The 144,179-nt window shown below is 41.3% G+C and overlaps 1 long non-coding RNA gene across 1 annotated transcript; it reads left to right on the top strand.

The window, feature by feature from the left end:
• The first annotated feature begins 41,275 nt into the window (after positions 1-41,275).
• Positions 41,276-142,003, top strand: LOC122458749. Its single transcript, XR_006278973.1, has 3 exons — positions 41,276-41,338; positions 60,816-60,908; positions 141,581-142,003. It is a non-coding gene; the product is annotated as an uncharacterized LOC122458749 (long non-coding RNA).
• Positions 142,004-144,179: the final 2,176 nt, after the last annotated feature.

Raw genomic sequence — 144,179 nt, 5'->3', positions numbered from 1 at the left:
ATTACAGTTCTAACAGTTGCCTGACCATGAATTATTCTGACAATGTTTAACCTGAAGATAAGAAACCACTATCAACCTGTCACATTTTCCCCACTAACGAGTTCAGCATCAGTTTAAAAGGAAATGCAACTCATGAAGCAATGGCTCCGTGTCATAAATTATAGGTATCCGGCATGCATTACAAGGATAGGATCAGAAAAATAGCAAGGGACTCTTTATTATACATTCTGACAGTGTCAGAAAAACACCACTCTGCAGTGTTTAATCTGCCATAGCTTGTTTATTCCTTTCACATCCATGCCCGTTTTGAAACACATGGTGCTGCATTTTGCTGCTATCTGCAATTAGCACAAGTATTTATTTAAAGCCTGGAGAGCAGGAAAGAGGTTTTTTTTGATAGCCTCTCTAATCACCCAGCCAGTGGAAAGTGGTGCTATCAGGGAAGGTCTGGGCCTATTTATTTTGATAAAACTGTTACTTTGGGTGAATTTCTTGTTTTGTCTGTAATGATGTACATAGTCACTTCTTGAAGCAAAACCTTGTAACTAGATCTGTCCTGCTGAATCTCGATAGTATATGGCCCCAAAAAACAAGCTGCGCCTGTATCTTCCTCTGATGATCAAATGAAAGAAAAGCATGATATGCTAAAAGGTGGGCTAATCTCCTAGATAGCTAATGCTTCAAATGTGATATGAACGAAGCCTGGTTACTATCATGAAGCAATGTGATTAAATGGATAGAGCAGGCGATGGACAGAGGATTCCTACATTCTATTCCCAGGTTTGTATTTGGCTTGGGTAAGTCATTTGTGCTTCAGTTTCCTCATTTGTAAATTGGGTAGGCAAACATTGCTTCACAGGGGTTTTGTGAGGCTTATTTACATAGTCAGATTTTGGTTTTCCCCTTGCATGAATGCGCAAAGAGATGAGAGAAGGGGACGCAGGGAGTTCCTCCTTTCCTTGCCGAATCCCATTCTCTAAAGGTTAGAATGCTGACAACATTTGTTTAAAGAAAAGGAGTACTTGTGGCACTTAGAGACTAACAAATTTATTTGAGCATAAGCTTTCGTGAGCTACAGCTCACTTCATTGGATGAAGTGAGCATCCGATGAAGTGAGCTGTAGCTCACGAAAGCTTATGCTCAAATAAATTTGTTAGTCTCTAAGGTGCCACAAGTACTCCTTTTCTTTTTGCGAATACAGACTAATACGGCTGCTACTCTGAAACCTAACATTTGTTTACTGCCTTTTGTATATCACAGGAAAGCCATGTGATTGATAGTGCATTACGTGAGCTGGAAAGCATAGGGAGAGGGCAAGAGGCAGCAGCCACTCAAAGCCTACATAGGAAATCATAGTTACCAACACAGACCAGTTAAACATTTATTTTCAAATCATTTTTTTACAAATCTGAAACTCTAATCTGTCACTCTGCTTTAGAGAACAATGGAGAGGAAGAGAGATATACTGGATACATTTTTCATTAGTACCTAAGTCCCACTGAAAGTCAACAGCTCTCTATGGGAGAGCTGGAGAGCAGTTTCCCCCTTCATGCCGCTACAGTGAAGACAGCAGCAAGAGGGGTACAGACAGTGCTTAATTTGTGCCAGGGCTTGCTGGGGCTGAGCAAGGCTTGACAGTTCATAGCCCCGGCACCTCTGGGCTTGCCACGGCTGTTATGAAAGTACAAAAATTGCTTGAGCCCTGGCACCTCTTTGATTACAAATTAAGCACTGGGTAAAGAGTAGAGCCATGCTGCCAAGGAATCACTCTTACACTGTGGGTATTCCCACTGGAAGATCAGCGTTGTGGGCCTTATACACCAGTGGAGTGAGGCTGTAAGGAGTTCCAGAATCAGGGCCCTAGACTTTTGGATGTTTATATCAGAACACCAAATCTTTGGCAGCTCACCCAGTTTCTAAAGCTGTCAGGACAAATGGCAGATGAAAACCCTAAAACTAATAATTCATGCAGGCTGCTGCTATGTTTTGGCATGGGCAACCAGAAGGAGATAGAGGTATGTATTTGTGTTGGGGGAATTGGAAACCTGGTCTCAACACTGGAAGTTGTGTAGTGAAATATGCTCTGATTGCAGGATATGTTTAGATGCCCCCACAGTGGACAAAATGCTTGTTCCATTAAATGCACAGACAGTATTACTGAAGAGCACATACTGTACAGGTAGGTTGTAAAGAATCGGCATTTCTCTAAATCAACCTTTCAGACCTTTGATGTGGTGAAAGGCATAGGCAGTGAGTTATATGGGCCCGTGGTGCCTGGGCACCAGCAATATTGCTGGCCTTGGGCCTGTCTCCAGCACTGTTTGAGGCCTGGTCTCTCCCTCAGCTCCGCCTTCCGCCCCCGGGTGCTTCCCCTGGGCAATTTAAAACGGCTCCGGGGCCCCCACCCACCACCGGCAGCACAGCGGAACTGAGGGGCTTCTGCCTGCTCACTCCACGTGGCCCCTGGGCAGGGTGGGTCTGCGTTTACGTGCACTGCTCCTGCCCCAACCACCCCTGCAGCCAATAGGAAGCTGCGGGGATAGTGCCTGGGGGAAGCAGCGCACGGAGGCCCCCGACCAGCCTTGCCTAGGAGCCCCAGGTAAGCATTGCACCCCCCGTCCCCTCCCAGAGCCTGCACCCCCACCCATTTCCCACACATCTCCTCCCGCCCCTAACTCCCTCCCAGAGCCTGCACCCCTCAACCCCTCCTCCTGGACCCGCAACCCCTGCCCCAGACCGGAGCCTTCACCCAGCACCCAAACTCCATCCTAGAGCCTGCACCCCAGATCCCCTCCCCCACCCAAACTGCCTCCCAGAGTCCAACCTCTCATCCCTTCTGCACCCAAACTCCCTCCCAGAGCCTGCACCCCAATCCCCTGCCCCAGCCCAGGGCCTTTTCCTCCCCTCCTGCCAGATCTCCTACCCCCACCCAAACTCCCTCCCCGAGCTTTAGGTAGGTGGGGGCGTAGATTGGGGGCAGGGGCGGGTTCTGGGCACTACCAAAATTTCTACAAACCTGCCGCCCCTGGTGAAAGTGAAAGGGTTTCAGACATTTTAGGGACCTCCGGTATTTGTGTTATTGCTGAAAGTTTTTCAGAACAGCCTGTAACTTCAAGCAAAGAATGTGCAAGAGTGAAGGATGGAATTAAAGCTTTGGAAGGGAGAGATAAGATGTTTGGGGAAGCGGGACAGACACTCTGAATAACTTGATGGTAGTTCTATTCCTGACCTGCCTGTACTTTTTGGTGCAACCAGCTATCAACTACGGGATGACCTGCAGCTGGAATATTAGAGCAGCTGTTATTATTTTTGTACACAGAGGAATAATAAGGTGAATATTTTGAGCCCGTCAATTCTGTAATACGTGACCTATAGCTAAATTAACTCCTGAACTATGAAACATTTTAATTTGTCTTGCTATAATTGGTCTTAACTGTTTCCACTTTTAGCCTGGTTGCTTGGTTCTCCTCTGATCTTTCACTGGTAAAGGCTGTTAAGAGACAGCCTTGACTTTAAGTTCGTTATCTTTTGAATTAATTCAGAAAAGGGACAAGGAAAGAGCCCACTCACAAAGGGAAAAAAGAAAAAAGGTTTTTCTTGGTCAGTCTGCAGAATATGTGTTGAAAGTGGAGGTAAGGTGCCAAGAAGTAAATGTGTTAGAGGGTCACCTCTTGAAAATCTGGGTTCAGATCTGTGAACCTAGCAGTTTCAATACAAACTAGATAGTGGAAATGAATTTACATCACAAAATCAACATGGAGGCTTAGCATAAAAATATCAGACTGCTGTGTCTGCAGGTTCTGTATAACAACTGTCAACACAGGACCAACTTCTGTTCTTCATTAAACCTTGGAAACCCATTAGGTTCCCTGCAGATGAGAGCAGAATTTAGCCCACTATAACTCTTACTGGCATTATCGGTCATAGTCATAAGGACTAAAGCTCATCTGTGGGAATATATAAACAATTACATTGGATTCAGAGCTATGTTCACAGTTCTTTTTTAATCTCAGTGATTAGTTTATTCCCAGAATTGGCAAATTAGCAAACCCATCCCAATTCCAGAATCCTGTTTTTTCCAAGGAACCAGTGTTTCTTTCCTGTCACTAGTTTGATTTATTTGTGACTAGTAGCACAGTAGTCACAAATAAATATTAAGACAAAATAGGATGCTTCTAGCCTAAGTTCACTCCCTAGTTCCCGTTTTGCTCCATTGGGGAAGTAATCTACTACCAGTGCAAACTAGCAGCAGATTACTTCCCCCTTTGCACAGCTGTATTATCCAGGGCATTGGAGGGGGACAAAGACAAAGTTCCTCTCATTCCTTGCCTCGCTGTCTTCTCTGCCGCCATTTCTGTGTGGGGGGGGGGGATAGCAGCCCCATGGAATGTGAAATCTTTGTTATGATATTTAAGTAGTAGATGTAAATAATTATTAGATACAGTGCTAGTTAGAGTTGGTCGGAAAATGTTTTTATCTGCTGAAAAATTCAATTTTTCAACAAAAATTATGAAAACTGATTTCTTTTTTTAGGCAAAACCAAAATATTTTGATTTGGCAGTGTCTCATGGGAATTGTAGATTTGGCAACTCATGCTCCCATTCTCCTTTATAGACTGGGCTCCATCGTTAGGCTACATCTCCCATAATGCATCATGGTCTCTCCTCTTGAAAACGGGAAACTTTGAAGCATGGGAGATGTAGTCTGGCTGGGGAACCCGGCCAATACAAGAAAGTGAGGACATGAAGCCACCAAACTACAACTCCCATGAGGCACTGTGCTTGTCCAAATAAAAATATTTTGGTCTTTGGCCCAAATATTTCAGTTTTCAAAAGTTTGTTTTTTGATGAAAAATTAAACTTTTCCAGAGAAAGCAGGCCGATTTCATGAAAAATTGTGTTTTGTCAAAAAAAAAACAATTTTCTATCAAAAAGCAGTTTTTATAGAAAATTTTTGACCAGCCCTAGTACCAGTAATATGGTGCTCAAGAATATATAGCATGGTTCCTGGGTCTTTTGTGACAAATAAAACTTCTTGTTTTTGTGGTGCACTGCAAATAGTTTCATTTGGGTAGCTCTTTACAGCCTCTCTTAGCAATAGTCCCATGCACAGATCTGTGGTATGTTTTTCTCATTCAAGGGAATAATTTTGCTGCAGGTGTATGTAAAACGATTAACCATCTGAACCTAAGTAATTTGAGTCAAAACACCCCATTAAATATGTAAGTATACTATCCCCATTTTGCAGATGGGTCAACTAACACAGTTCATTGGAAAATGGAATTTCCATCCAGCAGAAAATTCCAACACTTCAATATTTGTTTTCATTCTATACCAGATTGAAAAGTTGAAATTTCAAAAAAAATTGTGGAATTAAAATTCCAAAAACTTCAAAAAATTTGAAACATTGATACTTTAAAAAGTCAAAATGACATGATATAGTTGTAATTTTTGTAGTAGTTGTAGTCGTAATATTTTTACCTATGGTAATCAAAAAGAAACATTTCAGCATTATCAGAATGAAATAAGGAATTTTAAATTATTCATTTTGACACTTTCCCATTGAAAGTTTGTCAAAACTGACACAAATGGAAATGCATTTTCCAACAGAAAACTTGTACTAATATTTTTTGACTACCTTTGTTAATTAAGGCATAGAAAGGCTAAATGACTTGACAAGTTTACACAGAAAGTTTGTTACAGAGCCAGGAATGGAAACCAGGCCTGAATAAGGGTTACTTTTTCAAATGCCTAACCCTATTTTTGTGAGTAGAATCTTGGAACTTGATTTAAGGTGCAAATCTAAATACAATATCGTGCATCTAAGGGGAATGTATTTTTATGTGACAGTCTTGGAGGAAAAATTAAAATAATTATAGAAGTCTTTTATTATTTTGAAATAATGAAAGAACAATTTTTCCTTTTTATGTTGAAGCTATACTTCAATGTGTCTGAGGATTGGTGTGTGTATTAAGACGGAGAGTGAGCCAGGTACAGTACTTAAGAATCTGAAGAACTGTACCAGAGATGTATAGGACTGCTTTAAAATGTCTAAGCAAAATCTAGTGAATCGAGGGAGGTATTTTTTCTTTCTTCTGTTCTGTCTGCTATTGACATCCTCCCCATCTGCATTTGATAGTCTTTGGGGGAAAAAACCCTGCAATTTCAGTAGTGAATTTTATGCAGATTCAGTATTTATGGTGGCAATGCTTGAGAGAGTCTATGATTAATGATCACACACAACGCCACTCTATGAAAAGGACAGATTTTTAGTGGCAGAAATGTGCCCGTAGGCAGTGATGCAAATTTCAGGTGTCTCTAAACATGAAGGCCCAGCCTGACATACTGTTTGGGTTTTGTTTATACCCTATTACAACACCCATAATTATCAAGAAAATTAATTTTGTATACTAGGTAGATACAAATTTAGTTTCCCACGAGGGTTCTTTTTAAAAATATATTTTTCAAAATATACCATCTGGTTTCTGAAAACCTGGTTTTCCTGAGTTGGATTTTGGTGAAAAATTTTATTCCCATCTACAAACACTTTCTCTTAAGACTGCTAAAAGTCAAACCAGGTTGCATTATGTTGGTTTTTTCATAAGGGGTGTATGCAACTCAAACAGTCCAAAGGGGAAATTTTAGAATACTGAACTTGAAGGTAATAAAATTATTCTGGGCATGGTTTTGAGTATCAGAATTTTACTTATTTTTACTGAACTTTATGGAGAGGCAGTAGTCAAATTTTACCAAAAATATTTTTGCTGGAAGTTTTCAGATTTCCAGCTTGGCCTAATTACTATCCAGCTAATTGAATGTGGATTCAAATGGAGTCCTATCTGTCTCTTGTATGAGTGTATCTATCTACTGTATCACCAAGGATATTTTGTGATACTCGTCATCTTAAATCTAGGCACCTTCCAAGTAATTAAAAATAAAAATGTTAATAGTCTCTTTTTCTTCCTTCCCCGCCTGCAGACTTTGATTTTGTTTTGTGTGTGGAAAGCCAAGTGTAAAATCTAGGTCCAGGTCCAGTTCCTGTAAGTGTTTTGCCTTGCTCTCAAGCCTACTGCTACTGATCAACAGTGTCCACTGTTAAGGAAGACCATAGTTGCAGTGGGAAAGGTGATCTCTCTACCAGTTAGTTCCAAGCTCATGGGGATCTTTGGTATCAGGGCAGAGATCTAGGGCTTGATTCCCTTCTGCCTTGGACAGTGAATTACACTTAGGGAAAGGGAGCATAACACACTACCAGGTCAGAGCCGTGGTAGCATTTTATACTCATATTGCTCTCGTCTAGCACAAGTATGAATGATTGCAAGGCAGTGGAGCCTTGGTCCTCTAATCTAATCTAGGCATAGAGTTCCTCATCTCTCTGGCACCTGGGTTTCTGTCCTGAACACTTCTGCATTTGAGGTACTTGAGGCAGCAGCTTGACCATGTGCACCAAAATGAAAAAATGGCTCCCTCTGGCAAACCCATTAAAAGTTGTGCCAATCTTGTCTCAGCTGCAAGTGGCTCTTTCCATATCTTACAGTTTCATATAAATTGTTTTCTCTTCCAAGGGCTGTAAAATATCTGGGTCAGCAGGTATAATAGAAAATCAAATGAGAATGTCTATCCTTTGTTAAAATGAGCTCTGCACCCAATACCTTATTGAAATCAGATGCCATGCATTCACATCTATTGTTCATTTCAGGTACTGGTTCAAGTTGCCAAAGATTTACTCCGCGGAAATTACTGTTTGAAAAAAATAAAATCAAACTATAACTCAAAACAAGCATCCAGGACATACTGAAATGTCTTTAAACTGCTGGGCACTCAGCTGGTGCTACACAGGTCTCTTAACTGTGAAAGGATAGAAGATTTAATGCAGTCAGCTTATCTGCCTTGAGTTTGACTAGGTCACTTTAAACATCAATTTTTATCATTCTCATTCCTCTTGTGGTCATTATTTTAGCCCTTTGTTTCCCATCTGATATTGAACTCTAGTGATATGGGTGCAGAAGCAGCAAACAACATACTGGAGTATGAGAAAAGGCTGTTTTTACTGCTTTTAGCAATGTGACCTTAGGTATTGATTTATAGCTTGCTGCAGTGCTCCAGTGCAAAAGGGAACTGTGGTAATTAAGTTAGTATCTGCACTTTCTAAAATAGTGCTGAGTTGCAACAAAGAGAGACCCTTTATTTTTCCTCCCTGTCGCTCAGTGAATGCAGATGCAGGCACTAACCTCTGACCCTTCTCAGCTCTCCCCAGCTGCAGCTGTTATTTTTCTCTCTCTGTGCCTTTAGGTGCTGATAGACTGAGTAAGATTCATTCATTTTTTGTGCTTGACTTTCTTTTTAAGCTAAAACTTGAGCAAATTTCTACTCAGTACCTGACTTTTTTTTTTTTAAATCTGAGTACTTATTTGGGTAGATTGAAAAGCAGGCAAGAAAATATAAACTGGACAGAAAATTCAGCAGGGTGGTTGGTTGGTTGTGAAATGGCTCAGATTTTAAAACAAGCTTCTGCATGAAGATTCTCACATCTCAGCAAGATGCATTATTCCAAAATACATATAAAGATAATAGAACAAACACAATGGGGAATCTTTTATATTCCAATACAGTCATTAGAGAAATAGGGCCATGGAAGGTAATAAAATGGAGTACTTTGAGGTAAGCATGCAAATGACATGCTAATGTATGCAAATTAACATACTATGTTCAGTGTCCATAAAAACTACTAAATACAGCTAATTAAAGAAAGGTAAGTTGCTGCATTTTATACTTCACAGAGTTATAAGGGAGGTAGTATACTATGATAATTACACAATATTTGCCTTGGGGAATGCATCAAATGTTCTATTTTTTTTCTCTAGCAGTTTTGTCTATTTCCGTGGAAGTAATCACCTTTTCACTTCCTCACTAAAGGTCTGAATCTGAGTGAGGGTTATGACATTAGAAACAAAACAAAATTACAGCCAATACTGTAATTCTGCAAATACTTAGCACTGAACTTAGTTCTTAGTACTGTGAATATGCTGCTCAGCAAAAAACTTAAATAAATCCTTGACTTCAGTGGGACTTATGCAAGCACTTAAAATTAAGCACGTGCTTAAGTGTTTTGCTGAATCAGCACATATATCCAGTATTAACTGTTTGCAGAATTGTGTCCTTATTGATTAGGAGTCAAATCCAGCTTGCCTTGCTCATGACTATGCAATTTAACTATTTTTGTGAGTTAAGCAAATGGGTTTTGGCCCTATACACTACTTGAACATGATCAGATCAGCTGCCTTAAGAAATGAGCATCAAGTCTGATGAATGTACACCCTTATACTTCTTGTTGCAGTCACAAATAACTCGGTTAACTTGTTTTCAATGCAGTAATGAGCTTTTGGGGGTGAGGAGTTTACTTTAGAAAAAGATGGGCCCCAGGTTTTAAATGGCCAAGCTCTGCATGGTGCAGGACCTGAGGAGGGACAAAAAGACTTTATATCTGTCTGACCCTGGTGGCAGCTACAGGATGATTCAACCTCTGATACAAATTAGAGCAGCCCCAAAGCTGCTTTAATTTGCTCCCAGCTACCCACACCTTCAAGGGGCTGTTCTAGTGGCTGGGGATTACCAGAGTGCAATGGTGTTCTGAATGTGCTCCTGTTACCCAGTCAGGTCCCTGACGTACCTCGGTCCCTCAAGTCTGTGAGGCAGGATGATGGAAAACCAGCCAAGCCAGCATTACAGCACCTGAGGATTCTCCCATGCTGAGGGCTTTGTAGCCCTTTGAGGCCATAAACAGGGGGCCAGGATCTGGTTCATGAGTTTTAATATTTTAATGCTAGATACTTTGTTATGTATTAGTGTTATGAATTGTAATATATGTTTGTGTGGTACATTTGGAGTCTGCCACACCAGAACTTCTAGCCTGTTCTCCAGTTTTGAGTACTGGAAAGTCTGATCAAGTCAGAACCTCTGAGATAATGTGAAAACTCCACCTCCCCTTGCTGTCATTTGCACTAATGGGTTCTCCTTCAAATTACTTCAGGCTGAAGTAATTTTTTAAACTATGTGCTACTCTCTCAAGATAGTTTGAGCACCTGTCTGTCCTGCTACTGCTGTTTTGTCTTCAAGGAATGGTTCTACTTTGTTTTATGCAGGATTTGGGAGCCTTTGAAACAGCTATGTTATAGCTGCAGAGTAACCCACATTTTAAAAAGAAGCCTCTCTCATTCCTGCTAGAGAGTGTGGTTTATGCAGGCCATTATTTACTCTTATAAGCACTGAAGCACCTCTTCATGTGGATGTGGAGTACAGATGTGGTGAGCAGAAAAGGGCTCATTACAGTTTGCCTGATGCTTTGTTTTGCTATCGATGATGGTTTATAGCTCCAATTCAGCAAAACATCTGAACATGTGCCTAATCTGCCCCTGTCCAGTAAAGCCATTCAGCATGTGCTTAAGGCCCATTGAAATAAAAATTAAGTCCAATAATTAAGCACATGCTTAAATGATTTGCTAAACAGGAATGGACTGCTGAAGCAGGGCCATTGGTAGGAAAGAAAGACAGTGGGTGTCCTTGGGGCAGAAGAGACGGGTTGACAGGAAAGAGAGATTGTGAACAGCAAAGAATCTGCCCCTGGGGGGGGCAATAAGGAAAATTGGGGTGCAGAGGTGACAAAGAAGATATCTCAAATAATAAGGGGCTCATGGGGGGGTAAGCAAAATACTAAAAAAGAGTGAGAGAGAAGAAACGGAGAGAGAGAAAATATGGAGAAATGGACAAACCATTTTAATTAGCTGGGAAAAATATAGAAAGAAAGAAAAGCGACCTTTTGAAAAATGAATAGAATGACAAAAAGGTGTGTGTGTGTGAGGGGGAGGAGGATTAGGGAGGAAAAGATAATAAAAATAGGGGTTATAGAAATGTTAATTGTATATTGTTTAAAGTTTTCTCTTACTTTTACATGTGCTATGTCCCACCTACCAAAAAAATCACTTGCAAATCCAGATGCTGCCCCAAGTTGCACCCATGCAATACCACATTTCAGCACTTTCCATGTTTAGGAAGTTTCTGAGATGTGTTCAGAAGCATCATATTATGTACGTTAATCATTATAGCAGGGGTGCAAATGCTCTTCAGATTTTAGATGTAGAGCCATGTTTTCAATTGCTGTGATCTCATATCAGTGTAAACCCACAAACAGTATCTTGCAGGCTAGCAAGTGTTATGCAGGAACTCCAAAATTACCCTGCTGCCACTTGGCTGCTTGCCCTTCACAGTGCTTAACTGACATATCCAGAATCAGTGCCTGTCAGAGACAGCACTGTTTTCAGAACTGCTGATTCAGCATGTGATCGGGGTGGAGGGGAGCTGATGTAACTTAGTTGCAGCAATAAGAGGCCTTTAACAACATACGAACTGTATTTTGATAAGAAAGGGAAGAGAAGGAGACAGGAGTAGAAGGGGTTTACTGTAACCCCTTTTGATAAAATATGCAGCATTGTGTTATCCCCTGAAAGATTCATTCTTACCAGACCTCCACAGAGCTATCTTTATCACAGGTAATCTTGAATAAGAACACTCTCCCTCCCACCCCATCATGTTGAACTGATACCTTGAGACACTCCAGAAGTCCCTAGCAAGGTTGTGACCATTCGTATGAGGCCCCCTGCATACAGCTGATAGCTTGGATTGACCACTGCAGCTCTAGAACTGTCAGGCCTTATTTGTCTTTTGACCTTTGGTGCAGGGCAAGGAAGGAGGTGGGTTGGTTGGGCAATAGAAAACTAAAAAGTCCTCTTGCAAAATAGAGATTTTTGCAAATGTAAAAAGTACCTAACGGGTGTGGTGCAACTTCCTTGATCTAGATCTTATTCATTTCAAGGGAGGAGGAGAGAGAGAGAGAGAGAGAGAGAGAGAGTGAGTGTTGCTTTTGGCAGAGGGCAACTGGCTGCTTTATGGCTTTGCCTTGATGTATGTTTAAAAAACATCCTAGAGTCTGGCACAAGGAGGATTTTTCCCACTTGTGTTACTTCTAAACAGTCTTCAAAAGCTTCAGTAGAATATAGAGTATTTGTTTGATCAGGCAAACATATTCAGCACTGAAGCTCATGGGTAATACCCACCTCTGACCATATTCAGCCAATTTTTTTATTTCTAATTTAAATTCAAATTTGCTGTAATCTGTGTAGAATAGAGAGAGATGTCTCAAGCATAATTGACTTGAATCAACTTGACTCAATCCAGGCAGCAGCAGAGGCAGGGGGCAATGTTATCAGACTGGATTCCTCAACTAAATATAAATATGGTCAAAAGTATGAATATATTTACTGTGTACACACTAGTCTCAGGTAACTTGCAAAAGAGTCAGCACTTGAGTTTATTTCAGATAAACATTCAAAAGTTTGCATGCTTATCTCAACCTTGTCTGGACTATCCAAACTTCCTGAGGCAACATTTTGCTGGAGATTTCACAAGTATGGGATTTCTTGTGAGTTCCTGTTTTCAAATATCATCAGAACAGCCCTTTTCACACTATTTAGGCACCGATGATCCCAGTTGTACCCTAGGAGTGCAGACACATGGATTTATTCTACATTAGTGTTTTTTGAATAAGGGCCTAAAGGTATTTAAACAAACATTGATTTAGACCCAGAAAGCTTGAATCCAGAGCTGATGTTCAAAGTTCAGGCGTTTGGATCTAGGATTTTCACTTGGGCCAATATTTAATTCACATCTTTTGATTTAGTAATTCTGTAGTATTTCTAAATGGGGCTACTCTTCAAGACCACATAGAAACTTTAGCTACTGCACCCACTTATTTTGCAGTTTCAGTACTGTGGCTCATATGTCAACTGTTTTGTGCAGACTTCACTAGTTACAATTTTAGGTTTGAATCTATTGGTTTTTAAATGCTGAATATTTGAGACACTACTTCTTTCTGTGTGCACCATCCCAGCAACTGAGATCAACTAGAATGCTGCTGTTAAAAATCCTGGATTTGACTGTAAGTGGACTAAAGTTAGGGCATTCTCAGTGGAGGATCCTTGATTATGGAACTCAATTTCCCTGTTAGTGTAACAGAGGCCAAAATTGTTGAGATTTAGGGAATGATGTAAGGTTCATCTTTTTACTTTTTTTGTGTTATGGCTGACTGAGTTTTACTTTATTGGGGACAGTTTATTTAATTGTGACAGTCAGTTGTTGTTTGTAATTATTGTGACTCAAAGACCTCCTGATGCCAGCTGGCAGAAGGCATAAGCGGTACTTAGCATTTTACAAAGATCGCTGGGGTTAGGTATCTACTTAATAGTGTGCCTAAGGCAGGTGAGCTCTCTATTGAAAGCCAGTAGCTTACTGGTCATTATAGTCATAGTGAAAGGTATGGATGGATTATATTTAAGGAGTTATATATCTATACTGAAAACTATGTATTTAAGGTATATAAGTTTAGACAGCTCACCAGAAGGTGCTAAACAGGTTCTTTTTAAGGAGAGGGTAGTAAAAGTTTCTCTCTCTGGGTGGTCATTGGGTATTTTGTGTCTAACACTGTAAAATCTAGTCTACACTAGAAAATTAGGTCAATTTAATCACATCAGTTGGGAGGTGAGTGGCATTGTTAAACTGACCTAAGTCCTTGTGCAGAAAGCACTAGGTTGATGGAAGAATTCTTCCTTGACCTAGGTACCGCTTAGTAGGGAGGTGGATTAACTACATCTACCTCGTACTATCTACACCATTGGCATAGATAGTGTCTACACGAAAGCAGCTCACGTATGCTGCTGTAGCCTTTTAAATATAGACGTACCCTCAATGTATGTGCATTACTGAGCCTAATGCAAATGAAGAAACTGTGAATTGACATAAGAGAAGCTCTGCAGGAAATAACAAAAATAGTGAGGGGGTGTCCTGTTTACGAATAAAGACAATGGATTTGGGGGGCATAACTGGAGGTACTGAGGTGAACCTGGGATCATTCACTGAGGAGACAAGCTGAGAGCATGCTTGGTTTCCTGGAAAAGGGATCACAGCCTACATGAAAAACACGTCAGCACTACCAGAAGACATGATAGTAACTAGTTAAGTAAGTCTAGGTTCTAAAATGCGTGTTATGATTTTATTTTACACGTAACCATTTGTTTCCAGTGTTTCTATTTACTATTATTTAAATCTCTCCTCTTTGTTAAATAGCCTTTTATTTGTATTCACTATAAACATATCTAAATGCTAAATGGAATGGTGATCTTGAGCTGAATCTAATATGCTTGTGAGTACTATTTATTTGGGAGCAGCTACCTTGTGAATTCTGTTTCTAGTGCATCAGAGGCTGATCACTCCAGGGGGATGCTTGGAAGGCTGGGGAGTTGGAGTGTGCCAATCACTAACATGGAGAGAGAGGGTGAGAGAGAGAGAGTAGGGCCTGTATAAGCCTTGAGGGGAATGGTTGTGTTGCCTGTGGCCAGTGGAATTGGGAAGGCTTCCAAGGAAGGCTTCCTTATGCTAAGGGCAGATGCTAAAGAGGTACCTCACAACCCTGGCAACTGCCAGGAAGTGTCACAATGATCTTTTCCTTTTCCTTTCCACCCTATTGGTATAACATGAGAACTCCAGCTAAGAACATAAGAACGGTCATACTAGGTCAGACCAAACGTCCATCTAGCCCAGTATCCTGTCTTCCAACAGTGGCCAATGCCTGACTGGAAACTCCTGGAGTGGACTGTGGAAGGAGAATACAGGTGTAGTTACCTAGAAGCTGTGAAAATGTCTAGTCCCACAAATAGGATAATTGTAATAAAACTCAGGCAACATGTACTTTGTTGAGATTCAGGGAAAAATAAACTACTGTACCCCTCTTTTAATAGAAAGGGGAGATGTATTTAGTTCCAAATTCTGTCCCTCTACAACTCCAAGGAAGGTCCACATACAAAGCAGCATAGTTCAGTGGATAGGATATTGGACTGGGACTCAGAAGAGCTGGATTGTATTCCTGGCTCTGCCACTGGCATGTTGTCTGACCTTGGGCAATTCAGTTCACCTCTCCATTTCTTCTGTCAATTCAGATTAAGAACATAAGAATGGCCATACTGGATCAGACCAAAAATCCATCTAGCCAAGTATCCTGTCTTCCGACAGTGACCAATGCCAGGTGCCCCAGAGGGAATGAACAGAACAGGTAATCATCAAGTGATCCATTCCCTGTCGCTCATTCCCAGCTTCATTGATGGACCTATCCTCCATGAATTTATCTAGTTCTTTTTTGAACCCTGTTATAGTCTTGGCCTTCACAACATCCTCTGGCAGAGAGTTCCACAGGTTGACAATGCATTGTGTGAAGAAATACTTCTTCATGTTTGTTTTAAACCTGCTGCCTATTGATTTCATTGGGTGACCCCTACTTCTTGTATTATGTACTTCCTTATTTACTTTCTCCACACCAGTCATGATTTTATAGACCTTTTATAGACCATGATTTTTATAATCCCTCCTTAGTCATCTCTTTTCCAAGCTGAAAAGTCTAACTCTTATTGATCTATCCTTATATGGAATCTGTTCCATTCCCCTAATCATTTTTGTTGCCCTTTTCAAAACTGTTTCCAATTTTAATATATCTTTTTTGAAATGGGGCTACCACATCTGCATGCAGTATTCAAGATATGGGTGTACCATGGATTTATATAGAGGCAATATGATATTTTCTGTCTTATTATCTATCCCTTTCCTAATGATTCCTAACATTCTGTTAGCTTTTTTGACTGCTTCTGCACATTCAGTGGATGTTTTCAGAGAACTATCCACAATGACTCCAAGATCTCTTTCTTGAGTGGTAAGATCTAATTTAGATTCCATCATCATCTGCAGGAAGTTAGTCCCAGAGTATAGAACAGTCTGATGGAGTTCTGATAATAAAAGTGCATTAATTGCATGATCTAAAGCCCAATGAAGTCAACAGAAAGACTCCCATTGACTTCTTAGGGAGCAAGATCAGAACTTAAAAGTCTGATCCTGCACCATTAAAGTGAATGGGAGATTTGCAGTTGACTTCAGCCAAAGCAGGATCAGGACCCTGGTTGATCTCTCTGTGTCTAGATTTACTCCCACATGCTACTGTGGTGTTAGGTACTGTTTTTTACTCTACATGCACTCAGAGGCTCTGCAATGGGAGCATTATATACATTTCAAAGCGGAAAAAAAAATCACAGAAGTGCCCTAGGTCTGCACCCTTCTAGCTTTAAGCTGTAGTGACCTCACTGAGCACAAGACGGGTTTTTTTTTCTAATCTTTCTGAAAGGAGTCTTGTTTGCTTGCTGGCCCTTATACACCAAGGCACTGTTGTGTTACTTAAAATTGTAAATTATGTCTGTTTAAGAAAATGTCAGTGTTTTTTAAAACAGAATAACAGAACTGGAAAAGTCTTGGCTGTGCCGTTTGTTACCAAAATTGCATGCAAGCAGAATGATGCATTCATCATTATGTGCAGATTCAAGGAGACTAATGACTGGTACACAATACAGCTTCAGTTCTTTCAAGTAACATGATAGCTGTTTCTATTCTCGCCAGCAAGATTATCTGAGCAATGTTAATGCTCATAAACTAGCCTATAGAGGTACTATGACTACAAGACTGTTCTTACAAACAATGAAAACTTAAAGATAATAATCCCTATTAATTAAATTGATCTTTCTGTCAGAAATAGGGCTGCAAGGTAACTATTGCCTTGGTAAGGTGATGTAATTTCTTTAGCATCTGTACTTGTGCTCTGATTATATTGTCTATTCCCTAACAGCTCCTTGGAATGGTTCTTCAGCATTAGTATGGGGAAAGTTGCTATCGGTATTGCTTATCAGCTGCCTGGTGAAAAGCTGATCTTCGATCACATTACATTAGCCTCTTTTATATTAGACAATACTTGGATCTTGGTAAAAGGCATTACCATCGTGAGAATGACACTCATGACTTTGAAATACCCCAATCAAACCAAAACCAACCAACTAACTAAATACATAAATACATCACAAAAACAGAAATTAATAAAATCTAACCCCACCTCAAAACCCCCATTCCACTAGGACTTTGGTATTGCCATTGATTTTATGTGGAAGGCACTCAGATACTACAGTGATGGGAAATGGTATAAAATCCTAAAATAGCTAGCTAGATCCTGTATATGGAGAAATGCTGCACTTTCCAGTTTTATGTTATGAAATACCATAGGAAAATAGCCTAGGGCTCTGACCTATTGGCCTGGAGTTGGATATTTACTTAAAAATCCTTTTGCATGGCTTTGTTTGATTCACCTTAAATAGCCACCAAAAGAGAGGCACTAACATTCTAGTCGCTGCTTTGTTGGTGTGTGGTGGCTTTTTGTGTTTGAAATGCTGCTTGTGCTTTTGCTCTTTTCCTCTTCCACAAGGGAGGTGCTGCTCTTCCTGTATTTTTTCACTAAACACTGAGGTTATGCTATGCTCTTAAGTGATGTCATTTTGGAAGCCCATAAGTGAGACTTTAGCCGTCTTTGTGTGGGCGGAATGTGTTCACTGTGAAACATGAAGAGATGTTTACCAAAACTTTTTCCCATGAGAATCAGAATTTTTCTTCTCTGAGATCCAGGTTTTGCCTTAGTGGAACTTCACAAATATGTTATTTCAGTGACCATTTTGTTGACTCAAGGTTCTGACCCTAGAAGGTGATGGCTCTGAACTGTGACTGCTCTTTTGCCTGCCAGACTTAGTCACAGATAGTTGCCTGGAGCATTTGCATTTAAGTTGCTGCCCAAAACATATACGTATATGGTCATGGTTTTCAAAAGTGGCTAGTGATTTTCGATGCCCAAAGTGAAACACTTTAAATGATTTTAAGGGGTGGATGATCATATTTTTAGAAAATCAGGCCCCTTTTAAGGAATCTCAGGCTGGTTCCCAAATCCTTTCTAAAAAGCTTGCCCATGTATTTTATTATGTTTTAAGCTGACATTAACATGGACAAATGAAAAATATCATACACAATTACTTCCTAAATATTCTTTCAAGTGAGAACATCTCCATGTCTGTGCCCAAGTTGTCACCTTTTGGTTCATTGGGGTATGGCAAGATGGATGCCTTCTTGGGAGTCTGACAGATGGGTAAGACCAATCTGTCTACCACATTTTCCTGAAAACATGGCTCTTAGGCTCTAATAAAGAAGTTGAAAACATGTTCTTATTTGTCAGGGAAGTAAATGTCCCACAATCTTAGTTACAGTCTCCAGAAGCAAAGAAAGCCCCCTCAACACACCACTTTTCACTTGGGGTGAACCAAGTTGCTTCTAACTGCTAAGTTTGATTGTGTTCAGTTAAGGCCAGTTAAGCTCTTTTACTTTCTCATAAAATGTATGATCTCATTAGACCTCACAAGTTAAGCGGGATCAGGCTGGGTCAGTATTTGGATGGAAAACGTCTAGGAAAAACTCAGATATCGAAGGAAGTGGTGTTTTGGTAGGAGGCACTGTTCCCTCTGACTCAGTACTGACCCAATGGAGTTAGTGGAGGTTGTGCCACTGAAGGTGCTATCTGACATACAAGGTGAAACAAATGAAATTCTGACTATTTTCATTCATTAAAATTCCATGGCACTTTCTACAGTATTAGGGGTATGTTAACACTGATGTCGGGGCCAAATTCCAAGGTAATTACATTCTGTCTCTGTAAATTTTCTTTATTGTTTCCTTTGACTATAGTTATTCTCCTTCACAGTCTGTCCTGAATGCTTGTGAATTTCCAAGGTGTGCCTATCTGTGCTAGTATCTGAGCACTATTAAACAGATGCTGTGTTCCATCCCCCATGGTGACTGCATATTGTTAGATGAATATGAATACATATAATACACATGTGATGTTTTGAGCAGACAATAATTTGACTTTAATAGGCCTCCATGCAAGTAAAAGGGTCTGTCCATGTAGAGTCATTTGTGAGGTTCAAGTCTTATTTTTCAAGGTGTCTTGCAATTCTTTAAGTAAAACATGAGAACATATTTGATTCCTCAGTTTGCTACATAGTTAGGCCTATCCTTAGATACTTATGCACTTTTACCAACATATTTGCTTTTCCAGAATCAATCTCTCTTATATGACCAAACCAATCCAAAGGTACTAGAAAAACTCTTTATTAAGATTGAGTTGGTTGGCCAGAAGTGCAGATCTTTTAAAAAATTGACAGAATTTCACATTCTATCATCTTTTCTTCCTGTCTGTCTTCTACATTTTTCCACCATTTTGGTGCAATGATTTGTGCCACTACTTCCATAGCAAACCTAGATCAGGGTAGACATCTGGATTTTTTATTAACCTGAGAAGGAAAGGATTATGTTCCATCAGCCACATATCGGCCTCTACTTCCTACTTTGACCTCGATCTATTACCTTTGTATTTGGGATCAGCCATGTTGGCTAAGTATGAAGTTCCATAACTTAATCATGTTATAATTTTATCCTTGTGTGATCCTAATTTGTTTGTTTTTTTTGTTAAAGGGACACAAATGCCTGCATGAATACTAACTTAATTCCTTAAATACAATATTGTGTGTCATCTGACTAAGGTTGAGATTTTCAAGGAAGCATAAGGTTACTGATTCCCATTGAGTTTCATTGTGAGTTGGGCACCTAAACCCCATAGGTTCCTTTAAAAATCCCAGCCTAAATTGCTAAACAAAGCAAAGAGTAGACATGATTTTAATAGAATGTTTTAATCAATTTTATAATATATTTTTTAAAATTTAAGGTTATTTTCTTTCAAACTATTTGTTGTTCATTGTGAGGTTAAAGGAGAAGGGGCTGTTAAGAATAGAGTTGGTTGGAAAGTTTATAACAAGCCATTTTTTTTCTTTAAATTTAAACTGTTTGTGAAACGGGATCATTTCTGATGAATCTCTCAATTCAATTTTTTTTTGCAAAAATAAAAAGTTTCAAAATCATTGAAACAGAATATTTTGATATTTTTGAACCAGAAAGTTTTGGGTTTTTGAGTCAAAATACCTTTTTAAAATTTTTTAAATAAATTTAGACTAAAACTATTTAAGAAAAAAGTTAAAAATGGAATGTTTCACAATTATCCAAACTAAACTTTTCAATTGACCCAAACTGATTTTTTTTTTAGTTTGTCATTTTGTGTTTGTCATTTTTGAGACTTCAACTTTTCATCCTGATGTGGGGAGCGGAAAGAAATTAGAACTCTCTGAAAGTCTCACAGGATGGAAAAACAGTTTTCTGCCCAGCTCTATCTGTGAACGTATGTCAAGTTCAGGTTCTTGGCTAAAGACATGAACCAGAGTGGGTCCCATCCAATGTAGACAGCCCCAAAATGTAAAGACAGTAGAGAGAGACAAATTTGGGGGTAAAGGTGGCAGGAATTCATAATTCTGATTGTCTGGTCATTACATGAAAAGCAATTAAGGTTTCCCTGCCCCCCCAAAAAAGATGGATGAGAAAATGAATTTAGACCATTAGGAGTGCTCTGAAAATAGGACTGAGTGGCAATGGCTGGAATGGTATCAGCCTTCCTCTTTTCTATGCCCAACTGGTGGGAATCCTTGTGAAGAGATCAGATGTGATCTGACTGAGAACACTTATGAAAAAAGGGACTGAGAGATAAATAAATGTTCATTTATTAAAAACAGGTTGTCAGATATTCTCTGTGCACACATGGTTATGGTTTTCTTTTATTTTTTAAGATGCATTGGCTTTAGCTTGAAGGGTGGAAAGTAGCTTTACATAAGGAATTTTAATTGCACTCCTTTTAAAAATCATGTGCTTCAAAAAACCTGGTCTTACTGGAAAAATTTATTTAATGTATAGACATAAAAACAAAACATTGTTTCAAAAGTTCCTCTTTTGAATCTTGGCAACTGCATTCTACCATTTTCATTCTTTTGAGGTCAGCCTCCCACTGCTATCCCAGTAATCTTAGCACCACAGCTGAATGAAATTGGAACCTAGAAAGCAGGCTTGGGACCAACCAGTGGCATTTAGCCATCAGCCTGTGCAGGAAGCAATGCAGAATTACCCTGCTCAATGGGAATCTTTAAGAGGAGCTGGGCCCTGCCTTAGGCACAGTCAATCCCTCTTCCACCAGTGTCCCAGCATGCAGTGGGACTGTGCTGGATTTGCCATTCATCAGGATCGTTGTCCTGTCTGTGGGCTGCTGCAGATGGGGGATGGGGCCAGGCCTCTTCCCCCACCCATTTTGACTATAATTATAATGGTCCTTCCACTAATGGAAACACAGGGACAGAAATTGAGAAAAGCTCTTGAGTGGGCAGTGCTGGTAAGGGAGAGGCTCTTTGTGTGCTGCTTTGCTTGTGCACTTGTGCTAAGGGTCTGTCACACAGTGGCATTTGGGAAGGTGCCAGTTGTACATGCCCCAGTTCACTTGACCAAGTTGGACTTAAAACAGATTATTTTTTCTGCTGTGTATTTCGCTTGCTACAGTTAAGTGTACTAGTGCTTCCATGGCCCTATGGTATCTGACACATGTGCTACTTTGGGGCATGACTATTCCACTGATAGAATTTTTGTACCATGATCCTGCCTGGTGGGTAATGAACTGGTTCAGAAATTAACAACGGGAACCCAAAGTCATTAGCATAATATTCTGAGCATTATTTAATTATTTATTTAGGCCAACAGCACACTGTGCACTTTACAGATAGTATGACAACAACGTCCTGCCCCAGAAAGGGTGAAAAGGGGGAACAACCGTGCCTGGGAGACAGATGCAACTATAGAGGGGTAGGATACTGACACAGAAGAAAGTGTGGTGGGAGAGGGTGTAAAAAGAGGGCACAAGCAGCCATGATGTGAGAAGGTTTCCACCCTTTCAGTCCCATAAGGACTGACCTGCGTGTTCCATAAAGATTCTTCTCCGGGCTGCAAGTCAATTGCTTGTTTCCTGCTGGCTGTTCTCCTTTTCAACTGCAGCAAGCTCTGGCTTTACCCCCATTTGTGAACAGCTGAAAGATAGCTGTACAGGTGGAAAACTGACACTAAACTGGGAGGAGTTGTAGATATGCTGGAAGGTAGGGATAAGATACAGAGGGACCTAGACAAATTAGAGGATTGGGCCAAAAGAAATCTGATGAGGTTCAACAAGGACAAGTGCAGAGTCCTGCACTTAGGGCAGAAGAATCCCATGCACCGCTACAGACTAGGAACCGAGTGGCTAGGCAGCAGTTCTGCAGAAAAGGACCTAGGGGTTACAGTGGATGAGAAGCTGGATATGAGTCAACAGTGTGCCCTTGTTGCCAAGAAGGCCAATGGCATTTTGGTCTGTATAAGTAGAGGCATTGCCAGCATTGACATTGGTGAGGCCTCATCTGGAGTACTGTGTCCAGTTTTGGGCCCCACACTACAAGAAGGATGTGAAAAAATTGAAAAGCGTCCAGTGGAGGGCAATAAAAATCATTAGGGGACTGGAACACATGACTTATGAGGAGAGGCTGAGCGAACTGGGATTGTTTAGTCTGTGGAAAGGAAGAATGAGGGGGGATTTGATAGCTGCTTTCAACCTCCTGAAAGGGGGTTCCAAAGAGGATGGATCTAGACTGTTCTCAGTGGTAGCAGATGACAGAACAAGCAGTAATGGTCTCAAGTTGCAGTGGGGGAAGTTTCAGTTGGATGTTAGGAAAAACTTTTTCAGTAGGAGGGTGGTGAAGCAGTGGAATGGGTTACCTAGGGAGGTGGTGGAATCTTCTTCTTTAGAGGTTTTTAAGGTCAGGCTTGACAAAGCCCTGGCTGGGATGATTTAATTGGGAATTGGTCCTGATCTGAGCAGGGAGTTGGACTAGATGACTTCCTGAGGTCCCTTCCAACCTGATATTCTATGATTCTAAAAGCTGGAGCCATCTTCTGCTGAGAGAGGAGAAGCAACTGTGGGTTGGAAAGGAAGGGGAGTGCTGAGCTATGGTTGTATCCCATCTAGTTGCATGAATGCCCATTTGTCCATGCAAATGTGGGTTTTATACCTGCACAAATGTTTTGTGAAGAGAGACAATATGGGCCCATATAACTCTAAGTTTGCCTTATTAGGAAATCTGTAATATATAGGCTATATTGCATGCCAGAGGGGTATAGCCGTTTGTTACTGTTGCTGCTAGTCTTGAATTAAGACAGGATGTTTGTGATCCAGATGTGGTAGAGAGTCAGCTATGGCCAGAGGGCTGGGAATCAGCATACCTGGGTTCTGTTCAAGGATCTGCCATTGACCTGGTGAGTAACCTTGGGCAAATCACTTAGCCTATTTTCCCATCCTTTTGTCTCTTATTTAAATTGTAATCTTGTCAGGCAAGCACTGACCTGTGTGTCCATAGTCTATGCTATGGGTGCTACAGCAGCACAGCTTGATGGTGGTGCAACTATGCCACTGTAGTGTAGATATTTCCTACAGCGACCGAAAGGGTTTTTCTATTGTTGTAGGTAATTCACCCCTCTGAGAGTTTATAGCTAGGTAAACTGAAGAATTCTTCTGCATACCTAGCGGCATCTACATTGGGAGTTAGGTGGGCATACAGTGCTTAATTTGTATTGAAAGAGGCACTGGGGCTTAAGAAATTAGGTGCTGGGGCTCAAGCAATATTTTTACTTTCACAACTGATGCAGCAAGTACAGCTCTGGCAAAATTAAGCACTGATGGCATAGCTGCAGTGCTCAGGGGTGTGAATTTTGCATACCCCTCAGCACTATAGCCAGGGCAATCTAACTTTTAAGTGTAGGCCAGGCCTGTCTCTTATACAGCAACTAGTATGGCGGTGATGAGATCTCACTTGGGGCTCTCTAGACCCTACTGCAGTATAAATAAATAATGAAAGGTGGTGCAATACATAGCTGATTGCTTCTGGCCAAATGCCCAAGCACAAAGGGCTGCATCATTTAAAAGATAAAAGAGTCAGAAGAAAGAAAAGAAGAGCTGAGCCGGGCTGTGGGGGGCGGGGAGGGGAGGCATCCATTTGCGGGACAGGAGACAGGTGGAATCAGGAATGAGAGGAAGAGAGGGGCTGGGAGCCCTGAAAATTTTGTGGTATCTCAAGATATTTGCTGGATTCGGAGAATTAAGACTAAATAGGGGACTTGATTCAATCCTTGTTGCTGTAATTTGTGTGTCTTAGTCTCTTTTATATGCTGAGTTATCCCAGAGAGTCAAGAAGGGTCAGTGTCAAGCTGTATCTGCAGCAAAGTCACATGCTGATGAGTAATTCGGAGAAAATACAAAAGATCCTTTTTCTCTTTTTCAGATTTTCTTAGTTCACACTCATGAGCTGGAGAATAGGAAGACAAGCAGGAAGATGGTGCATGATCTGGACTCCACACTCTGTTTATGGGACCTTCCTCCTTCCAGTGAACCATATGTGTCAGATAAAATTATGATTTGAATCCTGCCTTGACAATATGGATCACAAAAATGTTTCCATAAGGTGCTTGTTTTGGAGTTCAACAGGGCAGAGAAGGCAGAGATTGTGCTCCACCATTCACACAGGCTGGCGGAAGTCAGGACACGTATGTGTGGTGAGGTGAATGTGATATCTCTAGTAGGAGAAAAGATTTGTTCCTTTCCATCAGACTTCATAAGAGTCGGTCTACAGGCTCAGTCCTTGAGTCCACACATTCTCACTCCCTGCCCCATCTCCCTATTCCTGATTCTGTAACATAGTCTAGTCCTTGTTTTTTTTTTCTCTGCATGAGCTTTCTTATAAAAAGAACGTAAACAAATGACATCTTGCAGCTTAACATAGAACTTCCCTAAACTTACCTGCTGAATCCAACTTGAAACTTCCACTTGATTAAGAAATATAACCTACTGCCCTCTCCCCAAAATAAAATAACTTAGAAGAGGAAGAAAAATGGGTGTTAAATGCAATTAGATGGGAGTCATAACTATTATTATGGAAGCTCAGGTCATGTATATGCTCAAAGAGTGACTGAGGAGGAGATTTTCAAAGGTGGAAATGGTAATTAGGCATCCGACTATCATTGATTTTCAGTGGGAGTTAGGCGTCTACTTGCGAATTATACTTTTGCAGCCCTCCTGAGACAGAAATTCTTATCTGAAAGATAGTCTCTGTTTTGTAAATGTAGCAACCAGAAAGTTTCCAGTATCCTAAAGATGTCCTTATAGTTCCTCAGTTTGAATGCCATCTACTCACAGGAAGCAATGAGAAATGGGGATGATCTCTTGTCTTTCACCCTATTGGATTTTCAGTTTCTCAGCATGACTGTGTTGCTGTCAATTCAGTGATTAACCAAGCCCTTTTATTCTGCAGTCAAATGCCCATTAAAAAAATATTTAAAATCATATAGGTCATAGTGGCTGAAACACTGTATTTGAGAATAACAGCTTTGCTCTTTCCATTATTTGTGTGGCACTTCAGCAGATGGTTTTGTGTTAGATTTAGACAGTGACAGGTACTGTAATCTCTAGGACAAAAGCATGTGACTGAGCTTTATTCCGATCTGGTAAACTCATGATAGTAGCTTTGGAAGAGCACCGAGATAAAGCAAAGTAAAATATGTGTGAACAATCAGAATGACACGGTTGGGTTGCTCTTTGTTGCTGTTGGAACAGCTTGCTGGTCAGATAGTTTTCTGGATACTGTGGAGAAATTAAATCTACGTCCTAAATCCTAGCGAGTATGGACCAAATTCAGCACTAGCAGAGGTTGGCACAGCTCCTATTAAAGTCAATAGGGCCTGTACCATGGTTAACTTATTTACCAAAGGTACTTCTGTTGCTCCCAACACCATAGTTTCTGAGCACCTCATAATCTTTAATGTATTTATCCTCACAACACCGATGTGAGGTAGGGAAGTGCTATCACCCCCCATTTTACAGATGGGGAACCAAGGCACAAAGAGGCTGAATGATTTGCCCAGGATCACGCGGGAAGTTTGTGGCAGAGCAGTGACTTGAACCCCAGGTCTCTCAAGTCTAGTGCCTTAACCTCTGGACCAGCCTTCCTCTGTGTTTTATCCTCTCCATGTATAACCATGGTATATAATCTTTTAAAATCCATAGAGACAAAAAGGCCTATAACATACATCCCCTTTGTGTGGTTTGACACCCAATCAATAGTTTTTCAAAAACAAAGTTAAAACATGTACTGTATTATGATTTGGGGTTAAATTCCTGTGCAGTGCATGGGGATTTATTATTATTTTTGTTATTTGTATTGTGGTAGTGCCTTTGGGCCCTTCTCCTGGTCTAGGCAATGTTGTTCTAGGCAATGAACAGACCCATAACAGGCAATCCCTGCTCCAAAGAGCTTGAGACATTGGAATGATACTGAGTCATTCAGAAAGCTTCTTCCATACAGCAGTGGGATTTTCCTCTTCTTGAACGGAAAGTTTGGTGCTGTTGTTGGATTAATTTTACAGTATAATACAATTCATGCTGAATGTGCAAGGCAGAACTTTCTAAAACCAGAAAACAACACATTTCTTTCTGGCTTTCCAGACCCCTGCCACATCTTGTATCTTTCCTATGTGCTTTCAGTATTGCTGCAGATGATCTAGTGTAATGAAACCAATATTGAAATTCCCCATCACTGTCCAAGGGCAACAAAACACAAAATATTTCCCTTTCTTGTTTGCATCAAGGATGCAGATGTGACAGGAGCAAGATGAAAATGTTTGAAACATATATGCTATCTGCACAGAGCACTGAAGGCCAAATCTGTCCTATCTGAGAAAGCATAGAGTCAGCTGGAGCTCCACAGCTGCAAAGGCGGATGCTTACTTGATGACCAAACAGTGGAATCCATGACATTCCAAGTCTTTGGGGGTGACTTTCGAAAGGCACTGCACTTGTGTAGAGCCTCCTTAAATCAGCAGAGGTGGGCTTGGTTCTAAGTAGCTGACTGATAGCTGCGGGGAATCTTAAATTTACAGTAGAGCCCAAACAAGTGTCAGCGACGTGATCTCACTTCTCATCAGGGAGTTGGGCAAAGTACATGGCCCCTCCCAGTCCAGCCCTGGAAAAACTCTGTTTTCTTATTTGGGGTTTCCCACTGCTGCATACTTGTAGTTACTGCAGCTGTACTGTTGGTTGTGTGGAGCAGAAGTACATGGAAACTTAGTTGGAATTGTGGGGTCTAATTTGTATGATCTCCCCAGTTCCCTTCAATAGCTCCTCAGCCTTTCCCAGGCAAGCCTCTGCACTGGTCAGGAGTGCCTGTGTGTAGGAATAAGGGGTATGTGCATGCCTTACTATCTAAACCCAGGTTCAAGATTTGGCCTTCAGAAAATCATCTGTGTAATGTTATGTGTATTCAGTTCCCATGGAGCAAGAAAGGAATACCAAACTCTGAAAGCTTAGGCCAGGACAAACTTAATAAATACCCTCACATAGAAGAAATTATACTTGACAGTGTTTTATATACACATTCCCTGTGTCCTTAAAGAAGGCAACATCCCTCAAAGAAGTTAAAGTTAACTAGTCTTTCTGGGAGAGAAACCTTCCCCACATGCAACTCACCTCTCACCCATCTCATCTCAAAAAAGCCAATAGTGGTAATAACCTGAGAAAACCCACTTTGTAGATGTGTCTGAATTTGTACTTTATGTGATTCTGTTCAGTGTCAATGATGCTACATTACATAATCATAATAAATTAAGTATCTTTGGAACCCATGACCAAAGACCTCTGGATGACTTAGCAAATGCAGTTAACAAATATACAAAGACACATGGTGTCAGCCTTTGTCTATGTCCAGAAGGGAATGGAAACAAAAATGAAGAGCAACCTTTGCACAAAATGCAAATGAAACCCAAAATGATAAAAAATAGAATAAATTCCATCTTGAAGGAAATCAGGGACCTAGAAGAGCAGATATCCAGAGGGACAGAATTCCTGTAGTGCAGGCCTTCAACAGAAAAAAAATCCTGGTTCCCATTCTCTCTGCATTACATCTTGGGATGGTCAACACATTCAGTTCAGTCTCACTGCTGGGCCATAAGGCAGAATTCTTTACTGAAGGTAGATGAATCGTATATTATTCAGGGCTTTATGCGCTAATGATATATCATGAGGTACATCCATTAATTTATAGGTAGTCAAAGCTTTTCAGAACTTAAATATTCTTAAATCTAATGGATAAAGTTGTCTGAGAAGTCAAACTGCCATGTTCTTGTTATGTAGCAGCTGTAGTATATAAGTAGTTTTCAAGAGTAAATTTGCATGTATTCTAGCCTAGAGGTCATTGTCAAAATTGAATTAGCCTGATTGTTGGAAATCGCTGATAAATTTTAAAATAGGGAGTGGCTTCAAGGAGAGAGGGGAGCCTTAAGAATGGAGAATTTTCAAATCCAGGTGTCTAAAGTCATAGTTAATGGCCTTCAGAGGTGCAATCAACTGCAGGTTTCATAGATTCCCTTCTTTTCTTCCCATAGCTCCTTTTTCCTCAGCTCCCCTTTCGATTTTCAGAGCGTAAAGAGCAATAAATATCTATAACTAATCTATCCACCTAGTGTTACTACCATTAAAAAAATCCACAATTACTGACATTTACCACTCCACTGGATCTGCTATCCTGCAGTTCTCTCTTCCTTGTAAGCGTGGGTAGACACTACGATGGGGAAATGTTGTAAATGCTGACTTTGTAGTAAGAATTACCATACGCACACGTACAAGTATAGCTGATCTACTCTGTTTGTGGGAATATCCAAGATAGACTAGACCCATACAAATAATACATATATCACTGAAAAGTTCAACATAAAAATAATTCACTAAGGTAAAGAAGTACCCTCAAATCATTCTAAAACCATTCCAAGTAAGCAAGTTCTCATTTACAAATTAGTGCTAATGATTCTCTTAGATTTGCTTTGAAACCACTGTGAATCTATCTCCATAAAAAAATAAAACAACCAACAGTTACAGAAGCAGACAGAGAATAGCTCTATACTTACAAAAATGATGCCAGGTGATTCCACCTAGCAAATCAAATTCTATTAAAATACTTAAAAATAACTGTACTCAAGTGCTCAGGAAGCTTTTGAGTAATTACTGCTTTTGGGAAAAAGAACCTCTGGTGATTTCTAACCCCTAGTGCTTAGTCTTTTCATTTAAGGGGACCTAGTGTAGTACCACTGAATTACACATTGCTTTTAGCTGCATCAGCAAAGAACTATAATACTAGAACACATATTCCAGGGACATTGAATACCTGGAAGCTTTGAAATGTATTCAACCCACACTTTTCAGATTCCTGAAGCGAGTAAGACCCTGGTGCTGTTTTCATTTCTAAGTATCTGGATTTTCATAAGTAAAATTATACTTAAATACCAACTTACTTATCTTTGCAAGCTTCGTTAGCATCCATCTACACCTTTCTTTCTGCACAGTATTTTATAAGCACAGTGTACAGCTTTTTAATGCAGTTCTGCAGCAAGGCATGAGATTAAATATTCAAATAGCAACCAATGCAGTGTATGTACTTTTTACCCCAGAAGAATCTCTTCAAGAAAAAGCAGTGGCAAACTCTGTATTAGTAGCTGTACAATCCACAGTTGCTGATTGATCGTAATCTTTGGGTCTCAACAATGTAGTCTCAAACCTCTGTTCTGTATCTGCATTAGGGACAATGAAAGAGAAGGAGAGAGAGAGAAGAAGAAGAAGAAGAAAATAACATGAAAATGAGATTTAAAAAAAAGTTGTCTGGCCTACAGTGATGAGATTAGATTCAAGAGACCATTGCCATGGTTTTATACTAACTGAAAAAAACATTTGTTGTCCTACCACAAATGAGGATGTATTGGTATGTCAGAAGCTTTTAGCAAACAACTGGTTTATTTTTGAATGTGGGATTTTAAATGTCACAGGACTACGTTTTTGGATTTGCAGTCATGGCTATCCAGCAATACTGCAGCACATATACATGACTAAACTGGTCTCTTCTAACTTGATATTTTCTGGCTACAAGGAGATCTCATTTCAAGTCACAAAGCTGTAAGATAAACTGCTTCATCCTCCTTCTCATTCTTACCACCAACTTTTTCTTTCTTCACCCTGAATCAAAAGTCCTATTCAGCTTGTTGCCAGATGTGAGCAATCACAGCTTGATATAGGGTACAAATAACACCTACTCCAGCCATCTACTTTTAAATTGGAACGGGGCCCTTGATGTGTGCTAGAGATTGCTCTGGTTTATGTAACTTGCACATGAACAGTAGTAGGCACCAAGTGAGAATTACATGAGAGAACTTGGGGACTGCAAGCCCAGCGGCAGCTTTGGAAATGAAGCTAGCCATTTTAAAATGGAGGTAGGTCAGAAGTCATAGTTCAGACTGATTTTTGTAAGTGGCCTAATGTTCTCCATAAGTATATATAAAGCAGAAAGGGTCTGATTTGAAACCCAGCTTAACATTTGTTTTCATTTTTTAGGAACTTCAGAACACACAGGGGTCATTGAACTGTTCGTGCTAGCGCTATTTAGCATTCATGGTCTGGAGGAAAATAAAGTCCTCACCTCTGACCTTTCATTAGAATGTAGCATACAAAAGGTTGGGGATGAGGGGAAGAAAACTAGGGAGGAAAAGTGTTTGTTCTTTCTCAGAAAACTGAGGTGATTTTGTTAGTAATCACAGGTTTACCTATAGCATAAGATTGTGCTTTCAAATTATAAATTAGAATACGCTCTGTTACAGGGAAAGCATTTTTGTTTTTGCAAATGGAGTAATTTTCCTTCAGTACAGCAGTTGTAACCCCTTTCCTCTATATATTTAATGCTTGTTGTGAAGAATAACAGCATGTCCTGTCAGCAGCGAAAGCCCATGCTGAGGTAGTGTTCAAGTCCAAGACATTTATGTTAGAGTCATCAGCAAAGCCTATGCCTTTCTCCATGCCTCATTCTTAAATTATTTCTGTAGGTTTTTTTTTTTACTTTGACTTCTTTTTTTAAAAAAAGTTTTGTTTTCCAAGAATAATAGCTTGTCTCTTTTTTAAATTATTTGTTTTTATTTTTCACTCAAAATGCATTACATTGAGTCCCTTTGAGAGAACATGAAATGGTGTCACCTAAGAGCATTAAAATAAATACCATCCATAAATCTCGGTCAATGCTATGTGAAGTTCACTGCTGAACACTGGGGAAAGGGATGGCATGGGTATGTATTTTCTTCTCCAAGCTAACAGTCCTAAGCAGCATTGAAACACTTTGTATATTACTCGCACCATCTAACAAGTTCAGTTAAGGGCCTGATTTTCACAGCTTTCCCTAGGCTAGTAATTTACACCTGTGTAAATAAGGGTAAAAACTCAACCAATCTGAAAATATAGCATTTTATACCCGGTCTTAAAGATGTGCAAATGGCTACCCAAAGTGCTAGGTAGTGGAAAATCAGGCCCAAAGTCTAAAGACCACTATCAATTAAAAAGTAATTAAAAGGACACAAAGAAAATACCATTTGGAATAAAATTTTCAAAAGTGCCTCAGGCTCAGAGCCTCAACAACATTTAGGTTTCACTTTAGCTTTCAGTATCACTTAGGCTCCTAAGGGCTAGATTCGCAAAAGGCCTCAGGCACCCAGGAGTGCTGGAACAATTTGTATTGTGGAGGCTGAGAGCCATTGAACCAAACTGTAAACCCTGGGTATGATGGAAACCATTTCAAGCCAGTGGGTGCAGCAGCACCCCTTGCACCACTAGTTCCAGCACCTATGCAGGCACCTAACTGCCACTTTAAGTACCTAAAATCCTAGAAACAGGATGTCTGCCCTGGAATTCAAACCCTCTCAGCTGCCTCTGAACCCTGTAGATGCCTAAATTTGCTCAGTGCCTAAATTTATGCAGTAAAGTTCCCTGGGTGCCTATGTTTCTGCCTCTGAGCATGCACAGTACGGCACCACTGCAATGCACAAACTGGGGGAAGATAGAAAAGGAGGACTTGTGGCACCTTAGAGACTAACACATTTATTTGAGCATAAGCTTTCGTGAGCTACAGCTCACTTCATCGGCTGCATGGGGGAAGACAGACATTCCTCTGCCTAATTTGCCTGTAGCGCCCAATCCGGGAAGGGTGCTTATACCTCGCCTACTAGGTCAGACCCCTATAGGTGAGCTTACACAAAATGGAGGTGGAGAAGGAGGTGGTGGTGCTGCTGCTTTATACGTTTTATCCCAGTGGTTAGAGGTCTCACGTGGGAGGTGGGGAACCCCCAATTCAAGTCCCCCTCAGGTGAATGGGGAAGGGATTTGATTAAGAGTCTGCCACCTCTCTCTCCTGTTGATGCTGTTCCACTGTGGCTTTGGGGAACAAGTCACTGCAATGTGGGGAACTGGATCCTGGGTCTCCCACCTTCTAGATGCTAACAACCAGAATACAAAATCATTCTCATGCTTGATCTCTGTGTCTGGCCCAATGATTCTTTTATTATTTATCCACTGTGTAACAGCCTCAACAGGAGAGACTGAGGGAGCCCCACATGCGAAAATCGCATAGCCCAGAGTTTTCAGCTCTTAGTTAAGAGGTGGCAGATTCCAATTCAGATCTCCCCCTCCTCCTCTCCTTTTTGCTAAAGTAGTGTGGGTGCCTAATACAACTGGAGGGCTTTCAGCTGAGAATCCCAAACAAGGGGATGTAGGTGCCTATCTTTGAGAGGGGATGGGGCTTAGCATACACCCCTTGGCTTGGCATCTCACGTTAGGTATTTTAGGTGAGGAGATGGCTATTATGCTGGCCTTTGTGAATCCCATTCTGGGGGTGCCTGATTTTCCCCATTCATTGCATAGGGAGCCTAGCACTGAATTCAGGCTTTGTGAAACCCCAGTGATTGTCTAGGCACCTAAGTTTCTTTGTGAACTAGCCCCTAAGTGCTTAAGTCACTTTTGAAACTAGAACTTAGGAGTCTATGTTATGTAAGTGCTTTTGAAAGTGTTACCCATTGTTGTTTTTCAGATGAATCCTTAAATTCCAGTTTAACTTGAGACTTGTATCTAGGGGTCAAATGAATGTCTTAGGAGACAGGAATTTGGCACTGGAATATGTAGCTTTTTACCTCTAAGTTATCTGGCATATGTTCCAGAGTTCCTCAGGTACAGAGTCATTGAAAATGGTTAACATCTATTAGTTGTTTCATGGACAAAAGAAGCTTGTGGTATACTTCAGTTCTTAGTAGACAAGTGTTTACAACAAAAAAGCCACCATGGCTGTTGGTTGCAGCTGTCATCCTTGTTAACAGCTTCACATAGATGCCAACAACCGGCATCCATTTATCTATCTTAGATACTGTGGTGATAGGTGCTTTAGAAACCTTTGAGGAATGGAGATTGAACAAACTACTTATTCTTAATGAAAGTCAATGGAGTACATTGGGCTGATGTGGAAAAGCTTATAATGCAACTGCCATCCTATATCTGCTCTGTGGATAAATACAGGAGCCTCAAATCCTTTCTGGATGGGCTTTAGTCTCCAGTGTAGTCAGTCTAGAATCTTCTATGAGCACTACAATTCAGTTTTAAAGACAAATGAAAGCTAATACTAATTTGGTATTGATGCTTTGCGTAAAGGTGTAACCAGTTAATTCTACAAATAATAATTTTAAAAAATCCTACTGGTTGTTATAGCATACAGATTTTTTCTAGATAAATACATCAGAACATTGAGTGTACCATGATAAAACAGAGATAGATTTTGACCAGCCCCTGCACCCCTTATTTAGAAAAAGGAACGCACTTTACTTACCCTATCTTTGCTGGAGCCCTGAGAACAGGATTGCCTCTTGGAAATTCCCTGGGGTAATAGGGCTCCATACTGTTTACCACCTCCCAGACAGAGCCTGACCCTTAGACAGCAAATTATCTCTTCTTCGTACATGGATAATACTTTTGGATGAAGTCAGATCTTTAAGCGCAATTCCTAGAGGACCAGAGCAGATAGCCAATGGAATTTAAATCTGCCACCTGCTGTTAAAAAAAAACTACTGCTAAAATGATCCTAATAGTAGACCAAGCAAAGCATCATACTTGTTGGATCATAGAGTATCTCAGAACCATTTCATCTAGAGTAGAAATGTGCTTAAAGGTTGATTTACTTCAGTGGGCGCTAACAAAGCCTATGGATTAGATAGAAATGTATCATCTATATCTGCCAAAAGAATATTTGGTCATAGCTAGAGTTAGGGCTTGCTGCCAGGCCCTTTGGAGATATAGGATCCTTATGTGTTTCCCTGGCCCCATTCATATGTCCCTGTTCATCTTGGCAAAGTTATGCTAAGTAATCAATAAGTCCTGGCTACAATATGTGTTTAGAAACATTCCAGCTACTATAGCTTAAAAAAACAAACAACAGCTGAACTGTGTACATTGTTTAATATTCCAATGCAGATGTAACAATATTTTCATTTTAAAGTCAAAATATAAGAAAAACCTGAAACTGCAAAATGGTGAAAAAATTATTCCATTAATTTTTCTTTTGTGTCTAAGAACAGATCATGAAAATCTAGTTTTATTTGTTGTTCAAAATTTTGTTTTTTGTCAGCAAATAATGCTTTGTGAGATCATCATTCAAATTTCAACTTGTTAATTTTACAATTGCATATAGACATTTCTCAATGCATGCTGTTTTGGTTAGTGACATATGTCACATAGTATTCCCTCTACTCCCTTTTAGGATGTCCAATATAACTAGCCAATGAGGAGTAAATTTTGAATTATGTTGTAAAATTTGCAATTTACATTATTTTGGTTGGTTATAATGCAATCAGGGAACAGAAACAATCCCATGTGATTTGTGTGTGACATATCTCCTGATCTGTGAATTATACATATAGAAGTAAATATCACAATTTATGTTGTGTTGGTTAATGTGTAATATTGATTTTACAATTGAATAGACAACAGAAATTTCTGTAGGGTGAATGAGGTAGAAAAATGTCTGCCATGTAAATATTCATGCTGCTGCAGCTTGAATTCTCAAAGGTTCACATAAGGCAGTGATTCCCAAACTTGTTCCGCCGCTTGTGCAGGGAAAGCCCCTGGTGGGCCGGGCCGATTTGTTCACCTGCCACATCCGCAGGTTCGGCCGATCACGGCTCCCAGTGGCCGCGGTTCGCTGCTCCAGGCTAATGGGAGCAACTGGAAGTGGCGCGGCCGCCATTTCCAGCAGCTCCCATTGGCCTGGAGCAGCGAACCGCGGCCACTGGGAGCCGTGATCGGCCGAACCTGTGGATGTGGCAGGTGAACAAATCGGCCCGGCCCACCAGGGGCTTTCCCTGCACAAGCGGCGGAACAAGTTTGGGAACCACTGACATAAGGTGATCACGAAAGGTTTGCAAGGATGTTCAAATTGAAATGAACTTTGAATTAGAACAAATATTTGCAATTCCCCCATCCCCACTATTTTCTCATCTCTAGTAGAAATGAGAGAGGGATGGGATCTGAGAAAACTGAGACGGAGAGGCCAATAGGAGAGAATGTTTGTGTGGGCGTCCTGTGAGTGCATAGCCCAGAGTGTGATTGAGGCTGTTGCAAAAGCTGTGGTCCAATTTGTTAGCATTAAGCGTTGGTCTGGGTGTGGCTGAGAAGCTATTCTGGGATTTATGGAGGTGTTGCCCCAGATCTGTTTTAGGTAATGAGATGTCTGAGATATTTCTCAGGGTCTATTTAAAGATGTGGCTTTCCAGAATAAATTTTTAAGCATGGCTTTGTTTTGACAAATCCAATTTATGGTAGGTAGTTTGTTCCCAGATGGTTTGGCCAATCGTCTTGCATGTGTGAGAAGGCCCTAGAAGCAGCTATTTTTGAACAATGCATAGCTGCATAGGGGAAGGACAGTTATACAGCACTGGAAGAATGGATACTGTATTCTTGCCTATGGAGGTTGAAAAGGTTGTAACTGCCTCTTCACGAAGCTGTCAAGCTGTAATGATTAACTCCCACAGTATACATGTTCTGTGCAGGGGTTTTTTGTGCCTATTTTCCTTCATGCCTTTAATCTCTCAGCAGGTTGGAGAAGGGTCCTGTTATGTGCTTGGTTCTGACCTACAGCACCACTGTGCATATTAGGTAAATAATTTAGAAAGAGTGTAAAAAGGAATTACGTTAGACACAGGCGCCAGCTTCCTCTTTGTCCCGGGGTGCTCAACCCCTGCTTCACCCTAGGCCCCACCTCCACTCCACCTCTTCCCCCACACCCCCACCTTGCCCCGACTCTTCCTGCCCCCGCTCTGCCATTCTTCTCTTTCCACCCAGTTCCACCCCCACCCCCGAGCGCACCCCATCCTCGCTCCTCCCCTCCACAGTGCCTCCTGCACGCAGCGGAACAGCTGATTGCGGCAGGCAGGAGGTGCTGGGAGGAAGCGGAAGGAGTTGATCAGTGGGGCCTCCGGCAGCAGGAAGCACTGTGGGGGATGGGTGGAGCTGGCTGCCAGTGGATTCTAAGCACTCATAAATTTTTTTCTGTGGGTGCTCCAGCGCCTATGAATTTAGATACCAGTTTTCCTTAATCTCACCTCTGATATCTAGATCATTAGAAAAGGTGATACATTGGTGAGTTGAGGGCCCAATTCAACTTTTCTTGAACTCAATGGGGCACTTGCATTGATTTCAGTGGGAGATGGATTGGGCCTCAACAGAGATCAATGTTTGAGAATGCTTTCTAAAATCATAACTGGACGCAAGTGACTGGTGCTGCAACCTGAGAGGTTGTAATGCCTGAAGCAGGGAGCCGGGCCCAGTCAGCTCCGTGGGACCATAGCCACAAGAGCCACCGTGTGACCCTCTGAAACCTTGTGGAAACCTAGGTTTGGGGTGTGACCCCCAGGCTGAGAAACCGTGGCCTACAGGATGTGTGCAAAGCAGGTGAGCAGGAACACAAGACAGATTCTTGCTTCCAGTGCTACCTTCAGTCAGATGTCCCAGAAGGTATGTAGTTAGGGTTCCCTGGAAAAGGTGATGAAGACTTATTTTGTCAAAATTGTTCGGGCTATAGGCTTCTCACACAATGGGCCATTGCATTCCACCAGGGTCAGATCTCACTGTTTATTCTGTTGTTCATTTTCATTTTCCATAGATGAGAGCAGATAAAGGGGCAGGACAAGGATGAACTGAAACAATTAGGCTTCACTGTTCACATATCCAGAATGAATAACTGACTTCCTTCTGCCTCTTGCACGAAGTTTATATGAAAAACAACAGTGTAGATATTTGGTAAGACCGGCAGTAATTTAGTGGTTTTAGATATTTTATAGCAAAGCCCTTGTAGTGAAGTAAAACTAACAGCGTGTTATATTTTGTATGAGAGCTTGTTTATGCTTTTTTTTTACCTTCCACCTTTCACCATTCAGTTGAATATTTTTCTCCCTGTCTGTAGAAGTTGCCAGTATAATCTTTTACTGATATGCCTGATTCAGTTAACTGAGATGTGGACTCATGCAGCTCCTCCTGCTGTCTGAATGTTTAGTTGTGCTGTCATGAGTTCACAATAACAAAGAGATATAGAAAGGAAAATATCAGCCTCCAGGCATGAAACTGTGCTACAAATGATAATAGGTACAGCAAGCTGGAAACCTTTCATCAGGTAAGATGAATATTATTCACACATACACATGTGCGCTATAGATAGACAGATATACACATGCACACCATAGTATAGCTTGAACCATTGTAGATATAAATTTTTCAGGCTAATTGTAACACGATTTTAAGTATTATCCTGCACTTATCCTAAGTCAACATTTTTCCTCTTTACAAAGGACAACTGATTTACTGAAACACGTTTTCAAAAGCTAAATACTTCACCAACTGCATTGGGGACTGGACTAAAACATTATATGCTAGTTTGAATGATTACAAATCTAACTTTCCCGCATTCCTTTTTTCTAAAAGGTTAGTATGTTTCCTTGAGAGACACATGACCAATAAGTCAGAACAATCAACTCTTTGATGTGACGACTGGCTAGCCAGCCCATCAGGCCTGTGAAATATACCAGCAAAGCAGTAGTGTGCATTTAGAGACGTGATCAGTCTGCCTGGAGTAGCTAACATGATTCAGGTTGGTTGTCAAGGGCTCACAAAGGTCTGATAGCAAGAGAATGCTATAATTGGTTACAGTTTTTCATTAGGGTGCAAATCAAATGATACAACCAACACCAAAGCTCTTTGTTGCCCTCTGCAGGGACAGAAATCAGGAACCTTATTCAGAAGATACTGAAAAGGGGAAGAGGGGACAAAAAAGGAGAGGGGAGAAGGAGTCTTGAAAGAATATACATTCAGAGAGCAGTAAATCTTGCTGCATTTTTGGCTTATCTGTAGTTTAGTGATTTAAACGGTAGGCAATATTTTAAAGAACTGATGTCTTTAATGCTTTAGAAAGGTAGGGGATTGCTGTCCATGGAAAATGGAGGTTTTTTTCATGAGCCAGTGCAATATGGAAGAGGTAGTATATGTTTTGCTTGAAAGATACTGTTACTGTTATGTGCAATGTATAAATAAATAATTGTTTCAGCTTTTCAACTTCACAGGTGAGCTTAGGGTTAAAGAAGAAATAATATTTTTGCTCATTTAGTGGAACAAAGGTTCAGTGTGCCAAAAATATAAGAAATGTATTCTAAAGGCATGGGTATAGGAGAGAGATGTTCTAATCCAGCTTTCTCAGATAGTCTTCAGAAGCATAAATCTTATTCCAAATTAAAAAAATTACAAAGTAGCTAAAAAAATTAAGGGCAGAAGGAAAATTATTTGGTAGGGAGAGAAAATAGAAACATAGCTCCATTAGCAAAATCTCTCTGTCTGCTGCCTCTGCTTTTCAAAGCTGATGGGAGGGCAACTGCTTGTTTAAATTTCTGTAGATTTCTTTACAAGAGCATAGCCTATCAGCTGATGACTGAGATATATGCATAATACATGCATTCATAAATGAACATTGATCATCCTTGGAATATTAGATTACTTTGTGATGAACTCATACTTCTTGGGTTCCTTAGGTATTAACACCACAGGGACACCTTGTAAAACTGCATCTGCTCAGATATACCTTATGTCTTATAGGCTATTTTTTGTCTTCTATAATCCAAAGAATACAAAATCATTTTCCGAATAAGGTCTGCATGGAGTTGTCTTAAGGAAATCAGGCTTTAGGGGTTGGAGAAGACATTGCTCCTATGTACATGAATCTGTTTCGTTACATAGCTGCTGTGCTCTTTTACCCTGGAAAGTATTATTTGTAGTAAGAAGAGAAAAATGGTGTACTGCCAGAATCCCAACAGGAAGCTTAAAATTATATCGTCTTTGTGCGCACATGAATGCATGTAGAGGCTGATACTGCACCATAGGAGTCAATGACAAAACTCCTGTTAACTTCAGTGGGTGCAAGATCAAGACTATATATAAATATAGAGTGTGAGTACGTATAACTGTATCAGAGAGAATGGCTGAAGATTTAGGACTATATTTTGGCTTTTAATCTGTATCTCAATTTGGAGTGTGAAAAGGCTTTACAACAACAGGAGTGCCCAAGGGCATTATGGCGGAGTCCAGAGGACATGTGGGAACATATGCCCAAGTGGGACCTGCATCACCCCTTAAAACCTTGTAATGTATATTACCCTTCCCCATCTTCCAAATGATGGGAATTCCATTAGTAGCTTCAATGGAAGCAGAGAAGCGGAGAGGGGCCTTATTTACGATCAGTTATCTAGCTTCATCCACCTAACCTAGGCAGGAAAAAAAGGATGTTCCAAGTACAGTATATGTTTAACAAACATTGTCTTCCCTATGTCTATCTTTGAGACTGTGATGTCGTCAGGACCCGGACAGGCTTTAAATTTGTGTCCTGTACTGCTCTGAGCTCATTGCCGGCATATAAACAAATAGATAAATACTATGATGTATTTCATATATATGAAAACCAATCTAAAATACTACATTTACCTAAAATATTCTAAACTTGGCCAATATTGGTCATATTTTAAAATGTGCACACTGACCCAATTTTTAGTTACTATGAAAATGGGTTGATTTTTATTTGTTCAGTGAAAATATATGTGAAATACAGGTAGTGATGCGTCTGAAGACTGCAATAATTACATGGACCTTGCAGTATTTTCTGTGAGGGAAAGCACTGAATATTCAGTTTAACAGCTCTTCTATATGTTGGTGTGATTCAACTTCCAACATGGCTACAAAGGTTTAACTGGGAACATCATAAATTAGCAGTAGCACAAGGTGACCACATAAATATCCGATCCTACAAAACTACAGCAGTGAACTTGTTAGAATAGGGAAAGGGGGAAGGAGGCTGAATAATTGGCCAGGTCCTTCTTTTTTTCCTGAAACTGCTGCTCAGTCCTAAAGTTGCCAATTTGTCTGTTTGATGGCTTGGCAAGGCTCTGTCAGGAAATGTACAAATTGCAGCTTGTGGAAACAGAAAAATATAGAAATTTGACTAATATGGAAGAAGACTATATAGCCTTATAAAATCAGTTTTTAACCTGGAACTGACAGACCTGGTTAAGGAGAAGGATTGGTTTCTTGTAACCTTAATCGCATTTGAAGTAGTTAGCCTATTAAGCCTAGTTTAGTCCATGATTTTATTAACAGTTTTGATCTGCATCCACAGCACTTCCCTACATTAGAGAACACATACTGTACATAGCTGTATGGAAAGAAGAGGAAAACAGCAGTGCTGGAATAAAGTATTTGGCTTTTACACCTGTTGGGAATCTTTATGAAGTCTCTATTCTCAGCATTCATACAACCATAAAAATGACAAATCTAGGTGGAGGAGGATGGGAAGAGGAAATAAACATTTCTTAGGTGATTTTAACTAGCACTTCTTTTAAATGATGGTCCTGAAAGAATGAATTTCAGTCAGTCAGTGGTCAGGGAAGGAGGAATGTCTTGGTTTTGGTTGGGCCAGAAATACTGTGAAAACAGTCTTGTTTGTGGTATTTTGATATTTCTGTTGTCATTTGCAGGCAAAGACTGGAAGTGCAGAGGTGCAGTGAAAAATTAGGAAACAGAAATGAATCAAACTTTCTCGGACTTCAGAGAAAGTTCATGTCATTTTATCCAAACCCACAGGCCCATGCTTGCTAAGGACATTCATATTTTCTTTTCTTCCCCTCCCTCATGAAACTGCCCTATTAAAATTAAAGGGCTCTTTCAAACCATACATGCCCCAACCTCAAATTAATTAAATATTGTAATAGGTTGAAAAAGTCCTTGGGATTCTAATTGTCTAATTTCATTGTGAATTTTTTTTTCTAATTCATCATTCAAATTACTGAACTTTTTAAAAAGTCTATTTTGTAGCAACCAGAAAACATTCTTTTGTACTCTCCCTGCAGGTTTTGCAGAAGGAAATGAACTAACTTAAGACCAGAGCCTGCCAACCCTTACTTGTGTGAGTAAAAAGAGTAAGAAACAGTGATTACAAATCTGTAACTATAGCTAGCAAAACCTGTCCCAGATTCTGTTCCGAGCTATATCCTGTGCAAATCTCAGTCTCTCCAACCTCAAAAGTTCAAAAATCATGATTCGGAGCCGCAAAAAGCATGAGCTTGACCTCCAAACCCTGATCTTTTCATATATGGTTTTTGGTCTGTCTTCTGCCCTTTGTGCTGTGTGTTTATGTAAAAGAGAGACAGAAAGAGTGTTGCCAACTCTTGCAAATTTTGAGTAAATTAATTTGGCCCTTGTTGGAAGAGCTCTTGAAAGAGAACCCAAACAAGATAAGGGCCCCTGTATGCTGGAACTGTACAAACACATGGTAAAATAGAGTCCCTAATGTGGGGGGTCAGTTTGTGACATGGTAGCTGAACTGACCAATTTAATCTTGGAGAGGGGCTCCCAAATATCCCATAGCTAAGTTGCACAAAACTCAGACTGGTGACCTATAGGTGAAAGATTCTATAGATCATTAGCAATGCTCTGAGGCATCCAGTCCCCCATTCATGCTAATGTTCCCCGTTTGAGCATAAGACTTGCATTGTGGAAATGTACATTTATTAAATCAAGCTCTGACCTTTTTGGCCCTGACACCAACAGGATCTTTCACTGTCTAGACACATGGATGAAATCTCCCACCTATTGTGGTCAGTCTCAAATCAACACTGTTCATAAAAGGACAGCCCTTTACCAAAAGCAAATAATAAAAATGCAACAGTAAAAGAAATACTAACACAACATCCAGCTCATCCAAATTCACTTCCTAATACACCACTTTGCAATATAAAACCATTCTAACAATTACTCCAGGATACTTATACTAACTTTTAATACTTATACGTACACTATATATTCTTACATGGGTCATCAGCAGTGATGGAACCTGCAGTCTTCTGATTTATTGCATAGACTTCTTCCACCCACTCCAGCTATAGCAGTAATTGACAGTATGTAAGGGAATATCCATTACGTGGTGCAGCCTATAGATGGGGACACAACACAGACACTGCCAGAAGATTACATAAGTGTGTATGAGACAGTGGTGGAACACTGGGAACCAGGATTCTTATTGCTATTTCTAGCTCTGGCAGTAGATTGTGGTCTAGTGGTTACAGTCAGAACAACTAAATGTAACAGTGGCCATATCATCAGGTAATCTGGGGGGAGGGAAATGAACCTGAACTCACCAATGTAAAAGCGTAATTCTCTAAATTACTCGACTTCTTGGTGTAAAAGTGGTAGCAGAATCATCAACCTGTACATGTGGTCTTCCTGCTAGCACACAGTTTGTATGGGTTACAGAAACCCCTAATTTGACATGCTTTTTTGAAAGTGTGTGTGGCAAAGTGGATGAGCATTGGTTCTGCTGTAAAGAACCATGGATTCTACTTGCAGCTTCTCCTGAAGAGGGTTTCCCCAAGCTTTCAGTTAACTTAGGTGTAAATGGGTATTCTGTTTCTGTAATATGGGTCTCTGTAATTTGGGGGAAAGTTAGTTACCTCTCCAAGGTAAAAAACTTGGCTAATGCTAAGGGTTTTTCAGAACAGCAAGATTTAGTCTCTCTCTTGGGTTATGCTTCCCCAAAAGTGTGTGAAGGCTTCCAATCTTTGCATTTTGTGAGACTGCCGTCAGCCGGGGTCAAAATCACTTTCACAAATGTATCACAAGTAGAATCCCAGTACCTGGAAGTATTGGAAATATCATGGGAGAAACTAATCTTACAAAATCACCAACCCCAAACCCAGATGTTCCAATAAGCTTACACATTATTCATCAGGATGTAGTGACTTTTCAAGGTATCCTGATGACAAATCTTTCCCCTCATTCTATTTAACGATGCTATTTTCCCATTAATTTCACTGCGGGTGGTTGGGGTATAAGGTTTGGCAAACTTGCCCCTATTTCTAGAGCTAATACCGTGGATGAAGCTGGAACACTTCATGTAGATGTTTTAGGTGAGATAATGAAATTTGCTGATGATACAAAGATGGGAGGCATTATCAATACAGAGGAGGATTGGAATGTTATAAGGAAGATCTGGATGAACTCAAAGACTAGAGTGACAGAAATAGGATAAAATTCAATAGTACAAAGTGAAAGGTCATGAGCTTAGAGTCTAATAATGAGTGTTTCTGCTATAATCTGGGGGTTTATCAGTTGGAAGCCACAGAGGAGGAGAAAGACCTGAGTGTCTGGGTTAATCACAGGATGACCATGAGCCACCAACGTGGTACAACCGTGAAAAGACAAATGTGATCCCAGGGTGTATCAAGAAGGACTTTCCAGTAGAGATAGAGAAATATTAATACCAGTGTACAAGGCACTGGTACAATCTCATTTGGAATACTATGTACAATTCTGGTCACTCATGTTCAAGAAAGATGAAGTCAAACAGGAAAAGATGCAGGGAAAAGCTATTAGGATGAGTAGGGAAAGTGAAGGGCCTATTTCATGGTGAGGAGACTGAAAGAGCTTGGTTTGTTTAGCCTATCAAAAAGAAGGCTGAGAGGGGCTATGATTGCTCTAAATAAATACATCAGGGACGGTGAAGAGCCAGGATCCAATCTGGATATGGATAGAGACCTCTTTAATGTTTTTAATGAAGTAAATACTAATGGGAATTGTGTGATCATGGGAGACTTTAACTTACCGGATATAGATTGCAGGACAAGTGCTAGTAATAATAATAGACCACAGATTTTCCTGGATGCGATAGCTGATGGATTCCTTCACCAAGTAGTTGCTGAACCAAGAGGGGATGTAATTTTAGATTTGGTTTTGGTGAGCAGTGAGGACCTCAGAGAAGAAATGCTTATAGGGGACAACCTTGGTTCGAGTGATCATGAGCTAATTCGGTTCAAACTAAATGGAAGGATAAACAAAAACAGATCTGTGACTAGGGTTTTTGATTTCAAAAAGACTAACGTTAAAAAATTAAGGAAATTGGTTAGGGAAGTGGATTGGATTGAAAAACGCGTGGCTCTAAAGATGGAGGAGGCCTGGAATTACTTCAAGTCAAATTTTCAGAAAATATCAGAAGCCTGCATCCCAAGAAAGGGGGAAAAATTCATAGGCAGGAGTTGTAGACCAAGCTGGATGAGCAAGCATCTCAGAGAGGTGATTAAGAAAAAGCAGAAAGCCTACAAGGAGTGGAAGATGGGAGGGATTAGCAAGAAAAGCTACCTTACTGGGGTCAGAATAAAGATAGGGATAAAGAGAGAAAGACCAAAGCCATGTAGAGTTGGACCTTGCAAAGGGAATTAAAACCAATAGTAAAAGGTTCTAAATCCATATAAATAAGAAGAAAACAAAGAAAGAAGAAGTGGGACTGCTAAACACTGAGGATGGAGTGGAGGTTAAGGATAATCTAGGCATGGCCCAATATCTAAACAAATACTTTGTCTCAGTCTTTAATGAGGCTAATGAGGAGCTTAGGGATAATGGTAGGATGTACAATGGGAATGAGGATATGGAGGTAGATATTACCACATTTAAGGTAGAAGCCAAATTCGAACAGCTTAATGGGACTAAATCGGGGGCCCGGATAATTTTCATCCAAGAATATTAAAGGAATTGGCACATGAAATTGCAAGCCCATTAGCAAGGATTTTTAATCAATCTGTAAACTCAGGGGTCGTACCATATGACTGGAGAATTGCTAACATAGTTTCTATTTTTAAGAAAGGTAAAAAAAGCGATCCGGATAACTACAGGCCTGTTAGTTTGATATTTGTAGTATTCAAGGTCTTGGAAAAAATTTTGAAGGTGAAAGTAGTTAAGGACATTGAAGTCAATGGTAATTGGGACAAAATACAAGATGGCTTTACAAAAGGTAGATCGTGTCAAACCAACCTGATCTCCTTCTTTGAGACAGATTTTTTAGACAAAGGGAATGCATTGGATTTAATTTACCTCAATTTCAGTAAGCATTTGATACGGTTCCACATGGGGAATTATTAGCTAAATTGGAAAGGATGGGGATCAATATGAAAATTGAAAGGTGGATAAGGAACTGGTTAAAAGGGAGACTACAGTGGGTCACACTGAAAGGTGAACTGTCAGGCTGGAAGGAGGTTATTAGTGGAGTTCCTCGGGGATAGGTTTTGGGACCAATCTTATTTAATCTTTTTATTAGTGACATTGGCACAAAAAGCAGGAAGGTGCTAATAAAGTTTGTGGATGACATAAAGCTGGGAGGTATTTCCAATACAGAGAAGGACTGGGATATCGTACAGGAAGATCTGGATGATCTTGTAAACTGTAGTAATAGTAATAGGATGAAATTTAATAGTGAAAAGTGCCAGGTCATGCATTTAGAGATTAATAACAAGAATTTCTGTTATAAATTGGGGACGCATCACTTGGAAGTAACAGAGGAGGAGAAGAACCTTGGAGTATTGGTTGATCACAGGATGACTATGAACCGCCAATGTGTTATGGCTGTGAAAAAAGCTAATACGATCTTGGGATGCATCAGGCGAGGTGTTTCCAGTAGAGATAAGGAGGTATTAGTACCGTTAAACAAAGCACTGGTGAGACCTCATCTGGAATATTGTGTGCAGTTCTGGTCTCCCATGTTTAAGAAGGATGAATTCAAACTGGAACAGGTACAGAGAAGGGCTAATAGGATGGTCCAAGGAATGGAAAACCTGTCTTATGAAAGGAGACTCAAAGAGCTTGGCTTGTTTAGCCTAACCAAAAGAAGGCTGAGAGGAGATATGATTGCTATCTATAAATATATCAGAGGGATAAATACCATAGATGGAGAAGAATTATTTAAGCTCAGTACCAATGTGGACACAAGAACAAATGGATATAAACTGGCCATCAGGAAGTTTAGACTTGAAATTAGAAGAAAGTTTCTAATCATCAGAGGAGTGAAGTTCTGGAACAGCCTTCCAAGGGAAGCAGTGGGGACAAAAGACATATCTGGCTTCAAGACTAAGCTTGATAAGTTTATGGAGGAGATGATATGATGGGATAGCCTAATTTTGGCAATTAATTGATCTTTGACTATTAGCGGTAGATATGCCCAATGGCCTGTGATGGGATGTTAGATGGAGTGGGACCTGAGTTACTACAGAGAATTCTTTCCTGGGTATCTGGCTGGTGAGTCTTGCCCTTATGCTCAGGGTTTAGTTGATCGCCTTATTTGGGGTTGGGCAGGAATTTTCCCCCAGGGCAGATTGGCAGAGGCCTTGGGGTTTTTTTGCCTTCCTCTGCAGCTTGGGGCACGGGTCACTTGCTGGAGGATTCTCTGCACCTTGAAGTCTTTAAACCATTATTTGAGGACTTCAGTAGCTCAGACATAAGTTAGGGGTTTGTTACAGGAGTTGGTGTGTGAGATTCTGTGGCCTGCGTTGTGCAGGAGGTCAGTCTAGACAATCATAATGGTCCCTTCTGACTTTAAAGTCTATGATTCTATGATTCTTTTATTTAAGTTGGGACATTTTCTAATCAAATCTGGGCCGAAGAATGATGTTGTACTGAAAACAGGAGGATTTTCAGATATTTCAGTTTCCATATGACAGCTGGTCTCATCTGAGCTTTGTCTGAGATTCTGAGTTTGTTTAAATCCAGACACCCATGTTCACATGAACTGAAACTTCGGCAAATCAAGAACCACTAAGTAAAACTCTCAAGTTTCACACTGCTCTAAAAAGGACTAAAAATGTATAATTAATTAGCCAAATCTTGAGAGACACTGAGCACCCACGATGCTACTGAAATCAGCTTGTGATGTAGGTGCTCAGCAACTCTAGAGAATAACAAACAGGAAAATTCAATCTTACTCCCACTGAAATATTCACCTTGGGTCCTCCATCACTTATGCAGGAAAGGCTCTGGCATTCACATATCTTCTGATGAGAGGTGCAAGAGTTTATCCTTGCAACCTATAATGCTGTCACATATAGCAAGGTTTAGTTTTATCCCTGAGATGTTTCTGTTATCCCAAATGTTCACATTTCCAAAACCTCTACCACTTAGCACAAAGGTGAAATATAACTTTAACCGTTGATGGAGGTGTAGGGTTCACCAATCATTCAGGAGGACATCCTTATCGTTTTCCCATTAGACACCTCCATCAGGGTCTCTGTAGCACTTCTGGGAAGCGAGACACTCAAAAACTCCAGTGGTCACGTCTGAGACTTGAACTGCAGATGCAGATGTTTTTTTCAGAGCTGGCACAAAGTGTTACTAAGCAATGAAGATCTAATCCTCCCATTGACTTCAATGGTAAAATTCCTGTAGACTTCAATGGCAGTAGGATTAGGCCACAAATAGCGGTTTTTTTCACAGGAGTGGTATAAGGTATTGAATGATTTAATTTTATCACTAGTGACCCTGCCTGCCTCCCCTGGATAAGAATGCTTCATTCATGATGGTAGACTTAATTTATCACATTCCTCTTTCTTCCCTGGCCACCTCTCCCCTATTTCCTGCTGAAGGGCACTGTCAATCAACTTTCTGGGGTGTGTGTGTGTGTGTAGATTAAAGGTTTAATGAAGATGTATGCTTTGCTCAGTTTTCCCTCTTTATTTCCTACTCTGAAGATGGGTTTCTTGATGACATATTTCTGAAAGGAAGTGAATAGAGATTTTTTTTCCTTAGGGTATACAGATTGTGACATTCACCAGGTGTACCCAGGGTTATGAGGCACCTCATCTCATCATGAGGAAGTCTTGGCTATGCCTGCTCTGTCAGCTCTCTGAAACCACCAGCCTCTGGCAACATACGCACTATCTTCCAGGCCTCTGCAGGTCTCTCTCAAGTTTAGTGATAACCACACACCGACCCCCGAGTGCTAACACTCCCAGAATTACCAATCCTGCTGTTCCCAAAGGAACATTATATACCAGCTTCTAAGATTCAGCTCAGGATCACCACTCTGCTTAAGTGATAGTGAGTAAGAATATTGGAAACAAAGAGATACATATAAAATCTTAACATGCTGTCTAGAGACTAAATCAAACTAACAGGTTAACCTCCTGTCTAAAGAAGCCTATCTCACCAGCATTTTCAACCAACCCATCTTTCATGAACAAACTCACACTGTGTTTACTTCCTAGGTGGAGGATGCCATTGCGCAGGTGTCATCTTTGTCCCTGAAATATAATAGAGCAAACCTTTGATGTGCACTTCAAGATAGGGTTCCTTCCCCCCTCCCACTGCTTACTTTTCTCTCTTTGAAGTTTTCATAATCATTCAGACAGGTTCAGACTAGTGAGAGGAGGCCCATTGTGAACCATACAATACTTAATTTACATGTAAACAGGGAGATAGATAAACATTTCTTGTCAGATAGAAAACCTGTTTTGCACCTTTGCCGGTGATCGGTCCCTAGACACAGTCTTTAAGAACGTAATTTTCAGTGTACATACATACCTCTTTACACAACACCCATACGTACATTTTGTGATGAAACTGATGACCAGTGTGGCACACTGGCTTTTATTTGAGACCTCACATGACACTCTTCGGTGAACTAGAATGTAATACCAGACACAGAGGTGAAAGTGGGCCAGTATGGTGTACCGGTAAGAAGTGACCTCCGGTACTGGACCATACTGTACCTTTAGCGCTTTAAAGTTGCTGCCCCTTTTGCCCCAGCCCCAGGGCTGCTGATGGAGGGGGGGCAGCTGCCACTGGGCCCAGTGATTTTAAAGTGGCTGGAGCTACCCCGGGCCCTTTAAATTGCCGCCAGAGCCCTGGGTGGCACAGGCTGAGTAACGTGGAAGAGCTGGCTGGGGGAGGCTGACCTCCCAGCCCCACCTTTTCCGTCCGAGGCCCCGCCCCTTCCGGGGGCCCAGAGCCGGGGCCCCGTACCAATAAGTCTTTTATAATACCTTCACCCCTGACCAGACATGAGAGATTCCTGTAGCCCTCATGCACCCCCTCTGTGCTCCTTGCCTGGTGACACTAAGAAATTTCTGGGTCACACAGATATATTTTTCAATTGCCTCTCAAATATATGCAGAGTTTGTTTTGGGGGTGGTGGGGGTAGGGGAAAGGAGGGCCTGAGACTGAAGAGCACTTATTAGCAAATTGTTTAGGTAAGAGTCAGGATTCAAGTCTCAGATCCATATGGGAAGTGTAAACTAACCTATTAGTTCCCTGCTTTGTCTCATAAATGTTTTAATGCTCACAAAAAGAGCCAGTTTAACAGCATTGGAGAGTGAAACTTTTTACACCGGCAGAGCAGGTACTGAGTGGGCAGCAGTACCTTGCTTCGTGTCTCAGACCTGACTGTATGAGTGAATAGCTCAATCTCCATTAATTCTTCAGTGATTCCTCTTGTGACTAGCGCAACCCACATAGGCACTGGAACTATGGGTGCTGGGGGTGCTGCCGCACTCCTTGGCTTGGAGTGGTTTTATTTATATACAGGGTTTACAGTTTGGCTAATATGGCTCTCAGCACCCCCACTATACAAATTGTTCCAGCACCTCTTCTCCCATAGCTTCTCTGCTTCCAGCCAGGCTGCCAGTTGTGGTAGTAGTTCCTGTGGTGTGGCCATCTAGTCACTGGTGATAAGACCGAGACAAAGAAACCCATAAAGAAAAGGAGTACTTGTGGCACCTTAGAGACTAACAAATTTATTAGAGCATAAGCTTTCGTGAGCTACAGCTCACTTCATCGGATCCCGATGAAGTGAGCTGTAGCTCACGAAAGCTTATGCTCTAATAAATTTGTTAGTCTCTAAGGTGCCACAAGTACTCCTTTTCTTTTTGCGAATACAGACTAACACGGCTGCTACTCTGAAACCTGTGAAAGAAACCCATGTAGGCCATAGAATGGCTATCAGAGAGTAATAGCTTTTGGCCACCACTGACCTGGCTTAGAATGAACCTAGTGACCTAGAAGTAAAAGATTGTGGCTCTTATTAAAAATCCCCTAAGCTACGTTGACCTCTTTACTGTTCTGGAAAAACTGTGTTTAATCACAATTGGCAATAACTGATTAGCTGAATTAGAAACTACATGATCTCAACAGTTAAAAACAATGGCATAGAAACCTTGTTTTCAATTCAGAATGCCCAGACATTAGACAGATGGGGTATGCTTGATATGAGATATACAAATAGCAACTTCCACATGAGACAAATGTAGCACTGCTCCTACTACTTTGACTGCAGAGAGGCTTCCATCTCTTGGTACAGTTGCTGGCTAAGAATCATGCAGGTCCTTTTTTAGGTTTATCTGGTGAATCCAGCCAGTGAGTTGGCGAAAGGGCTAAGAATTTGTTATTGCTCTAATATGTGGCCACAAGTTGGTAGAAACGCAACACTTGTTCATGCATGTATCTAAGGTAGGGCCCACCTCAGGGTCAGTCTTCATGGGAAAAGATAAGAGCATCACAATTTTACACAAACTGTCTGGTATAACAATGAAAACTAGAGATATGCTGCATCTGCCTTGTAAGCACTGTGCAGCTACACTGCAACTTCAATCAAAATGTAAGTCTGCCTGTGATGATTAACTGTAAAAGAACAAAGTGGCAAACATCTGATATTTGTGCCAAGTAACAAATTTTCCTTGTTTTTCTTGTACGGCAAGTTTTTAGCACCATTTTTACAAAGACCGTGTCTACTCAGAATTCCCAGACTATGAGTCAGCCACATTCTGTTATGAACCTGTAAGGTCATATGATGTGGCGTGATGAAACGTTACCTTATGAAGGGGGCAGAGGAGTATTTCAAAGGATCACTTTCAGATTTAAAAATATAAAGCTGTTTCCTACCGCTTCATTTTATTCTGTTGGAATCTTGCCAGACAGTTAGCCAACAGTTCATGATACCTAGTATTCTGATTTATGGAAGCTTCTGCTGTTTTCTAGACAGTTTATGAACCTCAGCACCACAGGGTCTCTCAAACATTACATACTTTATTCTCACAACAATCCTGTGTGAGAGGGAAGTATAATTATCATCATTTTTACAGATGTCGAGGAATGCCCAGGTGTTAATTTACATGTAAACAGGCAGATAGAGAAACATGTCATGACTTACATAGTGACTTCTACACCATCTCACCTCCTGGAGTAAGGGGCATGGCTGGCCAGTCTCCAGCAAATTCTAGTGACCAGAATAGCTCTTTGGGGCCATGAGCTGCCAGGCAAAAGTTAGAGCAGCCCTGAGGCTAAGACACTTGGGAGACAGTAATTGACTTAATCTGAGCTAGCAATTACTGAGTAAGACAGAAAGCTTCCCATTCTATAGCCCTCCAAACCATCATCATAAAGCACTCAAGTGACATAGTCAGGTCTCATATCGCAACAGGTTGTGCTGCCTTGAGGAACAGCTTGCCACTGATTCTGTGGTAAAAGCCATTAAAATGAAGATATTTGTCTAATTTGCAACATGCAAGCCACAATTACACAAGCAAGTCATTCTTGTCAGGCCATTATGGATGACATTTTGCAAAGACAATACAGTATTATGAAATTAATACGATCATACCAAAAATAGGGTAATTTAAATGCAATACCACCATTACAGATACCTAAGAACAGGTTAGAGCAAAAGAGTGGATAATAAAAATGATCTTTTGTGGCCTGCCTATTATCTGTGTATTCTTATTCCTCCGATTACATTTTACACTATTTTTACTTTGGTGAGTAAGGGCTGAAGCATTGGACCCTTGTGATAGGTTGTTACTAAGCACCAATTCGGGAAAGCATCTTGATTCAGAAAGAGCAGGTAAGCATATACTTCATGCTTTCCTGATTAGGGATGGATTTATGCATGTGCTTAAGAAAAGTGCAGTTCGGAATTGGAATCTAAGGTTCTGAGTCGAACCCACTGAAGTCAGTGAATTTAGTGGACTTTGCATCAGGCCCTAAAATGATAAAATCCTGATAAGTAGGATGATGTATGATTTAATAATGAGTTGTGATAAATAAACTAATGTAGAACCTATATTTGTATTGATTTATTTAACCCTCTTGTCACTCCTTATGGGTTTTTAAAATTTTTTTATTCTTTGTTTAAAAAAAAAAAAGAAAATATGATGAAATTTTTGTCTGTGAACTGCGTGAAAGGTTGATCATTTCCATTACTTTGAAATCCTAACAGCACCACCCATTCCCACCGCCATTGCAGCCCTTTTCAAAAGGTGAGAGCTGAAGGCTGGGAGCTCAAACAATTTCCACACAATACACACAATGCCTGATTATGTTGTAGCTCATTTTTAACAAATGTCAAAATGGAAAATCAAGTTGTCATTTCACATACTGAGCCCTTATTCGCAAAACAGAGGACCTTTATGAGGAAGCAATAATTTATGGTACAGTATCATAGGTGTCCAGTGAGTTGCATGATGGGTGTATGGACTAACCTGGGGGGTTCCTCAAAAGAAACAAGTTGGAAATCATGATTTCCATCTATGAGTCTCATTTATCCCAAAAGTTTCTTATTTTATAAATGAACATGTGGTGTAATTTGAAGTCATGGTATGGAGTATGGCTTGTGAGTGCTTTCTTTACAAAAACATTCATAGCATACGTGGGATAGTAGTTTTTTATTCTAATTATTTAATAAATAAAACAACACACGTTGTATTGATTAGAGTATTTCAGTCATCATTTATACTGTCATGGACTGTCACACTGACCTTTATTCAAAGAAGATACTATAGAATGTTTAAAAATAATTATATAATAATTATATAAGCACCTCCCCTTACATATATATATCATACAGATTTGGTATCTTAGTATTCATAGTTTTCATTTTTTATTTCAGACTTTGTGGCGGGGTGGGGGCATTAAATGTTTATCTTTTACAGTAGACCTATTCTTGTTCTTATTAAACCCCTAGATGTTTTGCCATTTATTTCAGTGTGAACAGGATTGGGTCAAATATGTATATCTATGTGATAACATAGACCCCAAACCTACAACGAGCTCTGAGCAGGAGGAACCCCATACCCACATAAGAGCTTTCAGAATTAAGTCTTTAGTTATCTTCAAAACTGTCAGCATTAGGCCAGACTCTATGCAAACAATCTAAATAGGAACAAAGCTTCTTTAATATTGAGGAGCTGTTAAATATTATAATAAGAGCTTATCTTACTTTTCAGACCTTGGAAACCATATCTGGATTTTTGGTGCAGTTTGTCTTGCTAAGCAGTGCTAGCAATATGTATCTACAGCTAAGGTTATTGTACTTCTTTTTCATCCCCTGTGGGCATAGGGTTAGCTGGTCACTTTATCTCTACTAAACTTGAAGATAATGCTAACTGGGCATATCCTAATTTGTAATAAAAATACCAGTATGGATTATTCCTTATCTGTTTGCTAGTATGTTCTGTACAGCTGCATGCTAGAAAAGGCACTTCTAAAGAATGGGACAAGATAAAAATGAAAAATGTCAATCCCTGTTTTTCTTTCTGGTTGCAATTTATCCTGTGAAGAGACCTCAAGCACAGTCTTCATCACCATTTAAGACCCTAGTCTCAAATCCAGTGCCCCACAAACAGTGCAAGTAGTTTGTTCATAGCCCAGCCTCTACCTTGCCCTGCAAATCACTTCCTCTCTGACCCCATTCATACAGGTGTAATTCACTGGTCCGAGTATGTTACTTCTCTCTCTCCCTGTGGCCAGTCCCCAGAGGACGTGAGCCTGTTACAGCTCTCAGCTGGATAGCATCATTCTTTAGCTCAAGTTGTAGAAACTCATGTTCTTAATTCTAGAGTTCTGGGGTTCAGCCGTCATCTCGGTGGAAATGGTGGCCATCACATTGGCACAGAGGAGCTACTGCGAAGCTGGGCCCTCTGCCATCCCCATCACCATACGTACCCAAAAATCTTATTTCCTCTTCCAAAGGAGAACCACATTTGTTCCACTTTTAGGAGAGCTTTCTATGCTGGCAGAGTGGAGGGTTGAAGTTGCCCCTTAACCCAAGCTTTAAGTGTGGTTTAAGAGTTGCTGAGGGCCTTTCATGGGGTGAATTCCACCATGGAAATAGCCTTGTTGTTTAACCCATGTGAAGTTCTATGTTTGGTAGCATACAGCATGTATTGTGCTGGCCTCCCCTTTACCCCAGTTCTTTGCTTCCATTAAGGAGAATTTGTGAGTGCGGGTATATGCATCTGTCAGTTTATCTCTGAGAAAGGAAAAAGGAGATTTGAATCAATGTGGTGCTTAGTTCAGGAGCACTGTGCACAGAGGCTTAATGTTCAGCATTACTGAGGACATTCTCAGACATAATGACTTAGTTTACTTGGCAAAGCCCAGTCTGAAAAGGGAAGATGCCTACAAATGAAGCCTCATAAAAGGATATAATTAAACACTGATGCGCCTCAGAATGAAAGAGCTTTGAGATAATGACTACAATGGTACACTATACCAATGGTAACAAGATATACCACAATTATATATTTGCAGGTTGATTTAATCTGACAGGATTCTTAGCAGTAGTAGGCTTGGCCTTGCTGGGCAAAAACAGCACAGTCCTGTGTGCCCTATAAATGAGGCGTTTATTTATCTTTTATAAATTTATATGTATCAATTAGCAGACTTCCTAATCCACTGGAAGTTAACGCCTGTTGAAAATATATCACTTTAGTTGCCATTTTGGCATAGAGTAATTCTTTATGCTCAGACTAGGAGGTTTCTACAGTTCCCCCTCCCCCCAACCCTGCCCCCCCATCCCCTAGCTCCCTCCTGAGGAATTATCTTCAATTTTCAACATATGATTTTATGTATATATATATATATAAATCATATATAAATGCTATATATATCATAGCAGTACCTCCCTCTACTGTAAAACACTTTTAATAGTCATGAGCCAGTGCTGTAATGTACAGCTACCATAAATCTAGAGCGTGCCCAAATCCTGGTTCTGTAGAAAACCCTCTGTCGGGATCTTGGAATAGTGCCACGGAAGCAGCTAATCCCCCTCTCTTCCCTCTTCCCCCCCTTCCATTCTCAAGTGGTAAAATCTGCACACAGAGGATTCCTCACATGTGAATCTTGGGTCATAGTCTGGCTCAAATTGTCTTGCACCTTTCAGACATACAAGTAGATAAGCTTACCTCAGAATTTGCAACGTGGCATTATACCACTATTGCTGAGGTAAATTTCTCTTATTTGTGGTTCTAAGGCATTATCTGTTATGACTGAAATGTTTTAAGGGCCCTCCTGTATTTTATTATCAAGCTACAGTACTGGAACATGGCTACTAAAAGTGTAAGATAGGAAAAGGAGTATGCTGATGTTATGATACAAAATAAAAAAGATGCTGACAAGAAAAAAAATCTGACTCCTACAGATACAAATGACTAGCAGAGTTAGCAGGACAAATGACACCAAAAATCCAGATGTGGAGGAGATATCCAAAGGGCATTACAGGGTAAACAAACGTTATAATATATGGAAAAAATTGCTTTCCAGTAGTCATAGCAGATCTTAGCTATGATGTTCTTCTCACTTTGCATGTGCCAAATTCCCACTGGGTTCCTAGCAGTCTGGGACTTGTAGGGACATCAGCATGTCAGAGCTGAAAACAGTGTTCTCTCCTTGATCTTTTAAAATCAAAATGTTACAGATTCATTTCAGGTCTTGTCACACCTCCATACTTGATGTCCTTAGTATTTGCCAATGTTCTGTAGTTTGGAGTGGATATCCGGCATCATTTTACAAGGAACAATTTTGGGAACTACCTTTACAAAAACAACCAACCTTTCAGGTTTTGTTTTCAGTGTTCACCCTCAGGTAGCAAAGGCCTTTTATACCCAAGTTACCCAAAGCAAAGGCAAATAACAGGCATTTGGATTCTTTCTCAATATTAGGATGGGGAGGAAGGTGTTGCACATGGCGTAGTAGTGCATATTTACTAGATATTGGTGAACAGAGTAAAGACTGCGGTAACTTTCCAAAGACATGGGCAGCATTTAAATCAAGTCAGCATTGATTTCTTGATCCTAGCTTTGGAAAATATTTATAGTTTTCTTTTTCTTTTAAATTATATGTGCACTGTGTCAGGTTTGGACAGGGTAGGGATAGCATGTCATTTTGGGAATCGGTTGCACAGCTTTCACATGCACAAGGGGGGAGGAATTGAGTTACCATGGAGTGTAGAGGTTCAATTGACTGCAGACAGCACACTGTGCTTGGCATCTTTCAAAGAAAGATAGAGGAATTCATTTGGAAATGATCCACTGATTTTTTAAAACAAAACAGACTCCAAAGGACAGGAGCTGAAATTCCACCTCATTCGTAGCAACACCCAAGTCTGCATATTATGTTACAGATCTCGCTCACATTTATGATTCAATTTAGGAGATAATATCAATGAAATTGAACATTGTGACTGGATAATAGTCACCTGCTGAAAGATAAATGTGGAGGCTAAGACATTTATTTTCAAAGCAGGAGACTATTTTTGAGTCATAAAAGTTCAATTCCGTTGATATTATTATGATTATATCCAATGATTTGTAAAATAAAATAAATGAGGTCTACTCTCCCTGGCAAGCCAAAAGAAGACCCATGTATTATACTCCATTGTGCTTTGTTGAAAAGCCGCATTATGACTGGCTCAGAAAGAGGGAGTAAGTCAGAGGGAGGGTTTGTTCTGTGCTTCAGCAAACCAGAAAACTTATTTTCTTTCTCTATAATCTGTCATCTCTGTCTCTCTTGTTTATCTATCTAGGCACCAATCTTCATAGTACCTAAGAATCCTAGACTAGTGTCTACATTTACTGAACCATTGACTTTTGACTTTTGAATTGAGTTCTATGGGTGCATTTTTCCCCTATAGTTGAAATCTATACCTGACGTTACTGGCTAACACTGATTTCATACAGTATATTTCATACAATAACTATGTTAAAAGAAGCATAGGGTTGCAACGTCAAACACTAGACAGTTAGGAAATGTCAGAATCAAGGCTGTCTGTGCAGCCTTAATTCAGCCCCCTTATACATATGAATGATAACACGTTTTTTAATTATGTGGTCTCCTGACTGCTCTGCTCCTATCCCCTTTCCCAATGCTTCTTCTAGTTCCCCCACCTCCTCACTCCTGCCCCTATCCTCTCCCTCTGCTCCTATTCACCTCTGCCCTTTCCTTGTTTCTATTCCACTCCCCACTCCCATCTAGGCCCTTCCCCCTCTCCTCTCCTATCCATTACGGTCAAGCAATTTTCTCCTCCTTCCCCTTGCTTTCTGGGCACCGTCAGGGGGACCACTGAGACACGAGGAGAGACAGTCTCCCTGCTCTCAGTTCCCATGTCCAATATCACAGCAGGCAGAAAGAGAAATTGCAAGGAAAGCCAGCTCAGCCCCTGCAGCCCTGGGTTAGAGCACGCTCAGTCACTCTGTGGTGATGGCATATGTACAGTCCGGTCAGTATGCAGAAGAGGTGAGGGACTGGAGCATGCTCAGTACAGATGGCATCTTCATAAAATCTAATAGCCAATCTCTAACAAGTCTTTACTTAGCATGTGCAGATTGAGATTTTTCAGAGGCTCATAAATTGGCCAAATTTGGGCAATTTTTCACAGGGATGGCAAAAGGCATATCCCTGATACCAGGGTGTTCCTCTTGCCAAATTTCAAATTCCTGTTCTGAAGCCTGGTAGTGCAAGAACCTCTCAGTGAAATGATTGTAAGATTTTTTTAACATAGGCAGAACAACATATTCTCTTCTTCTCAGAAATACCTGGACCATTTTAGCTGAAACTTTCAAACATAATAAGCATAATTAATAATAATGCACGCTGAGGCAGACATCTGGCATGGAAAAGTTCATCCCAAAATTACAGTTTGGCATAGTTATAAGCAAATGAAAACAGGTCTTAAAATGGAAAGTGTTAGGTAACCTTAAATATATGTAGCACTACCAGCCCTCCCTATAATAATAAATGCTTGTCTGACTGGGCTAGATTCAGCAAAGGAGGCATTCACTGCAAAAAAAGGTCCACTGGTGGCACTGATAAGTGTGGGCAGATTGAAAATTTGACTAAGACTCCACAAAAGTCTAGCTTGTGGAGGCTGCAACAGGGCAGGATCAGCACATGTCCTGGCCCGATCCTCCACACATGTACGCTGCTAGCTATTAGCACTTATATTTTGCATTGTGATGCTCCGGAAGAGATATGAGGTTACAACAGTTTTCCACTGCCACAATGTCCAGTCCTTCCATCAGGCCGCCTTTCCACTTTGGCCCCCTTCATCTGCATTACAATTTCTAAAATGTTGCCTTTTTCTTAATGAATTTTACTGTGGTATTTATGGCGGTTTTTTTCGGTAGTACAGGAAAACCTGCAATAACATCTGTGACTTTCAAACACCCCATGCTATGGGAGATTTTATGTATTTTAATTTATATATAGTATAAAGAAAAATATTAAAGACTAAGATATTTGGTGCTAGGATTGCGTTTGTTTTTATGATATGCATGTATAGCACCTAGCACCTGAAGTCTTGATTAGAGTCTCTATGCACCACTATACTACAAATAACAAATAATAGCAAAGATATTTAGTCACACTTCTCAGACAATTAGGGAAAATAAGAGTATTCTAGTAACAGTCTCACTGAGAGGCAAAAAGAAAGACTGCAGCTGTTCACCTTCTTTTATTTGTTTAAGTGAATACACTGCAATATGCATACTTAGTTGGCTTCTTTGGGAAGAGCATTTTTGATTCTCTGTGTCTATTTTAATTAAAAAACAAATTGCTGCAAATCAAATAGTTTACTACCAAAAGACAAAGTAGGATTACGTCAAAATAATAAAAATCTATCAGTACTATGAAGGGTCTGCCTATCCTTGAAACGTTACACCTGGGTGTTGTTCAGAACCCTACAGTGCTCATGGACAGTCCAATTTGCTTTCTGTGCAAAACCTTTAAAAAAGCATAAAGTGGAGTATATTGCTTAATGTTTTCATTACTTTTCCATAAGAAGTCAGCTGTAACATAAGTATTTAATTTCACACTGTACGCAGGAGGTCTTGCATACACAAAAGACAAACTCAGATTCAAAAATCCCCAGATTTTATTCTATACATAGGGACTACATGGGATTGATTTACAGAATGTGTTTACATTTTTGACCATCTATATTGGTCATATATTTTCATATGAACATGAGCTGCCTCAACATCAGTGAAATATTCTAAGTATGCTGGAAAGAAAAGTAATGCATAATTTAATAAGGAATACCAAAGGGAAGGTGCAATCCTTGACAAAGTTTAGAAATTGTTAATCAAAAAATGTGACCCTGGAGACAGCAAGCACCCTTAGTAGTAAAGGTGTTTGATGCATTTGTTATTTCGATGGTGCAACGAAGGAAAATTATTTCTATGGGGAATAGTCTTAAATTCAGTATTGCAGATACAGTTATCTCCATCAATTGTTTTATAAATGCAATATAGTTAAGATATTCGTAGGAATTATGAATAGAAACCTGAGTTTTTCCACAATGGGAAGACAATGGGAAGTGCATAACTCTCATAGTTCACCAGGGAAAAGAAAACAATTTATCTACTTTTGAAATTAAACAATACACATACTGTAAGGCATCCTGTGTAATACCGGCATTGTATCAAATTCAGAGGTGATGACAAAATTGCATTAATTAAATATCCTTTCATTTACTAAGAAGACCTTATGCTCAGACACCCTTAGACTTACTAACACTGACTCACTAATGTAAGAGCTTAAAGGAATATAAGTTACACACCAATGACGTGGACAAAGTTGTAAGTTAACATAGATTCAGTGGACCAAGTTCAGAAGTATGTTTGAAGGAGCTTCATAGTAGTAAGCAGGTGTGAATCTAAGCAAATCTACGTTAATTTAAGTCTAAGGAACTGGTGAAATGTATACAATGAGGGAGGCCAGACAAAGGTATAGTACACCAACTTAAACTCCCTCTAGACTTACTTAGACTCACCCCTAACGACAGCCCCCCTCCTTCCCTGCTCTCGTTCCAGCAAACCAAGGCCTTGCTCTTTCTAAGAAGGACTAGAAGTAATACTGAAAATACCAAGTAGGAAGAAGTCTAGGAGCTTGCTTTAACTATCTACTCTTCAGCATAACTAAGTTCAGTCAGTGGTACAAAAAAACAACTGGAACTCGCACACAATGTATAAATCTGCCATGAATGCAGGCTTTTGCTTTGAGAGCTGTCTCCTACAGTGGTAGGCTGAGGTTATGCCACTCGCCACTAAAGAATTTCAACTTGTTGGGGTTTTTTAATCCCAAAGCAGCCATGGGATAACCATGCTATTACAAAACTCTAATTGTTTTCCTATCATTTGGATAGGAGGTATATATGATGTTATCCATTGTGACAATGTTATTAATTCACTGCAACAATAAACCATGGCTATCTTGTAATGTGCACACTGCACACTGAAATTCATATGCTATATTAGCTAATAATGTGGGATTTTATCTGTCCCTTTTCATTTGTTTTGCAGACAGCTCTTCATGCAAATTTCAGATGTCTCCCTCTCAGTGGCAACTCATTGTATTTCTTTGTATGATGCCAGGGCCTTCACATCATATACAGGGTAAGAAACACCAGACCTTATTTTTCCTACTTCCAATATCATTCATTTTTGTAAAATTTCTGTAATTATCAGCTGAAACTTCTTTTCATATGTGTAAAATCATAACCATTACAAAACAGAGCACTTTTCTATACCATAGTAGTGGAACAGATTAGAATGGAGTTTGTGTTGTCATATAAATGCATGTGTTTAGAAAAATGCTGGCCTAACCAAAAGCCTTGCTTCATTCTCTTGAGAAACAGCCATGTCTCATTCTCCTTCAATGGGCATGGAAAGCATTCAGGATTGAGACACCTGATCTATGGATAATCAGAGAAGTTTACTTTCTAGTGTGAGCAATCTGCCACTTTCCATGGATGCTAAAAAGACTGTACTTAAAAGAATCAAGACCCCACTTACACGAGTTCCTAATTTGTGAGTTGTCCCATTCACTTCAGCAGGACAACTCCTATGTAAAATCAAGCATTCTAGGAAGCATTTGTAGGATTGAGGGTTTAGTTTAGCAATCTGAGGCCTCACTGTAGGCAAAGCTGGCAATGCTCCCTTTAGTTTAGGCTGCCTAACAGTTTCCTTTATAAGATCCTGTTTCCATTACTTATAACTTTAACCATTTGGGGTGAAATTTTCCAGAACGGGTGCCTGCTTTAGGCTGAAGTTATTTCTGAAGTTTCAGCAAAAACAGTTGAGCCATTTCTGAAAATGAGATCATGTTGTTTTGCTAATGTTAGAAAATTCTTACAAACATTTAACTGAGAACCTCCCGTGCTTCCATGCTTTGGAGCAGTGATTTGAAATGTCGTAGGAGAGTCTCCCTATGGTGAGAGATGTGTCTTTTGCTGCTCCTGTGAAAACCCAATCAACAAGTCATAAGCCTCGGAAAATCACCATTTGCCCATGCTTAGGAGACTTGTCAGAGTTTGGCAGCAAAATTCTCTAAAGATTCTATCCACACTGAATACACTCCTCCACCCCAAAGAGTTCCATGCCCACCCCAGTGAGTGTGTTTTAGGGATCAGAGGCTCAGCAGGATTGTTCTGCAATTACTACTCCTAGTTGCCAGGGGCTGCTGTGGACCAACATTGGAACTGAGAGCAGGGAAGCTGTCTCTCCTGTGCTTTCTGTCATCCCCTGCTTGTATCCAGGCAGTGAGGAGGAGGAAGGAAGTATCCAGACTTGAATGCAGAGGGGTAAGAATTTGGCAAGCAAGAGCAAAGAGAAGATCATAGAATCATAGGATATTAGGGTTGTAAGAGACCTCAGGAGATCATCTAGTCCAACCCCCTGCTCAAGTCAGGAGCAACCCCAATTAAATCATTCCAGCTAGGGCTTTGTCAAGCAGGGCCTTAAAAACCTCTAAGGATGGAGATTCCACCACCTCCAAGATCCATAAACCTGGAAATCCTGGACGCCCCATCATCTCAGTCATTGGGCACCCTGACAGCAGGATTGTCTGGCTATGTAGACTCCCTCCTCAGGCCCTACGTTACCAGCACTCCCAGCTATCTTCCAGACACCACTGACTTCCTGAGGAAACTACAATCCATTGGTGATCTTCCTAAAAACACCATCCTAGCCACTATGGATGTAGAAGCCCTCTACACCAACATTCCACACAAAGATGGACTACAAGCTGTCAGGAACAGTATCCCCGATAATGTCACGGCTAACATGGTGGCTGAACTTTGTGATTTTGTCCTCACCCATAACTATTTCACATTTGGTGACAATGTATACCTTCAAATCAGCGGCACTGCGATGGGTACCCGCATGGCCCCACAGCATGGCAACATTTTTATGGCTGACTTAGAAGAACGCTTCCACAGCTCTCGTCCCCTTATGCCCCTACTCTACTTGCGCTACATTGATGACCTCTTCATCATCTGGACCCATGGAAAAGAAGCCCTTGAGGAATTCCACCATGATTTCAACAATTTCCATCCCACCATCAACCTCAGCCTGGACCAGTCTACACAAGAGATCCACTTCCTGGACACTACAGTGCTAATAAGCGATGGTCACATAAACACCACCCTATATCGGAAACCTACTGACTGCTATTCCTACCTACATGCCTCTAGCTTTCATCCAGATCATACCACATGATCCATTGTCTACAGCCAAGCTCTACGATATAACCGCATTTTATGCTCCAACCCCTCAGACAGAGACAAATACCTACAAGATCTCTATCATGCCTTCTTACAACTACAATACCCACCTGCTGAAGTGAAGAAACAAATTGACAGAGCCAAAAGAGTACCCAGAAGTCATCTACTACAGGACAGGCCCAACAAAGAAAATAACAGAATGCCTCTAGCCATCACCTTCAGCCCCCAACTAAAACCTCTCCAACGCATCATCAAGGATCTACAACCTACCCTGAAGGACGACCCATCACTCTCACAGATCTTGGGAGACAGGCCAGTCCTTGCTTACAGACAGCCACCCAACCTGAAGGAAATACTCACCAGCAACCACAAACCACACAACAGAACCACTAACCCAGGAACCTATCCTTGCAACAAAGTCCGTTGCCAACTCTGTCCACATATCTATTCAGGGGACACCATCACAGGGCCTAATCACATCAGCCACACTATCAGAGGCTCGTTCACCTGCGCATCTACCAATGTGATATATGCCATCATGTGCCAGCAATGCCCCTCTGCCATGTACATTGGTCAAACTGGACAGTCTCTACGTAAAAGAATAAATGGACACAAATCAGATGTCAAGAATTATAACATTCAAAAACCAGTTGGAGAACACTTCAATCTCTCTGGTCACTCGATTACAGACCTGAGGGTGGCTATCCTTCAACAAAAAAACTTCAAAAACAGACTCCAAGGAGAGACTGCTGAATTGGAATTAATTTGCAAACTGGATACAATTAACTTAGGCTTGAATATAGACTGGGAATGGATGAGTCATTACACAAAGTAAAACTATTTCCCCATGTTATTTCTCCCCCCCACCCCCCACTGTTCCTCAGAGGTTCTTGTTAACTGCTGGAAATAGCCTACCTTGCTTGTCACCATGAAAGGTTTTCCTCCTTTCCCCCCCCCCCCCGCTGCTGGTGATGGCTCATCTTAAGTGATCACTCTCCTTACAGTGTGTTTGATAAAACCCATTGTTTCATGTTCTCTGTGTGTGTATATAAATCTCCCCACTGTATTTTCCACCAAATGCATCCGATGAAGTGAGCTGTAGCTCACGAAAGCTTATGCTCAAATAAATTTGTTAGTCTCTAAGGTGCCACAAGTACTCCTTTTCTTTTTGCGAATACAGACTAACACGGCTGCTACTCTGAAACCACCAACTCTTTAGATAACACATTCCAGTGCCTCACCCACCTTCCTAGTGAAATAGTTTTTCTTACTATCCAACCTAGACCTCCCCCACTGCAACTTGAGACCATTGCTCCTTGATCTGTCATCTGCTACCACTGAGAACAGCCAAGCTCCATCCTCTTTGGAATCCCTCTTCCGGTTGTTGAAGTTGAAGAGTAGAACAGGTTAAGAAGAGGGAAAAGGAGCAGAGGACAGGAGCAGACAGGGACATAACTCTTGCAGTAAAAATAGTATGTAATGAAAATGCACAAGAGGCCAAATTGAGGTTGCACAGGCAACCTTAACTGTCAGTTCTTAACTGTCAAGTGTTTGACTTGGCAAGCTTAATATTCTTTTAAAGTAGTTAGGTTTGTCTTTTGTTTTGTTTTGCTTTGCTGTATATAATGTGTATAGACATCAACTCCAGTTGTTTAAATGCTGTTCCTGAAGGAGATTTCTCAACTCTCAGCTCCAACAACACAGTAAGATGTACAAGCAGCCACACCTGTAAAGAATTTACAGGGCCTGCAAAATACGTTCACGTTCCACCCAATAAAGGGCAATGGCTTGCATATACAAGTCATTCTTCATATACTCCAACTATTGAGATACACATTGACCTTTAACACTTTGGTACTTGGATGCCAAATCAATAGACTTTCAGACACAGAATCTTCGTTCATAAATTACCATCAATTTACTGTAGAAGTGTCAAACAGAATTAAAGAGGGACAGGCAAGTATTAGCAACTGGACATTGTTACTGATAGCCACCTCTTCTCATGACTGAGATGCAACCTTTTACCTGTGAGCCTGAGCTCTTACCTGGCACTCATTGAGATCTCTGCCCTCCTTACTAGATGCTCAAATTAAGTGGATAGGCAGGAATGTCTGTGAGGGGAGGGCTCCTGCCTCATACTGGGAATGAGGGGCGATCAACAGGTTATCTCAAGTGCTTATATACAAATGCACAAAGCCTTGGAAACAAGCAGGGAGAACTGGAGGTCCTGGTGATGTCAAGGAATTATGACGTGATTGGAATAACAGAGACTTGGTGGGATAACTCACATGACTGGAGTACAGTCATGGATGGTTATAAACTGTTCAGGAAGGACAGGCAGGGCAGAAAAGGTGGGGGAGTAGCACTGTATGTAAGGGAGCAGTATGACTGCTCAGAGCTCCGGTACGAAACTGTGGAAAAACCTGAGTGTCTCTGGATTAAGTTTAGAAGTGTGTGCAACAAGAGTGATGTCATGGTGGGAGTCTGCTATAGACCACCGGACCAGGGGGATGAGGTGGATGAGGCTTTCTTCCGGCAACTCACGGAAGCTACTAGATCGCATGCCCTGATTCTCATGGGTGACTTTAATTTTCCTGATATCTGCTGGGAGAGCAATACAGCGGTGCATAGACAATCCAGGAAGTTTTTGGAAAGCGTAGGGGACAATTTCCTGGTGCAAGTGCTAGGGGAGCCAACTAGGGGGAGCGCTTTTCTTGACCTGCTGCTCACAAACCGGGTAGAATTAGTGGGGGAAGCAAAAGTGGATGGGAATCTGGGAGGCAGTGACCATGAGTTGGTTGAGTTCAGGATCCTGACGCAGGGAAGAAAGGTAAGCAGCAGGATACGGACCCTGGACTTCAGGAAAGCAGACTTTGACTCCCTCAGGGAACAGATGGCCAGGATCCCCTGGGGGACTAACATGAAAGGGAAGGGAGTCCAGGAGAGCTGGCTGTATTTCAAGGAATCCCTGTTGAGGTTACAGGGACAAACCATCCCGATGAGTCGAAAGAATAGTAAATATGGCAGGCGACCAGCTTGGCTTAATGGTGAAATCCTAGCGGATCTTAAACATAAAAAAGAAGCTTACAAGAAGTGGAAGGTTGGACATATGACCAGGGAAGAGTATAAAAATATTGCTCGGGCATGTAGGAAAGATATCAGGAGGGCCAAATCGCACCTGGAGCTGCAGCTAGCAAGAGATGTCAAGAGTAACAAGAAGGGTTTCTTCAGGTATGTTGGCAACAAGAAGAAAGCCAAGGAAAGTGTGGGCCCCTTATTGAATGAGGGAGGCAAGTTAGTGACAGAGGATGTGGAAAAAGCTAATGTACTCAATGCTTTTTTTGCCTCTGTTTTCACTAACAAGGTCAGCTCCCAGACTGCTGTGCTGGGCATCACATAATGGGGAAGAGATGGCCAGCCCTCTGTAGAGATAGAGGTGGTTAGGGACTATTTAGAAAAGCTGGACGTGCACAAGTCCATGGGGCCGGACGAATTGCATCCGAGAGTGCTGAGGGAATTGGCGGCTGTGATTGCAGAGCCCTTGGCCATTATCTTTGAAAACTCGTGGCGAACGGGGGAAGTCCCGGATGACTGGAAAAAGGCTAATGTAGTGCCCATCTTTAAAAAAGGGAAGAAGGAGGATCCTGGGAACTACAGGCCAGTCAGCCTCACCTCAGTCCCTGGAAAAATCATGGAGCAGGTCCTCAAAGAATCAATCCTGAAGCACTTAGAGGAGAGGAAAGTGATCAGGAACAGTCAGCATGGATTCACCAAGGGAAGGTCATGCCTGACTAATCTAATCGCCTTTTATGATGAGATTACTGGTTCTGTGGATGAAGGGAAAGCAGTGGATGTATTGTTTCTTGACTTTAGCAAAGCTTTTGACACGGTCTCCCACAGCATTCTTGTCAGCAAGTTAAGGAAGTATGGGCTGGATGAATGCACTATAAGGTGGGTAGAAAGCTGGCTAGATTGTCGGGCTCAACGGGTAGTGATCAATGGCTCCATGTCTAGTTGGCAGCCGGTGTCAAGTGGAGTGCCCCAGGGGTCGGTCCTGGGGCCCGTTTTGTTCAATATCTTCATAAATGATCTGGAGGATGGTGTGGATTGCACTCTCAGCAAATTTGCGGATGATACTAAACTGGGAGGAGTGGTAGATACGCTGGAGGGGAGGGATAGGATACAGAAGGACCTAGACAAATTGGAAGATTGGGCCAAAAGAAATCTAATGAGGTTCAATAAGGATAAGTGCAGGGTCCTGCACTTAGGATGGAAGAATCCAATGCACCGCTACAGACTAGGGACCGAATGGCTCGGCAGCAGTTCTGCGGAAAAGGACCTAGGGGTGACAGTGGACGAGAAGCTGGATATGAGTCAGCAGTGTGCCCTTGTTGCCAAGAAGGCCAATGGCATTTTGGGATGTATAAGTAGGGGCATAGCGAGCAGATCGAGGGACGTGATCGTTCCCCTCTATTCGACACTGGTGAGGCCTCATCTGGAGTACTGTGTCCAGTTTTGGGCCCCACACTACAAGAAGGATGTGGATAAATTGGAAAGAGTACAGCGAAGGGCAACAAAAATGATTAGGGGTCTAGAGCACATGACTTATGAGGAGAGGCTGAGGGAGCTGGGATTGTTTAGTCTGCAGAAGAGAAGAATGAGGGGGGATTTGATAGCTGCTTTCAACTACCTGAAAGGGGGTTTCAAAGAGGATGGCTCTAGACTGTTCTCAATGGTAGCAGATGACAGAACGAGGAGTAATGGTCTCAAGTTGCAATGGGGGAGGTTTAGATTGGATATTAGGAAAAACTTTTTCACTAAGAGGGTGGTGAAACACTGGAATGCGTTACCTAGGGAGGTGGTAGAATCTCCTTCCTTAGAGGTTTTTAAGGTCAGGCTTGACAAAGCCCTGGCTAGGATGATTTAACTGGGACTTGGTCCTGCTTTGAGCAGGGGGTTGGACTAGATGACCTTCTGGGGTCCCTTCCAACCCTGATATTCTATGATTCTATGATTCTAAGATGGGCTTTGATGTTTTTGAGATGAACTCCACAAAATGTAACTTTAGTGGGACATGGCAAAGAGAGACCCTGTACTGTGCCTGACAAATGAGGCGTTATTAACAATTCAGGCTAACGCATCTGCTCCGAGTGGGGGCAGCTAGTAGGAGAAAGTGGTTCTTGAACTCAGGGCTGTGGGTAAGAAGCTCCCAAACTGTGGGGTTTTGTTTTATATTTTGTTGTTTTTCTGTGACTAAGAGAGAGGTTTTTCCCCTGGAATAGGAGAGCTGGCTAGACGGCTGCTCCTGTGTTTTTAGTATTGAATTCTTTCCCCAGTGTGATCCACTTTTCTTAACCCTCTGATCAGGCTTATAAAGGAAGCAAATGAATAAAATATCCAGAAGCCTAAAAACTACCTTTTCCAAATGGTGTAAAATCCCACCATTCATAGCTGGCTGATGTGTACAAAGCAGGGCAACATGTAGTGTATCTGCAGGAGGCAAAGACTGACATCCTAATAGTCCAATATGCTCACTGATCATGGGTGCCACATCTGAAACAGATTTATGTGTCTTGAGCTGGACACCCCAAATTAATGCCCACTAATGAATGGACTAAGTGTATCTTGCTGTTAGAACAATTCTTTTCTCTTTGAAGTCAATCCAAAGCATGTAGGGGATTATGGGAATGAACATATACAGGATGCTGTAATAATGTGTGGCTGTTATCTAACTGCATACAGCCAACTGATATGGAATAAAACTTAGAATTTTTCATTTCCAAGCCTGAGAACTTTTGAGCGTGCATAATTCCCTGAATGTCAGCAGGAACTGGATGGTGCTTTGTGCAGCAGCTCTCAAGAGACTCATCCACCTTCCAGTGAAGTCAATGAAAAAAATACCATTGAGTTCAATGAGAGTTGACGAGGACCTCAAGCCTTTTGACTCTATAAACATAGATTTCTATAAACTGATCAGAAGAAACACTTGAGCCAGCTTAGGCAGTAGTGAGAATGGTTAAACACTAAAGCAGACAATATATGTAGTCTTTCCAACAGCCACGTACATACAAGCTAATACATCTGTGTGTACCAGCCATTCTTATTAGCAGGATCTCTATTATCTCTTCAAATTTTCTGATAAAATATGGAAAGTCCCAGCAAAGAGCAAATGTATGTGGCTATATTATTATAAACCTCCAAAAGCAGGTGTTTCCAAGGGAATTACTGACACAACCTCTGCTATCAGGGTACATATCTCCACCTGCAAATGGTAAATGCCACTGTGCATTCCAGAACTAAGGTAAAGAATATTAATAGTTTTACTCCTGCACTATCATGAAAAAAACTTTATAGATTCATAGATACTAAGGTCAGAAGGGACCATTCTGATCATCTAGTCCGACCTCCTGCACAACGCAGGCCACAGAATCTCACCCACCCACTCCTACGAAAAACCTCACCTATGTCTGAGCTCTTGAAGTCCTCAAATTGTGGTTTAAAGACTTCAAGAAGCAGAGAATCCTCCCTCAAGTGACCCGTGCCCCATGCTACAGAGGAAGGCGAAAAACCTCCATGGCCTCTCCAATCTGACCTGGAGGAAAATTTCTTCCCGATCCCAAATATGGCGATCAGCTAAACCCTGAGCATATGGGCAAGATTCACCAGCCAAATAGTACAGAAAATTCTTTCCTGGGTAACTCAGATCCGATCCATCTAATATCCCATTTTAAGGGATTAGGCCTATTTACCCTGAACATTTAAAGATCAATTACTTACCAAAATCACATTATCCCATCATACCATCTCCTCCATAAACTTATCGAGTAGAATCTTAAAGCCAGATAGATCTTTTGCCCCCACTGCTTCCCTTGGAAGGCTATTCCAAAACTTCACTCCTCTGATGGTTAGCAACTTTCGTCTAATTTCAAATCTAAACTTCCTGGTGGCCAGTTTATACCCATTTGTTCTTGTGTCCACATTGCTGCTGAGCTTAAATAATTCCTCTCCCTCTCCTGTATTTATCCCTCTGATATATTTATAGAGAGCAATCATATCTCCCCTCAACCTTCTTTTAGTAAGGCTAAACAAGCCAAGCTCCTTAAGTCTCCTTTCATAAGACAAGTTTTCCATTCCTCGGATCATCCTAGTAGCCCTTCTCTGTACCTGTTTCAGTTTGAATTCATCCTTCTCAAACATGGGAGACCAGAACTGCATACAGTATTCCAGGTGAGTTCTCACCAGTGCCTTGTATAACAGTACTAAAACCTCCTTATCTCTACTGGAAATACCTCGCCTGATGCATCCCAAGACCACATTAGCTTTTTTCACGGCCATATCACATTGGCAGCTCATAGTCATCCTATGATCAACCAATACTCCAAGGTCCTTCTCCTCCTCCGTTACTTCTAATTGATGTGTCCCCAGCTTATAACTAAAATTCTTGTCATTAATCCCTAAATGCATAACCTTACACTTCTCACTATTAAATTTCATCCTATTACTATTAATCCAGTTTACAAGGTCATCCAAATCTTCCTGTATGATATCCCAGTCCTTCTCTAAATTGGCAATACCGCCCAGCTTTGTATCATCTGCAAACTTTATTAGCACACTCCCACTTTTTTTGCCATGGTCAGTAATAAAAAGATTAAATAAGATTGGTCCCAAAACTGATCCTTGAGGAACTCCACTGGTAATCTCCCTCTAGCCTGACAGTTCACCTTTCAGTAGGACCTGCTGTAGTCTCCCTGTTAACCAATTCCTTATCCACCTTTCAATTTTCATATTGATCCCCATCTTTTCCAATTTAACTAATAATTTCCCATGTGGCACGGTATCAAACGCCTTACTGAAATCTAGGTAAATTAGGTCCACTGCATGATCTTTATGTTGAGCTATATTCTACAGCATAAACTCCAGTAAGATTTATTTTGCCCTTTCTGTATAGCTTTGCAAAAGAGCTCATTTTAACTGTACAATGACAAAAGTCTAGAAGTGGAAGTATTTTAATTCCAGTTTATGCTCCTATTTATCATTACAATGGTATCTGCTACGGTTACCATTCACTAATTGTGCCACAGTTTCTATTGAAAGGGTTTCAATTCTCTTTTCCCGGGATAGTACTCAAGTTATCAGAGCTAAAACATGGCACACATGACAATCCATTTGACTATGTTTTAACTTGAAGGAGTGCATTGTAAAACATACTTTCCCTGGTTTCAGAGAGATTTTTACATTCCCATAAGTGATTTTGTTCTTTTTAATGAAGTCACTATCGGACCACTACTATGGGAAATGAAATGTCTCTTCAACACAGGGCTACTGTTGCTAGAGTCCAGCCCTTCCCCCCACCCCCAACCCCACCTCCTTACTAGAGTATTCTGTGTGATATGATCAGTGGTCAGTGATTTGTTTAGAAAACTGGGTGAAGTGGCGAGGAAGCCAAAAAGGTCTAGAATATGACATAAATAAGTATCACAATACTTTGAATAAATTTATATTGTGACCCAACTTAAAAATAACTACATGGAAGAAAAAACGCATGCATGCTCTTTCTGTATCCCCTCGGACCACTGGAAACTGTTCCATTCACTCCTTAGCATTTACTACAGCCAGGCAAATAATTCTTAGCAGATAATTTCCTCTGTCTGTTTTAAACTGCTTTCAGAATGTTCATGAGAGGATCTGCATGTTCTTGATTTTTGTAGTTCAAGTACACTTGACAAATTTATTATTGTTTGTTTAGATTTTTTACTTCTGGCCCCTGACCCCTTAGTTCCCAGTATGAAGAAGAATGAAGCTCAAAATGTTGAAATGTGATGGGGTGTGTGTGGGGGGGGGAGATGGGAGCGGGGACTGTTAATTATTAAAACGTGTTCTTGCTAAGCAATCTGAAGTCCCCAAACTCCATATGTATAAACCCATAATAAATATGTAACCCCAAAAGAGAGAATGAAAAAGCTTTCCAAAAATAACCACTCAGCACTCTTGGAGTGTCAAACCTCTGATCAGTTTTAACCTAGAATATCCCCTGCATCAAGGTTTTGTGATAGGGTGAAATTCACCCCTGTGTACAGGGCCTGCGGAAGGGCTATTCTTAAAGGAGTTCATGGTGTATACAGTACCTAGCACTTACACAGGAATAAAGGTAGGCAGAAGTATCTGGGCTCTCTTTTTCCCTCTTGTGCAACCACACAGGAGCCATGTTAGTTTATATATATATAAAATGTGTGTGTGTATGTGTAGTTTTTTTCAGTTGAAATAAGGAAACAAACAAAGATGCATGACTGCAGATGTAAGAAGCAGCATGGTTGCAAAACCAAGACACAGCCATTACTTCAGTATAGTTATTTTTATATTTAGTCATTTTATGTATTAATAGGAACCAGGATCCTGAACAGCAGCAGCAGCTATAGAGCTTGTGTTCTCATGGCTATTGGTTGTTTACTATAAATCAACTTCAACTTATTTAGTCTTTGCTTGTGTGTGTGTGTGTTTGTGTAAATCAACATGATGTTTAACTGTGTGTGCTGGAATGGTCTGTGTTCACAAAGTTCCAAACCAGATTGCAAGTTATCCATGTGCTGCGCCTTTTCTTAAACCAGATTTACTGCCAAAATATGAGCAGCATGTGACAATGATATTTAGTTTGTTTATTTATTTTTCATAGAGCTTTGATTATTGCTTGCTTCTATTTGGTTGTGGGCCTCCTGCTAAAAGATTTATTAGAATTTACTGAGTTGGTCAATACTTCCCACCCATCTTCCCCCTCCTCATTTTGTACTATGGATTATTTTTGCTTTATTTTTTTTGTCCATTGATAGCTGATTCCTCTAATAAATAATACTGAATAACCAGAATATTAGAATTACAAGTATATCTTAAAAAATCTAACAAGGAATCACTGTACATATCTATCTTGCTATCATTGCTATCTTTTAGGTTCCCTTAAGCAAACATTGGAGATAGCTAGATATTTTGTTTCTGCTCATCCTAATATATGAATACAGATGCATCTGTCTGTGTCTTTGATTTTTGAGGTGGTCGTTGTCGATGGTTTATTTTCTCAGCAATAATTAGTAATATTTGAAATATTCTGATAAAAAAGATGGGATTAAATTATCTACAACTGCATTCACATGAAATAGCACATTTTTTTGTTTTTGTTTTATTTAAATGTGCATATCCTTGGCACTTTACATTATCTGCGAAACCAAAAAAAGAGTGAGTGAAAAATGAGCGAGTCATGGATTTTCAGTGCTCTAATGACTTATACTAATGTATTCCTTCATCTAAATACAGATTTCTATTTAAAATTCAGTATGCAGGAGTATTATGAATTCCAGTTTAAGAGATTCCAAATAATTGCCCTTTAGAAATGATGAATAGCTGTTTAAAGCCACTGATAAGACTATACTATTCCTCTCCTAACAATGGGGCTTCTACATGAACTGTGTCATATATGCCTGAAAGTAGTTTATTAATTTTTTTATTGGTATGCAAAACACAGGCTGATGGCAGATTCTAAATAACCCCTCACTCCAAACCCCACAATTCCAAAAAAATCTGTTACAAAAAACAAAAGGGAAAAGAAGATAGCTGTTTTTAAACAGAAGCCAGGCCACTGAAATGCAGATAATGCCACTGTCTCTTGTACTTTGGTTTTCTTAGATTTTCTGTCTTAAAAAGAGGAGGATCTAAGGTTGAATTGGATTTTGCAAAATTCCACATTCAAGAAGCTTTCTGAAGGCTGTTTGTGCTGTCTACAAATGCCTTTTAAAAGAACCCATTCCAGACATGTTCTTTCATTTAAAAGATGAGCATCCAGAACTACTGAAATTAAAAATACATTATTCATTTACTCAATGTGGCAACATTTTCACTTAACAGAATAGATGTCCTCTTTATAACATAAGAAAGTCTTTGAAAGCACAAAACAAAATAGATTCAAAGCAGCTATACATGGAGTATGCAGTTATGTGTGCAATTTGATAATGTACGTTTCAGAATTTGTATGTGTGCTAGACACACATACAGTGATATATGCACCTTTGAGGAAAACGTATACACTGACATGCATCTTTTATGAAAATACACATACTAATGTTTATATATTAGGAAAATAATTCCAATCATATTTTTAAAGAGACTTGGTTTTAAAGTGAACTATAACACAAAATAATTTGTCTCATGGCATCAGCCATTTGATAATGCAGAAATAATAATAGGATGCTATAGAATTGATTACTCATAAGCAAATGGCTGGATGCTTCAAAGTTCTTAGAATTTCCGTAGAAATATACTACTTTCTGTGTGAAAAATAAACATGTTCAGAATTTGCAAAATTATGTATTGACTGCTATATGCTTTGTAATATCATTATGCTTAATATAGTATTTCTGCTTACTTCACATTACCTGCTTATATATGTGGTACAGGGCATGCATACAGACACAGCTGCCTATATATAGATCTAGTGTGTGTGCATATATGTCTATAGAGCTAGCTAGCTAGCTATGCTATATGCGTAGTACAAAGAAAAATAGATTTCCAGAATCTATTGCAGTGTATGCCACCAAACTAAATGCCTGTTACCTAAGGAAATATCTCCGATTTATTTGTTTATTTCAGCAAACAGTATAAATACAATTCTTCCCATTTAGTTCTAGAAGTCAGAATGTAGAAATGGAATGTTAGTGGAAGGCAGCAGTGACTCTTTTCCCTTCTTCCATTTCCTCTTTCCTACCTCAGAACAAATGGTGGGAGAAGTAGATTTAGTCTTATTTTCTAGCTGCCTTTTCATTTTACCCTCCCAAACTTAGCCACCTCTAAAGATGTCTTAAAAACAAGTTAAAGCAGTTAGCTTTAGCATATTTGTGTCTATAATCCTTGGCTCTCGTCTCTTTAGCCTTTTCATTTCTCTATAGAAGCAGGGCAGTTATCCCCTATTCAGGGTCATTTTTTCTGCCTCCAGGGTAGGCTGCCTTCTCCACACACCACTGGTACCCAGAGAAGAATGGCTCTTCTGTTTGTCCAACTGCCTGCATATTGCATCCATTGCTTCATTCAGCCTGCCTTTTCAGGTCTTCTAGCTGCTGTACAACTTAGCTTTTGTGCTCTACTGCCAGGGGTTTTCTGAAGCCAGACGCTTTTTGAAAAGAGGGGATATTTGCATAAACAATGCCATGTGAGGAGATCTGCTGGAAACAAAATCAAAATTCAGTCAAGCAAATCTTCCTGATCAACTCATTTCTTACAGCCGACACCTCCTATCGTTACCATCTGTATACTAAATTATGGCTGAAAATTTGTGCAACTCTTTCTTTTCACTTGCTCTGTGTCCAGCTTTATCAAATAAGCCAAAGTATATTTTGTTTTCCAATTTAGTCTGAACAGAACTCATAAACAGAATTTGGTATGTGGAATGAGGAAAATATGGTGAGTTAAATAAAGCAGGAGGCCAGCCATGCATCAACTAGCCTGCAACTCAGATTGGATTTGTATTGAGGGCTCATCAAAATGCATATCGGAAACAAGATCTGCCCATCAGTTTGCTGAGATTGCAGGTCAGTGATGGCTGGGCAGTTTTATCAGGGCAGACCAGGGAGGGGAGGCATATTTACCAGTGTGGGTGGTAATCGAAAGAAGCTTGCTGAAAACGTATGTTTAAAATAAATGGCTGCTAGCTTCAAATATTTTGTCCTTGTATACATGCGTATCTAGGTGTGTGTAAGCACACACACTATACATATAAAAAGGCATACACACTTATGTGTGGGTATACATATATGTATGCATGCAAACATATATGTCATGCTGTATGGCCTCTGTGTATTTGTTTATACATACACACACTCACATACACAGAGGATATAGCTTCTCCATGTGATAAAAGGAAACAAGATTAATTTTGTTTAAAAAAAAAGCAGCAAAGCTCACAGAACAAGAGTAGCCCAGAGGTGAAAAGGGATATAATTTCCTAAAGCACTGGTAAAAAAATGTGTGTTGTTTGAAATATTTTTAATCCATATATGAAACTAGATAATAGATATGTAATTATTCCATTAAAATATGCTAAGAGAATGTTAAGGTTGCACAGCTAAGCACTCAATAATTAGGAAACATCAACATTAAGGTTACATGCACAATTCTAATTTTACACTCTTATGCATACACAATACAATTAAATAATATAACATAAATTTTTATCACATTAGGTACACATGTGTAGCATCTTCCACGCTGCACTACCTACTAAGTTTGCGTATGCCAGCTAAAGTCTATGAAAGCCATTGTACAAGATGCACAGTGAGGTCTTCTCCTTTGGATCACTTGCCTCAGTCACTGCCCACTTTGCAAGCTACACAAGAAAATATGTTGTCTGACGTAATATTTTCTGTTTCAGAAATTAATGTGGGCATATCACTAAAACTGGTTATGCATATGCACAAGGGGGCAGACTTAATACTGCACAGGCAGCCTTAACTCTGCCATGTCCTTACTTTCGAGTGTTTGACCACTGAGCCTTGAAGTTATCCTAACAGATTTTTGTTGATGAATTTTTTTAAACAAAAAAGTTCTACAATCAAGCACTATATGGCGAGACACCAGTGGAACATGCTGCCCCTCAGAAGGAGCCACTGAGCTCATTTTTCAGTTGCACAATCCGACATGCACGCAGTGGGGCATATATAAATGAGTCCCTGAGTATTAAGGACTATTTATTCCAATAGGTTATTAACATTCTCTTTGAGTGCTATTAATATCTGGAATAAGGTTAATAAGGCACTATGTACCAGAAAAGGGTAATTATATATTGGAAAGTGGATCCTGGAAAGTACTAAGTGGCTACTTCTGGGTGCTGAGGGCCCTCAACTTCCATTGATTTTAAAAGATGACAGTGCTGAGCACCTAATACGTTGCTAAGCAAATTGCAGAACCAGGTCCTAATGATCAAGTAGCATTCATTGTGCATACAGTAACTTTCTTATTACATTCAACTGAGATTTAATAAGATAGAGTATGATGACTAAGGTTCTGCTCACCTCTTCCTATGACCACACAGTGAACCAGCCCAGAGGAGAACTCTATCAGGTTCCCTTTGTGGAGGGTCCTCTAAATGGAAGAATTCAGAGGTTTGTCCACATGTGGGAGAAGTTGGGATCTGGTGCCCAAATTCTCAGTTCACCTGAGATCGGGCAGATATACAGGCCCCTATGCCACTGCCCTGCCCTTCACTTTGGCTCCACAGCAGCACACTTTTCATGGAGCCAAGTCACTAGGGACTCCACTGAGAACCGTACCCTGGAACCCTTCCTGCTAGGGGCGTGTGCAGGAATTTAAATTAGACCACTTTTGGAGTGGCATGTTCTGTGCTCCCACTGCCATGGCCCCGGGGTCGAAGGAGCTCTGTGCCCCTGCTGATGATTGTGGCGGGGGGAATGCCCATGCTGGCCCCCTCTTGGGCACACTCCTGCTTCCTGCAGGGCCATGCCTGACAATAGGGCCAAACCTGCAGCTGCAGGGTGGCTTCCAAGTCACAATGGCCCTATCCATGTCCTATTTAGTGTGGGGTACAAGTTGCTGCAGTGATAACTAAGGCTCCATGGGTGAAAATACATGCACCACTGTTCCCTATTGGGTCACACCCTTTGGATCTAAAGTCCTCCCCTCTATATACACACACACACACTCAGGATGGTAGAGCAGAAGAATATAGGTTGTTGGAGAGAAGGTTGTTGACATATTGAATCTTGCCACTTGCAGACAGGAATGGCTTTGCAAGCATCCCAGATTTCTTTTAACTAGCCCTGGCCCCATTAATCACATGCAAAAGGAATGTATTTCGCAGTACTTCAGTTTGGGAAAGCACTGTAAGGCTAGGTTAGCCCAGTGATGAGCTGCCAGAAGCTGAAGAACTGGTTCCTTCAGTCGCTCCGGGTCTTCGGTGACACTGAAGGACCCGCCGCTGAAGTGCCGCCAAAGGCTTGGAGTGCTGCCAGGTGAGTAAAAATTCACAGGGAAGTCTCCCCAGCCGAGAGCTCAGGCGGGATGGACAGGACGGTCCCGTGGGCCGGATGTGGCCCGTGAGCCGGAGTTTGCCCACCCCTTTAACAACCGGTTCTAAACTGGCTTCAAAATTTAACAACCGGTTCACGTGAATTGGCTCCAGCTCACCCCTGGGTTAGACCATGATCACATGGACTGGGAATGGAGTGAATGATGCACATCCTCATCCAATGCGTGGGTTGCTGGACCTGTATAACTCCCTCCCTGGGGTTCATCAGGGAGGAGAGTGGTACAGGATTGGCTGTCCCCCACCCCACAACTTTGACCTGATATATAGGGGGCATGATCTTGCACAAGTTTAAATACAAAGTATAACAGAATTTGGTGTGTCCTTTTTGAATTTCTCCATGAGTAATACACGCAAATTCTATTCTCATTCTCATAGAAACATGTCAGATGACATGTCACTAGATTTATGCAAGGGGAAATGAGGAATAATACTATATTAACTCCTAGGTTCCATTGTATTCATTTTCTGTAATCTTTAAGTCCTTCTAAACCACCTAGAGCTCTATCATTTTTACCTTCCTAGGATGTAAATTGCCTTAATCCTACATAGTCAATGGAAATGGGTGGGTTCAAGCACGTTGGAAAGCTAGGTATTTCTTTTCACAGTTCTTCAGTTTGGGAAAGCATACTACATAAATAATGTATCTGAAAACATATTTATTGAGGTTTAATAGCTGTGTTAGAGATGTATGTATTACATAGCTTCAGTAACTGTGTTTTTAATATTCTACTTCATTGCATATAATACCTCGCATATTAAATTTAAATTAAAAGCATGTTCAGTACCTCATAGTCAAAGCAGCACTGGTGTAGGTTTATAATGCAAGCAAATGCATTGAGAAAGAGAATAATATGTATAACAGAATGCATTGCTTGGCCAATAAAAGACACAAATTGTTCCTGGAAGATATTATAGCGAGTTCTGTATCCTAAGATCTGCAGGATGTTAGGGCCTGATGCAAAAGTACTGTTTTTAGTTACATCAGAATGTGGGAGATTATTTCTTCAGAAGTTATGTTCTACTTAATTAATGTTGGATTCAAAGATTGTGTGTAAAAGAAGTTTTTTACAGCATATTGCTAGAGCTACCTGTTTGTAATGCATCAGCCACTCTAACGGGAAGGAAGATGGACCTGGGATTAAGGCAAACCCTGACAATTGGAGACTACCTCAACATACTCATCAGGCAGAGGTGTCTGGAGGTCTACTAGTTACTAGTAGGTCAGTATTTTGATTAAAATATCATAACCTTGAATTCCTTTTTAAAAATTTTGGTTTTAACAAGAATAATACAGAAAAGAAATCTGACCAGTCAGTAAGGAAGGAAAAAGTCTGTATAAATACTATACTACTAATAAAACATAGGTCCTGGAATACCTGGAAAATTTGAACAGGACAGAAGCAGCCCCTGATAGCTTTTACGTCTAAGGGATCCTTGATAGCCTAAATGAAATAAGCTGGTAACTTCTGTCTATTTCTTAGTGAGTAGATGTCTGGATAACAAACATTGCCATCAAAGTGCCTGGTCCCACAATGAACACCACACAGAAGGATCTCTGCACCTGCACAGAGCCCGATTGATGTAATTGATTTCAGTGGGGTCTGCACAGCCACAAGGATCCAGTGCTCATTGAAGAATCAGGGCCATAACTGGTATATATTGGCTATATCAGCAGAAGTCAAAGACTAGAAGCCTGATCCCTCACTCATTGAAACCAATAGAAAAGCTCCCATTGATTTCAGTGAAGCAGGATCAAGTAATAAAATGGTTGTGAAGAGTAAACTACGCTCTCCCCATTAGAGGCAGTCCCTCCAGTCAGTGCTGAGATATTTGAATGGGGCAACATGGGGGAAGCTTGCACTTCTGCTTCCAGTGCTGTCCCTGTTTTTGGATAAAAGGGTGATGTACATTTGCTTCTTTCAAGAGCGCTAACATTCACTGGGGGTTTTTTTAAGTGTAAATTACTTTATATCCAGCACACCAAAAGGGAGGCAAACTTCTAAAACAAAACCCAGAAATGCGAGGCTCTGGTGACAGAATTTGCCCTTCAGTGATTAGCAATTATGTATCCAGTTGTGAATAGGCTCCAGAAATGTTAGCATATACATTAATCTGTACGTGAAGCTCTGCTTTACTGAGGATTTTCTCTACAATATTTTTTCCATAAAAGAAATTCATAGAAGAAATGATAACATTGATGTAAGAGAGAGGCAGCTTGATTAGCATTGGCTGTGTGCTCATTATAGTGCAACCAAAATGGGGAGAAGATAGGGAAAGCTCCATATTGTCAGCAGATTGTGTATTTAACAGAGTCTACAGGAGGCGGTCTGCATGACTAGATTGCTCTAATCCTTATAACTTGGAAATCAATAAGATAAATGAAGGAGAACTGAACAGCTAGTAGGCTCGGCCTTGATGGTTCCAGGATAAATCCCTTTTAATAAACATGAAACTGCAGCAGACCAGAAATTCTGAGCTCCAGTTCTGAGTTGAAACTGTTTACCTCTCTATCTGCCACATTTATCAGTTTTTGTTTTTACTCCTTCACTCTTTTTTTAATTTGTAAGTCTGTGTCCATCCATTTAGCTGAATGTTTATTTCCTTCCTTCTGCAAGATGAAGTATAGATATAATGCTGCTTTGTAATGGCTCTCAAGAAGGATTAAGGAAAAAAATTCTGTCATCCTATAATCATCTTATTCTTGCTTAATACAAACTATTGTCTTTTGGGGAACTTCAAATTTGTGAAACATGCAGCAGGGAAAAGGAGGGAAATGTCATTTACAAAAAGCTGCTACTCAGATTTGTTTTATTATAGCATTTATGGTAATGGTAGTGACAAAGGAATTTTTTTTAATGAAGCAAACAGTATATTTTCCACAGCATTAACACTCCCTGGCTAGTTGCTCCATCAGAACTGGGATTTGACAAGGCTTGGTTTGTATAATAGATGTTTGGTTAATTTATTTGTTTCTAAATTACAACAAGAGTTTGAAAGTTCAAGATTTAATACCGAGGCTTCCCTTGATATACACAGGGAAAAAATAAATTTAGATCTCTTTATTTTCCAATTAAACATTCTTTATCCATGCGTTAATATTACAGATGTCTCAGGAATAATTAAAACAGATAAGCAATTTATAAAAATCTTCACATTTCATGCTAATTATCATAATGTAATGTTACATTTCTATTAGCAGCTTTTGTTTCCTCCTCCCCCATCTTTTGCTTTTCTGAACCCGTGGGCCTTAACCAGTCAGTATGTTATAAATCTTAGTTAAAACACACTAAGAAGCTTGCAACCAAGCAAACTGGACAATGATGGAGCTTTTCTCTGTTTACCTCCCTTCCTGACAGCCAGGCTGTCATTGAATTTGAAAATTATGATGGTTTTTATAACTTTTTACTGTGAAGGCTAAAGGATTTTCAGCATGCAGAGGAGCAAGTGAAGGTTGTAAGGGAAAAGAACAGTGCCATTGGTAAGGCTGGTGAACATTGTGCTTTGTTACTCCTGATCCAATAGTTTGAAGAGAAAGCACAAATAATGTATAAAGGTTAGGTCACCCAGTCAAGGAATAGAAGCAATGCTGTATGATTTAGATGGGCCGTCACACCTCCAACAGAAATGCCAGTTATCCAAGCAGTCAAATGAGTATTCACTGTGAATGGTTCCCGAACATAAATATTGTTAGCTATTTGTGGCGAGAGTGTGAAAAGGGGAAGGGGGTAGGAAGAGCTCTTAAGGCCCTGAACTAGCAAACACTTAACTTCACTGCAGTGAGCCCCGTTGAAATCAATGGGAATCTTCATGAATAAAGTTGTGCATGTGAGCAAGCATTTTCAGGTATGAGGCCTGAATTTGTCCAATAAACTGTTCAGAATGAAAAATCTGACTGGAACAATGGTAATAACAAAAATTACCATTGCCTTTGCACAAACACACACATGCATTACTCTGCGCTGACGTGGTGCAGAAAAACAGAGTGCTCAGCTCTAGCATTTTGCCTCCCCAGCCCTCTTTCAGCAGCCTCTGGGAGTGAGCCTTTAAGAAGTAATTGATATCATAATACAGATAATGGATCTCGGTATGTTTTAAAAATATAATCATCTAAGCTTTCACACATAACAGTGTAGTTTAGGCTTCATTTTGTTTTTGTATTCTGCACTAGACTTTGATATAAGCCAATGGAAATGAGGTATAAATAAGACTCACTCTAAAGCCAAGTTCTGAAATCTTTCTTTAGATAGAACTGTACTTACGTGAACAGATCCACATACTATCCAGTCTATTGATTCAAAGCTATAACACATTTGTCCTATATTACTTAATTTATCTTTATTTATTGCAACATTGATAGCATTCAAATTGCATTAGATAATGTACTAGATAAGATACCTTTTTAAAACCTCTTACTGAGATCCTATTGGGACTGGTATGTAATTGAAAACACTTAATGGAATATTTCGGGGAATATTGCCAGGGAATGAACAAGAGAATCACATTTCATTTTAAAATGCCAGACAAAAATCACTTAAAATGATCATAGCTGTGATTTGGAAGGGTGGAATGGGTGTTATAATTTACATAGACTTTATTTCTTGCCTAAAATTATTTTCTTTCTTTGTTGCATTTGACAACTTACTAGTGTCTTTTCAGAAATGTCTGACATTCCTTTTAATTAAGTAGTTAGACGCGACAGGCAATAATACATTTCTGGAGGATTACTGCAGAGCATGTGCCAATGTGTATTTTATTTCAGGATTGGGGACTAAGTTTGTAAAGTGCCAAGTAAATGTGTGCTTCTTAATACATGTATATGAATAATAAAATATATCAGGTATTCTGAGAACTGGTTGTATCTTCCTTTTGACCTGGAAGCAAAGTTGAGACTTTTCAGATTGCATCAGTAAACACTACTCCTGCATGTAGGTCTCCACCACTGGAAGTGCATAGATGGTTGGGTCCACCTGGACTGTACCCTCTTTTTCCATGTTCATCCAAATAAATTGAAATGATGCTCTTAAATCTGGGATCTGAAGTTGCAGAAAGGCAGTTACAACTGCCAGAATTGTTCTTGGTATTGAGCTGTTTTATCAACTTGGATTCCATAATCCAAAGGTCAGCTCCAACTGCTGCAGAGAGCTCTCATCCTAGAGCTCAGAAATAAAAAGCTGAATATGGATGAGCTCACTGGGACAGAGTTCCTCAAAAGAGGATGGAGAACCATAACCATCTAACCACCCCAAACAAATTCATCCCTCTCACCTACATATAGCAATGCGGAGCATCCAGGCCAGTATTTGAAAAACAGATCCTTGCCCCTCTTGGCTACTAGAAACCAGGAAACACCAATTGCTCCACTAAATAATGGAAATGCTCAGTGCCTCTTTTGGAAACTATTTGAACCTCCCTAAAGAACATGATAGTCTGTTTGGTCCTCAAGAAACCAAAATTTGATGCAGACAATCTCATCAACTGTCATTAACTTCGCCTTCCTAGGCAAAATGATCAAAAATCTAACAATATGTGGCATCTGCTCACATCTTGGACCTCTCATAATCAGGCTTTAGACCACAACATGGTATAGAGGTGGCTCTAGTAATAATGATAAATGTCCTCCTTATGACTCTGGATCAAAGCCAGATCCCAGTGTTTAGTCTATTCAACCACTCAGTAGCCTTTAACACAGTCAGTCACAAGATACGGGTGACCCACTTCTGTTTGCAACTCATACCTAGAGAAGATGTTGCCTTAAAGGACACGCTTTATATTTATCCCATTATCTGACATGATAAACATAGGCAGGAGAAAGAAGCAGGTAATCAATTTGATGATTTTGCCATGCAATTTCATATGCCCGTTCTGGTGAAGGAGTTGTCAAAGCTAAACTTGCAGTGTTGCTTGCCAAGAGACACAGATTGCTTAACAGTCACCTCCAGGCGGTAAAACTGGTTGCCAGTTCAAGTGCCAGGTAATTTTTATAGGATAATTATTACCCTTACCAAAGTTATTAGAGACTAGCTATTGGGAGATTTGTGAAGTATGAATTATCGCTATCTGTCTGAGCAAGGATAACTAATCCACACAGACGTTTTTGCTGAGCTGCAGACTATTCCCTTCTTTAGATATTAGAAATAATTCTTCAGAAAGGATCAAATCACATAATTTTAACAGTTATGAGAGTATTTACAAGCTACTTATTTTTCTGTTATTGCAACAGTATGTCAGGAAAATATACTGCTGTTCGAGTCTTCTCTGGCACTTGCTCGTGCTTGGTTCAGTGAGCACAGAGGTGCAGTGTGATTCTGGGAAGGATATGCCATGCAATGTGTTCTATGCCAATGTCTCTAGGGATGACAGTAGAATCTACTGCATCCTTCTTAGATCAGATACTACTAAGGCAACCACTGCAACTATGCCATCCCTCATCATTTCCTTCTCTTGCATGGCTAACTTCATAAGAATGTGGATGCTGGTATACCTCAGTTCCTCCTGTTCTTGCCCTGTGACAGTGACACACAATAGTTTAGTCTCCTGAGGCCTGTATTCTGTTTTGGTACCGGTTGTTGAGCTTGGTGTGGAAGTGGCGGGAGGTATTTAGTGGCCTGTGACATACAGGAGGTCAGATTAGATTATCTAGTGTTTCCTTCTGGCCTTAAACTTTATGATTCTATTCCTTTCTCTCTCTCCAGCTCCTACTCTACCACCTCCACCAAGGTACATGGTCAAAACCCAGACTGAACCCTTACTTTCTGCACCGCCTTCAGAAGGGGCAGGGAATATCCATAACAGCCTGCAGGATCTCTCTAAAACCTAACGTTCTCATACCTCCATTCACCATCACCACAAAACATCATGGTTCCCTGTCCTCTGTAGGAAAGGATGAGCAAATTAGAATTTCTGCATCTGCCAAAGCCAAATTGCCTTGAGGTATACAGAGCCTTCAAAGGGGCAAAAAAGCCTCCCAGAGAAACTACTGGCCCTACCCTAGATAATTTCTTCTGTTTTATGAGGGAATGAAGGGAACTATGATCCCTTCCCATCCTTCATTCTGCAACACTCCTGCTACTCCCTCAACCCTGCCCTGTCCCTCAGTCCCCCTAGTTGCTGTTTGCACGTTCTCTCTTGCTCATGATCGCATGCTCTTCTCTGTCTCCCATATTCATACTGTCTAGTGTTTAATCTGGAGTGGGGATCCCAGGTGTGTTGTATGCAGAGCAACCAGAGTGTGGCAAAGTGGCTTACCCTAGAAGTTATGTCCACACTAGAGGTGCAATTGCAGCATGTCTAGTCATGCTAGCTGCTCTGACTGAGCCAGCTAGAAAAAAAACACCAGTGTAACCAAAATGGCACAGGTTAGCTACCTAAGTACATACCCAGGATCTCAGGCAGGCTTGTACTCAGGTGGCTGGCCCTTGCCGCCATTGCTAGCTTTAACAAACTACATCAGTCAAATGTAGCTTGTGTATGCCTACACCTGCTGCAATCACACTTCCCAATTGCAGTATAGTCATACTCTTAGTCATGGTCCTGTGGACATGTGAGGGCCTTTGAGGACCCTGGAAAATGCTAACCAAGTGCCCAGTCCTTTAGCTGTGCTCCAGAATAGTTTTCTTTGGGCACCCTGAGAGCCCACAGGACTTGACCACAACTGTAATTGGTTCTGGGCACCCAAATTAGCTCTGAGATCCAGCAGGCGCTCCAACAGGCCATTAGTACCCATGCAATGGTTGGAAAATTATGGCCTTGATGTGCAGTCTGTAAGATGGTTTTCATTTAGTGTAATTTCCAATCCATAGCTGGATATACCATCTGGTTGAAAGAATTGTCTATTGGGTACTGCTTCTCCTGACACTAGTGTTGCCAGTAACATTTTAGAGAGACCTGTCCTTTGCTACCAGTCTCACTGCTGCTGCTTCTCCCTCCTTCCACTTGTGCCCTACTGAAATACCAGAAGGATATTTACATGCTGTGGTGAGCAGACGTTCCCGTATATGTATCTGCCTTTCCTCTGCTGTCCCTCTGCCTACACAAATATTGGATTGTTATTTTACTGTCCCTTTCTCCAGAGAGAAAACTATAACACACCAATGATTTTCTTTGTAGGGCACTGATGCATATGTGCACGAACCAGTCTCCTCTCACCATTAGCACCGTTTGTTACAGGTGTTTTCTCTTCATCTTTTCTATTTCTTAGGGAAAAATCCTAAAGTGCCTTGTGCAAGGCCCTAAAATGCCAAAGATCATCTATTTTTGCTGAACTGTGTGTGTGGGGGTGGAGGGAAGGGAGGAGGGATCTGCATGAGAGTCATGCTGCAGAAATAACTTCCATGTGCATTTCCACAGGATGTTACTCCAGATTTACACTGGTGTGACCGAGAACAGTGTTTTGCTAAGAATACTAATAAATGGAACACAGTACCTGTGACTACTATTTGTAATTCTCATGCATTGCAACAGCAGGAGCTGGTTTGGCTCTTTTTTTGAGTACAGCACTAGATTAAACTTATTCAAGTTTAATTCTTAGTATTGCTGGCCTTTTATTCTTAGTAGTGCTGGCCTGTCTCTCTGTGCCTTTCACCTTTTCTTGCGTGCTTCTTTGTTATTGTCAATACAGCGGTTATTCTCTCAAAAAAATTAAGAGGCAGATATGCTCCCACCAAAGAACTTAGATTGATGTATTGTATTACAGAAGATGGCGATGCCATATTATCTGTTCCTTTTACAGAGGAAATGTTGGGGGTCATATTTGTTTCTTATTTTTCCTTCATTCCCTTTTTTTTATGCTGCTCTGTCTTTCTTGGGCCTTGTCTACATCTGAAACTTAGGTTGACCTAACTACATCACTCAGGACTGTGAAAAATGTCAGATCCTGAGCACTGCATTTAGGTTCACATAACACCCTGTGTAGACACAGCTAGGTCAACAGCAGGATTCTTCCGTCTACATAGTTACCACCTCTCAGAAAGGTGGATTACCTATATCGACCAAAAGAACCCTTCCTTTGATATAGGAAGCATCGACACGACATCGCTACTATGGCACAGCTGCAGCACTGTTGCTGTGCCACCGTAACAGTTGTAGTGTAGACGTATCCTCAGTCTATGGGATTTATCAATAACTGTTGGAGCTAAAATGTGTTAATTAACTAAGCGTACACTGTGCAATGAGTGGATGAGCCAACTCCAGCCCGTAATTCCCTATGGAATAATTCATTGGCCAAATACTTACACCAGGGGTCTCAAAGTCCTGGCCCGCAGGCCATCAGCAGCCCGAGAACCTCCCCACTGCTGCCCGCGGAGGAGAGACCCATGCAGCCACACTGATAGCAATGTCTGCTGCAAGCGCTGTCCCCGCAGCTCCCATTGGCTGGGGAAGAGGGACAGAGATACCATCACTAGTTGCTAGGCAGAGTCAGCGTGGTTGCCGGGCAGAGTCACTTAGTTGCATGGAAGCAGAGTCACTTTTTTCCACAATGAATTTAAACAATTCAAAATACCGAACACAACTATCTGATGCACACCTTGCTGCAATCCTGAAGGTTTCAACTGCTCAGTCACTGAGGCCAAACATCAACAAACTGACAGAACTGAAGCATTGCCAAGTGTCTGGCAAATGCTAAAATCTATCTGGCAGGTGAAGAATTGTATAAAGTTGTATGACAGTTTTATTATTTCTAAGAAATTTGAAATAAAAAATACAATATAAGCGTTTTCTTTTCTGAACGCCATCTTCAGTGACCATTATTGGCCCACTGGAAAGATTTGAGGAATGGCACTGGCCCTAAAGTAAATTGAGTTTGAGACCCCTGACTTACACTTTTCCCTTTGACAGTCACAGGTAAATCCCACACTGGAATTTCCTGCTTATAGTACCTTAACTATCACCCTAATTACGTGCGTAATGACAATAAATAAAACACTACACTAAAAAGATTAAAATATTCTTACTATATATTTCAGTTTAATGTAATCTGTTCATAATGGAGCAGCTGGGAAGCTTCATTTTATTTATCAGGTATACATTTAACATTTTTCTCAACAAACTTTTGTAAATATGAACTTTGTACTTCCTTTTTTTATATATATTGCAGAAAGAATAAGACAATAGGACCCTTTTATGCCTTTTCTATTTACCCTCTGTATAGAATCAGTCGTGATATAGCTTGGAAATTTAGAGAATTCTGGGTAGGATTGTTCACGGGAAAGGTCTTAAACAACTCTCTGTTTAGATGAGATTATTTAATTCATTTCAAATGTTGAGATTTCTGCGACAGATATTGCAATCCCATGTAATATCTTTGGGAGACCATAGTGCATTAAGTTTGCGTATCACTGTGAGTCAAGGAATATATGCAGGTTCAGTGGGGAGAATTACCCCAACTCCTCCAGGAGACAAAAATAGTGATGGATGATTAAGGTAAATCACTTAGATTGTAAAAACCTCCAGAGAGGTGCCACCCCTGGGGACACTCGCAGATACTGGTTCAAACTTGGTTTTCCATAGGCCAAAAGACAAAGCAAGGGCTTTTGGCTTTAAAAGCTGTGTTTTAACTGACTCAGGGCCTTCTTTGTGATCCAGTCAATGGACAAGGCCTTCTACCCAAGGGGGAGCCCCGGCCCATGCAGAAGGGTCAGAAAGACTTTGGCCGACTAAAGCCCCAAAAGACTGAGTGGTTCTTGGTATGCTTAGTGTGTGTTTAAATCTGGTTAGTTTTTAAATTGTTTTTTTGTGTAATGCTTTTACCTTAAGAATAAGGTACTTGCTTAGGAAGAGCTGTGTGGTAACTTGTAATTGCTGCCAATAAACTGTTCATAGCCCTGGGAGAGAAAGCAAAGCACAGGCACCAACCTTTAGACAGACTGTCATGTTGGGGATATTGCAGTGTAAGCTGGAGCTGTGCAGCCTTAAAACTCCCCAGTCAGTCAGACAGACGTGGGAGAAGGTCCCTGCCCAGAGACAGGTGGTAGCAGGAGACCAGACTGGAGAGGACTGTGGAAGGAGAATACAGGTGTAGTTACCCAGAGGTTGTGAAAAATTCTATTCCCACAAATAGGATAATTATAATAAAACTCAGGCAACATGTACTTCATTGAGCTTCAGGGAAAAATAAACTACTGTACCCTCTTTTTAATAGAAAGGGGGAGATGTATTTAGTTCAAAATTCTGTCCCTCTACAGCTCCAAGGAAGCTCTACATACAAGGCAGCATAGTTCAGTGGATAGGGTATCGGGCTGGGACTCAGAAGAGCTGGATTCTATTCCTGGCTTTGCCACTGACATGTTGTCTGACCTTGGGCAAGTCAGCTCACCTCTCTATTTCTTCTGTCAATTCAGATTAAGAACATAAGAATAGCCCACTGGGTCAGACAAAATGTCCATCTAGCCCAGTACCCTGTCTTCTGACAGTGGCCAGTGCCTGCTGCCCCAGAGGGAATGAACAGAACAGGTAATCATCAAGTGATCTGTCCATTGTCACTCATTCCCAGCTTCTGGAAAACAGACATTAGGACACCATCCCTGCCCATCCTGGCTAATAGCAATTGATGGACTTAACCTCCATGAATTTATCTCATTCTTTTTTGAACCCTGTTACAGTCTTGGCCTTCACAACATCCTCTGGCAAAAAGTTCCACAGGAAGTTGCAGTTCAGCAGGGGACAGGGCCTGGCCTGGGGTGCACAGAGACATGTATCCCGAAGGTGGAAGTTGGGGTCCTGGTGACTGCAGCAATGGGAACAGGTTTCAGAGTAGCAGCCGTGTTAGTCTGTATTCGCAAAAAGAAAAGGAGTACTTGTGGCACCTTAGAGACTAACAAATTTATTAGAGCATAAGCTTTCGTGAGCTACAGCTCACTTCATCGGATGCATTTGGTGGAAAAAACAGAGGAGAGATTTATATACACACACACAGAGAACATGAAACAATGGGTTTATCATACACACTGTAAGGAGAGTGATCACTTAAAATAAGCCATCACCAACAGCAGGGGGGGAAGGAGGAAAACCTTTCATGGTGACAAGCAGGTAGGCTAATTCCAGCAGTTAACAAGAATATCAGAGGAACAGTGGGGGGTGGGGTGGGAAGGAGAAATACCATGGGGAAATAGTTTTACTTTGTGTAATGACTCATCCATTCCCAGTCTCTATTCAAGCCTAAGTTAATTGTATCCAGTTTGCAAATTAATTCCAATTCAGCAGTCTCTCGTTGGAGTCTGTTTTTGAAGCTTTTTTGTTGAAGTATAGCCACTCTTAGGTCTGTGATCGAGTGACCAGAGAGATTGAAGTGTTCTCCAACTGGTTTTTGAATGTTATAATTCTTGACGTCTGATTTGTGTCCATTCATTCTTTTACGTAGAGACTGTCCAGTTTGGCCAATGTACATGGCAGAGGGGCATTGCTGGCACATGATGGCATATATCACATTGGTAGATGCGCAGGTGAACGAGCCTCTGATAGTGTGGCTGATGTGATTAGGCCCTATGATGGTATCCCCTGAATAGATATGTGGACAGAGTTGGCAACGGGCTTTGTTGCAAGGATAGGTTCCTGGGTTAGTGGTTCTGTTGTGTGGTGTGTGGTTGCTGGTGAGTATTTGCTTCAGATTGGGGGGCTGTCTGTAAGCAAGGACTGGTCTGTCTCCCAAGATCTGAGAGAGCGATGGCTCGTCCTTCAGGATAGGTTGTAGATCCTTGATGATGCGTTGGAGAGGTTTTAGTTGGGGGCTGAAGGTGATGGCTAGTGGCGTTCTGTTGTTTTCTTTGTTGGGCCTGTCCTGTAGTAGGTGACTTCTGGGTACTCTTCTGGCTCTGTCAATCTGTTTCTTCACTTCAGCAGGTGGGTATTGTAGTTGTAGGAATGCATGATAGAGATCTTGTAGGTGTTTGTCTCTGTCTGAGGGGTTGGAGCAAATGCGGTTATATCGTAGCGCTTGGCTGTAGACAATGGATCGAGTGGTATGATCTGGATGAAAGCTAGAGGCATGTAGGTAGGAATAGCGGTCAGTAGGTTTCCGATATAGGGTGGTGTTTATGTGACCATCGCTTATTAGCACCGTAGTGTCCAGGAAGTGGATCTCTTCTGTCGACTGGTCCAGGCTGAGGTTGATGGTGGGATGGAAATTGTTGAAATCATGGTGGAATTCCTCAAGAGCTTCTTTTCCATGGGTCCAGATGATAAAGATGTCATCAATGTAGCGCAAGTAGAGTAGGGGCATTAGGGGACGAGAGCTGAGGAAGCGTTGTTCTAAGTCAGCCATAAAAATGTTGGCATACTGTGGGGCCATGCGGGTACCCATCGCAGTGCCGCTGATTTGAAGGTATACATTGTCACCAAATGTGAAATAGTTATGGGTGAGGACAAAGTCACAAAGTTCTGCCACCAGGTTAGCCGTGACAGTATCGGGGATACTGTTCCTGACGGCTTGTAGTCCATCTTTGTGTGGAATGTTGGTGTAGAGGGCTTCTACATCCATAGTGGCTAGGATGGTGTTTTTAGGAAGATCACCAATGGACTGTAGTTTCCTCAGGAAATCGGTGGTGTCTCGAAGATAGCTGGGAGTGCTGGTAACGAAGGGCCTGAGGAGGGAGTCTACATAGCCAGACAATCCTGCTGTCAGGGTGCCAATGCCTGAGATGATGGGGCGTCCAGGATTTCCAGGTTTATGGATCTTGGGTAGCAGATAGAATACCCCAGGTCGGGGCTCCAGGGGTGTGTCTGTGCGGATTTGTTCTTGTGCTTTTTCAGGGAGTTTCTTGAGCAAATGCTGTAGTTTCTTTTGGTAACTCTCAGTGGGATCAGAGGGTAATGGCTTGTAGAAAGTGGTGTTGGAGAGCTGCCTAGTAGCCTCTTGTTCATACTCCGACCTATTCATGATGACGACAGCACCTCCTTTGTCAGCCTTTTTGATTATGATGTCAGAGTTGTTTCTGAGGCTGTGGATGGCACTGTGTTCTGCATGGCTGAGGTTATGGGGTAAGCGATGCTGCTTTTCCACAATTTCAGCTCGTGTACGTCGGCGGAAGCAGTCTATGTAGACTCCAACGAGAGACTGCTGAATTGGAATTAATTTGCAAACTGGATACAATTAACTTAGGCTTGAATAGAGACTGGGAATGGATGAGTCATTACACAAAGTAAAACTATTTCCCCATGGTATTTCTCCCTCCCACCCCACCCCCCACTGTTCCTCTGATATTCTTGTTAACTGCTGGAATTAGCCTACCTGCTTGTCACCATGAAAGGTTTTCCTCCTTCCCCCCCTGCTGTTGGTGATGGCTTATTTTAAGTGATCACTCTCCTTACAGTGTGTATGATAAACCCATTGTTTCATGTTCTCTGTGTGTGTGTATATAAATCTCTCCTCTGTTTTTTCCACCAAATGCATCCGATGAAGTGAGCTGTAGCTCACGAAAGCTTATGCTCTAATAAATTTGTTAGTCTCTAAGGTGCCACAAGTACTCCTTTTCTTTTTGCAATGGGAACAGACTCCAAGGACTCCCTCAGTCCTGCTGCCTTACACTGTATACCTTTTAAAACCAATCTGCTGCCTTACACTGTATACTGGCTGAAATTTCTAAGTGGACTTCAAGGTTTGCACAAAGTAGAACATGTTGCAGAAATTCAACTTTTAAAAGTTATCCAGGCATCAGTGACTACTAAGGTCTTCCCCTTGACAAGCACACACAAAACCCCCCCACTCAATCCCCCAGGACTCTTAGCCAATGCTGCTGTCTACTAGAGCAGATTGGAAAATTTCCAGTAACTTCCTCCCCAACCCCTTTTTTGGTGGGAAAATGCTGGTTCATCAAAATCAACACATTCTGCAGGAATGTGTTGATTTTGACAAAACTTTCAATGGAACCCAGGCAGCAGGTTTCCTGCCAGCTCAGCTGCCTGCCTGCATGTGTCCCTGTCCACCTTGGCCCCTCAGTAGCCCAGGGCTTCCTGAGATCCCAGGCTCTGCAGCAGCCTACAGAATGGGAACAGCAAACAAGGGATCCCAGGCTTCCCACTGGGTGGGGAGCTGGACTGTCAAGCTGCTCAACTCCCTGGCATTTGGGCAGCCCAGAGAGCCTCCTGCCCAGATGTTAGGCAGCCCAGATAGCTTGCTTCCCAACTCCCTAGGCTGCCAGGTCCCAGACACCCTGGTCATCTGGCTTCCTGAGCTGCCCAAATCACTCGGCAACCAGGTCCCAGAGCTGTCTGATTCCCCATGGAGCTATCTGCCCTGGAATCCAGCTGTCTGGGGAGTAAGGCAGCCCGAGGAGTAAGCCCAAAAACCCTGTTTCATTTCTCCTGAAATGTTTTTCCCCTGCTCCTGAACATTTTTTTAATTTTTAACTTTTTGGTCCAATTCAGGATTCCCGCCACCCCCCAAAAATTCCCAGCTCTACTGTCTAACGCCTCATAAACAGCCAAAGAGCTGACAAGATTATCTGATATTAGCTTTAGTTCCAGCGCTTTCCTGTCCTGCTCAAACGAGTTAGTAAAATATGAGTGATTCCCAGAAATCTTTTTTCTTTCCAAATAAGCAAATAGCTCAAGTTCGCTCCAGAAGATGGCACAGCAACATCCATTTGAGTGGAGTTGTTGCCACAGGTGCCAGTTGTGAATTTGGTTCATTATGCAGTATCATGGGATGATTGGGGGGTTGGGACGGAAAAGTAGGAGCATAAGTATATTTTTGCATGTTCTTTTTACTTTGTAGGTAGCGAATTCTGGTCTGGCTATTGCTTCTATTTCAAGAGTCAATAGGCAAAGCCCTAAGCACTTCACTCAAATGGCAGTAATGTCAATGGGACTTTACCCAAATAAAAACTCTGTTAGGGTGTTTCAGATCTGTACCACTAAATCATTCTGCTCTGTTCACATTCTGGCTCACCAGGGTGTTAAATTTTAGTGAAAAGACATCTGACTATTATTGAATCCACTATTTGGGAAGAACTATTTTATTAGAACAAAAACATTTGTATATGTGCTGATTTCAAGGGAATGTACCATTTTCTGTTCTTTGGTTTCCTTTGTTTCTGTTCTTGAGATCTAAATCTACTATGGAATCATCAGCATGTTTTTTTTCTTTATTCTCCATTTATTGCTAGCTTCTGGGCTTGGGACCATCAGTTGTTAATCTAGATAAATGGTGTAAAAATTGACATCTCTCCTGTTGTATGTACATGTGTAAAACAATATTCTACAATGTGGAAAGCTTCGCAAACAGACTGTTGATTTAATCTGGGTGTTATTATTTGCTTCTCATAAATCTATTCAGTTGAAGTAAATAGATAGCCCTTACTGATGCAGGCAGATAGGTCTTTGCTATCTCAATATCCAGGCACTACGGTGATAGGCACTTTAGAGATGCTGCTACATGGTTGGGACTTGTTTTAATCCTCTTCAGATGTGGATGGATGTGATGAAGTGCAGGATTGCATTTCAAAAGAATCGGTCCTGGTGCATAAACAATTTTGGATCATGCTAAACTGTAATAGGGATTGAGGGATTACTTGTGGGATTAAATAATACTAGAATCAGAATATTGCATTTTACTATAATATGTTTTATCTTTTTTTATTTAACATGAATTAAAGTTCTTCAAGCAAAATCAATGATTAAATCCTAGTACAGTGTTAATGAAACAATCGTATACAAAGAAAACGCTCTTTGCGTCTATTATTTGTAACTGTTTGAATTATTAAAAATATTTTTAAAATCGAATTTCATTTTTTATTTGTTCACTTAAGCATGTATCTCATCTTGGAAAATGAGAATAGGCCAAACAAGCTTCATTTCTGCTTATTGTCACATTCAGGTTCTCATATATTAGCACAATGGAGCAATGTTTGGGTCCCAAATATCACAGGATAATATCCATTTGTTTTTAAAAAATAGATTCCACTGGAAGTTTTAAAATCTGAGAAACCTTCTTATCAGTCTTTGGATTTGCATAAAGTACATTTTGGGCCATGTGTCACCAGGCAGTGTTCCTGTAGTGTCCAGTTCTGTGAGTACAGTTCCATTCTTGTGTGGTGCTGAGTGCCCTCAGTGTCTATTGTTTTCAGAGGTGCTTGAGGGTGCTCATAACCTCACAGGAAGTGCTAAGTGTCATAGTTACAGCACTAGCTGCCCCTCTGACCCCTTCTCTGATCTCTCTGAATGCACCTCTTCCCTCCCCAGTTGTCATGCCTTTGGCCTTTATCTCCATGGGGTAGAATCACATGATTCTCCCTCTCTTAAACTAGGTCCCAGGCTACAGCACTCTATCATCTGTGCTTATACCATGGAACTGACTAGGGTCAAGTACCTGTGGTTCTGCTCTTTGGAGCTTGTGACTAATGGTGAATACAGTGACTGAAAAGAACCTTCTTAAAACAAAGTATTGTTTAATCTTAACAGCAGGAACAAAACACATATAAGAGAAAAGGCTTGTAAGCCACAAAAGGCCTACGCACAAGTCTGTCTTACCTACAGTCCATCCATCCTCTGGTGACCCCCATTACATCTAAAGTCCCTAACACCCCAGCCTCTAAAATCTGGGTTCCTCTTTGCCCCTAGTGACTCTCTTTATCCACACCCAAGATCTCTTATTTTTCTGTGTTTTCTGAGCCTGGTTAAACTGGTTAGGGAAGCCCAGCATACCAGATGTGGAATTTTAAAGCATTGTATTTTAAATGTTTGCAAGGAAGGGTATATCAGGCTCTACCCCTCCCTCTTGGGTGCATTCTCCAGCAACCTGGCTATTGAATTAACTCTGTATATACATGCAGTAAATGGACAAACAGATCATATAATATTAATAAATTATGACAGGCAGCTCCAAATCCATCCATCTTGGCACCTTGCAGGATGAGATCACTAATAGCTAATTGTTCTAATTTTGTGCATTGCAGGCTGACCTGTTTGTCTGTTGTTCCATCTGTGATGTTAAGACTTAGTTAAAGCAGAGTATAAGGGAGAGGGGAACAAATCAGAGCCGCAGTGAGCCAGTGATTTAAGTACTTCTCACCTGTTCTGTATTACTGGTATATGCCCTGCCAAGACAGCTTCTTTCAGAACTAATAGTGGCTTTTCCAATGGAAAAGAGTTTTGTCACACAAAATAATGATCCACTGTGACAAAAGGACAGGCCAGTTTCCCACAGAAAAATTGATGTGCAAAATGCTATCTGCTAATTTTCTGTCAGGAAAGCTTTTGTGTATTTTCTACATATTATACATTTTCCCTTGAAATAATTCAGAGTAAGACCTATAGCAAGGGGTAAATGTCTTCCAGCTCTGTGCAATCAGCACGTGCCAAGGAGATCTGAAGGAAGCTTGGGGTCCTCTATAACACACACATTTGGTGCTTGTGAGAAATGTCACTTTGACAACCATGGAGACTGAAAGTCTCTATCCAAGGAAAAGGTGCAGTGAGAGTGCAAGTTTCTGCCAGTGTGTTTTTTCTCTAACCCTATAGGAAGGGGAACTTCAAGGGTGCCTATGCAGTCCATAACCTATCCATTGTGAAAGCCAATTGGAATGACAGGACTTGTGATGAAACAGTTGACAATGCTGAATTGGTTTACCAGTTCACTTGGTGAAAATTACTTACCAGGTCTCAGATTTTATCAGATTGCTAGTCACTGCCAGCATAGTCTTCATTTACTTTGGTGAACTAGCAGTACAAGACTTTGTATTCAATTACCAGTCCTGTGTATGATTCGATCCTTTTGTAATACACAAATATATTTGTAGTGGTACTGTTTATGATTCACTGAAGGCAAAACAATGTATCATCACTCATCGAGATACAGGCTCAGATCTTCAATTGTGGCCAAGAAACGGAGCACAACTCCGCTGTGGGTTGCAAAAGTGCTTTTAAGCTACCTTTGTACTCCCCCAAGCCTGTAATGGTGGTGTGTTGGGCTGGTTCCCCTTGAAGTAAGTTAGAGTAGCTTGAATGCTGCTCAGACTTGTGGGGCTGCCAATGGGCTAATACAGCAGCAGGGCTGAAGGAAGCTGTGGACATGCTCCCTTAATCCCTGTAATCCACCTACAGGGAGGAGGAATGACAGAGAAGCCACTGCTGCCTGTGTGCCTCCAGATGTTCCTGCTAGACTGGGTTTAACCTCCCAGAGCCAATTTGCATAGGTGGTGAGGTGTAAAGCTGCTGTAGTTTAACCCAAGATGTAGAAATCAGACTAGAATGACTGGAGGGAAAGGACACTTCTTTGCACTAAATATATTTATAGTGGTTTATTGGCCAGCTAAAAGTATGAATGTTTTGTGGTCTAAAACTTAAATATTACATTGTGACTAGTGACTATTGGTGCCTGGTATTTGTAATGTTTTTCCTGTGATTATTGCCTCTAGGCAAATTGCGTATTCTCTGCAGACAGCATCAATGAAAGCAAAGGGTAAACTCATGGGAGTGATTCAATCTATTGGCTGATCTCAGCTCAATTACATTTATTTCAAAAATGTTCTTTGACGAATGAAACATTGAAAAAGAAATATGAGACCGATCCATTGCATAACATAGTCTTTACTTTCAACTCCGGACAACAATTAACTATCCAGAAATGAACGTAAATACAACGTAACATAAATACATATAACGTAAATACAAATATCTACCTTAACTGATCTGTGAAATCAAATCTGGTGCTCCTGGTATAGAGCAGGTTACAGTTCAGCTCTCTGAGCTCTGATTGCGAAAGGTTTAAGGGTCTATTCATATGTAACTGCTCTTAATAGGCAGCCATACTGTAATCTTGGAGGTTGTAATTTATTCAGTTGCTTAAATAGAAAGGGATTCGTGCTGAGAGGCCTCGTAGATCCTATCATGTTGTCGTTATTATAACAGTATTTTAATATACTAAGGAGTTTGTGTGTTCAAAATGCTGTGTGGAGTGATTTAGCCACTAGGATTGATTGTTTTTCATAGCCCAGATGGCTCGAGTTTTGGAGTGGGGAATTTCTTGTCACTGAGCATGATGGAATAAATGCTTACCTGCCAAGCGGGGGATAAGGGGCCTTCATGCTCCGAAGAACTCATTACCCACCATGTGTGGATGTGCAAGTTACACACAGTCTTGCTCCCTTTTCCTCCTTTCCCTCGCTGGTGATGGGGGTGGGGCAGGGTCTTTCCCTAGATTTCAAACTATTTGGGGTTTTTTTTTAAGAAAACTCGTAGTAATCTATCAGCCCATTCCTCCAGGGAGAATTAGCCACTGTTTTTAGAGCCCCCACTGAATTCTTGTGCATAATGTCAGAAAAGTGGCTGTCAAATTGACAGGTGAATAGCATGGAGGAATCCAAAGGCCCTCAGATCACACTAAGGATTAAATTCTAGGTAGCCCAGCATGGATGCATTAGGATAAGGGAAGAGAACACATGGACCGGCTTCTATTCCTTTTAAGACTTGTGTAGGACTCAGCCATAATGTGGCCCCTCATACTCCTGAATACAAGGACGGGGAGAAAATATGTAAGTGGAGTGAGTAATCTAGTGCAGAGATAGGTCAGCTGTGCTGTGGTCAGGCTCAGGCCATCCTCTGCCTTCAAGCATTCAGCAGCAAGTGTGGTCATTTCTGCAGTTGAATGTACTCCTCTAGCTTGCCCTGAGCCACTCTGTTTCCATCTGACCTGAGCCGGCAGGGGCTTTTATTTGACTCAGTTTGGGGTGGACACAGCAGGGTCTCAGAGAAGCTAGTGTACATGATCACACAGAGCTGGATGCACTGTGGATTCCTGGGAAAGTCTTTCTAGACCTTCTGTGGGCCACAGCACCCATTATAGCCTCAGCAATTCACATTCTTGGGTCAGTTGCCAAGTAAGTTGCATCTCCTACAGACATACAAGTTTCACTCTTTAGGTTGACAGCTTTATTCTTACAGTGAAATGTAGCTGTCATTGCAGGTCATGATCCTGCCAGGATCTGCTGGATAACTTGGGTTATGTTTCCCTGATGCAGACCAAGTCAGGCTATTTTGATGGAGATACTATGGAGGATAATGACTTCTTGGCCACTGATTTTGCATTGATCAGCAGAAGCATAAGGACCTCGTATTTGCCTTCTATTGTATGCTTGTACGAAGAGAATAGTGCATCGTTACATTTGATTGGCTGCATATGCCCAAAGATCTGCTTTCTGGGTGCTAGTTTGCAGATCCAGTGGGTGTTTGTTCCAGATAAGATTTGAACTGTGTAGGAGAAATGTCCTGTGTTAGTTGTGGTTATTGGTGAGGATCTAAGGGGTGACTGACAATCCTTGGCACTGTGGAAGGGGCAAATATCCATTGCAGGGCAATGAAAAATAAGGTTGCAAGATGGAGTCATATTTAAATATCCTTTATGATAGGTATTAAGCTTCATGGACCTTATGTACCAAGGGGCAATGAAGAAAGTTTTTGGTTGGGAGTGAGCAGGGGAAGACAGTCAGATCTGCTTTCAGAGTTACAGTTTCAAAGCAACAGAGGAAGGGCCCTGTTCTGTTTCCTGCTGGGAGGAGGGTGGTCAGTGTTTCCTTACATGAGTGCGTCTCATTGGTGGTGAAGAGAAAAGTCCACTCAGCTAAAGAGCCACCTCTGCAGATGATATGCAGGACTTATGAAAGCAAGGAACAAACTCTTTGAATCACTCCATCTATTCTCCCATCTCAGCTCTGTGAAAGAGCTTCAGTACTTTACAGCTCCATGAGGATGTTTTCCTACTAATATACCTCCTATATTATTATACAGCAGGACTATAGGATTTCTTGCCACTGTTCCTTTTGGACAAGCTCCTGTTGGCATGGAATAGAGCCCCTTTCTTTTGTTTTTTCATTGCTGTCCACTGGCCTTGATATAACTAACATAAGGTGAGTAGCCTTATGAACTAAGAACCTCCCTTCACGTCTTCTCATGAGAAAAGGGCTCTCATTAAATGGCAGTTTAAATGAGAGGGAATGGCTTATTGAATAACACTGCAAAATCTTTCATCACAAGAGTGAGATACGTATTTTTAAAAAGCTGCCTTTAAAATGAGCGAGCCTCACTCAAGGTAAATGAGAGTTGTCAGGTTTGGTCCTGTGCGATATGGGTTTTTTTCTATGCAGGGACATTCTTTCTGTGCAGATTTTTCATGCTCCAGTTAAAAGCCTTTTTTTCTTCTTGCACATACTGTACATAGACACATTTTCTTTTACGTGTAAGGGTGAATCGGAGTTGCAAGGGAAATTCTGCTTTACATGCACAATAGGAGAAATTGGCTTAAGCACCATATTTTTCAGGAATGTGTTTCAGGGAGTGGACATGTAGGAATGATGACCTTTCCCCCATGTAGCTTTATCCAGATTATCAGTAACAAATATCATCAGCAAAAAGTTGCCATGGTGGAGAAGGAAGGAGATCGGAATCTCAAATGTATTATCAGCATCACGGCACATCCCAAATGCACACAGTCTCTTTGCAGATCAAACGCCACCTGGATCAATCTCTAATCAAGTGGAGGGTATGTATGAAAAGTTTACTAGCTGTGAGAATGAGCCACAATGTTTGGTTTAGCCTATTGTAGAGGCCTGCCATGAAGTGCAAACCAGGACCTGAACTGCCTCAATGTTTGGGAGTATTTACGTCTGGTTTCTTGGTTCAACCCTGTCAGTAATTTAGCATTATCGGCATTACTCCGCAGCCCATGACTTGCACATTAGAGAGGCACAGCTGAAGAGAAGGGGGAAAGGAAGGAAGTCTGTTCTACTGATCTTGGTGGCCTCTGGGAACCAAAATGGTCCCAAATATCCCTTGGAGTAGGCTGCTCTAATTTGCACCAGTTGGAGGAGTCCTGATCTGGCAGTTGTTGCCCCTGACTTGGCCCCGAAATGGAATTGGGAAGCAGGTGACATAGTACTGGTTATAGTGTGTTTATATCATTCAAAGATTCTTCCAAGTCACCAGTCCCTTTAGGGAAATTTTCTGTCTCCTTGGGATTTATTATCAATTTAGTACTTGCATTGTGGTAGTGCCTTTGTATTGGGTAGAGGTCCAAATCAGGATCCAGACCCATTGTGCTAGGTACTATACAGATATTAAAAAAAAAAGAGATGGGTGTTACCAAAAAAGAGCTGACAAAGCAGTTGGCACTGTGGCCAAATATCTGACCCTAGACCTTAAGTTTTGTATTACAAAAGTTGGTTTTCTATGAAAACTACAATGAAAGCAATGTTTCCATTATCAGTTCCTTTGAAAGGTTTATATATGTCAGACAAAATTTCTCTAGGTGAACTATAGAAATAAATTTGATTTATTTGACTATTATTGAGGAAGAAACAGAACTGTTTGCTTTTTTCCTATTTATTTTTTAAATAGTTTTGTTATTGCAAACTGAGAGCCAGATTCTGGTACCATTACTTGCCTCATTCTTCGAGCAGCCCCATTATTGATTTCAATGGGGTTGCAAGAAGAGTAAAGTACTATCCAGAGTTTAGAAAGTGAGCAGTTCATTGGCATTATCTTAGTATTGTGAAATAAATGTAAAATTGCTATGATATAAAGTGGCTCTCATGCAAAAAAAATAAAAATAAACAAACAGCAAAATCTCTGCACAGGGTGGAAAACTCACATTTTGTCTCTTCTAACAGTTTAAGTAACATACACAAAAATTTCTCTTTTAAGGAAATCACTTCATTAGGTTCACAAATATTCTGGAGGCGTGTACTTGTACAACCCAAAAAAGGTTGATGTTACTCCCTTAAGGTTTTTTTTAGTGTTTTTGTTCCTTTAAGAAATGTAACCTTACTAACTGGAAGAATTTTAACCAGATTGACTCCAGTGAGAGGTGAAAGTGTTCAATATCTCCCGTGAGTGAGCCCTCTGTGAGGAAGTGGCAAACTGGTGTGAAAGAAGTCTTACAGTTTCTGGCCATTAAGAAATTACTAGTTAGTGCCGAATGTGATCCTAAACCTGCTGTGAGTAAAAAGCATTTCCTTGTTAACCATCCAGTTGTATTTAGCATGTGCATGCGCACACGCATACTTCAGGTTCACTTTGGATTTGATGATGTCCCTGTTGAAGTCAATGGCAAAATTCCCATTGAGTTTGATGAAAGCAGGATTGGGTGTTTGTTCAACATTCAAAACTGATGCCACACCTCACTTCAGCAAGTCTAATCATACTGACAGGAAACAAGAAACCGCACGAGGCCTCCACCTAAGGTCCTGTCCCAAAGTATCAATGTGTGCACTGTCATTAACTAGTTAGGGAACATCTAACAATTATACTTTATAACTCAGTCTGTCTTAGAATATATTTTTACTCACATACCAGGAGGGAATTAAAGTCCTGAAGGTTCCTCGGAATTCACGCAGGAAGGCAAGTGATCTACTCTGTGTCTGAGGTAGCACAAGGACCACTGGAACCTGTAAGAACACCCAAGTAGAGACATAGGACCATATACTCGGGATTAGAGCCAAGTCAAATGTCTCTTTTCCAGAATATCATGAATATCAGTAATATTTGCATTAAGGAAAAATAATTGGAATGGATTCTGTTTCTGATGCACTGGGAGAGACTTTGGGCTGAGTATGCTGATTCATGCTTATCCACTATAGCTGTGCCTGATTTTACACTGATTAAGCAGCACTAAGGTGTACTAATCAGTGCATTTCACGCTCTCTTCCCAAAGACCCAAAGGTGTTTCAGTCACTGCTGAGCACATTTTCCTCCTGAACACACAGGAGGAGAGAGAATCCCCCAAACTCATTCTACTGGGAGGAGAAAGAAGCAAAGGCTTCTGTAATGTTTTGTGTCATTGTTAAACAAGTGACAAGGACACACTTTGCTGATAAAACGGCTTTTCTAGCCAGTTGTTCATTCTATTACATCTCCAGTCACAAAATGAGTACATAGTTGTTACACAATTCACAGTGACAGAATTACAAAACAGTTACAAATCAGTAATAAAAGTAATTGCAACCACATTCACATCCAGCCATTCAATATGATATGGTCGCTTGGTATTTAACAAAAGGCTTCAATAACTATCATCCTATCAACTATCATTTGGCATGTTCAGGAGGACAGTACACAATATTAAAAACTCTGCCTTCTCCATTTCAGGTGAAGTAACTGTTGTGATAGTTATATCTTCTGATATATACTAAAGGGGATACTGCAGTACCTCAGTCACTGCTGAAAGTCATAATTTGAATTTTTAGAACCACCCACTGTCTTAGCATTCAGCAATAAGAATGGCTTACAAGACTTGTTACAGTAATGCATTTCTTTGCCTTGCAACCTAACTTGCCATGAATCCAACCCATGTACTTCGGGTACTGTTGAGGAAAGCAGTGAGCAGAGATGTCATTAGGTATACTCCAGTACTCAAGTAAGCTAATGATAGTAAAAATCCTCATCAGATATCGCTTAGTGCAGTATGTGTTTCATGGCTTGGACTGCTTTTTCCTTTGTGGATATATAGCCAGGCATTTAAAACAACATGACTGTGGCAAAACTGACTAATTACTTTGCATATGATCAGCTTATCTAACCTAGAGGCAAAGCTGTAGGGGTAAGTATAGATCCAAGAATTCCAATCTGAACTTCTTTCTCCATAAAATTCAAAGAGGTTTGGAATTGAGGTTTCAGTTTTGGGGCTCATTTCTAATTAAAAGTAGATAACTAAAGACTAGGAGCGGAGTGCTGTGTCCTGTACTGGTACATGTTATGGACTGAAAGAAGAAAAAAAATCTGTTGTTATCTTTTGATGCATCTATCACTTCATATTATATCATTGTGGTACTCTTAATAGCGGTAATAAGACTGAAAATAAGGAATCACTTCTGTAACAATAAAACAAATGGTACTAAGCAACAGACAGAGGGAAGGATGACATTTTAAGCCAATGCTGTGCCATGAGTAGAAATACTGTGCACCATGAGGAAACTGCATACAAAGCTGTATCAATCAGAAGAGGAATAAACACAGTAAAGACAAGAAGGGCCAAGGCCCACCAACTCCTTCACTACCTGAAATCACAGGAGCTGCATTGTGTGATCCCAAGGGACTATCCTTGTTCAGTTCTCCAAAGAAAGGCAACATCCTACATCACAAGGTCTCTTTCGGTTTGCTGTGGGAGAAAATTCCTTTCTGACTCTAACTGTGGCAGTTAATTTAACCTTGTACATTCTTGAGCAAGAATTAGTTAAAGCATTTAATCTTACATCAGGCCCATAGGCCCACTAATCCCACATCTGGCCTCCTGGTCCTGATATTCAAAATGTACAAATTGTGGACTTTAATAAAGTCCCCAAAGTCAACTCTCCTCTACCTTGACTCTTGTAAAGCTAATTTCCTTCATAAAAGGATATTAGGCCATTGCAGCTTTCTAAATGAATGTACATTAAATACAGTTGCTATAAGGGCTTTTTAATGTTCTACACTTTGCATAGTTTTGTTGCTGTTTATGTTACGTCATTACAAACACTGGTATCATTTTGCAAATAGCTTTAGCTGCTGTAATAATGCCATTACCTTATTAGTGGGTTGTTTATATTTTTCTTTTATAGCACATTGTTTCTTGTGACTCTTCAGCCACTGCTAGCATCGTTTCACTGCAGCTGCCAGTCTTGTAATGCAAAGGGTTGACAATGGAAAAAAAAAGCTATATCTTCACATGCTGACAAACCATCTACAGAATCATTTATAAACCTCTGTAGGGAATAAAGATTCACAAGCTCGAAACCAAATGCTGAGTCAAAGACAGGATGTAAATTCCTTCTAGGTATTTGTTTCTGATGAGACTAAAATCAAATTACCGCTAATGGAATTTCCTTCAGAAAAGATAAGAGAAAGTGTGCAATTACTTATGACACTGACCCTAAGTGTTACTGAGTATTTTTTGAACTATTTGCCGGAGTGAGGTTCATAATAGTTGAGAAGTTAAACCTTCAATCCACACTTTTTCTTAACCAGTTTGCTAACAGCCAGGTGCTCAGTGTATTTAGATTAGCAGTTTAACACACTGATTTTTCAGAGACATGTACTTTCACGCATCCTTCCTTTAGCAATTCAAATGATTTGAACTGGATTAGTTCCTGGTAATTCACCTGAAATACTGTCTGAACTCTAGAATAACTTTCCAACAAAAGAGAAAGGATACCTGCTTCAAAATCTGCCTATTTAGGCTGGCAACACCTAAACCAGAATAACTTGCATTTCCCTACCTCTTTATTCTTTTCTGACTACGTATCTTCTGTTTCAGTTACTTTTTTTTCCCCTGTTTTCCAAAGTCTCCTTTTCCCATACTCACCATTCTTCTTTGAGTACTGCCCCTATGATGCATCTTTGAATGGAGATTTTCAGTAGAAATGCCTGTTTGGCCTTGTGCATGCACTTTGGACATCCTCATGCCCAGTTCCAAAGAGATATAGGGCTGGATGGTTGAATTGCCCTCAGTTCCTTCTCAACCACCCTACTGTCAGAGACGGAGCATCTAGCGTGTCTGCAATAACATATCCTTACAGTTCTTAGTTTAGAATAGTTTAGTTTAGTTCAAGTTCACTTTTAGCTTTATAGCTTTTTTTAGTGTTTTAAGGGGGGGTTCCATTTAATACCCTTCCTCCCCTTCCCACACCCCCTGCCCGCCTGAAGAGCTCTTCTCGGGGATTGTCATTGCCAGGGCATGCCAGGATTCAAGCGCTGCCTCTTCTAGTGACAGGCACTTTTGGGGCCTTTCCTGTTTGGGAGACACCCACATACCTTTTGAAGTGGAAGATCTGCATCTCTTTTAAAAGCAGTGCACTCATACATTGGGTTCCGTACACTTAGTGACTCACACAATTCCATATCCTGGTCACTGAGATCCTCATGGAAGAAGAGCATGGAAGGTACCAACATGACTCTGAAAAAGAGGAGTTCTAGTTCTCCTAACAGACAGCTTCCTTTGAAGAGAAACCAGTCACCTCAGAGACTGATTGCTTTGGAGACTTCACATCCCATGCAGCATACTGCTGAAGCACTCATACCAGGAGTTCTTTGAAGACTTCTAGTTCTTCAAAAAGTCATCGTGCCAGACATACTTTGGCAACTAAATTGACTCAGGTACTGCCTAAATAGTACCGTCACTCAGAGACCTCAAACAAGGAGGTCAGTGCTGCCTACTGACTCTTTGGTGAAGGTACCAAACTCATATCCCAGAAGTCATCAACATCCTCAGTACTAGTACTAGAGACATGTACCACTTCAGCACTTCCAGTATTGATGCCATCTTCTAAAATGGAACCACCAACACAGTCAGCTCTCTTGGTCCTCATCATACTCACGTATATCTGATACCACAGGAATGTAAAAAGAAAAGAAGTACTTGTGGCACCTTAGAGACTAACAAATTTATTAGAGCATAAGCTTTCGTGAGCTACAGCTCACTTCAACGGATGCATTTGGTGGAAAATACAGAGGGGAGATTGATATACACACACAGAGAACATGAAACAATGGGTTTATCATACACACTGTAAGGAGAGTGATCACTTAAGATAAGCCATCACCAGCAGCGGGGGGGGGGGCGGGGGGCGGGGAAGGAGGAAAACCTTTCATGGTGACAAGCAAGGTAGGCTATTTCCAGCAGTTAACAAGAATATCTGAGGAACAGTGCGGGGTGGGGTGGGGTGGGGAGAAATAACATGGGGAAATAGTTTTACTTTGTGTAATGACTCATCCATTCCCAGTCTCTATTCAAGCCTAAGTTAATTGTATCCAGTTTGCAAATTAATTCCAATTCAGCAGTCTCTCGTTGGAGTCTGTTTTTGAAGCTTTTTTGTTGAAGAATAGCCACTCTTAGGTCTGTAATCGAGTGACCAGAGACATTGAAGTGTTCTCCAACTGGTTTTTGAATGTAGATACTCCAGAAACTTGTCTATTTCAGATGAGCTGGAGTCTATTGTTAATAGGTACTGAACAACTATCTGTACCAAGAACTACTGGGTCACTGAGGCCTTTTTCTCCAATACCTCCTAACTCTCCTGTACCAACTGCACCAGGCAGACAGCAGTCTTTCCACTGCCTGTCCCTGGCTACGTTGAGCGTCATTTTAGTACTATCTTATCTTGATTATATTGAGATCTTAGTACAGGGATCTCCTGTCTACCATCAAAGAGACATCTCCCTGACCACCATCCCTGAGAGGGAAATTCCAAAGGAAAAACAATTTTGTGCCTCTTCTTACTGGGTGATTGTAGAGGGGTGGTCATCCGCTCTGGCCTTAAAGGGCTTAAAACAGCCCAGGAGAAGGCTGTGGCTGGGAGCAAGCAGTTCCCAGGCTGATTGGGTGACGTGGGCTCAGCTGGCCCTTATAAGAGGGCAGTGGGCCAGGAGCAGACAGTCTCCTCTAGCTGTTGAGAGAGATGGGCCTGGCTACTGGGGAGCATACCAGAGTACCTGAAGTGAAGCAGGGCTGGGGAAGGCCAGAGGAGCTGGGAGGCTCCGGACTAGAAAAGCCCCAGGCTGCAGGCCTGGCAGATGGCCTAAGACAGGGTACTGGGGTTGCAACAGGGGAGCCCAAGGGTAGGCGGAGGCAGCAGGTCCAAACACCCCTTGCCTATGATGATTGGCTTATATAGACTGCAGTCGACCCCAGTGAAAGGTGACTAGATGGTGACTGGCAGTAGCCCAGAGGCTGAGTGGGGATAGAGAGTGGGGGGGGAGGGGAGACCCAGATCTGTAGGGTATTGCCTGGTGGGCAGCACCACAGGTAAAAGGGCACCGGGGTCCGGGAGGGACATGAGGGCCAGCAACAGCGAGACACTGGCAGAGGGTGCTCCAGAGCTGGTAAAAAGAGCTAATTCCTGGACGACCAGCAGGAGGCACCGCTGGGTGAGTCTGCGCCCCGTTACAGTAACCAATACTGGATGACCCCTCCTCTCCTTTATGGTCCACCTTAGTGGCTATCCTGGGACCAGTAAGTTGCCTATCGCCGGCAGTCCTGAAGACCTCCTAGCTTCTCTCAAGGAGATCACCGGCAGAGGCACTCTCCTGCTCCATCACTGCCTCCACAACAGTCCAGCTGAAGGGGAGGCTTCTGAGGAGCAACAGACTAGAGCTGACAAGGAGGTGACACTGCAAATTAATATTTCACCATCGTCACCAGATGAGGCTGTACTGTCTCCCCTACCTTCTCTTTCTGATAATTTCAAGCAATTTCAGGAATTGATTAAACGTATTGCTGACTCATTACAGATTCTGTTAGAGGAGGTCCAGGAACCACAACATAAGCCTTTGGACATTTTACTACTACAGTCTCTGCTCAAGTAGCTCTGTCAGTGAATGGAGCCTTACTGGATCCTGCAAAGACCATTTGGCAAACTCCTGCCCATACACCGCCTACTTGCAAATGGGCTGATAAGAAATACTGTGTTCCAGCAGAAAATCTGGAATTTTTGTTCTCCCACCCTCCACCAAATTCTTTAGTTGTGGAAGCTGTCAACACGCATGAAAGACAATATCATATGTAGTCTACACTGTACAATAAAGCCAAAAAGCAACTCAACCTATTTGGATATAAGAGCTACCCTTTAGTACCCTGCAATTTCAGATAGAAAATTCCCAAGTCCTAGTGGCAAAGTGCGACATCAATTATGACAAATTCAACAATTTTATCAAACAACTTCCTGTGTAACATTGTTAGCTGTCATAGCCAACAATCAGCTCCCTGCAAGAATTTCTCTGCAAGCCTCCTTGCAGTCTGCTCCGTCTCTACTATTGTAGTCATCTGTAGAACGTCTTGTCTACAGCTGTCCAGTTTTCCTAAGGAGGTCCAAAATACCATTGAAGACCTCCCTTTTGATGGACTTACTTTATTCTCTGAATCCACAGATGAAAGACACAAGACACAAGAACAAATGGATATAAACTGGCCATCAGGAAGCCTTCCAAAGGAAGCAGTGAGGGCAAAAGACCTATCTGGCTTCAAGATTAAACTCAATAAGTTTATGGAAGAGATGGAATGATGGGATAACATGATTTTGGCAATTAATTGATTTTTAACTATTCATGATAAATAGGCCCAATGGCCTGCAATGGGATGTTAGATGGGGTGGGATCTGAGTTACTACAGAGAATTCTTTCCTGGATATCTGGCTGGTGAATCTTGCTCACATGCTCAGGGTTCAGCTGATCGCCATATTTGGGGTCAGAAAGGAATTTTCCTCCAGGGCAGATTGGAAGAGGCCCTGGGGTTTTTTTCACCTTGCTCTGTAACGTGAGGCACAAGTCACTTGCTCGAGGATTCTCTGCACCTTGACGTCTTTAAACCATGATCTGAGGACTTCAATAGCTCAGACATAGGTGAGAGGTTTATTGCAGGAGTGGATGGGTGAGATTCTGTGGCCTGAATTGTGCAGGAGGTCAGACTAGATGATCATAATGGTCCCTTATGGCCTTAATATCTATGAAAGATTTGAAATATTTTGGAAGATTCCAGGGCCACACTCAGGTCTTTCAGCACACACCCACATCTGAAAATGAAAGAAAATTTAGCAAGTCACAAGTGACACAGAGGTCTCACCCAGTTCAGTTCTCCAGTTACCATAGGCCTTCTGAACCATCTTCAGAGGAAGAAATTTCACCCTTAGTGTCTCCAGTGACAGTTTTCACCTTTTTACTCTTCCCCATCCTCTGTTCTTCATTATCTGTTGGAATTTAAAAAAAATCAGGTCTTACCATGGAGTCTGTCAAGGTTCATTGGTGACTATCACAGCCTTTCATTCATCCATAAAGGGATTCTCAGTGTTTGCCTGCCCCATGATTCATCAAAAGGTTGATGGGGTTTTTTTCTCATAGATTAGTCAGCCCTCCCCTGGTTTGGATTTAAACCTGGTCCTTAATTATCTTATGAAGCTTCCCTCTGAATGACAGATTACCTGTTCTCTACTTCACCTGTCTATGAAGACAGCTTTCTTGGTGACCATCAGCTCTGCCTGAAAAGTCAGAAAAATTAGTGTTTTAATGGCAGAGCCTCCCTTTACACTGCTTTTCATGGAAAAAGTTTCTGTAAAACCGCACCGTAAGTTTCTAATTGAAGTATCTTCTGAATTCCATAATAAGCAGGTTATTCATCTTCTGGATTTTTTCCTGAAGCAAACTAGGACAGGGAGAAGGCTGCCCTCCAAATCTTGGATGTCAAAAGAGCATTAGCCTTCTACTGGGACAGAAACAAACCATATAGAAAGTCTCCCAGGCTGTTTGTTATATTTTCAGATAGATCAAGGATCTGCAATCTTCACTCAAAGATTCTCAAACCAGACCCCTGAGTGTATTTCTCTTGTTATGAAGCTGCCAACAGTCAAACTCCTAGAGTACTAGCCCATTCTGTAAGGTCTCAGTCTACTTCTATGGAATTATTGTAAGATGTTTCTTTTGTTGAAATTTGAAAAGCTGCAACCTGGCTCTTGTATGTACTTCTTCCAAAGACTATGTCTTGGTTCATGCTTCCAAATCATATGCTGCTGCTGTCAATGCAGTTTTGTCTTCTGGGGAGATTGCTTGGAAGTCACCTGAACTGGAGCCCACATAGGGACACTACTCCAAGAAGAAGGAGGGGTTACTCACCTTGTGCAGGATCTGGAGTTCTTTGAGATGTGTGTCCTATGGATGCTCCACTATCCACCCTTCTTTCACTTGCCTTTGGAGTCTCATGGGATTTTGTGGTGAAGAAGGAACGGAGAGCAGTTCCCCCTCACAGCTCTATATATCCTCAGTACAGTTCACGAGGATATCTGCTCATAGGTACATGGGGTGCCCTCCTTATTGGCCCCATGAGTACATTTTGTGAAACAAATCAAAACTGGCACAATTTGGTTTTTTTGTGCCAAGTTGTGGCTTTAAAAAGTTTGGTTTTTGCTTGATGCAAATATTTGATTAACCCCAACTCCCCCCCCCCAAAAAAAACAAAACCCTGCTCTTTTGCTTAATGAAATCAAAAGTAAATCTTAAAGAAAATTGCATCCTAGTGGAATGAGGGGGACAACTGAGACTCAGTGCACTAGTTCTGCACTCACATATTACTGTGTGGATGTTCATGAAAGAGAAATAATCTTAAAAAAAAGATGGGACTGGGGATCACACAAAAGAAATAGGGAAAAAATAGTAATTAAACAAAAGTATTTTAGTTTTGGGTCGGGGGAAGAGTGGTTATCACTGAGGAATCTAAGGAGACAAAAAAAAATCGAAGAAAACATGTAATTGGTTAGGTCTGTGGAAAATGAGTCACCAGTGCAGTGTTAGCAGTGGAGCCCATGGCGTCTCTTCAAGTGGCCTTATGTAGATGTTGAAGAGGGCTTTTGGGGAAGATAACAGTTGCAGCTCATCACCGCTCTGTGTCCTCTTGAGAATGAGTGATTGGACTTGGAGCTACTGTAACTCTGAGCCATTAGCTCCAGCCATGCCCTGTAAGTAGGTCACCAGCACCTCTTGGTAACCTGTGTTGAAAGAGAGTGGAGAGAATTGAGTGGCATGAGCATTGGATATGGTCTCTATCCATTGCCATGTGATGATCATTGTTTAGTGCTAACAGAACTATAGCTGTACTGTTCATGCATCTGAAGCCAGGATATTGGCAGATGTCACATGTTGCTCTACCTGAGATGGTGAGGTGGTTAATGTGATCTAGTATAGCGATTTCCTCCTCAGCAAGTTCTGCTTGTATTGGGCTTCTATCTTTTGTGAAGTGGGAAGAGATCTCTTTTCAGCTGTTTCTAGGTGGGTGTAGTGTTTGGATTATACAGCTGGGGTTGTTTAGCTGGTTTGCCATGCACAATAGCTCTCTCTGTTGTGATTTATGAGCTGTGATGGTGGAGGAGGAAAAGGTTCTCTTTTTGCTTCTTTTATTGCAGTGGCATATTCCTCTAGGAGATCTTTGCAGTGCTGGTGGATGGTTTCAGAGTTGGTTTCTGCCACCAATGTTCTATCATTCTGCCTGTGTACTTCATCAGTGAGCCTGTGTGATTTTTATTGTCATTGCAGGGAAAGGCATTGATGGTAGTGGTCATCAAGCATTTATTCTGTTTTCTCAGTTCATTTGCATCCCATGCTTGTAACTGCATATTTTGCTTTTCTAGAGAATTCTGGAGACTTAAAGCATTTAAAAGTTTCAAAATGTGGATTGTCTTTCTCTGTAAATTTCCTTGGTGGAATGAAAGGAAGGCTGAGATCTTCACTTGAATGGAGCAGTGGATGGACCAGTACAGTGGTATGTTGATTATGTCCTTTATTGTCCAATCCTTTGCTGAAGATCAGGGACAGTGGCAATGTTCCCCCTAATTTTTTCCATCCATGTGCGGAATAAATTTTGTTATGTGCACCGAGGTATGTGCGGATGTGTGCCACCAGTAGAACCAAAAAACCTAGATATTATATATATTTTTAAAAAGTTACCATAGGGACAATTACTCCAGCTAGGACAGGTTTGGCATTTTAGAACTCACTACTCAAAGTATTAAATTTAAGTGTAAGAGAAATAAAAATTATGAAATGCATAGACCAGTCAAAACACTAAAATAACACACTTTGAAAGAATAAAATTACAGAGAATATATGTACATTACAGGAAGTACCAAGAAGTAACAACAATAATAATACAAGTATGTGTTGGGAGATGATTGTGACACTGTGTGTGTGTGTGTGTGTGTGTGTGTGTGTGTGTGTGTGTGTGAGAGAGAGAGAAAGTGAGTGTGAGCTGGCTGCTGGGGAAGTCTCAAACTGTGTGGGGTTTCTTTAAGAAAGGCACTCACTCACCATTCAGGCCACAGCAGCTCTGAGTCCTCCTGAGCCAGGCTGTCCCCTCTCCCCTGCTCTGTGGAGGTGGGGGCATGGGGATACCCTGACATCAGCTCCCCCAGCCCCTCACTCTGCACAGCCAGCAGGAGGATCCCAGGAACAGCTTCAAGACAGAGCAACATGGCTGCAAAGCAGTGCGGGGAGGGGCATCTGAAGCACACTGCTGGATGTGTGCACTCTGCTAATCAACTGGGTGGCACTTGAATCTCTCCTGGGTGGCCGCCCAACCATGCAACTTATAGGGAACACAGGACAGTGGGCATGTGGATGAGTGTGGGAGTCTAGAGATGAACCGTGATGGTGCTAGTCTTAGTAAAGCAGCTGTCTGCATCACATGCATGCACACTGTAAATAGAACCTTTTTGATTGAATCTGTAGAGTGGATGCCTCTCACCTCTGCAAGGATAAGACACAGTAGTAGAGTACTGTAGGGTAGCTTGCACAGCTACTGCTGCTGTTTGGTGTACCTTTCCTTTTGCTAAACAGGAACCATGCCTGTTGCTGGACATGGACCACTCTGTTCACTTTTAAAAAACATAATACAACTGCAACTTTATAGAGGAAAAAGTACAAAATACTTAAATGTAAATTAAATGTTAATCAGAAAAAATAATTTAATTTTAATAATGTACAAAATGAATCCAGCTCCTTTTAAGTTCGATTTAGGTTTTAGATTTTAAGTTATAATTATTTAAATTCTCAATATATAACCAAAATCAAAACCATATTATAAAATAATATTTTAATTTAACTCCTTAAAAGGAATGCTTTGGTGTACTCAACTGGCAGATAGATACACTATCAGTACCTATATAACATGTCACTCTAATTGGATAGAAATTAACTTTTTAAAATCGGTTAGAATGATAAATTTTTGATTTCCTTCTAAGAGAGGAGTGGGAAGGCGAATGCTTTTTGATCAGGTACAATAGGAATATATTCGTTTTCAGTATAACTGAAAAAAATCATTAAAAGTCTTAGGGTTTGTCCATATGGTGCATTAGTCCACACCGGGGCGTGTGTGCACCAGCATGTCACAAACTAACTGGCCCAATGGACCCTGCTGGTGTGCACTAAAAGTTCCCTAGTGCATGTGGTACTGTTTGAAATTAGACTGTTAATGAACACTAGGGAACTTTTAGTGAGTGCCCGCAGGGTCCACATGGGCCAGTTAGTGCACCAGATGCTGGTGTGGACTAGTATTTACACCCCACTGGTGTGCACTAATGCACCGTGTAGACAAGCACTATACTCTGTTCAAACTCTAAATATCAAAGGTAGTTAGTCATTAGAGATGAACTAAGGAGGTGGTATTTGGATCTGGAGGATGTTTAGTTTAGGGTTCAGGTTCTGGACTGAATCATGGCTAAAGTTTGGATATAAATTAGGGGGCACCAAATTCTTGCAAGGTGTTCTCATCAGATTTGACTTCATGCAAACTGTTAAGTAGACAATAAGACCCATAGATTCATCAATTCCAAGGAGAGAAGAGACCATTGTGATCATCTAGTCTGACCTCTTGTACAACACAGGCTATAGACCTTCCCCAAAATAATTCCTAGAGCAGATCTTTTAAAAAAAAACATCCAAATTCTTGATTTTAAAATTGTGAAACAAGGCTGTTTATCGGTTTATCCCAGTCCCAAAAGGAATGCCAATAATGTGAAGTAGAATGTCAGGCATTTTGCTCCATTCATTCTTTATAGATCTTGAATATTTATATAAACCACTGAATAGAATGCAAACAAAAGGGTGGATGGTTAGCATATTTTTGGAGCAACCATTTCCTTTTGAAGCATGGACCAAAGGTCAAAGCTTCCAATAGAAATCAGAAAACTGATGGGAAAATGGTTTTCTTTTTTGTTTAGTTAACTTCATATAACACACTGCAAATGACGGATAACTAGCCCAATTAAAACATACTAATATAAAAAGCCTGCTTATTTTTGTTTTTACCAAAAGTGAGTGTAGGACAGTGGAGAAGTGAGTAGAAAAGGAGCAAAAAGAATAATTATTTTTCTTTTAGTTAATAATTTCCACGAGAAAACTATTTGCTTTCTTATTCATCGGGGAGACAATTGGATGACTTGTCTTATGAAAGCATAATTTTCATACTTCTGAGATTGAAGGATATGTGTGTGCCAAGGGGCTGAAAAATGGGTTTATTGTCCAGTGTAAATAACTTTCCAAAACTTTTGGAAGCGTAGTATCCTTTGGGAATTGAAAAGACAGTCATTCCTGATTTTCATACTATTTCAAATCAATACATTCACAAACAAGTGTAAAATGAAATCAAGATGCACATAAGCCCTGATCCTATGGATTGATACACATGCTGAACCTTACAGTGTGACCTAGTGGATAGAGCATTGGACAGGGACTCAGGACTCCTGAGTTTTATTCTTGGCTTTGGCTCTAGCCTGCGGGGTGACCTTGGCCAAGTTACTTCACCTCTCTGTGTCTCAGTTTTCCCATTTGTAAAATGAGGCTAATGATACTGACCTTCTTTGCAAAGCACTTTGAGATCTACTGATGAAAAGTGCTATATAATATGTATTATTATGTGCATACTCCAATTGAAGTCAATGGGACTACTCACACTAGGTATGTCTACATGGCTGCTGGGAGCTAGTGTGCTAAATATAGCTATCTGAAAACAAAAATACCCAGACTCCCTGTGTGCTAACCACAGCTACCTGTTAGCATGTGGCTCTCTACCCAAGCTGGGAAGCACACTCCCAGCTACAGTGTAAACAGACCCATTGTATAATATTAAGCCTGTGCTTAAATCTTTGCACAATAGGGTCACAGCAATTTAACTCGGTCCTTTCTGTTTTTAATAATAATATACATTAAAAGTATGGTTAAAAAGCTCCTACGTCAGATGTGTTAGGAAATTATCCTAATATGTGATGTGTTCTTCCAATTCATGCAGTATTTGTGTCGCAAAACTCTATCTATGAGGCCATGTTTATACGCACAGTGCTGCAGTAGTAGAGCTGTACCAATACAGCTGCGCTGGTGCAGTGCATCTGGTGAAGACGCTCTATTCCAGTGCGGGAGAGCTCTCCCGTCAGCATCATAAAACCACCTCCACAAGTGACAGAAGCTAAGTCAGCAGGAGAAGCTCTCCCACCAACATAGCCCTGTGAACACAAGTGCTTACGTCTGTGTTACTTATGTCGCTCAGGAGGATGCTTTTTTCAATGCCCCCCTCCCCGAATGACATAAGTGATGCCAACATAAGCTGTAGTGTAGACATAGCCTGAAATAAAATGGGTCAGAGTTGTCAAATGCTTGTACTTTGCATGTCTTAATCTAGTGTAAATGAGTGCAATGTAAGTGATAACCCCTACCAATTCTTCACTTCCTTACACCATTGATAGCATTTCAGGCCTATTTAATACAAGCGCAAATGGCTATATAAAGGTGTAAGGAGAATCAGGCCCAGGCTCTGAAAAATATGTACATACCATATGGATTTATGAACTCCTAAAAAAGCACATATATATCATATGAAAATGTTTGGTCATATAGCTTTTAATTTGGTGAAGTTCTGTTTTATGTAATATATGAAGTGGATATGCAAATATGAGAGATACTGTAAGACTATAGACCCTGGTCCTGCAAAGTCTTATTCATATGCTTAGTTTTACACAGTGTGTATAGTGGGACTACACACAGAACATAAAGTTCAGCATGTAAGGATATTTCTCCACTGCAAGGAAAACCCCACAGCACTGAGTATGAAGCCAGGTCAATTGACTTGGGGCCGCAGGACTAAAAATGCAGCGTAGACATTCCCACTCAGGCTGGAGCCCAGGTTCTGAAACCAGGTGAGGGGGGTGGCTCTTGGATTCTGCGTTCCAGCCCATGTGGGAATGGCTATGCTGCATTTTTAGCCCTGCCGCCTAACCTCTGCAATCCCGAGTCAATTGACCTAGGCTCTGACACTCGGCACCGCTGGTTTTTCTTTGCAATGTAGACGTACCCTAAGTAAGCAAGCATGGCTTTACATGACTAAGGGCATAGTTAAGAATGTAGGATTCTTCAGAAATGGCCTCAATCATTTATAAGCATATACATATTATATTTTTTAAGCTGACTTAATATTTGCTTTGGTTCAAGTTAAAGTTGCCATGTACATTTTTATTTCATATTTTAATTGACATTTATATTGCATAGTATCTTGAGCTCTCAGCCAGGATTCATGATTCCATGAGAGTGTATTCATTCAAATATTGGGTACAAAGAAGTGTTCCGTGTTTTAAAAAGACTCTCAGCTGAGGATCTCCTGTGTTTTTAGTGTATGCACTAAATGGGTCCTAGCTATCTTTACACACAGTTAGCAGATTTTTGTATTGGAATATCTGTTTTAGGTCCAATCTTTAGGTCTAGCTGAGCTGTACTTGGTTTCAGGACACAGAGGCAAAGATGATTGTACATCACTAGCATTGTACATCTTTGATCACAGGATTTGTTGATTTATCCCCTGGTGCCATTTAGAGCAGCTTTAGGGTTGTTCAGAGTTACCCCAGCTGGAGATTAGCCAAAACACAGTGGCTCTCTGCCATGCCCTCTTCTCTGATACCCATATGCACTTCATGCTCTCAGGCAGTGAGAGGTTGTGGAGTAAGCCAACGATGCTAGATCTATACCACCCAGAGATTTTCCCAAGCTAGGGGAATTCTCAACTGCCCAGTTAAGGCAGCTTTACAGCCATTTAGCAGCACTGGAGCAGCACAAAGAGCTATATCAGAGACCCTGTTTTAGGGGACCCAAAGAAAATATGTTCCTAAGGGAAGTATGCTATTTTCAATGTGTCATGGTATTGAGTGGGGAAGGCCTAATTTTGCAGAGCTTTGAGAAATCAGTACTGCATTTCCTATCAAGTGATGGGTTTTTCATGCAGTAGTCACATGATCCTCAACCGCAATATGGGTACCTCCAAAATACCTATGTTCTCGATGTCACATTGTCATTCTCGATGTCACAAAGTAACATAATTCTCACTGAATACCAGTCTCAGAGTTAACACTTTCAGGAACGACAGTGGATATGTGGTTACACACCTACAAAGCACAAATGCTTTGGTGGCAAATATTTATAGAAAGGGTTTGGCAGGTACCCTCAATGTTTGGAGTACTTGTATCCACCTGATAGGAATACCTGAAAAGAATTTTCAAGTCCTTAACTTCTGTGAGTATTGATCAAATAGAGAGGCACAAGATAGAGAGTGAATAATTTTATTTTCAGGATGACTTTGATTCTGCACTTATTTAACAATTCATCTGGTTTACAATTCATACTAGCTCCTTTTGTTAGCTGGAAGGAAACATTTTCTTATGAAAATCAAATGAGGTGTTCAGGCAAGATAGCCTTCATTTGGTGGCCAATTCTGTAATACTTGTCAAAGAAACTGCTTCATTTTCCACAATGTCTCAACCAACTTACTGACAGAAGGGCATTCTTCACCGAAGATACTCTGGGTGAGGGACGGAAATACCCACCTTAGTTTGATGTTCTGGGGATAATTATCTACTTTGCAAAATCCAAAGCTACATGCATATTTTTATACCAGAGGGCTGGAGCAATACAAAACCTTTCAAAAGTTCCCTTCTGAAATATTGTACTACTGTGCCTTGTTTTCATGGAAGGACATTGGAAACACAGTATAGTATTGAGCTAATTTATTCTTCGTTTTGCCTGGTGATCACTACCCTTTCCCAACCCTGTCCTGACTTTCCCAAGGTCTGGCAATGGGAATGCTGCAGTTGTAGCTGATGCATTAAAGCCACTGAGGTCATTTTATAAACAATCTGTGTAAACAAACTGCGATGAGAGGGTAGGAAATGCAGTCCCACCAAGGTTTTGCCTAGTTGAAGAAAGCACTCTCTCGTCATATTCAGAGATTCAATCAGACAGGCTGTTGAGTTGAAGGTCAAAATAGAATTCATTTCCCACCCTTTTTTATTTTTCCAAGCCAAACATTTTATTGGCTCTCTTACAAAAAATAATTTTTAAAAACCCCTGTCTGGCCCATTGCTAACTGTTGTTTTTCTTTTATATAAAACAAAACAGCTTCTCTATCATGTTTAGCTTTTTTATTAAAGAAAAAAATCCCACTGCCAGTCTAATTCACGTGATTTAATTATCCCTGAATTTACACCACTTGTATTGCAGAGGTTTATGGGGCTGGCTGATCCTCTGAGAAGAGCAAGACAAATCCTTCACTGACTTTCCACACCCTGCAATGCCATTGAAGCCAATGCACATGTGCATGTGCATACAGAGAATGCGATTCAATGAAGCATAGTCCCTGTGTCCTCCAAACACATGCACTTACATATGTGCACATACTATTTTCCTTTCTTCCAAGCTTTCAAAAATTCACAGGTACTGAGAGCTCATCCTATTCCAGTGCATTTACCACCATCACACTCAACCAAAAAATTGCAGGAGTCAATGGCAGAGACTGATTGAGGATGCATAGGTGTCGGATATGAAAGGTCAGAATTCATGAACAGAATGTTATTACTGATAAATGAAATCTGCTGCTGCCTCCATTTCTCTGTGGAAGGCTGCATGTCTTCCTGGACTGTGCATGCAGACTGGCAGAGAGTGACAGGACACCTGCTCTCTGAATGATAAGGAGAAATGAATGAATTTCACAGTGACAGCTCGTTAATCCATTACCTGGCAGTCACTGCACTGAAACCCAATCACAATTTACAAAAACTCACATATGGCCACCTGAAGTCTTATGTAGTAATAGCTGTGCAATCTGTGAATGAATCTGACCCAGAGTCATATATAATAATCATAATAGGATTCATTGACTGATATTAGCTTTCTCCTTGCTAACCCAAGGAAAAGATTTCTCATTTTTCCTTCCAGCACTGTGACTATTAGTGAATTTAACATGTGGCAGAAAAGTTAATACTTTTTCTTGTTTCTACCATTTGAAACATATATTGCAGATGAAACACGTGATCCCTTGGTATTTATGCATTACACTCAATTGCAAATGGCTATTGACACTCTAAAACTGAAATGTGTATTGTGAGTTAAGTAACATTGTTAGATTTTTTTTTAATATTGTTAAATACAGAATAGTCTTCTTTTTAAAATACCCATGGTCATTCTATATACATTTCTAATCAAAACATATATGGTCAAATCCTAATCCTTATTTCTTATTTAGGGCCTGAATCTTACTCCTATGAGTAAGTATTCATAGGATCACTCAATGTGAGTATGGGTGGCACTGTCAGGTCCTTAGCTTTTATTTAGTCCTTATTCAGGCTAAACTCTCCTTGATTGCAGTGGGCACCTGACTGAATAAGGATGAATAAAAACCAATTGTGGGATACTTTTTGGTGGACTCCCAGAGCACAAGTCCAGTAGGGCTTTATCTACAATACAAAGCAAAAGGGCTTCAACCCTGGGTACTGGCTTGACTAAGGCTCAGAACGTCCAGCCCCAGGGGAGTCCTTGGTCCCTGGGTTCAAGCCCTGAGTTAACACAATTTGTGTGTAGATGAAAGGGGGATTAGGCTTGAGCCTGAGTTTGAACCCTGGTCTCATACTGCAATGTAGACATGCCCATTCAGGTCTGATTCCCCTGCTGCCCTGCACCTGGTATAATTGTGCACACCAGTGCACAGTGGGTATAAATGCTGCCTTTCCAACTTAGAGAATGAGACCCTGAGGTAAATATACCTCAATGGCCTGCTAGACCCCTTTATTGGTTGCAGCTTACACCCTCATAGCTAGCCAGCTTCACGGCTGGCTTCTGTCTCCTTTGGGGTATGGTGTGCATCCAGGGAAGTAGAGATGGAGCAGTGTCTGTACTCTCCAAGCACAAGAACGGGAGGGAGGTGCCTTCTTCTTGTGCCCTTCCCTCACCGCAACTGAAAGGACCAGGCAGAATCTGATGTGTATCTGTATAATGGACTCAGGGTTTGGCCTGTTAACAACACTACAAAGTTACGTTGCTGTAAGTCCACTTGCACTGACAGAGTTATGAATGGTTTCAGAGTAGCAGCCGTGTTAGTCTGTATTCGCAAAAAGAAAAGGAGTACTTGTGGCACCTTAGAGACTAACAAATTTATTAGAGCATAAGCCATCCAAGAGAGTTATGAATGTGACTATATTTTTTTTCCGCCAAATGCATCCGATGAAGTGAGCTGTAGCTCACGAAAGCTTATGCTCTAATAAATTTGTTAGTCTCTAAGGTGCCACAAGTACTTCTTTTCTTTTTGCGAATACAGACTAACACGGCTGCTATTCTGAAACCTATATTAAAACTTGTTTCCCGCAGACGTAAGCAGCCCTTTCAGACAGGCAGTAAAACCACCTCTCCACCTACTTTGGTCGATGCGGTGCGAGTGTAGACAGCTGATGTTCTACAACATCCGTGTCCCCATGACAGTGACTGCTCTGTTTACAATTTTGAATTCTATGGCCCAGGGTTACAGAGACCAGAAGACTCCCCTCCCTTTAAAACTGCTGCGTGTTTTTGAAAGGCCTTTTCCTGATTACTCACCTTGGTAAGCGAACACATACCCACTTACCCAGTGACTGCTCAACAAACCATGCTGATTCCATGCACACAGAGAGCTACCAGACACACTCCTGCCTAGAGCAGGCAGGAAGTACTGGATGTCTTGGGACTGTGGGGAAAAGAGGCTGTTCAAGCACAGCTACAGACCAGCCACAGAAGCAGTGACATATACAAGCAGATTGCATGGGGGATGCTGGCAAAGGAGCATGGCGGGTATCAGCAGCCATGCCGTCTGCAAGTGAAGGAACTATGCCAAGCATACCACAAAGCAAGGGGAGGTCAACAAGAACTCTGGTGCTGTCCTGCAGACCTGCTGCTTTTACAATGAACTGCATGCTTTACCTGGCAATGATCTAACCAGGATACCATTGTCCACTGCAGATAACTTGGAGGAGACTGAGACCCCTGCCATGTATGGTGAGGAGGGTGGGGGAGACGTGGCAGGGAACTCAAACTATAACATTTGTCAGTAACTGAGTCTCCACTGATGTCTAGACATCACCACCAGGTGATCACAGATGGGCCTGTTAATGAAGGGGAAGGGAGATGGGTAAGTGTGTACATGCATGACACCTTGCAAATTTTTAAAAACTTTTTTTAAGTTTCCCTCAAACTTCATCTCTGGCCATCACTAACCACCTCCACCTTGGTTCAACCATGTAAAAATGGCTCCCAGCCTCTCCATAAGTTAAGACAGCAGTGTTTTCATCGCTTTATTGGTATAATGTTGGATAGGGAATAAATTCCAAAAAGGGTTTATAGAGGGTGGCCATTTACTGAATGCCCCCTTGCCTTTTCAGGCACCCCAGCCCTTTTAGCCCCCCCACCCCAGTCCATGTAGGTCTCTTAAGAACTGCATACAGGCTTTCAGGTGGATAACACCACCTCCTTGCCTGGGGCTGGTTTAATAACAAAAACAGTTCTTAATCCTCAGGGTCCTAAAATAAAATCCATTATCCCACAAGAATCCCTACTTAGCTCTGGTGTCTTTTTCAGTCAGAGCTCTTCTTCTGCTCCCAGTCTGTTCTCACAGCCTGCCCTCCCAGCTCTTCCTCGTACAACATGCATTATAGAATTCATAGCAGCAGGCAAAGACCCAGCCAATATACAAGCTAGAGTACACAAGACCGGCACTATTTCAGGAAAGCAACAGATAACTCTACTGTGGCTGACTTTTGAAATACTCATTTAAAGCCTTTCTCAGCCTCATAACTCCACACTTGGCTCTTCTAATAGACCTTGTGTCTGGCTGTTCAAATTTAGCAGACAGCTGGTCCACCTCTCCCCTCCACCCTGGTGCTAGCTTTTCCCCTTCTGCCTCACAGCTACGCAGTACACAGCATGGCTAGCAGCACTGGAATGTTTTTCTGCTGAGATTTAATTTGATGAGTAAACAACACCAGCAGCCCTTCAGTGTACCGAAAGCACATTCATCTGTCATTTTGCACTGCTGAGCTAAGAGTGGAATCTTTCCTTGGTGCTGTCAAGGTGACCAGTGTATGGCTTCATGAGCCGGGGTAGGTTCCTTCCCCACTCTGAACTCTAGGGTACAGATGTGGGGACCTGCATGAAAGACCCCCTAAGCTTATTTTTACCAGCTTAGGTTAAAACTTCCCAAGGTACAAACTTTGCCTTGTCCTTGAACTGTATGCTGCCACCACCAAGCATGTTAAACAAAGAACAGGGAAGGAGCCCACTTGGAGATGTCTTCCCCCAAAATATCCCCCTAAGCCCTACACCCCCTTTCCTGGGGAGGGCTTGATAAGAATCCTCACCAATTTGTACAGGTGAATACAGACCCAAACCCTTGGATCTTAAGAACAATGAAAAATCAATCAGGTTCTTAAAAGAAGAATTTTAGTTAAAGAAAAGGTAAAAGAATCACTTCTGTAAAATCAGGATGATAAATACTTTACAGGGTAATCAGATTCAAAACATAGAGAATCCCTGTAGGCAAAACCTTAAGTTACAAAAAGACACAAAAACAGGAATATACATTCCATCCAGCACAGCTTATTTTACCAGCCATTAAACAAAAGGAAATTTAATGCATTTCTAGCTAGATTACTTACTAATTAACAGGAGTTGTAAGGCTGCATTCCTGATCTGTTCCCGATAAAAGCCTCACACAGACAGACAGACCCTTTGTTCCCCCCTGCCCCCCTGATTTGAAAGTATCTTGTCTCCTCATTGGTCATTTTGGGTCAGGTGCCAACTAGGTTACCTTAGCTTCTTAACCCTTTACAGGTGAAAGGGTTTTGCCTCTGGCCAGGAGGGATTTTATAGCACTGTATACAGAAAGGCGGTTACCCTTCCCTTTATATTTATGACAGTCCCCCATAATCATTATTGGCATTTCAACAGCGCAGTGGTAATCTGCCAATTTGGAAAGAATGTCCCTGCTTACAGCTTTTTGAAAAGGCCTGTGGTCTTAAAGATGTGAGCCTCATGCACCTTCCCTGCCCAGCCCACAATGATAAGCGCCCCCTATGATCCATTAGGCCATAGTATAACCATAGAATGTGGCCCTTTCTGTTGATGAACTCTGTGGCTAAATGTGCTAGTGCCATAATAGAGGTGTGTGCTGTCTATTGTCCTACCACAGTTTGCAAACTCCATTGCTGCCAATCCATCCACTGTTTCCTATATGCTGCTAAGAGTCACAGGCCTGTGTAGCAGGAAATGTTTAATGGCCTTACACTCTTGGAGCAAAACAGCCCTTACTGTGGATATTCGAATTCCAAAATGATTGACCAGTAGCAATCAGATATTGCAAGTTTCCAGAGCATGATTTCCACTCATTTCTCCACTGTCAATGTAGATCTTGTTTTTGTGTATTTATGCTGGAGGACTGGAGCAAAATCAGCACACAGATCCAGGAATGTGGCCTTTTGCAGCCAATAATTCTGCAGCCATTGCTCATCATCCTACATTACGATACGATCCCACCAAACATTGCTCATTTCTTGGGCTCAGAAATGGTGCTCTACCATGTGGAGCTGATCCTCCATCGCCAGCAGCAAACTGAGATTTTTTTTAAAAATTATAGCTATCAGCTTTCAATTTTTGTACTCAACCATCTCCATAACTTCCTCACCACAATTATGTTTGTATTCCTTCAAGCTCTGCAAATACTGGAAAACTGTGGGGGCCTGTACCAGCAATGCACATGAGAATTGTGCTGAGCTCTGCTGGGTCCATATTTCTGCCAGAGAGATGGCATAGATGGAAAAGGAGTGTGCAGGATTGCTGGCATTTTTTTTTTTAATCCTAAAAAATGATGGGAAGTGGAAAGTATCATGGGATGGAGAAAGTGGCATGGTGGGAACGTGAACCTTAGCTCCCAGAAATCCCTGGGTGAAACTCTGACAACCCACAAAGTACTGCAAAAATGTCCCAAAAGGCATTTGTCTTAACTTACAGAGAAGCTGGGAGCCATTTTTACATGGTTGAACCGAGATAGTTCGTGATGGCCAGAGATGAAGTTTGAGGGAAAGTTTTTTAAAAATTTGTAAGGTGTCATGGTGGTGCAGGGCACACTGGGATACCTATCCATGATGCACCGCACTTTGTATTGCCGCAAGCACCCAGGGCGAGTATGTGCAGTGCCAATGCAAGCAGCCAAGCATGCATGCACCCAAGCGATATACAGATGTCAGTGGCTGTACACTGACATAACTTGCATCAATTGAACTTTGTAGAGTAGACATGGCCTTACTTCCTTATGTGATCTGAGATGGTAATTCCTTATGTGGGGGTCCAATGCCTTACGCAGCCCTGACCAGCATTAGGTGTAGGCCACCAAAGGCACAGATTTTTTTGGGGATAACTCAGCCCCAGCCTCCTCTCTGACCCCTTCATGCTCACCTCATGCCTCCTCGCTTGCGAGCCTCACTAGCACTGCTCTGTGATGGCTGCCCCTCCAGCCCAGGTTAATGGTTTGGTCTCCTTCTTTAAGGGCATCCAGCCATACCAGCCAGGAAGTGTCGCACCAGTGCAGCTTTGGCTGCCTGCTCATCTCTCTTATCCTCAGAAATTTTCCAAGGGGAAGGAATTGTCTAGCATGGCAAAATGCCTAATGCTGGTCTTTAGCCTGGGAAAACTCCTACTGAAGCCATGAAAAAAAAAATGGAGGAACACAACAGAATGACCTTGACACACTTTTGATATGGTTTTGAGCCACTAGGGAGAGCTGAAATGCACCCACGGTTATTGCCACCTGCCAAAGTTGGGTGCAAATTTGGTGGCTGCTTCTGAAAGTCAGGTAAAGGTTGAGGGCGTGTGTGTGTGTGTGTGTGTGTGTGTGTGTGTGTCTTAAAAATAAGAGACCCTTGTAAGAAAAGCTGTGTATGTGTAACCTACTGATCAGTGTCTATTCTGTGTCCTCCTCTATGTCATCCTCATAGAATGAGTCCATTAGAGCTCATAGTTTGAGAGCCTGGATCTTTAGCTCAATCTGTAGAGACTCATACTTTGGAAGTCCCCAGTTCAATAATTATCATGAATGGTGTGAAGAAAGTGACTAAGGGAGTGCTATTTACTCCTTCACCTAACACAAGAACCAGGGCCCCATGAAATTAATAGGCAGCAGGTTTACAATAAACATAAGGAAGTACTTCTTCAAACAATGCACAGGCAACCTGTGGAACTCATTGCCAGGGGATGTGAAGGCCAAAGCTGTAACGGGGGTTCAAAAAATAAAAAGATAAGTTCATGGAGGACAGATCCATCAATAGCTATTAGTCAAGATGATTAGGGATGCAACTCCATGCTCTAGGTGTCCCTAGTATCTGATTGCCAGAAGCTAGGAGTGGACAACAGGGGATGGATCACTCACTGACTGACTGACTGTTCTCTTCATTCCCTCTGAAGCTTTGGTACAGGCTACTGTCAGAAGTCAGGATAGTGGGCTAGATGGACCAGTGATCTGACTTAGTGTGGCTGTTCTTAGGTTCTTAATTCTCAGTGTCAGCCAAGATGGCAGTCAATGCACATGGACTGGACCTGAATATTTATCTGCTTTATAAATTAAATCAGAGCATTAATTTAGCACACTCCTATCAAAGGGGTGCATTACCCACTGTACCACAGAATTATACATTTGACATACATGGTGCACAAAAGCCATAGAAAAGCTGAAATTTCTGTCCTCTACCCCCAGCATGCTAGGTAACACATTATAGTTAATAGCAATAGGTCATGTTGTTCCTTCTCTTAAGTTTTTTAAAAAAAGCCCTCTGCTGGCATGTACCTTCTCAATGAGCTCTGGGTTCCCCCACAGCTTGGAGTGAAACCTCTTTCTTCAGAGCTGGCCAGCACTTTGCTTTCACTACCCTGAAGCATTCTGTCTCTGCCAAATTAGTTGGTCTTTGGTAGGCAAGCCATCCAGCATTCCCTCTTCGTTGCACTCCAGGTCTGGGGGAACCCACAATGCAGACTTCTGTAGAGCCATTTGACTTTTGGCAAATAGGCCAGTCTCCTCCAGACTCGAGGAAGCCAGCCAAGAGATTGTAGTGTCTATACACTCCAATGGGGGGGGGGGGGAGATTCTGAGCACACAATTCACCACCTTGCTTCTCCTAGTTTTCAAAACTATTATTTTCTGAAGCATTTGAGTGTCTCTCCTCCCCAAGACCTTCAGAAACTCAGTTATACTGTGTAATTTTAAAATGTAAATGTCTTAGCAGTATGCTGTATTAGGTAGTAAGGCCTTCTATCTCCATGCACGTCTGTTTTTAACCACGGATATATACAAAAGGAAAATTGGAAAGGAAGCTGATGTGAACTAATGTGACAAAATTCTTTGGCTGGTTGCCGACTCCCAGTAAGTACCAGTATGCTAATGAAATGGACACTTAGCCAGCTGCTTCACCTTGATCCACTGGTTTCATTTCAGAGTGGGCCTTTGTCATCGAAATGATAACAGATATCTGCCCTGAAGAACTGTACCAGAGCGCTTTACAGTCTAATTGCTATATCACATTCTGTTGCTTCTAAAAATCACATACTATGGCAGACCCATGGGGATCATAATTTGATGTACCATTTAAGGGAAGGCAGCATGATAGGCTGCAAATACTTGGACCAAAAAGATAAATCAATACCTTTGCTTTTGAGCTGTTATCATGAATATCCCTTTGATGTTGAAAACACTTTTTTTAAACACAATTCAGGAGACAAAAACACTGTTACTTTTCTTATAGGTTTCAGAGTAGCAGCCGTGTTAGTCTGTATTCGCAAAAAGAAAAGGAGTACCCGTGGCACCTTAGAGACTAACAAATTTATTAGAGCATAAGCTTTCGTGAGCTACAGCTCACTTCATCGGCATCCGATGAAGTGAGCTGTAGCTCACGAAAGCTTATGCTCTAATAAATTTGTTAGTCTCTAAGGTGCCACGGGTACTCCTTTTCTTTTTGTGACTTTTCTTATAGTTGCTGTATATATTCACTTAAGAAGGTATTTTTTTCCCCCACACCTGAACAATCTTACACCGTTCATGCACTTTCCTGGCGGAAACTGGGCATACAGGTCATTCAAGTTTCCTACAGTTGAAAGAAAGAAGAGGTCGGCCTGACCCAGTAGAATCCACAGTTGCAAAGAGATGTGAAAAGGAGAATGTAGAATTCAGGTGTGTAGAGCCAACTTTGTAGACTCAGTACTAAGTGCCTCAGTACTAAGTATTTGTTGCTTTTTCTGTTTATTGAGTGTTGTGTGAAAATGTCAAGTGTTTCATGAGTATTGTGATGGGGTGCACACATACCCCACCCTGGCTAAGAAGGGGTTAAGGAAAGCCTGTGGCCTCTCTCAGTCCTTCCCAGCTACACCTGCAGTAGGTGTCAAGCCTAAAGGGAGAAGTTAAAAAGGAAGAGCCCAGATCAGTTGCTGTCTGGCTGGGAGGGAGAGGAACCCTGAGCTAGTGGAGTGGGAGTCAAGGCTGGCTGGGGCTAAGAACTGAAGAAAGACTGCTGCCTATCAGGGCCTCCTGAAGGCAGAGAGAAGAAGAGTTTATTTGTTTGTGTTTATTTTGGACTCTGCATACCCTGGAAAGTACTTGTGGCACCTTAGAGACTAACAAATTTATTAGAGCATAAGCTTTCGTGAGCTACAGCTCACTTCATCGGATGCATTTGGTGGAAAAAACAGAGGAGAGATTTATATACACACACAGAGAACATGAAACAATGGGTTTATCATACACACTGTAAGGAGAGTGATCACTTAAGATAAGCCATCACCAGCAGCAGGGGGGGGAAAGGAGGAAAACCTCATGGTGACAAGCAAGGTAGGCTAATTCCAGCAGTTAACAAGAATATCAGAGGAACAGTGGGGGTGGGGTGGGAGGGAGAAATACCATGGGGAAATAGTTTTACTTTGTGTAATGACTCATCCATTCCCAGTCTCTATTCAAGCCTAAGTTAATTGTATCCAGTTTGCAAATTAATTCCGCCGACGTGCACGAGCTGAAATTGTGGAAAAGCAGCATCGCTTACCCCATAACCTCAGCCATGCAGAACACAGTGCCATCCACAGCCTCAGAAACAACTCTGACATCATAATCAAAAAGGCTGACAAAGGAGGTGCTGTTGTCATCATGAATAGTTCGGAGTATGAACAAGAGGCTACTAGGCAGCTCTCCAACACCACTTTCTACAAGCCATTACCCTCTGATCCCACTGAGAGTTACCAAAAGAAACTACAGCATTTGCTCAAGAAACTCCCTGAAAAAGCACAAGAACAAATCCGCACAGACACACCCCTGGAGCCCCGACCTGGGGTATTCTATCTGCTACCCAAGATCCATAAACCTGGAAATCCTGGACGCCCCATCATCTCAGGCATTGGCACCCTGACAGCAGGATTGTCTGGCTATGTAGACTCCCTCCTCAGGCCCTTCGTTTCCAGCACTCCCAGCTATCTTCGAGACACCACTGACTTCCTGAGGAAACTACAGTCCATTGGTGATCTTCCTAAAAACACCATCCTAGCCACTGTGGATGTAGAAGCCCTCTACACCAACATTCCACACAAAGATGGACTACAAGCCGTCAGGAACAGTATCCCCGATACTGTCACGGCTAACCTGGTGGCTGAACTTTGTGACTTTGTCCTCACCCATAACTATTTCACATTTGGTGACAATGTATAGCTTCAAATCAGCGGCACTGCGATGGGTACCCGCATGGCCCCACAGTATGCCAACATTTTTATGGCTGACTTAGAACAACGCTTCCTCAGCTCTCGTCTCCTAATGTCCCTACTCTACTTGCGCTACATTGATGACCTCTTCATCATCTGGACCCATGGAAAAGAAGCTCTTGAGGAATTCCACCATGATTTCAACAATTTCCATCCCACCATCAACCTCAGCCTGGACCAGTCCACACAAGAGATCCACTTCCTGGACACTACGGTGCTAATAAGCGATGGTCACATAAACACCACCCTGTATCGGAAACCTACTGACCGCTATTCCTACCTACATGCCTCTCGCTTTCATCCAGATCATACCACTCGATCTATTGTCTACAGCCAAGCGCTACGATATAACCACATTTGCTCCAACCCCTCAGACAGAGACAAACACCTACAAGATCTCTATCATGCATTCCTACAACTACAATACCCACCTGCTGAAGTGAAGAAACAGATTGACAGAGCCAGAAGAGTACCCAGAAGTCACCTACTACAGGACAGGCCCAACAAAGAAAACAACAGAACGCCACTAGCCATCACCTTCAGCCCCCAACTAAAACCTCTCCAACGCATCATCAAGGATCTACAACCTATCCTGAAGGACGACCCATCACTCTCACAAATCTTGGGAGACAGACCAGTCCTTGCTTACAGACAGCCCCCCAATCTGAAGCAAATACTCACCAGCAACCACACACCACACAACAGAACCACTAACCCAGGAACCTATCCTTGCAACAAAGCCCGTTGCCAACTCTGTCCACATATCTATTCAGGGGATACCATCATAGGGCCTAATCACATCAGCCACACTATCAGAGGCTCGTTCACCTGCGCATCTACCAATGTGATATATGCCATCATGTGCCAGCAATGCCCCTCTGCCATGTACATTGGCCAAACTGGACAGTCTCTACGTAAAAGAATGAATGGACACAAATCAGACGTCAAGAATTATAACATTCAAAAACCAGTTGGAGAACACTTCAATCTCTCTGGTCACTCGATCACAGACCTAAGAGTGGCTATTCTTCAACAAAAAAGCTTCAAAAACAGACTCCAACGAGAGACTGCTGAATTGGAATTAATTTGCAAACTGGATACAATTAACTTAGGCTTGAATAGAGACTGGGAATGGATGAGTCATTACACAAAGTAAAACTATTTCCCCATGGTATTTCTCCCTCCCACCCCACCCCCCACTGTTCCTCTGATATTCTTGTTAATTGCTGGAATTAGCCTACCTTGCTTGTCACCATGAAAGGTTTTCCTCCTTCCCCCCCCCCCGCTGCTGGTGATGGCTCATCTTAAGTGATCAGTCTCCTTACAGTGTGTTTGATAAAACCCATTGTTTCATGTTCTCTGTGTGTGTATATAAATCTCTCCTCTGTTTTTTCCACCAAATGCATCCGATGACGTGAGCTGTAGCTCACGAAAGCTTATGCTCTAATAAATTTGTTAGTCTCTAAGGTGCCACAAGTACTCCTTTTCTTTTTGCGAATACAGACTAACACGGCTGCTACTCTGAAACCTGGAAAGGGTGGAACTTTTATATGATGTTCCTGGAGGGCCAAGTCACTTCAAGCCAGAAGGTGTTGGAATCTGGGTGGATCAGCGGCAGGCTTGGAGGGAAACTGAAGCAGAGCCTCTGCAGCAGTGATCCCTGCTCTAAGGAGGTGTGCAGGGGAGATATGTGCGCACAATATTGACATGTAAAATACTTTTTAAAAAAACCTGCTTATCTCTGGAAAATGTTAAAAACCATCTAGCTTTTCCACAAATATTGGAAATATGGGCTCAATTCATCCCTGGGTGCAGGGCCAGCCTTACCACTTGGTGACATGGGTGACCGTCCAGGGTGCCGTTGTCAGGGGGATGTCATGACTAAGAGACAAGGAGTGGGGCGGGGCCTGGGATGCGAGGCCGCAGAAGGGAACTTGGGACAATGTGTCGGGGAGACAGCAAGGCCCAAGGGAAATGGGGGACTGGGGAGCCTGTGGGGCCAGGGGAATGGGTGGAGAGCTGGGGCATGTGGAAGCAGTGAGGCCCAGGGGTGATGGCGGTAGTGGGGAACCTGAGGAGGCAGTGGGGGCCCGGGGCAATGGATGGGGAGGCAGCAGGGGCCAGAGACACCAAAATACAAGTTCGCCCAGGGTGCCATTTTCCCTAAGGCTGGCTCTGCCTGGGTGGCACTGAATGCAACAGGGCTACTTGTGATTGACAGTTGCTAGGAGGAGGAGTAGAGGTGCATAAGCAGCTGCAACTCCCCTTTGCCTGGGGGCCATCAGATAGTTAGCACCACCCCACAGTATATGGTGCTGGCTGTTGAGAGGATATGGCCGGGAAAGTAGGGACTTTGCATGGTTGCATCCAATGAGTGCTGATAGTATCACACTATTACAAATAAAAAAAGTCTCCAGCAAATCAGTTCTATCTATGACAGCTTTTCCCAATTGCCATCTCTTTCACCCTTAGCCTATGAACTAAGAATTGCACATACCTCTACTTGGAGGAGTCTGGACCATACACTGATTTGCAAAAAACATACAGAAAATGGGAACAGAGGCAGACAGACAGCGAGGTGGGATCCCTGACAGAAATCACTCCCACCTTGATGTAACCTCTCAGAGCAGTATACGTTCACCGGCTCTTCTCAGGCTCAGTCACCTTCGGCACCGCTTCCTTCCCCTCAAATGTTCTAAGCTCCCCTACTGCCTACGGGGAGAGGAACATGACATTTGTAATGAGGATTATTAATAGCAAACTGCAGTCAGCCACAGTGCACCTTAGAATAACGGCAATGGGTAGTAGAAAAGGAAAGTACACACATGTTGTAACTCTGTGGCCATAGTTCTAATGCATGATTCTTATATTTATAGGACTGCTAAACCCCATCCCTTTGGACAGAATTCAGGGAAATAATCTAATCCCTGTAGTATAAGGAAAGAGGAGAAATCATAAAATAAAATAGTCTGTTAAATTACTATGTTCAAATATCACCATTTAATTGGTAAACTAATGCATGAAAAGAATTCATTGCCAAATAGTATTTTTGCATTTTTCACTTCAAATAATTTTTCTCAAATAGATTTTTCCTCATGTGTTCAGCTCTACTTATATATGATCTCTGATTTGGATGCATGTTGATCAATCTACTTGGGCAGACAAGTGAAATAAATTCTCCACCTCTGGCAGGATTTCAGTTGAGCCCCAACATCAGATTGCCCTTTACTGATTGGAGGGTGATTGTCCCTTTTCCCTGGCCTTCAATTTCACTCTACAAATAGAAAATACCCTTCCCTTTCCATTTCATAATTGCAGTAAATTAAAACAGCAACTGATAGCTAGCATTAGTTAATATGCAGTGGATGTTTCACCCTTCTCCTTACCTTTTTCTGGTGCGATAGTAAGATACTGCAGGAGGTAGTTATTAAATAGCTGAGACACAGCCAGCAGTGCTAGAAGGCACGGACATATCATTCATTTTAAAATATTGCCTAAGACAAAAAAATACTGAAGAGTTACAATGGAAGACTGATTGACATATTTTTAATATTATTCCTATCATAATTAGTTTTAGTGTGTTTTTTGTTTGTTTCATTTCCAGTTCCACATATTCTGATTTTGCAATTATTTTTTTAAACCAAAAAAACTCAGTTCGGAACCAAGAACTTTCCACTAATTATCCAAACCATATTAATAATACCCAAAGAACTGGTTCACCAGTGTCTTTTATACATTGTTGCTATCTATATATTTCAAACCCACCAATCTATATTAGCTCTTGTATTATTCATGGGACAGCTTTGTGCACTAGGAAATGCTGTTTAATTGGTTTACATTCCTCTGCTGTCTATCTGTCTACAATATCTATCTAGCTAACTTGACCATGCTGGGTTGAATAGCTCAGTGTTAACAGAATTTTCTCCTAATATTATTCAGCTGATGGAGCTCAAAGCCATGTGACTCAAGATTTCTGTGCAGCTGGAATGGAGTTATAACAATGCACCCCACTGGAACAGTTATAGCTTATAAAAATAATATTAGCATAAATAGCACCACTTTTCATTGATTCCACTGACATTATTTCAACTAATAAAACAGAGCTCAAAAATGCCAAAGGCATCATTTTTGCTGATGTATTTTCTTTCCAGTTCCCCACTACATTTCTCCCCCCCACACTTCTCATTCCTGTCCCTTATACCTTCTTTCCTGTTGAAGCTCTAACAGAATGAGGCATACCTCAAAGGGCTGAAACAACCTACTGCTTATTAATTACTTCTGATGTTTTGGCTTTTTGTTTCTTTTGTCATTTGCAGAAAGAATGATGGTAACAGGCAAAAGGCAAAGAAAAGAAAGTACTGCTTGGAAGGAAGATGTTACAATGGCCTATATGTCTGGAAGAAAAGGAGGAAAGCAGCTATAACAGAGTCTCTCTGTGGGTTAAGCCTACAGAGCTGTTCTTGCAGCTCCATGCTACCATATGCACCTGGAAATCTGGCAATGTATACAGCATGTATATTTTCTAACCTCATTTACATTCTGTAGTTGGCACAATCTGGTAGCAAATTATGTGATAATGCCCCATGGAATAGTGCTGTAGAAGTTACACTGGTACCCAGTTTATGGTCTTGATTCACGGCTGTCCTTGTGGTAACTCTATGGAAACAACAGAAAGAATTGTGGATGAGGTAGAAAAGCTAATGCTAGCATGGTCTCCTGCAGCTCATAGTGTATGTGCCAGAGAAGCTGCGAGCACTGATGTTTTAATCCCAAATAGTTCTCCTTCTGGCTGTCTACATGATGTATATTCTCTCTATATTGTATATACACTCACAAAAACATCTCCCATATACATATATACACACACACACTTAAATCAAAAACTCAAAGGCACTACAAAATCAGCATTGCATATTTGAGATGGATGATAGTACAGCCATTGGGGCAGAGGACTGGGAGTGTGGACTCTAATTTTATTGCTGACTCTGACACCAACTCAGTTGATGATCATGAGTTGGCTAAGAAAGATTAGTGTTTTATTGGTAAGTGCTGGCATGCTGATTTCACCGAACACACACAGACTGACTAAAAAATATTTCCATTGATAATAACTGAAATATTTACAGATAGGCACAGTGAGAAAGAGGCTGCTTGAGAACATATGAAAGTTTAAGTTAAGGATGATTACTTTGTACATTCTGACATGTGATATTGATCATTTGTGTTTTAACAGTTATAAAGCTTTAACTTTTTATATCGCAATGTCTACTGCTGTTATGTAATTCTTGTCTGATCACCCCATTGTCTGACCACCCCCCATAATTTCCCAAATGTAGCAGGAGTGGTTGCCACCCAAGTGTCTCCTTGTCAGCAGGGTGCCTCTGCAGTGCCCTGTTAATAGTTAGACAAATTATCTAGGGCTAGATTTTTAGAACTGTGCACACAAAATCAGATGTGCAAAAATACATTCAATAGTGTTAGTACACACATCATCATCATAACTATGTGCAAATAATGTGCTGGATGCATAAATGGCCATCTATGCATGAAATATATACACAATCATGGAAGATGCATTTGTAAATTAGGCTTAAAAATGCTTATGTGCATTTCTAAAAACCTGGGGTAAAATCTTGGCCCCACTGAAGTCAATGACAAAAGACAGAGAGGCCAACCCAAGGAGAAGTGGTGGGATGTCATAAAGAAAGACACACTAGCATGTGCTGTGATACAGGATATGGCACTAAACATAGCTCATTGGAGGGAGAGTGCTCATAGACTGAACCCCATCTGAAGGGATTAATGCAAGGAGGAAGAAGACTGAAGTCAGTGACAAAACTGCCACTGACTTCAGTAGAGGTAGGAGTTCACTCCTGACCTTCAACCTGTCACTGCCTCAGGTAGTAAAGTGCTTTGAGATATTATGAGTGTGTGACCCCTTGGGGATTAGCGAGCATGGCCCCTTTAAATCTTTTTCCTAAGTGGGAGGGTGAGAGTGAGAAAAAGGAGGGAAACTCCAGGTGGGGCACTGGAGCTGGAGAGAGAGAGAGAAGAGATGCAGCAAGCACGCCTCCCAAAGTGAAGCAGCAGAGAACCTGCCTGAAGCCTGGGAAGAACAGGGCGGCTGATTGGGGACCTGCCGGGAGCCAGGAGGAGCACTGTGCCGAGGGGGAATCGCTCGAGAAGGACAGGCCGGAGCTGGACCAGTAGTTTTTCTGCTGTGGCGCCAGAGTTCCCAGCATGTTCAGTAGTGTGTGGTTGAATCGTTCTGGCAGTGGATCCCCTAGGTAGATGATAAGGGGTGGTGAGTGATTTCTTGATCCCCATGATCTTACAAAGTTCTTTTATTAACCGACTTTCAAAATCCTGTCCCTGATCTGAGTGTGGGCTGGCGGGCAACCCATAGTGAACAAAGAACTTTCCCACAGGATTTTGGCAACCGTGTAAGCTTTTTGATCTTTGGTGGGGTAAGCCTGGACATAACGAGTAAAATGGTCAGTGACCACCAAGATTTTTGCAGTACCTCGGCCGGCAGGCTCTGGAAAGTCCATAAAGACAAGCTTCATGGGTGCAGAACATGTGATGCTGACAAGAGGAGCCGCCTGTTTAGGAAGAGTCTTTTGTTGGATACATCTGGTGGCGATGTTATGCCCCATCCAGGGCCAATAGAATCTTGCCTTAACTAGGGCCTCCAATTGCTTGACTCCCAAATTCCCCATTCAATCATGGCAGGCCTCTAACACACCTCATCGGTACTTATGCGGTAGCGCCAATTGCTTTGGGTGAGGCATCTGGGCGTCGTCTATTGCAAACCAATAGGCAGTCCCATTCTTTCAGCAAAAGGGCCTCTTCTGTGTGACTCAGTCAAATAGCCTTGGGATCTTTTCCCCTTTCCAATGCATAAAGTATGTCCTTCATCGTGGATCAGCTTGCTGGGCATGCTGCACCTCTCCATCCTTTAGTCTGGGCAGCTGAGGGTCCTGTACTCTAGTAAAACTTGAGTAGACTATGGGTATGGTTTCTGGTGGTGCACCCGGACAGTCAATTGCTCATTCTTCATTGGTTGTGGACTTTTCCTCCACAATGGATACCCATTGGCATAAAGCTCTCAATTCAGGGGTCCCTACATTCATCTGATCATTGGGTGATAAATCCTTAGAGTGAGGCTGCCAAGACAAGGCATCTGCATCCATATTTGTTCGACTGGGTCAATACTCCAGAGTGAAATCATAGGCAGAGAGTGCTGCTAACCACCGGTGCCCTGCTATGGATAATTTAGCTGTTGTCTTGATGTATGTCAAAGGCTTATTATCGGTTTTTACAGTGAACTTGGCCCCATAGAGGTAGTCATGGAATCTCTCCATGATGGCCCATTTCAATGCCAGGAACTGCACTTGATGAGCAGGGTAGTTTCTCTCAGGCGGTGTGAGACCTCGACTTGCAAACTCTATCAATCGGAGTTTGCCCTCACGCTCTTGATAAAGGACAGCGCCTAAACTGATGTTGCTTGCATCGACATGAAGTTCATATGGCTGAGTGGGATTAGCATACATCAAAACAGGTGCTTGAGTGAGCTGTTGAATGATTTTATGAAAAGCTTCTTCACACTTAGCAGTCCACCGCTTTCCAAAAGGTTCACCCACATTAAAATATTGATGCCGAGGTGAGTTCCCTTTCTTTTTATTTGTGGGATATCTCTTGGTGAGCTCTGTGAGTGCATGTATGATATGCGAAACATTCTTGATGAACCTGTGGTAATAGCCACAGAATCCCAGACTCTACTGTAATTCCTTGAGAGTCGTGGGCCTTGGCCAGGTGGTTACCGCCTTCACCTTCTCTGGGTCTGTAGCTATACCATCTGCAGACACTATGCATCCCATATATCGCACAGATGTCTGGCAGAAGATGCACTTGTCTAAGGCTAACTTGAGGCCAACCTGTTCCAAACGATTTACACAACTGAGTCTCATGTTCTTCTAAAGTGTGCCCGAACACTACAATGTTATCCAAGTACATTAGACACTCCAACAGGTGCATGTCCCCTACCACCCACTCCATGAGTCACTGAAACATGGCTGGAGCTCCAGATACTCCCTTGGGCATGCGATTAAATTGGTAAAACCCTAATGGGAAGATGAATGCTGTCTTCTCACGGTCCTCTGGTGCTATGGGCACTTGATAGTATCCACTGTGGAGGTCAAGGACCGAGAATCAGCAGCTACCATTCAGTCTATCCAAGGCATTGTCCACCCGGGGCATTGTGTATTGGTCAGGGATCGTCTGCCAGTTCAGAGTGTGATTGTGCTACCACTGGGCCTGGATAGCCTTGGTTTGGATGCAACCCTGTTCTACTGCTCTCCCTACATTTCCCCATGTTGTTTTTCTCCTCTCATCCCTCTGTAAATAAATATTTCCCTTTCTGACATCCATAGTAGTTTTCTGGTGTGTGTGTGTTCCCTCTTGGGGTTTGGAACAGGTGCCCTTGGGGTGGAAGGGATTTTTCCTGCTGCATTCTTGCGCGCGCCTTCTCTTGGCCAGAACTGTCTGCAGGAGCAGACTCCATCTTGGCCACAAGGGAGCTAAAGTTACAAGTGCAAAGGGCTTCCTTTAGCAGTTAGTACAACCATAGTACAACCATAATATTAATAGGCTGGTACACCTGAACTGCAGCCCTGGTGTAAAAAGGACATTTCTGTTAAATGTAAAACAAATAGCTAAAGCCTCTGAAAGTCACTGAATGTGGCTAGAAAATGTCCCGTGTTGACACAGTAATGCTTTTCATTGTTGGGATGATAACTGCAGCTGGTCAAAGTTACTCCATAACAATTAACAAGACTGAACAGACAGCATCCCTTACACCAGTGGTTCTCAAAGCCGGTCCACTGCTTGTTCAGGGAAAGCCCTTGGCGGGCCAGACCGGTTTGTTTACCTGCTACATCCACAGGTTCAGCCGATCATGGCTCCCACTGGCCACAGTTTGCCACCCCAGGCCAATGGGGGCTGCGGGAAGGGCAGCCAGCATGTCCCTTGGCCCGCACCACTTCCCCCATTGACCTGGAGCAGCAAACTGTGACCAGTGGGAGCCGCGATCGGCCGAACCTGCGGACGCAGCAGGTAAACAGACCGCCAGAGGCTTTCCCTGAACAAATGGTGGACTGGCTTTGAGAACCATTGCTTTACATAACTCTTTAAAGATTTTAAAGGTTCATTGGGACTCACAGTTGATGTTGTTTCTTCCAACCTTTATTCCATATTTCTGTATCGATAAACATTGCCCTTGCACTTCTATTTTAATCTAGTTGGTTGAGGTCTTTTATTTGTCAAGTCCTCTAATGAAAAAGAAAGTTCCAAGGAGCTAACAATGTCAGAAGTACTTAGTGCACAACAGTGCTGTATTAAATTTACCTGGCAAAGCCCATTAATATTGTAAACAATTGACTGAATATGCTATCTATCTTTGAAACAAGCTTATTTCTGTTCAAAATATCTATACTGCATGACAGTTTTGAGGCATTTGCAGCCTCAAAAAATCCATGCCAAACAAGGAAATCAACTAGTTCAGATTTGGGTCTTGTGATATTTCCAAGGGACATTTTGACACACAGAGTGTGGGGCATGTGTATGACATCATGTTGTACCTGATATCAGTGTTAAGACTAATACTTCAAAGTGAAAGCTCTGTTAGAATACTGATAAATCATGTCAGTTTGCTAAAGATCAGAATATACAACTGATTTTGAGGGTACATGCTCACTGGGGACAATGTTATATTGTTAAATTTAAACAGGATTCAATGTAATGTACTTTTCATATATTTTCTTGCCATTCCAGCTTATTATCAGTGTAAAGCTAAATCTCAAAACCCCAAATAATTCTGCATGCCTCATTTTATAAAAACCATGAGAAGTCCGGTGGTACCTTAAAGACTAACAGATTTATTTGAGCATAAGCTTTCGTGGGTAAAAAACCCACTTCTTCAGATGCATGGAGTGAAAATTACAGATGCAGGCATAAATATACTGACACATGAAGAGAAGGGAGTTACCTTACACGTGGAGAACCAGTGCTGACAAGGCCAATTCAATCAGGGTGGATGTGATCCACTCCCAATAATTGATGAGGAGGTGTCAATACCAAGAGAGGGAAAATTGAGTTTGTAGTGAGCCAGCCACTCCCATTCCCTTTTCAAGCCATTTTATAAGGCCTTCTCTCTTTCTCTTTCTTCTTCCCTACATCCCAACATTCTCTCTTCATTCTCTGTATCTAACTAGATTCTTCTCCCTTCCTTGAAACTTGATCTCTGACCAAGTTTCCCTCATTCATGCAGGCTGGTTCCCTGGGATGATTCTGGTTTACATTTTCCTCTGCTTCTCTTTTCTGTCCCTCCTTCAGGGACAGGCCTCAGCACGCCTGCACACACTTTTCATATCACCATATTAAATTAATCAGTTGGGCTGGCAGCTTTGGTGAAATTGTACATTACCAGTTTTCCCTGAGGTCCAATGCCTTGCAGAATGCATTGCACACCTCTGAGCCTTAGAGCCCAAACCTTCAGAGACTCTCTCCATATGAAGATCTGCAATTAATTTGATGGCCTTTAGAAGCAACACAGACTTGGGATCAGGTACACATGTGAAAAAGTAATTACCCAAAAAGATCTGAACCTTTTGATAAATTCAGCTTGATGCTAAGGCTGGTTCTCATATTTCCCAAAGTGCATGCCAAATTACCATCCTGACTAATTATTAAACACAGTTACATGTATAAAAGGTCCCTTTCTTTCATTAGAGTGCCCCTGTATATCTCTTCCTCCAGCTTGCTCAAATGCTATGGTGATGTATACCACTGAAATGCTGATAAATATAAACAAACAAATCCTTCAGTGAAGTCATAAGGTAGCTATTATGTGCTATGGCTATTTCTAAAGCAAAAAGATTTGATGGAAAGAAAGAATTATAACTTTGCTGCAAAATTCCATAGATCTAGATTTGTGAGGCAGGAAGATCTTATTTAAAATGAAATCTCTACAGTTAATATCAAAGGGGTATAAATAATAGTGAGGTACAGAAAAAGCATATTTTCACTTCACACCTATATATTTCCTTTCTACAGCTATGTCCTTGTAGAAATCCCCTCCTCTGAGTTTACTGTCTCAAGTGTGAGTTTCATTTAAAATGAAACCAGAAATGAGAGGGGTTTTTTTGTCAATCTGCAGATGAACAGTAGTTTACCCTGAAAAGAAAGCATTTCCCTGAGCACTTGAATATCCTTAGGACAATATAGTTGTGGTATTTTCATATTCTGAGACTGCGTGACCCTGCGTGGTGCATGTGTGGGTGTTATGTACATTAGTGCAAGGTAAAAAGTGAGGAGTGGGACAAGGAGGCAACTGAACCTGCATTAGTGAGAGTATTGCTACCTAGTTCCTAAGTTACTTCTGCTTGGTAGTAGGGGTGAGGCCTAAGAATAGAGCACTCAGCTAAACCCCTCATTTGCACCAGGAGGATGTTTAAGACTACGGGCCAAATTTTTTAAAGGTATTTAGGTGCCAGAACCCCTCTCTTTTCAATGGGAGTTAGGCACCTCAATATCTTTAAAAATCTGCCCTCAGGTCTCTTAACATACCCATTCTTAGCTTGCCTCAATCCACTCCCCACTTCTAACCAATTTACTCTTGAGAGTAAAGAAGGCGGTATTTGCTCAACATTTACTTCTGCTCAGTGTGGTGGACTATACATATTGCTTAACCTTACTTGAGCTCATTGATAGCTCATCACCATCCCAAAATAGGGCTAGTGGCCTAAAGGTGACATTATTTATTAGTTTATTATAAGGATGCAGTGCATCAGCAAAAAGGAACTGGAAGCCGATGCTTTAGCTACTTCCTTACTGTCCTCTGGTACCAAACATTTTTCGAAAACATTCCCTCTTCAGTTCCTTTTAAGAACCATCTGGAAAAATGCCCCAATATGCATTATATATCTGCATCACTGAACCGCAATATACTCCTCCTTCTTAAAACAAACACAACATACAGCAGAATGAAGCTGCCTCTAGAAAAAACATCTTGAACTTCTGATGGAATGGAGGATGGATAAAGGCCACAGCAGATATTATCATCATCTACATAAATTAGGCAATGTGATAAATAACTTGTGTGCGATGAAGCAATAAGTAAAATTATTCAGTGCTTACCTAGCATGTGTAAGTAAAAATATTATTCCTGTTTTCATATGTTATTTGTTTTGCTTGTTCCCCTTCTTTCTTCCCCTACAGTATATTTCATGGGAGACAGTGTTTACAAATTAAAATATATTTGAAAAGTGAATTGAAATGCATTTTTAATACCCAAGATGTGAATTCAGGAATCTGTGTTTTTCTGCAACATCTGATGACATGGTTAAACCCTGGGATAGAGACAAGGAGTGTTATATTAATTTAGATGGGCCCAAAGTGTCAAAGGTGCCAACATGACTCTTAAACTGCCCAACATTAAACAGTTTTAAACAAAGTGCAGGGAGGTAGACAGAGATCTCAGCCTGCTTAGTGCCATGGCAAATACACAATTAAAAATGTTTTAAACTTTTTTATTAAATATACAGAAAAACAATTAAAGCCTTTTGAAATATAAAGCTTTAAGTATGGCTATCATTTTAACAACATTTCTTGTTCCCTTTCCTTTTAGCTGAAGAGAGTTTTTAGAAGAAAAAGCCCCTTTGTTTAAATCTTTAAGATGGTATCAAAGATGGAAATAACTGACCTTTTAGGAGAAGAGAGAAGTTTGTTGATATGGGCTGGAGATGTTGCTGCTGCTGTTGTTACTAAAGTCCATTTCCATTTCCTAGAATACTAAACAAGACAAACACACACAAAGGGGAGAGACATGAACGGCAAAGATAGAAAATGCAGTTTCTGTCTCTGGTATTGACTTTCACTTGCAAAACTCACTGCGGTAAAATAAAGGCCCAACACATAGTTTTATCAGCCCCTCCAAGACCGGGAAAATTTGTACCTACATTGGGCTGTTTTGGGGACTACTTTTAGCTGCCTCTTTCCGGTCACAGGCTTACAGCAATGTTGCAGAATTAGTCCAGAGTCTTGGCCATCTATGCCAGATTCTTATTTGACAGAAAGCAAAAGGAGAAAGACAGAAAAAATAAATAAGGTGAGGAACGGAAAGGACACACTGGAGGGAGTGGGGAGCATGTGACAAAGTCTCATATCCCAGATGATTTTAGCCAGATCTGGTGGAGGTTTAATGTCATCTAAATCCCTCTCTCTGGCCTAGTCTTTTCAGGACATCTTTCAGGATTAGGCTGAAGAAGATCTGGGGTCCCAGGAGACAGTGGTGGTAGCAACTATGCTGGTGAAGCTGGTCCAGTAGCCAATTTTTCTCCTGAAGTCTTTCGTTAAGGTCCCCAAAAAGAAGGGATGGTTGGAATAGCTCATCTCTTTATTATTTTGTCTACCAACAAGCCTAATTTCTAACACACCAGTGTTGGTTCATTGTTTTCTATTTCTCTACTCCTTTTGTTTGCCAGTTATAATCTTAAGTCTCAATGCATAGATGAGGTGATGGCGTTTGGAAGAGGAATTTACATTTATTTGGAACAGGGGAATCTTTTGGGAGAGGAGGAGCCTATACAGGAAGGATGGGCTCCACCTAAACCAAAACAGAAGCAAATTGCTGGCATGTAAAATTAGAAAGGTTGTAGGGGAGTTTTTAAACCAAGGGCTGGGGGAATTCTGACAGGCATGGAGGAGCACTTGATTTGGACAGAGTCCTCCTTTGGGGAGGCTTTATTGAAAGAGATCGTCTATATATCTTACTAAAGAGGAGAGGATAGAAATTGATAAAGTACAGGTAGGAATTGAAGAGAAACAGTCAAATGAAAAAAGAGTCCCATTCAATTACATCATGTGAAGGCAGACAACTAAATATTGACAGATTTTATAAGTGCTTGTATATAAATGCTAGGAGTCTAACTACTAAGATGGGTGATCTTGCGTGTCTGGTATTAAATGAGGATATTGATAAAATAGGCATCACAGAAACTTGGTAGAACACTGATAATCAATGGGATGCAATACTATCAGGGTACAAAATATATAGGAATGATAGAGCCAGTTGTGCTGGTGGGGGGGTGAATAATTATATGTGAAAGAAAGCATAGAGTCAAAAATAGTAAAAATCTTAAATTAATCAAACTGTTTCACAGAATCTCTTTGGATAGAGATTCCATGCTTGAATATTAATAGTATAGCAGTAGGAATTCGCCTAACCAGGATGACGTTGATTGTGAAATGCTGAGGGAGATTAGAGAGGCTACGAAAACAGAAAACTCAATAATAATAGGGGTTTTCAGCTATCCACATATTGATTGGGTACATCTCCTTCAGATGGGATGCAGAAATAAAACTTCTAGACACTGTTAATGACTGCTCCTTGGAGTAGCTAGTCCTGGAATCCACAAGGGAAGAGGCAATTCTTGATTTAGTCCTAAATGGAGCACAGGATCTGGTTCAATTTAACAGCTTGGTAAT

The sequence above is a fragment of the Dermochelys coriacea genome, chromosome 2 (assembly GCF_009764565.3).
Source record: "Dermochelys coriacea isolate rDerCor1 chromosome 2, rDerCor1.pri.v4, whole genome shotgun sequence".
Lineage (NCBI taxonomy): Eukaryota > Metazoa > Chordata > Testudines > Dermochelyidae > Dermochelys > Dermochelys coriacea.
The sequence above is the reverse complement of the archived record's forward strand: the minus strand, read 5'-3'. Positions and strand labels throughout refer to the sequence as shown.